The sequence below is a fragment of the Rhinatrema bivittatum genome, chromosome 2 (assembly GCF_901001135.1).
Source record: "Rhinatrema bivittatum chromosome 2, aRhiBiv1.1, whole genome shotgun sequence".
Classification (NCBI taxonomy): Eukaryota; Metazoa; Chordata; class Amphibia; order Gymnophiona; family Rhinatrematidae; genus Rhinatrema; species Rhinatrema bivittatum.
In genome coordinates this window covers 820,115,604-820,253,238 of record NC_042616.1, presented here as the reverse complement: position 1 = coordinate 820,253,238, position 137,635 = coordinate 820,115,604, and the positions used below count along the sequence as shown (strand labels likewise).

The window sequence follows — 137,635 nt, the reverse complement described above, 5'->3', positions numbered from 1 at the left end:
ATTCAGGCTGATGGACAAGATGCATTTCACTGCAGAGCACTGCATGTAAGAATCATACTGAGTACATTGTTCCCAGCCCATCCCTGCATTCAGGCTGATGGACAAGATGCACTTCACTGCAGAGCACTGCATGTAAGAATCATACTGAGTACATTGTTCCCAGCCCCTCCCTGCATTCAGGCTGATGGACAAGATGCACTTCACTGCAGAGCACTGCATGTAAGAATCATACCGAGTACATTGTCCCAGCCCCTCCCTGCATTCAGGCTGATGGACAAGATGCACTTCACTGCAGAGCACTGCATGTAAGAATCATACAGAGTACATTGTTCCCAGCCCCTCCCTGCATTCAGGCTGATGGACCAGATGCACTTCACTGCAGAGCACTGCATGTAAGAATCATACCGAGTTCATTGTTCCCAGCTCCTTCCTGCATTCAGCCTGATGGACAAGATGCACCTCACTGCAGAGCACTGCATGTAAGAATCATACCGAGTACATTGTTCCCAGCCCCTCCCTGCATTCAGGCTGATGGACAAGATGCACCTCACTGCAGAACACTGCATGTAAGAATCATACTGAGTACATTGTTCCCAGCCCCTCCCCTGCATTCAGGCTCTGGACAAGATGCACTTCACTGCAGAGCACTGCATGTAAGACTCATACTGAGTACATTGTTCCCAGCCCATCCCTGCATTCAGGCTGATGGACCAGATGCACTTCACTGCAGAGCACTGCATGTAAGAATCATACTGAGTACATTGTTCCCAGCTCCTCCCTGCATTCAGGCAGATGGACAAGATGCACCTCACTGCAGAGCACTGCATGTAAGAATCATACAGTTACATTGTTCCCAGCTCCTCCCTGCATTCAGGCTGATGGACAAGATGCATTTCACTGCAGAGCACTGCATGTAAGAATCATACTGAGTACATTGTTCCCAGCCCCTCCCTGCATTCAGGCTGATGGACAAGATGCATTTCACTGCAGAGCACTGCATGTAAGAATCATTCTGAGTACATTGTTCCCAGCCCATCCCTGCATTCAGGCTGATGGACAAGATGCACTTCACTGCAGAGCACTGCATGTAAGAATCATACTGAGTACATTGTTCACAGCCCCTCCCTGCATTCAGGCTGATGGACAAGATGCACTTCACTGCAGAGCACTGCATGAAAGAATCATACTGAGTACATTGTTCCCAGCTCCTCCCTGCATTCAGGCAGATGGACAAGATGCACCTCACTGCAGAGCACTGCATGTAAGACTCATACTGAGTACATTGTTCCCAGCTCCTCCCTGCATTCAGGCTGATGGACAAGATGCATTTCACTGCAGAGCACTGCATGTAAGTATCATACTGAGTACATTGTTCCCAGCCCCTCCCTGCATTCAGGCTGATGGACAAGATGCATTTCACTGCAGAGCACTGCATGTAAGAATCATACTGAGTACATTGTTCCCAGCCCATCCCTGCATTCAGGCTGATGGACAAGATGCACTTCGCTGCAGAGCACTGCATGTAAGAATCATACCGAGTACATTGTTCCCAGCCCCTCCCTGCATTCAGGCTGATGGACAAGATGCACTTCGCTGCAGAGCACTGCATGTAAGAATCATACCGAGTACATTGTTCCCAGCCCCTCCCTGCATTCAGGCTGATGGACCAGATGCACTTCACTGCAGAGCACTGCATGTAAGAATCATACTGAGTACATTGTTCCCAGCCCCTCCCTGCATTCAGGCTGATGGACAAGATGCACTTCACTGCAGAGCACTGCATGTAAGAATCATACTGAGTACATTGTTTCCAGCTCCTCCTTGCATTCAGGCAGATGGACAAGATGCATCTCACTGCAGAGCACTGCATGTAAGAATCATACTGAGTACATTGTTCCCAGCTCCTCCCTGCATTCAGGCTGATGGACAAGATGCACCTCACTGCAGAGCACAGCATGTAAGAGTCATACTGAGTACATTGTTCCCAGCCCCTCCCTGCATTCAGGCTGATGGACAAGATGCACCTCACTGCAGAGCACTGTATGTAAGAATCATACTGAGTACATTGTTCCCAGCTCCTCCCTGCATTCAGGCTGATGGACAAGATGCATTTCACTGCCGAGCACTGCATGTAAGAATCATACTGAGTACATTGTTCCCAGCTCCTCCCTGCATTCAGGCTGATGGACAAGATGCATTTCACTGCAGAGCACTGCATTTAAGAATCATACTGAGTACATTGTTCCCAGCCCCTCCCTGCATTCAGGCTGATGGACAAGATGCATTTCACTGCAGAGCACTGCATGTAAGAATCATACTGAGTACATTGTTCTCAGCCCATCCCTGCATTCAGGCTGATGGACAAGATGCACTTCACTGCAGAGCACTGCATGTAAGAATCATACTGAGTACATTGTTCCCAGCTCCTCCCTGCATTCAGGCTGATGGACAAGATGCACTTCACTGCAGAGCACTGCATGTAAGAGTCATACTGAGTACATTGTTCCCAGCCCCTCCCTGCATTCAGGCTGATGGACAAGATGCACCTCACTGCAGAGCACTGCATGTAAGAATCATACTGAGTACATTGTTCCCAGCTCCTCCCTGCATTCAGGCTGATGGACAAGATGCACTTCACTGCAGAGCACTGCATGTAACAATCATACCGAGTACATTGTTCTCAGCCCGTCCCTGCATTCAGGCTGATGGACAAGATGCACCTCACTGCAGAGCACTGCATGTAACAATCATACCGAGTACATTGTTCCCAGCCCCTCCCTGCATTCAGGCTGATGGACAAGATGCACTTCACTACAGAGCACTGCTTGTAACAGTCATACCAAGATCATTGTTCCCAGCCCCTCCCTGCATTCAGGCTGATGGACAAGATGCACTTCACTGCAGAGCACTGCATGTAAGAATCATACTGAGTTCATTGTTCCCAGCCCCTCCCTGCATTCAGGCTGATGGACAAGATGCATTTCACTGCAGAGCACTGCATGTAAGAATCATACTGAGTACATTGTTCCCAGCCCCTCCCTGCATTCAGGCTGATGGACAAGATGCACTTCACTGCAGAGCACTGCATGTAAGAATCATACTGAGTACATTGTTCCCAGCCCTTCCTGCATTCTGGCTGATGGACAAGATGCACCTCACTGCAGAGCACTGCATGTAAGAATCATACTGAGTACATTGTTCCCAGCCCCTCCTGCATTCAGGGCTGATGGACAAGATGTACTTTACTGCAGAGCACTGCATGTAAGAATCATACTGAGTACATTGTTTCCAGCCCCTCCCTGCATTCAGGCTGATGGACAAGATGCACTTCACTGCAGAGCACTGCATGTAAGAATCATACCGAGTACATTGTTCCCAGCCCCTCCCTGCATTCAGGCTGATGGACAAGATGCACCTCACTGCAGAGCACTGCATGTAAGAATCATACCGAGTACATTGTTCCCAGCCCCTTCCTGCATTCAGGCTGATGGACAAGATGCACTTCACTGTAGAGCACTGCATGTAAGAATCATGCCGAGTACATTGATCCCAGCCCCTCCCTGCATTCAGGCTGATGGACAAGATGCACCTCACTGCAGAGCACTGCATGTAAGAATCATACCGAGTACATTGTTCCCAGCCCCTCTCTGCATTCAGGCTGATGGACAAGATGCACCGCACTGCATGTAAGAATCATACCGAGTACATTGTTCCCAGCCCCTCCCTGCATTCAGGCTGATGGACAAGATGCACCTCACTGCAGAGCACTGCATGTAAGAAAAGTCTGGTTGCCTGCTGCCTCACAGTCAAGAGCCAAACCTGTCTAGTTCCCCTCAAGGAACCAGGTAAGTCTTTTCCAGGCTCAGCCAAGTGCTTCCCAGTGACAGTCAGTCTTCATAACCTCAAGCTTCTCTTGCAGACCAGAGGCTAAAGATAATCTACAGTAGCGGTGAGATTGAGGTTTTCATCCTAAGTCTGGTCTGGGGCAGTTAGCTAGGCTTTTTAGCAGTTTTAAATGCAAGTCCAGGCTAATGTGATATGTTATTGCTTGCTAATTTTCTAATATCTGCTAAGTTCCAATCACCCAAAAGTATATTCTGTGGTAATGTTTTAGTACAAGTCCCTTATCTGAAATTGCTGAGCTGTTATGGTAACTCCTGTTGATCTGTCTAAGGAATCCCTATAACAAATATTTCTTATCTGAGACAAACAGTGTTCTGTAAATCCCTGCACTACCCGGATTGTGCTTAAAGGTATAAGTAATACGTTTCTGTAGGCATTCTCTATTCAGGAGAGAGGGAGAGGGTATCATTACCAGCAGAAAGATTATGCTTAGTGAATCCCTACAATCCTGGTTTCTGCAGTAACCAGGAGAATTACTCTTCTAGTGAAGGGAAGTAACTCTCTTAAAGATCTTAAGGGCAGAAAGACTGAGATTCTTCTGAAGCATGTTTTCACATGCATGGCTTCAGCAGCTCCCAGAGATTGAAGAGGCTGCCTGGATCGAGTCAGGAGTTGTAGTCTTATCCCGATGCGTTGTATGATTTTCTCAGAATCTCTTCTGGTTCAGTGGAATCTTCTGTGGCAGCTAGACATCTACTATGGCTCTGACTCTGGGCAGCTTGATCCTACACCCACCTTTGAAAACTTCCCTCTAAAACAAAAATTACTGTTTGGGGAAGATCTGGAGCAACTGGTTAAGAACCTGCGGATCCCAGACTACAGAGACTTCCTAAGGATAAAGGACATTGTTTCTACAGAGCCAATAGAGCTCAAGGTCAATATCATGATTCCAGAAGATAAAGGCCAGGCAAGCAATCTTCGTCTTGAGTTTTTCGGTTGAAGGGAAGGATCCAGTCCTTTCAAGGTTCAGAAAACCAAAACCTGAATCAGCTGCTTCCTCTGGATCAATCGCTCATTCCAATGAAGGGCATCAGGTTCACTCCTTATTTATTTTATTTTATTTATTTAAGTTTTTTATATACCAACATTCAAGACGGTGGTCCCATCATGCTGGTTCACAAGAAACAGGGGTGAAATTATAATAAACTCCTTAGTGGTTCCTATGGGTGGTCGCCTTCAGCTGTTTTACCAAGAGTGGACCCATCTCACTTTGGACCAATGGGTTTTGGATGTAATTCAGCACAGTTATATTCTGGAGTTTGTGGCAGCAGTTCCCAATGCTTTTAGGGTTCTCGTGTCTCAGCCCCCAAGAAGCTTGCGGTCCATTTGACGCTTCAGAAACTCCTGTTGTTGAGGACCATGATTACGGTCATTATTCCATTTATTTCATCTTTCCAAAGAAGGATTGCTCTTTCAGTAATTCAGGAGAGAGAATATCTGTCTTCTCTGGATTTTTCAGAACTGTACTTTCACATTCCCATGAGAGAGAACCATCAGAGATTTCTTTGATTTTGCATTCTGGAGCAGCATTTTCTGTTCAGGGCTTTTACCAAAGTCAAGGTGGTTGAAGCAGCCTTTCAGAGAAAGTAAGGGATTAGACTAAATACACAGTAGAATTTTTATGGGTGTTTGGGAAGAGTATAGCGATAGGGGTATACTACCATTCACCTGGACAAAATAAGACAGACAAAATTTTAAGAGAAACAAAAGAAGGTAACCAATTTGTCAATGCAGTAATAATGGGATATTTCAATTACCCCAATATTGACTGGGTAAATGTAACATCAGGACTTGCTAGAGACATAAAGTTCCTGGATGTAATAAATGACTGCTTCATGGAGCAATTGGTTCAGGAACCAACAAGAGAGGGAGCTATTTTAGATTTAATTCTTAGTGGAACGCAGAATTTGGTGAGAGAGGTAACGGTGGTGGGCCACTTGCAACAGTGATCATAACATGATCAAATTTAAACTAATAACTGGAAGGGGGGACAATAAGTAAATCTGCAGCTCTAGCAGTAAACTTTCAAAAGGGAGGACTTTGATAAAATGAGGAAGATGGAAAAAAAAAATGAAAGATGAAGCTGCAGCAGTTAGGAGTGTACAACAGGCGTGAACATTGTTTAAAAATACCATTTTAGAAACAAAGTCCAGATGTATTCCAGGCATTAAGAAAGATGGAAGGAAAGCCAAATGCCTGCCGATTTGCTTAAAAGATGAAATGAAAGAGGCTATTTTAGCCAAAAAACTTCTTCAAAAATTGGAAGAAGGATCCATCTGAAGAAAATAGGAAAAAGCATAAATATTGGCATATTTATTTATTTATTTATTTGTAGATTTTTCTATACTGACATTCGTCGGAACAACATGCGGTTTGGTTGTTTGTAGATGACATCCATTTCTTTTTTCCGGTTTCCCCCACATTCAAATCTGCATTAGAGAAATTAGGGACCTGAATATTTAGGATTAAGGAGTGGCTGTCCTGTAACATGCTTGCCTGAATATAAGAAAACAGAAATAGTCCTGTTATCCAGGACTGAAATGGTTTCTGTTTGATGGGCATGTTATGTCCTGTTCGAGCAAAGATTCGTGACCTGGGGGTATTAATAGACTCCTTTCTTTCCATGCAATCCCATATTGACTCTTTAGTCCAATCATCTTACTACAAGCCGCGCCTCTTGCGTTCTATAAAGCCCTCCTTATCTCACTCAGATCTTCATGTTGTAAGTCAATCATTTATTCTGTCTTCACTGGACTCCTGGTTCTCCCCGATACCTATTTTCGGGTACTGCAACTTATACAGAATTCTGCAGCGCATCTCACTTCAAGCGCCAGAATGTGTGACCATATTTCTCCAACTCTAGCTAGCCTTCACTGGCTTCTGCTAGTCTGGCAAATGAAGTTTAAAGTCCTCCTTTTGATGATTAAAACTCTCCAGCTATTGTGTCTGCCCCACCCGCTGCCTCGGCTCATCATCTGCCATGCCTGGTTAGCAGCATCTCGCAAGTGGATCTTTTGTATCACAGGACCTGCACTCTGAAACAGCCTTTCTGCAGCTATTAGAGCAGAGAGTGATCTTCTCAGTTTAGGACGAACTTGGACATATCTCTTTCTCTAGTTTTCCCAGGCTAGGTATTGCTCGATCTTGTTAAGCTATGATTTCCCCCGCCCCCCCCCTCCCCCAAGAGATGTACAGCAATATTGCTTTTTAGTTGCTCTGACAGTGTTTATGCTTTGTGTTTGTGTTAAGGGTTTTGTTATGCTTTACTGTGTATATTGACTATAATCTGCTGAGACTGGTGGATCAGCAAATAGAAATTGTGGAAATAAATAAATACATACATTACATGTAAAATACTAATAAGATGCACTAAGAAAGAATTTGAAAAGAAGTTGGGTCGTAGAGGCAGAACGTATAATAAAACCTTTTTAAAATATATCCGAAGCAGGAAGCCTGAGAGGGAAGTCTGTTGGATCATTAGACGACCAAGGGAAGATAAGGCCATTGCAGAAAGACTACATTTTTAGCTTCAGTGATTACTAATGAAGATGTTGAGGATATACCTGTTCCGGAGAAGGTTTTCAAGGGTGACGATTCACATGAATTGAACCAAATCAGGGTGATCCTAGAAGATGTAGTAGGGCCAGATTGACAAACTGAAGAGTAGCAAAATTACATGGATGATTGCATGCATCCCAGGATTCTGAAAGAACTCAAAATGAAATTTCTGATCTATTACTAGTAATTTTTAACCTATCATTAAAATCATCCATTGTATCTGAAGACTGGAATGGGTACAATGTAACCCCAATATTTAAAAAGGGCTCCAGGGGTGATCCAGGAACCTATAGACCAGTGAGCCTGACTTCAGTGCCGGGAAAATAGTGGAAACTATTTTAAAGATCAAATCGTAGAGCATATAGAAAGACATGGTTTAATGGGACACAGTCATCACAGATTTACCCAAGGGAAGCCTTGCCTAACAAATCTGCTTCATTTTTTTGAAGGGGTTAATAAACATGTGGATAAAGGTGAACCGGTAGATGTAGTGTATTTGGATTTTCAGAAGGCGTTTGACAAAGTCCCCTCATGAGAGGCTTCTACGAAAACTAAAAAGTCATGGGATAGGAGGTGATGTCCTTTCGTGGATTGCAAACTGGCTAAAAGACAGGAAACAGAGAGTGGGATTAAATGGTCAATTTTCTCAGTGGAGAGAGGTAAACAGTGGAATGCCTCAGGGATCTGTACTTAGACCTGTGCTTTTTAATATATTTATAAATGATCTGGAAAGGGGAACAATAAGTGAAATGATAAAATTTTACAAATGACACAAAACATTATTCAGAGTAGTTAAATCACAGGCAATTAGTGATAAATTGCAGGAGGACCTTGTGAGACTGGAGGATTGGGCATCCAAATGAACAAGTGCAAGGTGATACATATAGGGAAAAAATAACCCTTGCTGTAGTTACATGATGCGTGGGTTCATGTTAGGAGTTACCACCCAGGAAAGAGATCTAAGCGTCATAGTGGGCAATATATTGAAATTTTCAGCTCAGTGTGCTGCTGTGGTTAAAAAAAGCAAACCTAATGTTAGGAATTATTAAGAAGGAATGGTGAATAAAACAGAGAACATCATAATGCCTCTTTATCATTCCATGGTGAGATTGCACCTCTCAAAAAAGATATTGATGCATTGGAGAAGGTACAGAGAAGAGTGACCAAAATGATTAAAAGAATGAAATGTTCCCCTATGAGGAAAAACTAAAGAGGTTAGGTCTGTTTAGCTTAGAGAAAGACAGCTGAGGGGAAATATGATGGAGGTCTTTAAAATCATGATAGGACTAGAACGGGTTCATGTAAATTTGTTGTTTACTCCTTCAGATAATACAAGGACTAGAGGGCACTCCATCAATTTAACAAGTAGCAAATTTAGAACAATTGAAGAAACTTACTTTTCACTCAAAGCATAATTAAGCTCTGGAATTCCTTGCCAGAGGATGTGGTTAAAGCAGTTAGCTTATCTGTGTTTAAAAAAAGGTTTGGACAAGCTCCTGAAGGAGAAGTCAAGTTGACTTTGTAAAGGAAAATTGGTTCTTGCCTGCTACTTTTCATTCCTGGAATACTACAGATCAGTCCAGGCACATGGATTTTGCCTCCCAGCCAGCAGATGGAGACAGAGAAAAAAGCTTTACTAACACTGCCAGTTAACCTAGTGTGCCACTTGCAGTCTCTCAGTTTGACCTTGTGAGGATAACTGAGCAAATCTTCTGGTCTGGAGCAGAAAATCACACTGACTTCAGCCATTTCTAATGCAGTTTCAAGTTTTATTATAATACACAGCACTTTAACACAATAGTAGACTTCCTTACTTCAGGACAGCTGACAAGGTACGCAACCTAGGAGTAATAGAATAGAATGCATAGCTAAACACATAGACTCCGACTCTCCAGCTCTATTGATGGAGATTTTAATCTCCATGTAGATACCATTCCGCACTCATCTAACTGTGAAGCCTTCCTCAGTTCCCTTAACTCCATGGGATTCAAACTGTTAGCTTCGTGGACCCTTGGGCCGATCGGAACCAGAAGATGGACTGCCTTAGAGAGGTTGTGATACTGGTTCCAACCGGGAGGGCGGCGAAGGCGGGGCTCGCGGACAGCTGAGAGGAAGACAACGAAGGGCCCTATGCGACAAGGGCCAGGAGAAGAGGCTGACCTGGTGGGAGAGGATCTTCGCCCTGGAAGCCGGTACTCCCCCAAGAGGAGCTCGTAAGAGTCCGGCCGCTGGGACTTAGGAGATTCACCCTGGAAGCCGGTGTCCCCCCGGGAGGAGCCCGTAGGAACCCGGCCGCTGGGACTTAGGAGATCCCTACTGACGGAGTCGTTGCTCACCAGGCCAGGGTCAGATGCCGGAGGATCGCCGTCAGCCAGTCCGAGTCCAGAGCCAGAGGATCGTCGTCAGCCAGTCCGAGTCAAGAGCCAGAGGGGTACCGTAAGCCAAACCGAGTCGAGAGCCAGAAAATCACCGAAGCCAAGCTGAAGTCAGGAACCAGGAAAAACCACAAGCCAATCCGAAGTCGAAAACCAGAAGATCAAGCGACGAGCAGGAACACAGCAACTGGGAGCAGGACGAACCTGGGAACCTCGTTGCAAGGCCCTGAGGAGAGGGACTGCACGTCACAGGATGGAGGAGGCTGGTTTCCTGCGCCTGGCCCTTTAAGACTCGGGCCGAGACGCGCGCGTGCCCCTAGGGGGCGGAGCCAGCCGCGGCAGGACGCCGGCTGCTCCGGCGGCGCGGAAGCAGCACGGGGGAAGCGGAGGCAGGCCCGGGCGCCGCGTGGGGACGTCGGGAGCGCGGCGGTACGGGCCCCCGGAGACCCGGGGAGAGCCGGGGAAGGAGCGGAACCCCCGAGTGGTGAGTGAAGCGGCCGGAGCCGACCCGGAGCCGCAACAGTACCCCCCCCCTTACGCCCCCTCCCGGGGGGTCGCTGTTTGTCCGGATGTTGGAGGTGGAACTGCCGAAGAAGGTCCTTATCCAGGACATGGGAAGAAGGCTCCCAAGAATTCTCCTCCGGACCGTATCCCTCCCAAGACAGTAGGTACTCCCAGCGGTGGCGACGGCAGCGGACATCCAAGACCTCTTTTACCGTGTAGATGACATCCGGATCCGAGGAGACATTGGAGGGTACTGGCGGAGAAGCCCGAAATCGAGAGAGCACCAGCGGTTTGAGGAGAGACACATGGAAGACATCATGGATCCTAAGCGAGGAGGGCAGCCGCAATCTATAGGACACGGCCCCTATGCGTTCGGCCACCGGAAAGGGTCCAATGTAACGAGGCGCTAGTCTCATGGAGGGAGTCCGCAATTGAATGTGCTTAGTACTTAGCCATACCCTCGTCCCGGGTAAAAATACCGGAGCGGGCCGTCGAGACCGATCTGCATACACCTTGAAGCGAGCTGCAGTGCTGCGGAGCTTCTCCTGAGTGGTAATCCAGAGGTGGTGAAGCTGGCTAGCTGTTAGCTGTGCTGCCGGAGAGGTGACGGTCACCGGTAATGGCAGTGGGGGTCTTGGGATCCTCCCATAAACTAGCTGAAGGGGGACTGTAGCGTAGCGGAGTGCTTGTGGCGATTGTAAGAAAAATTCCGCCCAGGGAAGGAGAGAGACCCAGTTGTCTTGGAGCTCACCTACAAAAGCTCGGAGAAAGGTCTTAAGAGACCGGTTGGTCCGCTCCACTTGGCCGTTACCCTGGGGATGAAATGCCGTGGTGAAATCCAACTGTATCCCGAACTTTTTACATAATGCCCTCCAGTACTTAGCCGTAAATTGGGGGCCGCGATCCGAAGCGATATGCGAGGGCAGTCCATGTAATCGGAAAATATGCTGGACAAATAGGTCAACCAGCTCAGGAGCCGTAGGTAGCTTGGGTAGAGGGATGAAATGTGCCATCTTTGAAAAGCGGTCAACCGTGACCCAGATTACAGTTTTCCCCTCAGAGGGAGGCAACTCCACCACAAAGTCGGTGGATAGATGGGACCACGGTTCTGTGGGGATAGGAAGCGACTGGAGTAGCCCCCACGGGCGTCCCGGTGGTGGTTTTTGCTGAGCGCATGTGGGACAAGACTGAACATAGTGCCGGACATCCTCTTTCACTCGTGGCCACCTATAAAACTCAGTGAGCAACTCAAGGGTTCGGGCAATCCCAGGATGGCTAGCCGTCAAGGAGTCGTGTGCCCATGACAGAAACCTTCTTCCGGGAACGGATTGGAACCACCGTCCTCCCCTCGGGTCCTAAGTCTGTGGCCGCCAGTAAGACTTTAGCTGGGTCCAATATGTACTGAGGGGTCTCTGTTGCGTCGTCAACCTCTGTGGTGCGGGAGAGAGCATCCGCCCGGACATTCTTGGCTGCGGGTCGGTAGTGAAGCGAGAAGTCAAACCGACTAAAAAAGAGGGACCAGCGGGCCTGTCGGGGATTAAGCCTCTGAGCATGAGACAAGTACTGCAGGTTCTTATGGTCGGTATATACTATGATCGGATGTGGGCACCCTCCAACCACTGCCGCCACTCCTCGACGCTAATTTTATGGCCAACAGCTCCTTGTCGCCAATCCCGTAATTCTTCTCTGCCGGTGAAAACTTGCGGGAGAAGTATGAGCAAGGCCGGGTCTTGCCGGTCGGAGAGGTTTGGAGCAGCACCGCCCCTACCGCGACATCAGAAGCATCCACCTCTACTATAAACTGACGTAGAGGGTCAGGGTGCCGGAGACAGGTATCCTGTAGGAAAGCCTCCTTGAGATCCTGGAAGGCCTGCGTAGCAGCGGGAGACCAGTTTCGTGCATCCGCGCCCTTCCGTGTGAGGGCCGTCAGGGGGGCTACCAGCTGGAGTAATGTGGGATAAATTGATAGAAGTTAGCGAATCCTAAGAACCGCTGAAGCGCTTTCACTCCCGATGGTTGCGGCCAACCCTTGATGGCGCTCACCTTGTCCGGGTCCATGCGGAAGCCTGTAGAGGAGATGATATCCTAGGAAGGGCAGCGATTCTGTTCGAACTGGCACTTTTCTAGTTTAGCGTACAGCGGTTCTCCCTCAGTTTCTGTAGAACTTGCCGCACGTGCTGTCGATGTGTCTCGAGATCCTGGGAATAAATCAAGACATCATCCAGGTATACGATGACGAAGGTGTATAGGAAGTCGCGGAGAACCTCGTTCATCAGATTCTGGAATACGCTGGGGCGTTACAGAGACCAAACGGCATGACCAGATATTCGTAATGGCCGTCCCTGGTGTTAAACGCGGTCTTCCACTCGTCCCCTGGGCGTATGCGAACAAGATTATAAGCCCCTCTGAGGTCCAATTTGGTGAACACACGAGCCCCTTGGAGGCGGTCCAGCAGTTCCGGGATCAGAGGCAAGGGGTAACGGTCCCGGCGAGTGATTTGATTCAAGCCCCGATAATCAATACAGGGGCGAGAAGAGACCCGTCTTTCTTCCCTACGAAGAAAAACCCGGCCCCGGCCGGGGATTTGGATGGTCTGATGAAACCCCGATCCAAGTTTTCCTTAATATAGGCTGACATAGCTTGGGTTTCCGGCAGAGACAGGGGTAGACCCTCCCACGGGGCGGTGTGGTTCCTGGTAGTAAATTAATTGCGCAATCAAAGGGTCGGTGCTCTGGGAGTAATTCTGCCTTTTCCTTAGAGAAGACATCCTGAAAGGCATGGTAAGGTGGAGGTACCGTTAACGGGCTGTGCAGAGTGATATGGGTTGCAGCGGACGTGCGGGAAGGCAATGACGGTGGCACGCGGAACTCCAGGAGGTAATCTGAAGGGACCTCCAATCGATCACCGGAGAGTGTTCCCTAAGCCAGGGTAGGCCCAGGATGACTGGGTGGATGGATTTTTCAAGGATAAGAAACGAGATTTCCTCCTGGTGGAGGGCTCCCACCTGAAGCTTCAGAGGATTGGTGCGAGTGGATATAATACCAGGAAGTGGGTTCCCTTGAATAGAAGAAACCCGCACAGGCGGTTCTTGCGGGCAAACCTCGAGCTGTAGCTGTTGTACAGCTCCTGGAGGACGAAATTCCCCCCGGACCCAGAGTCGAGTAAGGCTAGGGTATCAAAGCCTCCCTCCGGAAGACACAGGCGTACCGGAACGGTACATGGGGAGCTGGGTGAAATGTTGCCTAGAGTCAACTCCCCGCTGAACTCTAGGTTCGGGCGTTTCCCGGACGCTCGGTACAGCGGGCCAGAAAATGCCCCTGGCCCCCGCAGTAAAGACACAGTCCTTGGGTACGACGGCGTCTGCGTTCCTCAGAAGATAGGGGCCACGCCTAACTGCATGGGTTCCTCGGTTGATGGGAGTGGTGGCTGTGGGGTGACGCCCGGACTCGAGGCGGAGTGATCCTGCGGGTAGTTTGCCCTGAGTAGGCCGTCGCTCTCGGAACCGACGCTGGATTCGTCGGTCTATGCGCCCAGCTAGTTCAATGAGCTCTTGAAGGTCGTCGGGCAGGTCACGACCGGCGAGCTCGTCCTGAAGACGAGGAGAGATGCCTTCCATGAAGATGCCGTGCAGGCTGTCGGTCCCCCAGGCCAGCTCAGTGGCCAGGGTCTGGAACTCTGTGGCGTAGTCCTCTAGGGCCGATTGCCCTGCCGTAGCTGAAGCAGTTCGGAAGCAGCCGTGGAGGCCCGGGAAGGCTCGTCGAAGACTCTGCGGAAGGCTTTGACAAACTGAACCAGTTGTTCAGTCGGGAATCCTGACGTTCCCAGAGAGCCGAAGCCCAAGACAAAGGTCTCCCATCCAGGAGGGAGATTATAAAGGTCGTCTTGACTCGATCCGTAGGGAATTGTGCGGGGTAGTAGATCAAAACGGATGTAGCATTGATTAAGGAACCCCCGGCCTTCGGATCCCCTGAGTACCGGGATGGGGCAGGCATCTGAACGGAGCGGCGAAGTCAGGATTGGCCTGAGACGTAGACGCCCGGGAACTTGCTGCGGAGGCTCCATCAACGCGATCTGCCAGACGTTGTACTGTCGACATCAGCGTGTCGAGGCAGCTCTGTTGCTGCTGCAACTTCTGGGCTAAGCCTGGAATAGCCTTGAGGCCGGCAAGGTCCGCCGGGTCCATGGCCTTGCAATCTGTAGCTTCGTGGACCCTTGGGCCGATCGGAACCAGAAGATGGACTGCCTTAGAGAGGTTGTGATACGGTTCCAACCGGGAGGCGGCGAAGGCGGGCTCGCGGACAGCTGAGAGGAAGACACGAAGGGCCCTATGCGACCAAGGGCCAGGAGAAGAGGCTGACCTGGTGGAGAGGATCTTCGCCCTGGAAGCCGGTACTCCCCCGAGAGGAGCTCGTAAGAGTCCGGCCGCTGGGACTTAGGAGATTCACCCTGGAAGCCGGTGTCCCCCCGGGAGGAGCCCGTAGGAACCCGGCCGCTGGGACTTAGGAGATCCTACGACGGAGTCGTTGCTCACCAGGCCAGGGTCAGGTGCCGGAGGATCGCCGTCAGCCAGTCCGAGTCCAGAGCCAGAGGATCGTCAAGAGCCAGAGAGGGGTACCGTAAGCCAAACCGAGTCGAGAGCCAGAAAATCACCGAAGCCAAGCTGAAGTCAGGAACCAGGAAGAACCAAGCCAATCCGAAGTCGAAAACCAGAAGATCAAGCGACGAGCAGGAACACAGCAACTGGGAGCAGGACGAACCTGGGAACCTCGTTGCAAGGCCCTGAGGAGAGGGACTGCAGGGCTTAAGTAGCCCAAGCGCGTCTGACGTCACGGATGGAGGAGGCTGTTTCCCGCGCCTGGCCCTTTAAGACTCGGGCCGAGACGCGCGCGTGCCCCTAGGGGGCGGAGCCAGCCGCGGCAGGACGCTGGCTGCTCCGGCGGCGCGGAAGCAGCACGGGGGAAGCGGAGGCAGGCCCGGGCGCCGCGTGGGGACGTCGGGAGCGCGGTGGTAAGGGCCCCCGGAGACCCGGGGAGAGCCGGGAAGGAGCGGAACCCCCGAGTGGTGAGTGAAGCGGCCGGAGCCGACCTGGAGCCGCAACACAAACAACTCATAAACGAACCCACTCATAGAGCAGGTCATACCTTGGACCTAATTTTTATAAATCAACATTTCACCCTCAATTCCAACATTACCTGCCAGCCAATACCTTGGTCCGACCATAAGTTAATCAACTTATCTTTACAAAATGATAAGGGGAATGGAACAACTCCCCTATGAGGAAAGACTAAAGAGGTTAGGACTTTCAGCTTGGAGAAGAGACGACTGAGGGGGGATATGATAGAGGTGTTTAAAATCATGAGAGGTCTAGAACGGGTAGATGTGAATCGGTTATTTACTCTTTCGGATAGTAGAAGGACTAGGGGACACTCCATGAAGTTAGCATGGGGCACATTTAAAACTAATCGGAGAAAGTTCTTTTTTACTCAACGCACAATTAAACTCTGGAATTTGTTGCCAGAGAATGTGGTTCGTGCAGTTAGTATAGCTGTGTTTAAAAAAGGATTGGATAAGTTCTTGGAGGAGAAGTCCATTACCTGCTATTAAGTTCACTTAGAGAATAGCCACTGCCATTAGAAATGGTTACATGGAATAGACTTAGTTTTTGGGTACTTGCCAGGTTCTTATGGCCTGGATTGGCCACTGTTGGAAACAGGATGCTGGGCTGATGGACCCTTGGTCTGACCCAGTATGGCATTTTCTTATGTTCTTATGTTCTTAAATCACCTAACAATTACTACAGGCCCTCAAAATCCACGGTCCAATTCAGAAAACTCTGCAACCCAGACACCCTTATCACCCATCTAACTCAAGAACTAAACCTAATGGACCTCACGGACACCAACTCTGCTTTAGCCTCATGGTCTGAAATCACAAACAAAGTTGCAGACATCACTTGCCCGCTAATCACCAAAACTATTCAGTCCAACAAGGATACAAAAAAACCTTGGTATACTCCAAAGCTCAAATCTGTAAAGCGTGAACTTAGCATAGAGAAAAGTCTTGGCGCAAGAATCCTTCAACCTCAAACCTCATGGCCTTTAAATCCTTAATGCACCAATACAGGTTCTCCATCCTTCAGACAAAAAAGGACTTCTACTCGCAGAAAATTCACAACTTTATATTTGATCCAAAATCCCTCTTCTCTTTAGTGACTTCTCTCACCAAACAACCGGCCTTCACTTTCCCGGACGATAACGCAGCAAGTAAAGCATCTGATCTTGCCACTTATTTTAAGAATAAAATCCTAACCTCCTAAACCCTATCAAGAAAATGAAAGTCAACTCCCCACCTCATCTACTCCCCTCCCCTCCACAAATCACAGCAAGCCTTGAGATCTTTGAACCTGTCTCCACTTTGGAAATTGAAAACGTTCTAAAAAGACTTAAACCTTCATCACACCCACTAGATGCTATTCCAGCCAACCTCCTTATTTCAATTGCCAAAGACATCTCACACCCTATATCACAGATCATCAATTCCTCTTTATTACAAGGCCTCGTCCCCACTCCACTCAAACTCACCATCCTTAAACCATTACTAAAAAAAGCAAATCTTTCCCCAGACAATCCAGCCAACTTCCGCCCTATAGCCAATCTCCCAATTATCTCCAAAATCATGGAAAAAACTAGTTAACAAACAACTCGCCGAATACTTAGAAACACACAACATCCTCTCTTCTTCTCAATTTGGTTTCCGAAAATCTAGAAGCACCGAATCCCTCCTTTCATCACTTTCAGATAAAATTCTCTTGAACCTAGAATTTATTTATTTATTTATTTATTTTTAATTTTTATAGACCGAAGTTCTTGTAGGAACTACAAATCAATCCGGTTTACATACAACTTTTAAATGCCCAAAAAGAGTAGTGGGCTTTACATAGAACAGTTGAAAAATAAAAACAGGTAACAATAGAAACTACAATAAATTATGGAACAAATAGAATAGATAACCAATTAAACATAGTAATGTAGTAATAAATATTATATAGAAAAAAAAACAAAAAACAATCATCCCTCCTCATTCTACTCGACTTATCAGCAGCTTTTGACACAGTGAATCATGTTATCCTTTTAGATCGTCTAACAGAAATTGGCATAAAAAACACCGCACTTAAATGGTTCCCATCTTTCCTCCAGAATAGATTCTATAAAGTCAAGATAAACAGCAAAGTATCACCTCCTTTCAGATCCACTATGGGAGTCCCGCAAGGTTCTTCGCTATCCCCAACACTATTCAACATTTATCTTCTCCCTCTATGTCATCTCCTCTCCAAATTTAACCTTATTCACTATGTTTATGCAGATGACGTCCAAATCCTTATCCCGATTAAAGATTCATTACAAAATACCTTACAATTCTGGAATTCCTGTCTTCTATCCATCAATAACCTCCTAACAAATCTTGATTTGATTCTCAATTCCAACAAGTCAGAGTTCCTGCTCATCACCCCAAATGGTAACTACTCCGCTCCCTACTCACACAACTTATCTCCACCAGCCTTTTCCACTCAGGTCAGAAACCTTGGGGTCACCATGGATAACCAGCTGAACTACAAAAGCTTCATTAACAACACCATAAAAGATTGCTTCTTTAAACTTCAAGTATTAAAGAGGCTAAGACCACTCTTATACTTCCAAGACTTCAGATATGTATTACAAGCAATCATTTTCTCGAAGACAGACTATTGTAATTCTTTGCTGCTTGGTTTACCCGCAAACTCTCTAAAACCTCTGCAAATGTTACAAAATGCCACTGCGAGGATCCTGACTAAATCTAATAAAAGGGACCACATTACTCCCATTTTAAAGAACCTTCACTGGCTCCCTATCAAACACAGAATCCTCTATAAATCCCTATCAATAATCCACAAAGCCATCTATAACTCCGCCCCAATGGACCTCACCATCCCTTTACAGCGTCACTCCACCTCTTGTCCGACTAGACAAGCTCAGAAAGGCACGCTAAGAGCCCATCCTCTCAAGACTTCACTTAGCAAAAGAGCTATTTCCACTGCCGGTCCTAATCTCTGGAATTCACTCCCACCAGACCTTAGAATTGAACAATCGACTCCCACCTTTAAAAAAAGACTAAAGACCTGGTTGTTCAACCAAGCATTCTCTTAATTTCAATCTTAATGCCTAAGCTTTGATCTCCAGGAAGGTCCACTACTTTGTATATAATTACCCTTAAGTTGTTATTTTTATTTTTATTTTCTCCAAGTTCTATTTATCCTGTTCATTGTAAGACATTATTCTAAATACTGTCAATCTATTGTTGTAATGTAAACCGAAGTGATTAGTAACTTTGTTACCAGAACTTCGGTATATAAAACTGTTAAATAAATAAATAAATAATATCAGACACAGAACTAAACCTCAAACAGCACATAACACTAAAGGTTAAAGCAGGGGATGCTAAACTCATGATACTCAGAAAACGTTACTCTCGCTACAAAACTTTCGCACAGTGCTCCAATCACTGATATTTGCAAGCACCGATTACTGTAATGCTTTATGACTTGGTTTACCCTACACTACGATAAGACCACTGCAAATATTACAAAACTCCGCCGCTAGAATTCTGACTGGAAAAAGTAGAAAAGATCACATCACAGATACACTGGCAGAACCACATTGGCTACCCATAGAACAAAGAGTGAAGTTCAAAGCTCTCTGCACAATACATAAGCTAATCCATGACGAAAAAGCAGAATGGCTGAACACAGCACTTCGAGTACAAGTTCCACATAGAAATTTAAGATCGGCAAACAAAGCCCTATTAACCATTCCCTCTGTGAAAACAGCAAGACTAACCCAGGTTAGGGAATGTGCTCTGTCCCTGGCAGGTCCCATATTATGGAATGCGATGCCCCTTGATCTAAGACTTCGGAGAATCATAAACTTTTCAAAACACACCTCAAAACCTGGCTTTTCACACAAGCCTTCAAAAAAGAGAACGACGCAAGCAAATAAATATGGATAGCGGACTTAGAGCACCCAGCTCACAACTTCCAGATTATGCCTGGAAATTATTTTTTTCCCTCGTATAAATGTAGTCAAACCGATAGGTTGAATAGCAATAAAACTTACAAGCGCACATGGGAATGTCATCAATGAAAATTCCACGTCATAAACCATACTTTACTTAATGTTGTATTGTTACCGAAGAATAATGGCACCCGATATTTAAAGTATGATCTATATTTTCCTTGATATATGTGTCCTATTGTAAACCGTTATGATGGTAAATAACTTAATGACGGTATATAAAAACTTTTAAATAAATAAATAAAACACTGACAAACCTTCAGAGAGGGTCAGGAACTCCTTGCTCCTGGAGTCACAGGGGCTTCTTGATCACAGCTGGGCTCTGTTTCTTAACGTCCTAGCATGATCCCACCCACAGAGCTCTTCCTGCCTAGCCCATAGAGGGGTTTCCCTCTGTGGTGTAAGGGGGGTGACTTATGTAGTGCAGCAGATACTACCTTAAGCTTACTGGGCAGACTGAATGGACCGTTTGGTCCTTTTCTGCCAGTCTTCATGTATTGGACGAGCCAGTTCTATAGTGTAGCCCTCTCTTATGACTGTTAGGATCCACTGATCCATTATAAATTTGATCCACTCCTCGTAAACATAGGAACATATAGAACATAGAAATGATGGCAGAAAAGGACCAATGGTCCATCCAGTCTGCCCAGCAAGCTTCCCATGGTGGTATCTGCTGCGCCTTGCAGGCTACCCCCAGTCCTGTGCTTTTTCTTTAATGTCTGTGCATCAGTACCCTCTTGGCTCATGTTGGTTGTCTCTGAATCCAAATCCTCTTCCCTTCCACCCCTCACCCTCTTCCTTTGAAGCAGAGAGCGATGTGCAGTTGCATCAGAAGCATCCAGGATTACTGGTTAAGTGTAGTAATCCCCTGCCATCTGTTCAGGGCAGTAACTGCCGCTCTATACTGGTTACCCCCATGCCTTCTGTTCAGGGCAGTAACTGCCGCTCTATACTGGTTACCCCATGCCTTCTGTTCAGGGCAGTAACTGTTGCTCTGTACTGGTTACCCCCATGCATTCTGTAAGGGCAGTAACTGCTGCTCTGTACTGGTTACCCCCATGCATTCTGTAAGGGCAGTAACTGCTGCTCTGTACTGGTTACCCCCATGCCTTCTGTAAGGGCAGTAACTGCTGCTCTGTACTGGTTACCCCCATGCCTTCTGTAAGGGCAGTAACTGCTGCTCTGTACTGGTTACCCCCCATGCCTTCTGTAAGGGCAGTAACTGCTGCTCTGTACTGGTTACCCCCCATGCCTTCTGTAAGGGCAGTAACTGCTGCTCTGTACTGGTTACCCCCATGCCTTCTGTAAGGGCAGTAACTGCTGCTCTGTACTGGTTACCCCCATGCCTTCTGTTCAGGGCAGTAACTGCCGCTCTATACTGGTTACCCCATGCCTTCTGTTCAGGGCAGTAACTGTTGCTCTGTACTGGTTACCCCCATGCATTCTGTAAGGGCAGTAACTGCTGCTCTGTACTAGTTACCCCCATGCCTTCTGTAAGGGCAGTAACTGCTGCTCTGTACTGGTTACCCCCCATGCCTTCTGTAAGGGCAGTAACTGCTGCTCTGTACTGGTTACCCCCATGCCTTCTGTAAGGGCAGTAACTGCTGCTCTGTGCAGGTTACCCCCTGCCTTCTGTAAGGGCAGTAACTGCTGCTCTGTGCAGGTTACCCCCATGCCTTCTGTAAGGGCAGTAACTGCTGCTCTGTACTGGTTACCCCCATGCCTTCTGTAAGGGCAGTAACTGCTGCTCTGTACTGGTTACCCCCATGCCTTCTGTAAGGGCAGTAACTGCTGCTCTGTACTGGTTACCCCCATGCCTTCTGTAAGGGCAGTAACTGCTGCTCTGTGCAGGTTACCCCCCTGCCTTCTGTAAGGGCAGTAACTGCTGCTCTGTACTGGTTACCCCCATGCCTTCTGTTCAGGGCAGTAACTGCTGCTCTGTACTGGTTACCCCCATGCCTTCTGTTCAGGGCAGTAACTGCTGCTCTGTACTAGTTACCCCCCTGCCTTCTGTTCAGGGCAGTAACTGCTGCTCTGTACTGGTTACCCCCCTGCCTTCTGTAAGGGCAGTAACTGCTGCTCTGTACTAGTTACCCCCATGCCTTCTGTTCAGGGCAGTAACTGCTGCTCTGTACTGGTTACCCCCATGCCTTCTGTTCAGGGCAGTAACTGCTGCTCTGTACTGGTTACCCCACTGCCTTCTGTTCAGGGCAGTAACTGCTGCTCTGTACTGGTTACCCCCATGCTTTCTGTAAGGGCAGTAACTGCTGCTCTGTACTGGTTACCCCACTGCCTTCTGTTCAGGGCAGTAACTGCTGCTCTGTACTGGTTACCCCCATGCCTTCTGTAAGGGCAGTAACTGCTGCTCTGTACTGGTTACCCCCATGCCTTCTGTAAGGGCAGTAACTGCTGCTCTGTATTGGTTACCCCCCTGCCTTCTGTTCAGGGCAGTAACTGCTGCTCTGTACTGGTTACCCCCTGCCTTCTGTAAGGGCAGTAACTGCTGCTCTGTACTGGTACCCCCCTGCCTTCTGTAAGGGCAGTAACTGCTGCTCTGTACTGGTTACCCCCATGCTTTCTGTAAGGGCAGTAACTGCTGCTCTGTACTGGTTACCCCATGCCTTCTGTAAGGGCAGTAGTAACTGCTGCTCTGTACTGGTTACCCCCCTGCCTTCTGTTCAGGGCAGTAACTGCTGCTCTGTACTGGTTACCCCCCTGCCTTCTGTAAGGGCAGTAACTGCTGCTCTGTACTGGTTACCCCCCTTGCCTTCTGTAAGGGCAGTAACTGCTGCTCTGTACTGGTTACCCCCCTGCCTTCTGTAAGGGCAGTAACTGCTGCTCTGTACTGGTTACCCCCCTGCCTTCTGTAAGGGCAGTAACTGCTGCTCTGTACTGGTTACCCCCCTGCCTTCTGTAAGGGCAGTAACTGCTGCTCTGTACTGGTTACCCCCATGCCTTCTGTAAGGGCAGTAACTGCTGCTCTGTACTGGTTACCCCCCTGCCTTCTGTAAGGGCAGTAACTGCTGCTCTGTACTGGTTACCCCCCTGCTTTCTGTAAGGGCAGTAACTGCTGCTCTGTACTGGTTACCCCCCTGCCTTCTGTAAGGGCAGTAACTGCTGCTCTGTACTGGTTACCCCCCTGCCTTCTGTAAGGGCAGTAACTGCTGCTCTGTACTGGTTACCCCCCTGCCTTCTGTAGGGCAGTAACTGCTGCTCTGTACTGGTTACCCCCCTGCCTTCTGTAAGGGCAGTAACTGCTGCTCTGTACTGGTTACCCCACTGCCTTCTGTAAGGGCAGTAACTGCTGCTCTGTACTGGTTTACCCCCCTGCCTTCTGTAAGGGCAGTAACTGCTGCTCTGTACTGGTTACCCCACTGCCTTCTGTAAGGGCAGTAACTGCTGCTCTGTACTGGTTACCCCCTGCCTTCTGTAAGGGCAGTAACTGCTGCTCTGTACTGGTTACCCCCTGCCTTCTGTAAGGGCAGTAACTGCTGCTCTGTACTGGTTACCCCTCATGCCTTCTGTAAGGGCAGTAACTGCTGCTCTGTACTGGGTTACCCCCACTGCCTTCTGTTCAGGGCAGTAACTGCTGCTCTGTACTGGTTACCCACCCATGCCTTCTGTAAGGGCAGTAACTGCTGCTCTGTACTGGTTACCCCCATGCTTTCTGTAAGGGCAGTAACTGCTGCTCTGTACTGGTTACCCCATGCCTTCTGTAAGGGCAGTAACTGCTGCTCTGTACTGGTTACCCCCCATGCCTTCTGTAAGGGCAGTAACTGCTGCTCTGTACTGGTTACCCCCCTGCCTTCTGTAAGGGCAGTAACTGCTGCTCTGTACTGGTTACCCCACTGCCTTCTGTAAGGGCAGTAACTGCTGCTCTGTACTGGTTACCCCCCTGCCTTCTGTAAGGGCAGTAACTGCTGCTCTGTACTGGTTACCCCCCTGCCTTCTGTAAGGGCAGTAACTGCTGCTCTGTACTGGTTACCCCCCTGCCTTCTGTAAGGGCAGTAACTGCTGCTCTGTACTGGTTACCCCCCTGCCTTCTGTTCAGGGCAGTAACTGCTGCTCTGTACTGGTTACCCCCCTGCCTTCTGTAAGGGCAGTAACTGCTGCTCTGTACTGGTTACCCCCCTGCCTTCTGTAAGGGCAGTAACTGCTGCTCTGTACTGGTTACCCCCATGCTTTCTGTAAGGGCAGTAACTGCTGCTCTGTACTGGTTACCCCATGCCTTCTGTAAGGGCAGTAACTGCTGCTCTGTACTGGTTACCCCCCTGCCTTCTGTTCAGGGCAGTAACTGCTGCTCTGTACTGGTTACCCCCCTGCCTTCTGTTCGGGCAGTAACTGCTGCTCTGTACTGGTTACCCCCCTGCCTTCTGTAAGGGCAGTAACTGCTGCTCTGTACTGGTTACCCCCCTGCCTTCTGTAAGGGCAGTAACTGCTGCTCTGTACTGGTTACCCCCCTGCCTTCTGTAAGGGCAGTAACTGCTGCTCTGTACTGGTTACCCCCCTGCCTTCTGTAAGGGCAGTAACTGCTGCTCTGTACTGGTTACCCCCCTGCCTTCTGTAAGGGCAGTAACTGCTGCTCTGTACTGGTTACCCCTCATGCCTTCTGTAAGGGCAGTAACTGCTGCTCTGTACTGGTTACCCCACTGCCTTCTGTTCAGGGCAGTAACTGCTGCTCTGTACTGGTTACCCCCCTGCCTTCTGTAAGGGCAGTAACTGCTGCTCTGTACTGGTTACCCCTCATGCCTTCTGTAAGGGCAGTAACTGCTGCTCTGTACTGGTTACCCCCATGCCTTCTGTAAGGGCAGTAACTGCTGCTCTGTACTGGTTACCCCCCTGCCTTCTGTAAGGGCAGTAACTGCTGCTCTGTACTGGTTACCCCCCTGCCTTCTGTAAGGGCAGTAACTGCTGCTCTGTACTGGTTACCCCACTGCCTTCTGTAAGGGCAGTAACTGCTGCTCTGTACTGGTTACCCCCCTGCCTTCTGTAAGGGCAGTAACTGCTGCTCTGTACTGGTTACCCCACTGCCTTCTGTAAGGGCAGTAACTGCTGCTCTGTACTGGTTACCCCCCTGCCTTCTGTAAGGGCAGTAACTGCTGCTCTGTACTGGTTACCCCCCTGCCTTTTGTAAGGGCAGTAACTGCTGCTCTGTACTGGTTACCCCCATGCCTTCTGTAAGGGCAGTAACTGCTGCTCTGTACTGGTTACCCCCCTGCCTTCTGTAAGGGCAGTAACTGCTGCTCTGTACTGGTTACCCCACTGCCTTCTGTAAGGGCAGTAACTGCTGCTCTGTACTGGTTACCCCCTGCCTTCTGTAAGGGCAGTAACTGCTGCTCTGTACTGGTTACCCCCCATGCCTTCTGTAAGGGCAGTAACTGCTGCTCTGTACTGGTTACCCCACTGCCTTCTGTAAGGGCAGTAACTGCTGCTCTGTACTGGTTACCCCCCTGCCTTCTGTAAGGGCAGTAACTGCTGCTCTGTACTGGTTACCCCTCTGCCTTCTGTAAGGGCAGTAACTGCTGCTCTGTACTGGTTACCCCCCTGCCTTCTGTAAGGGCAGTAACTGCTGCTCTGTACTGGTTACCCCCATGCCTTCTGTAAGGGCAGTAACTGCTGCTCTGTACTGGTTACCCCTCATGCCTTCTGTAAGGGCAGTAACTGCTGCTCTGTACTGGTTACCCCTCATGCCTTCTGTAAGGGCAGTAACTGATGCTCTGTACTGGTTACCCCCCATGCCTTCTGTAAGGGCAGTAACTGCTTGCTCTGTACTGGTTACCCCCCTGCCTTCTGTAAGGGCAGTAACTGCTGCTCTGTACTGGTTACCCCCCTGCCTTCTGTAAGGGCAGTAACTGCTGCTCTGTACTGGTTACCCCTCATGCCTTCTGTAAGGGCAGTAACTGTTGCTCTGTACTGGTTACCCCCCTGCCTTCTGTAAGGGCAGTAACTGCTGCTCTGTACTGGTTACCCCCCTGCCTTCTGTTCAGGGCAGTAACTGCTGCTCTGTACTGGTTACCCCCCTGCCTTCTGTAAGGGCAGTAACTGCTGCTCTGTACTGGTTACCCCTCATGCCTTCTGTAAGGGCAGTAACTGCTGCTCTGTACTGGTTACCCCCCTGCCTTCTGTAAGGGCAGTAACTGCTGCTCTGTACTGGTTACCCCCCATGCCTTCTGTAAGGGCAGTAACTGCTGCTCTGTACTGGTTACCCCCCTGCCTTCTGTAAGGGCAGTAACTGCTGCTCTGTACTGGTTACCCCCCTGCCTTCTGTAAGGGCAGTAACTGCTGCTCTGTACTGGTTACCTCCCTGCCTTCTGTAAGGGCAGTAACTGCTGCTCTGTACTGGTTACCCCCCTGCCTTCTGTAAGGGCAGTAACTGCTGCTCTGTACTGGTTACCCCCCTGCCTTCTGTAAGGGCAGTAACTGCTGCTCTGTACTGGTTACCCCCCTGCCTTCTGTAAGGGCAGTAACTGCTGCTCTGTACTGGTTACCCCCACTGCCTTCTGTAAGGGCAGTAACTGCTGCTCTGTACTGGTTACCCCCATGCCTTCTGTAAGGGCAGTAACTGCTGCTCTGTACTGGTTACCCCCATGCCTTCTGTAAGGGCAGTAACTGCTGCTCTGTACTGGTTACCCCCCTGCCTTCTGTAAGGGCAGTAACTGCTGCTCTGTACTGGTTACCCCCCCTGCCTTCTGTAAGGGCAGTAACTGCTGCTCTGTACTGGTTACCCCCATGCCTTCTGTAAGGGCAGTAACTGCTGCTCTGTACTGGTTACCCCCATGCCTTCTGTAAGGGCAGTAACTGCTGCTCTGTACTGGTTACCCCCCTGCCTTCTGTAAGGGCAGTAACTGCTGCTCTGTACTGGTTACCCCCCTGCCTTCTGTAAGGGCAGTAACTGCTGCTCTGTACTGGTTACCCCCATGCCTTCTGTAAGGACAGTAACTGCTGCTCTGTACTAGTTACCCCCCTGCCTTCTGTAAGGGCAGTAACTGCTGCTCTGTACTGGTTACCCCCCTGCCTTCTGTAAGGGCAGTAACTGCTGCTCTGTACTAGTTACCCCCCTGCCTTCTGTAAGGGCAGTAACTGCTGCTCTGTACTGGTTACCCCCCTGCCTTCTGTAAGGGCAGTAACTGCTGCTCTGTACTGGTTACCCCCCTGCCTTCTGTAAGGGCAGTAACTGCTGCTCTGTACTGGTTACCCCCCTGCCTTCTGTAAGGGCAGTAACTGCTGCTCTGTACTGGTTACCCCCCTGCCTTCTGTAAGGGCAGTAACTGCTGCTCTGTACTGGTTACCCCCATGCCTTCTGTAAGGGCAGTAACTGCTGCTCTGTACTGGTTACCCCACTGCCTTCTGTAAGGGCAGTAACTGCTGCTCTGTACTGGTTACCCCCATGCCTTCTGTAAGGGCAGTAACTGCTGCTCTGTACTGGTTACCCCCATGCCCTTCTGTAAGGGCAGTAACTGCTGCTCTGTCCTGGTTACCCCCCTGCCTTCTGTAAGGGCAGTAACTGCTGCTCTGTACTGGTACCCCCCTGCCTTCTGTAAGGGCAGTAACTGCTGCTCTGTACTGGTTACCCCCCTGCCTTCTGTAAGGGCAGTAACTGCTGCTCTGTACTGGTTACCCCCCCTGCCTTCTGTAAGGGCAGTAACTGCTGCTCTGTACTGGTTACCCCCCTGCCTTCTGTAAGGGCAGTAACTGCTGCTCTGTACTAGTTACCCCCATGCCTTCTGTAAGGGCAGTAACTGCTGCTCTGTACTGGTTACCCCCCTGCCTTCTGTAAGGGCAGTAACTGCTGCTCTGTACTGGTTACCCCCCTGCCTTCTGTAAGGGCAGTAACTGCTGCTCTGTACTAGTTACCCCCATGCCTTCTGTAAGGGCAGTAACTGCTGCTCTGTACTGGTTACCCCCCATGCCTTCTGTAAGGGCAGTAAACTGCTGCTCTGTACTGGTTACCCCCCCTGCCTTCTGTAAGGGCAGTAACTGCTGCTCTGTACTGGTTACCCCCCTGCCTTCTGTAAGGGCAGTAACTGCTGCTCTGTACTGGTTACCCCCCTGCCTTCTGTAAGGGCAGTAACTGCTGCTCTGTACTGGTTACCCCCCTGCCTTCTGTAAGGGCAGTAACTGCTGCTCTGTACTGGTTACCCCTCATGCTTATCAGTTCTGCAGACCATAAAAGTCGTGGCCCTCGTTGGTCGCTGTCTAAATCCAATTCCCCATTTCCCCTGCCATTCAAGCAGAGAGCAGTGCTGGAATTGCATCAAAAGTATCAAGGCTTATTGGTTAAGACTAGTAAGTGCCTCACCAGCAAGTTACCCCCATGAACGCTTTCATTGTTGGCTTTACGACTTGGCTGTAGAAGCAGTCCTATGCTTTTTCCCCCTATGTCCACATAACAGTACCCCAGGCCCTTGGTTGTTGTCTGAATCCAATTCCTTATTCCCCTGCCAACTAGGCAAGGAGCAAAGCATATTGATTAAGGGTAGGAATCTCCATGCCTTTTGCTAAGGGTAGTAACCACCGTACCATCAAGTTACCCCCTGCACGCTTATCTCATTTCTGTCCTCTATCCTTTAGCGAGCCGCAGTGTTTATCCCATGCCCCTTTGAATTCTTTGACTGTTTCCTTCTTCTCCACCTCCTCCGGAAGGGCCTTCCAGGCCTCCACCACCCTCTCCCTGAAGAAATACTTCCTGACGTTGGTTCTGAGTCCTCCTGTGTGGAGTTTCATTTCGTGACCCCTAGTTCTAAGCACAACAATCGCCGAAAAAGCCTCCCCTGAGTCCGAGAAGAGTCCCACCATCTTTCTCCAAATCTTCTGGAGCACTGTCGAAGGACCTCCATGGCAGTGGAAACAAAGGCCCCTTCTCCGTCCTTTCCTGCACTGCGGCAGGTGGCTCTAAAATGGCTGCTGTTCCCACACTGCCAGGCAGAGCCACCTTAGCAGATACTGCCAAACGGGTGGGTTTCCTGCCCACGTCCGCCTTCCCGGTTGATTACAAGCTGCCTTCCTTTCCATGCGCACAACTCTTACACAGCCCCACCGAGTTTAAGCCGCCCTTTCGGTCTCAACAGGCTTGGCAGAATTTCCTGTGCTCAGTGGTTGCCGACATGTGTGCACTACTCAGTCTGAGAGGGATTCACCGCTGTGGAGGTAAACGCCGGTCCCGACCTGTGCACCCAAAGTGTGCGTGCTCCAGCCTGTGTGTCTAAGTCAAACATGCTACCCGGCCTTAGACCGATTCCCCGCCACCACACTAAGATAAGCACCGACCCCGACCTGTGCACCCATGCGAGCCGGGCTGAGTGGGATTCTCTCAAAGCGGTTCACAGTAATAAGAACAGGAGCCCGACCTTCCTCACAGCCCTATACATGTCCATCCTGCACGTACCAGCTACCCAGGCTGAGTGGCATTACCCCAAAATGGCTTGCAGCGGTAAGAACCAGACCCCGGCCTTCCCAGCAACTGAGGCCTCAAGCTTTTCCCTGTGGCCTTAACCGCATCGTTCTCCTCCTCAGCCGCCCTCTTTCTTTCTGTGTTTTTTTTTAAGCAAAAAGAAATCAAGTAGGAATACGTCTCTGATCCGTCATTGGCTGTTGTAGGAGAGTGTGCAGTCTGTGTGGTGAACACGAGGGAACCAGACCCTTCCACGGGCCAAGAGGAAGACAGGGTCACCAGCCTGTCTGTGTGCCCTGCTCTACCAGAGGGATGGTTCTTCACAGCCCCCGACATCCCCGGCTGCAAACGCCTCCTTTTCTTTCTTTTGTTTTGTTTTAATCTCCAGACTGCAGGTTTTGTACCTCTCCAATCTGCCAGCGACTAAGAAATACTGAGGGACTGCAGGTGGCGCACTAGGTTGAGTAGCAGTGTCAATAAAGCTTTCCTTCTCTGTCTCCATCTGCTGGCAGGGAGGCAAAACCCTGGAAAATGCCAATGCTTATTACTGGCATTTCATGGAAACCTAGAAATGACGTCAGAAAAGGTCTGCCCAGCAAGCTTCCCATGGTAGCATCTGGTTACTCCCATGCCTTCGGTTAAGGATATAGTAAGCGCTGCTCTGTGCTGGTTACCCCCATGCCTTCGGTTAAGGGTATAGAAAGCGCTGCTCTGTGCTGGTTACTCCCATGCCTTCAGTTAAGGGTATAGTAAGCGCTGCTCTGTGCTAGTTACTCCCATGCCTTCGGTTAAGGGTATAGTAAGCGCTGCTCTGTGCTGGTTACTCCCATGCCTTCGGTTAAGGGTATAGTAAGCGCTGCTCTGTGCTGGTTACTCCCCATGCCTTCGGTTAAGGGTATAGTAAGCGCTGCTCTGTGCTGGTTACTCCCATGCCTTCAGTTAAGGGTATAGTAAGCGCTGCTCTGTGCTAGTTACTCCCATGCCTTCGGTTAAGGGTATAGTAAGCGCTGCTCTGTGCTGGTTACTCCCATGCCTTCGGTTAAGGGTATAGTAAGCGCTGCTCTCTGCTGGTTACTCCCCATGCCTTCGGTTAAGGGTATAGTAAGCGCTGCTCTGTGCTGGTTACTCCCCATGCCTTCGGTTAAGGGTATAGTAAGCGCTGCTCTGTGCTGGTTACTCCCCATGCCTTCGGTTAAGGGTATAGTAAGCGCTGCTCTCTGCTGGTTACTCCCCATGCCTTCGGTTAAGGGTATAGTAAGCGCTGCTCTGTGCTGGTTACTCCCCATGCCTTCGGTTAAGGGTATAGTAAGCGCTGCTCTGTGCTGGTTACTCCCCATGCCTTCGGTTAAGGGTATAGTAAGCGCTGCTCTGTGCTGGTTACTCCCCATGCCTTCGGTTAAGGGTATAGTAAGCGCTGCTCTGTGCTGGTTACTCCCATGCTCATCAGTTCCGCAGACCATAAAAGTTGGGGCCCTCGGTGCTCGCTGACTAAATCCAATTCCCTTTTTCCTTTGCTGAAGCAAAGAGCACTGTTGGAGTTGCATCACAAGTATCAAGCCTTGTTGATTAAGGGTAGTAACCGCCACACCAGCAAGTTACTCTCATGCACGCTTTCTTCATTTCCTTTAGGACTTGACCATAGAAGCCGTCCTGAGCTTTTCCCCTTCTATCTCAGGGAGTAATGTTGCAGTTGCATTAAAAGCATCAAAGCACATTGGTTAAGGGAAGTGATCTCCATGCCTTCCTCTAAGGGTAGTATTCACTGTACCAGCAAGCTACCCCTCTAAACGCTTATCTCATTTCCATCCTCTGTCCTTTAGAGATCCCACAGTGTTTATCCCATGCCCCTTTGAATTCTTTGACTGTTTTCTTCTTCACCACTTCCTCCGGAAGGGCATTCCAGGCCTCCACCATCCTCTCCCTGAAGAAATATTTCCTGACTTTGGGTTTGAGTTCTCCCCTAGATCTAGTGTTTTCTTTCCAACTGAAAAGGTTTGAATTCCGTACCTCATTGAAAAGTTTTAGGTATCTGATGGTGTGTGTTATTTCTCCCCTGCACCTCCTCTCTTCCAGGGTGTACATATTCAAATGCTGTTGAGAGGACCTACTTATGAAGAAAAGGATACTTTGTTGAAGGCCCATAAGAGTTCTACCTGGGTGGCTTATATTTGATTTGGTGATTATTTGAGACATTCTGCAAGGAGTAGCCTGTTTCTTCATGGTGGGCTGATATTTCCAACATTTTAGCATTTAACTCAGTGGGGGCTAGATAAGGGTTTGTTTGGCTTGAGTTCTCTGAAGACCAAGGTTGCTTCCATTGCCTGTTAGAGGTAAGGTGCAAGGGGTCTCTGTAGTTGCCCTCATCTTCCCTGGGAGGTAGAGAGACTTTGGCCCCCAGTGAGACCAGTGGTCCCTCAGTAGGAACTACATTCAGTTCTCAAGGTTTTGGTTGCTTCACCGTTTAAGCCTTTGCAGCATACGTCTATAAAGGATGTGCTTTGAAAACAGTGTTTCGGGTTGTCATTTGCTCAGCTCGATGTATCTGTGAACTCTAGGACTTGTTCTGCAGCGATCCAGTCATGGTTTTCACTACAAACTCAGTTTCATTTCAGTCAGTGCTCATTTTCTTACCTAAGGAGCTTCCAGCGTTTCATCTCATTCACTCAGTCTCTTTACCCATATTTTACAGCAAGGAGTGCCAAGGTAAGAACAGGTCTTTGAGATTCTTGGAGTTTTTTATCAGGGCCTTTTGAAATTCATGGAGGTCACATTCTTTCCATTGCTCAGACAGGTTATTTGTTTTGTTCAGAGGACCTTGGAAGGGTGAAAGCTGCTTCTAAAGTGACTTAGCAAGGTGGACCAAGAAGACTGTTGCTTCTACATACTTGCTCAAGGGAAGAGTTGTTCTGGAGATTCCTTGTACTCATTCCAGTAGAGCTCAATCTTCTTCCAGGATGGAAGCAATTGCTATTTCCCCAGAGAATATCTGCAAGATGGCCACTTGGTTGTTCTCAAATCGGCCCTGACTTCCTCCCTCCCTAGTTAATTGGTCTTTGGGAGTCTGGACTGCTGTAGCAGGATGGCAAGGACTGAGAAATTGTTTGCACCTGTTAATTTCCTTTCCTTTAGTCCTGGTACAGGTAAGAAAAATGTCTCCATTATTATTATGTTTTTAGTTAGAAATGACCTCCAAGGCAGTAATTCTGGTAACAAGTGTGGCTCTGTTTCTCGATAACCTTTCTCAGTGTATTGGTGGCTTTTCCTCTGTGTTGAACCTCACAACATGATTTTTGGATGTAACTATGTCTTCTTTTCCCTTAGATTATTTCCTCTTCTGTGAGATTCTAATGCAGCGGCCAATCAGAATGGGGAGCCTTCAACTCTCCAACATCCTGACACAGGAGGAGAGAACATACATGCAAGACATGGCCAAGGACCACTTCAACCGTATCATGCAGGTTCTGAAGGCCCTGCCACGCCCCATGCTTCTTGTCTTCCGTAATATCAACACTGTACGAAGTATCAACATTGCACTTGGAGCTCCTGTGGACAGATACTTCCTCATGGCCAAAAGGTGAGCTGAGTATCTTTGGGGTGATGCAACCCCTGTAGTTGGGTGCTGGGTATTAGTGAGGAATAAGTCTGTCTATGATTAAATGCTAGCTTTTAAAGAGATAGCAAATCCTTTTTAGTTGGGTGATATTTGCCTGTAGCTTGAACATTCCCCCAGTGGTTAAATGTTGGATGCTGGTGGCATCTGCTCCTGTGATTTGGTTAATTCGGGGTTGGAGTGATTGGTCCCTTCAGCAGTTAAGTGCTGTGTATTGGTAAACTGAAAAATCCTTTTGTGATTGGGTGCTTGGGTGTTGGTGGAGTGATAAATTCCCTAGTAGCTGGGAGCTAAGTATTGATGGCGTGATATGTCCTGCTGTGATTGGGTATTAGTGGGATGATGCATTCCCCCTGCAGTATGGTGCTGAGTATTTATTTTATTTTATTTATTTGTTTATTTATTTATTTATTTAACGCTTTTCTATACCGGCATTCATGATAAAATCACATCATGCTGGTTTACAAGTAACAAGGGGAGTGATAACCTTGAACATTTAACAAGTGGAGAGAAGCAAGAAAGTTACAATAAAACAGGGGGAGCAGGAACTGGGAGAAGAAAGAAAGAAGCCGGAGTAAGAAGAGGAACAACTATTTACATAGAGCTGGAATGTATCTTGATGGTTGTTGCAGTCAGTCCGTTAGGCCCGTTGGGAGAGTCAGTGAGATTCGGGAAAGGCTTGTCTAAATAACCATGCTTAAGTCTTTTTCTAAATGTTAATAAGCATGGTTCCTATCTGAGGTCCGGGGGAATTGCGTTCCAAATAGAAGGTCCCACCGTGGAGAAGGCTCGTTCCCTGAAGGAGAGGTGGTGTGTCACTTTGGATTGGAGGACATGTAGGGATCCTCTGTAGGCTTCTCTGATGGGTCTGGATGAGGAGTGTAGTCTGAGCGGGATTTGAAGGCTAAGAGGGGCTTGGGTATGGATGATGGTAATGGACTTGTGGAAGATTCTGAAATGTATTGGTAGCCAGTGCAGATTTTTGAGAATGGGAGAGATGTGGTCTCTTCTTCTGGTGTTTGTCAGAATTCTGGCTACTGTGTTTTGGAGCATCTGAAGAGGTTTAATGGAGGAAGAAGGGGAGCCCTAGCAAGATAGAGTTGCAGTAATCTATCTTGGAAAAAATAACGGCTTGGAGAACCGTTCTGAAGTCTTGGAAGTGAAGGAGTGGTTTGATTCTTTTTAGTACCTGCAGTTTGTAGAAGCCGACCTTGGTGGTGCGGTTGATGAATGATTTTAAATTCAACCGGTTATCGATTAATACTCCTAGGTTTCTTGCTTGTGAGACAAAGATGTTAGATGGTGCACTTTGTGTGGTATTCCTCCCTTTCCCCCACCCTCTTCAACATATACCTTCTTCCACTTTGCCAGCTGCTAACCAACCTTAAACTACAACACTTCCTTTATGCCGACTATGTGCAAATACTGATCCCCATCAAAGAATCCATTACTAAAACACTCGAGCACTGGGAAATCTGCCGACGAGAGATCAACCTTCTCCTCTCTAGTTTAAACCTGATACTAAACTCAGCGAAGACTGAACTCCTCCTCATCTCCCCGAAAAACAGTAACCTTGCGGAACTCCTAGTGATGAGTCGCAGCGGAGGGATTCTTTGTTATTGATTTTGACCTTGTAACTTCTGTTACTAAGGAAAGATTTGAACCATGAAAATGCCATTTCTGTTATTCCGATGTCTGCCAGTCGGTTAAGGAGGATGGAATGGTTGACGGTGTCGAAGGGGGCAGACAGGTCGAGGAGAATTAGTATAAAGGATTGGCCTTTGTCCAGGCCCATGATGAGGTAGTCAGTCAGAGAAATGAGAAGGGTTTCGGTATTTAATGCCTTGCGGAACCCATATTGGGTGGGGTGCAGTATTTTATGATCTTCTAGGTAATTGGAAAGTTGAGATCTGACTAATTTTTTCCATTATCTTGGCCACAAAAGGAAGATTGGAAATAGGGCGGAAATTGTTGGGATCTTTTGGATCCAGATTCGGTTTCTTTAGGAGAGGTTTAAGAGATGCCAGTGTTAGAGCGTCTGGGAAGATTCCCTGAGATAAGGAACAGTTTATGATATCAGCCAAGGGTTTGGAGATGGTGTCAGGTACTAGCAGGAGCAGTTTTGTAGGGATGTGGTCGAATGGATGGGATGAGGGTTTCATTTTCTTTACTAGCAATTGGATCTCTGAAGCAGTGGTGGGTTCAAATGCTTCAAGGGAGATGTTCTTGTTAGGGAGATGGTAAGAGCTAGTAGTAGAGGAGGGGCTAGGGGGGGTAGCAGAGTTAAGAGGTTGGAGATTTTGTTTTGGAAGAACAGCGCTAGTTTGTCGGCTTTGGATTGTGCTTGGTCGTTAGGGATCATTGGGGCGATAGCTTGTATTAGATCAGCTACGTAAGAAAATAATGCTTTGGCGTCGAAGATAAGGTCGTGAATCTTGTGCGTGTAGAAATCCCTTTTTGCCCTTAGGGTGGAGTTCTTGTAGTGGTGGAGAGCGAGTTTGTATGCGGATAGTGTGCTGGAGCAAGGGGCTTTGCGCCAGTTGTTTTCTTTCCGTCTGAGGTTTTGTTTGAGTTTTTGGAGTTCGTTGGTGAACCACGGTTGTCTTTTTGGGGAGTTGGGGTTGAGTTTTTTTTGTTGCTAGAGGACATAATTTGTTTGCTACAGTCTCTGTAATGTTGCTCCAAGATAGAAGGGCTGAGTTGGGGTCTGAAAGGTCGATATGCGGAAGTTCATTAGCCAAGTGGTTGCTGAGGACTTCTGAGGAGCAGGGTCTTCTGTAAAGGAACGAAGATTGAATGGGGTGGGTGGCACGGGTTTCTGTCATAGTGAAGGTGGTGGAGATTAATGAGTGATCCGACCAAGGGACCTGAGTACATTCCTGGGGGGGGGGGGGGGGGGGGGGATGAGTGCGTAATGCCAGCGATAATGAAAATAAGGTCCAGAGTGTGGCCTGCTTTGTGGGTGGGCTTATTGATGATCTGTTTGAAGCCCATAGCTGAGAGGGTGGTGAGAATGGCCTCACAGTTGGTTGTGAGTGTAGTGCTGTCGACATGTATTTATTTATTTATTTATTTATTTTATTATTTTCTATACCGGCTTTCACGACCAGAGGTTGCATCAAGTCGGTTTACATTTAACAAGTTGTGCATTGAACATAGAACTAGAGGTATTGAACTGGTGCGGAAAATAATAGTTACAATGAACAGGGAAGTTAACAACTGGGATAGGAGGAAAAGAGAGAGGGACAGGAATATTTACATAGTAAAAATGCATTTACAGTTAATGTAGGTTAAAATCACCTAGGATCATCGCCGGAGAGTCCAGATTCATGTGTTTTGCAATAATTTCTACGATGGAGGAGGCATCAGATTCAAGAATCCCTGGCGTTGCGTAGACAAGGAGGATTTGGAGCTGGTCTGTTTTGAAAAGGCCGATTTCTAGTTTTGAGTCAGATGTTGTTGGGAGTTGGGAGAATCTCAGCTCTTTTTTGGCTGCTAGAAGAATTTCCCCACCTCTTTTCTTTTGTCGGGGAAGGGAAAAGAAGTCGTAAAGCTGCGTAGGGAGTTGATTTATTTAGGGCTATGTCTGTTGGTTTGAGCCAAGTTTCCGTTATGGCGCAAATGTCCGGTTTGGAATCTAGTAGATAGTCGTTAAGGATCAGAGATTTCTTGGTAAGAGATTGTGCATTGAATAATGTAAGTGAGAATAGAGCGAGGCCTAGTAGTTGAGTAAGAGGTGAAATCATGATTGGGATGAGGGTTTTGCTGGTGCAAAGTTGCGATTGCATTGTTTCTTTTCTTGTGGTTATGAGACTGTGGCGAAGAATAGGGATTGGGAGACCTGGAGGCATTGTGAGGGAGAGGATAGGGTTGAATGCTTGAAGAGGTTGGATGAATGCTGGAGCAAGCTGGATGAGGGCTGGAGGAGGCTGGATGAGTGCTGGAGGAGGTTGGATGAATGCTTGAAGAGGCTGAATGAATGCTGGGTGAAGCTGGACGAGTGGTAGAAGAGGCTGTGTGAATGTGAATGCTGGAGTTGGGACGATTGAAGTGGTGCTGGGAGGAGGCTGTCCGCTAAGGGCGAGGCCCTGGGTCCCACAAAGGGGCGCACTAAGGGGCAGACCCCTTAGGTCGATCTCCTTCGGACACGCGCCGCCGCCGGGAGGAGCAAAAATTTAAAGGGCTTCTAGCGGCCCTCTGATAGGCCTGGTGCTTCAGGGGGGCGCGGTTAAACTCACCGCGTGGTGTCAGAGGCTTCCCTTTCTCGCTTTTCGCCCTCTCCTCTTCCTTATTTTAGTTTTGGGTTCCCGCTTGCGCCTCCTCTGCACGGCTACCCGTTCTTGGCGAGCAGGCTCTTGCCCCGAATGGGCTGCGCCGGCCGCGTGAGCCCCAGCAGAGGAGGAGAGAGGAGCAGTTGTTGCTGGGAGCGGGAGGGCGCAAAGAGTGAGATTAGTGGGATGATGCATTTCCCCTGCAGTATGGTGCTGAGTATTAATGAGGAAGTAATCTGCCTGTGTTTGAATACTTTCTATTGGTGGCATGTGTGATAACTCAAGCATTAGCGGCTTGGAAACAACCAGAGGAAAAAGGAGGAAGACCCTGGCTATTCCTTAAGTGCAGTTTATTTACAGTGAAAAAAGCGCAGTGCAAAGCAAATCAATTTAGCAAGCTCATCTTATAATAACATAAGATAGGCCATTCTGGGTCAGATCAAGGGTCCATCAAACCCGGCATCCTATGTCCAACAGTGGCCAGTCCAAGTCACAAGTACCTGGCAAGTACCCAAACATGAAATAGATCCCAAGCTACTATTTCTTATTGATTAATAGCAATTTATGGGCTTCTCTTCTAGAAACGTATCCAAACATTTTTAAAACCAAGTTACACTAACTGATATAACCACATTCTCTGGCAGTGAATTCCAGAGCTTAACTATGCATTGAGTGAGCGAGAATTTTCTCTGAATTGTTTTAAATGATATACTTACTAACTTCATGGAGTGCCCCCTAATCCTTCTATTATCTAAGAGAGCAAATAACCGATTCACATTAACCTGTTCAAGTTCTTTCATGATTTTGTAGACCTCTATCATATCCCCCTCAGCCGTCTCTTCTCCAAGCTGAACAGCCCTAACTTCTTTAGCCTTTCCTCATAGGGGAGCTGTTCCATCCCCTTTATCATTTTGGTTGCCCTTCTCTGCACTTTCTCCAGTGCAAAAATATCTTTTTTGAGATGCTGCGATCAGAATTTCACACAGTATTCAAAGTACGATCTCACCAGTGAGCAACACAGAGCCATTATGATATCCACGGTTTTATTCTCCATTCCCTTCTTAATAATTCCCAACATTCTGTTTGCTTTTTTGATTGCCACAGCACACTGAGCCGACGATTTCAATATATTATCCATTATGACAACTGGACTTGTTTATGTAGGCCTGGCCAATAGAATTATGCCAGTATCTTTTCCCAGGTGACCCCCTAGAAGGTGGCTGTGAGCTAACTGCATGACCTTCTGACGATAGAGTTTGTGGCTGGATGAACCTGTTGAAAGCTGGTTCCAGAGACTCTTGAAATTCTGGACAGTCCCGTCTTATGATCACGAGATAGGGTAGCCAAAGGTGTACACCCACCTCACCCATATCTTGACTGGCCAGGATCTTCAGTCACACCCAGCTTCTTGAATACTGTTGATGTCCCTGTGAATGCATGCCAGAGTCACTACTTTGTTGTAGTTGATTTGGACCTACTTCACCAAGTCTCTCCATTCGAGCATTTTCACACTCCCAGAGTCCACTAATGCTTGTATTGGAATTCCTTGTAGCTCGACTAAATCACAAAAGTAAAAATTTATTTATTTATTTATTTATTTTATTTAAACATTTTTATATACCGGCATTAGTTGTGGACATCATGCTGGTTTACATCAAAACTGGTAAAGTATGGAAGTTACATTTTAACAGGGAATTAGAAACTGGGAGGAGGGTAAATAATGAAATAGGATAGACGAGAAATAACAGTAACATTAACATTAACATGGTTCCTCGGTGTGAACGAGGAGAGAGGATAACAACATATGGTTCCTCAGTATGAGGAAGATGGAACAGACGCAATGTGGTCTATTTTTTTTTTATTGGAGGAGGTGTGAGTTTTTATTCTGGGTAGGCATGCTCTGGCTGGATACGTTCATGAAGTTAAAAAAGTGTGGGGTTATAGCATTAATATCCATCGGCTCGGCTCCCCTGTGTGGACAGTCTCGGGCAAAATGGCCCCTTTCTCCACAACTGAAAGATGGTGGTCCAGCTGAGGACTGCAGGTGTGGTGAGAAGTCCAACCAAACCTGTACCACTGATGGTTAGAGGTCTCAACCATCAGTGGTACAGGTTTGGTTTGGTTTCTCCACCATCTTTCAGTTGTGGAGAAAGGGGCCATTTTGCCCGAGATGGCGGAGTCCTAAGACTCAGACTCCGCCATCCTCTATCTGAGTCAAGGGACTTTTCTCGGAATCATGGGGCCTCAGGCATAGTCTGGGTCTGATAATAGGCCTCTACTACTTCCAGGGCCTTCTCAACTATAAGGGTTTGGTGACAGCAAACCCACTGACACATTGGTGGTTCGAGGCTGTCCAGGAATTGTTTGAGCAGAACCTCCACCCTGATTTTCTCTTCCGGGTGCAGCTACTTCCAGGCGACATATTTAAGCCTGTGAATTGGTTCCTTGGGTTTTCTCCCGCCTGCAGAAGTCCCCACCGAAATCTCTGTTGGTAGGCTTCTGGGGTGAGTTCTCCTCTCTAGAACTGCGGTCTTCTCCGGGGGTCATCTTATATAGTGCCGGTGACACGGGAGGTGGACTGGTTATGGCCATTTGCACAGCTTAGGCTATCTGCGTTTGTACCATTTGCTGCTGCACCACCTGCTCTTTTAATGCCTGCTGCTGGTCAATTTGCATTTGAAGAGCATTTTGTAAATGTTACTGCCCTGTACAAGGACCTGGATCACCTGCTCCATTTTCCTGCTTAGTGAGCTTCCTCCAAAATATGTTCTTCTCTGGGAATAGGAGAATGGGGAAAAAAAACAAACAAAAAAAACCTGCTGGCCTGTCTGGCCCTTACTCACTGCTTGATCCCTGACTATAAAAGCGGGTATAGCTCCCTTGACCTGTTGTACAAATGCTAGGGGAGTGGAACTGGAAGGCTCCAGGGAAAAAAAGGGAAGAAAAAAAACCCTGCAGGTTTTTTTCTTCTTTCCTGCTGCTGCGGCTGTGGGCTATTATCTTAGGCAAGAGATCCCACTTCTCCCACCATATGTAGTAACTTGAGCAGTAGCAGCTTGTGAACAGCCAGAGGGAAAGAGGAGGCAAACTCTGGCTATCCTTAAGTGTAGTTTATTTACAGTGGAAACCAAGCGAAGTGCAAAGCAAAACAATTTAGGAAGTTCACCTTGACTTTAGGCAACGCCCGGTCTTTAAACCTAGCAGATCTTAAACTTCATGTCATTCTCAAATCTTAAATGTAGCAGGTCTTAGCATAAGTTGGGTTTCTGTCTGCGCCCCGGGGCCCGCTTAACCCTTATAGGTCCTGAGATCTTATACTCTGGTGAAGGACTCCTCCCTGACCCTTAAGGAAGACTGAGCAAGACTGCTGTGTCTGGTCCCATAAGGGAATCTGAGGGAGTTTTCTGTATCCTCCCTCACAGGATATTATTTCCTTTTATGGTTGGACGCTGGGTGCCAGTGGAGTGGTAGATTCCCCTAGTTGTTAGGTGCTGAGTGGTAAATCTTCCTGGGATTTGGTGGTGATGGAATGATGATGAATCCTTTTAGTGTTTGGGTGAGTTGGTAAATCTCGCTGTGATTGGGTGCTGAGTTTCGTAGTGACATTATAAATCATGACTGAAAAAGACCAAACTGGCCCATCCAGTCTGCCCTGCTGAGATGCACTTATGCCTTCCCATATACAACCCAACACCAAACCTTTCCTCTCCCATTTCTTTTAGCTGACTTCTCAACCTTTTCCTACCATCTCTGACCCAAGCTACAGGGATGGCCTCCACCATCTCCAGGCCATGTCATCTTCAACTTTACTTCTTACGAGAGCAATACTTAAACCAACATCCAGGCCCCCTTCTGTGTCTTACTATCACCCATGAAGGTTAGCGAGGCTGTTGTTAAACATCTTGCCTCCCCATCCTTACTAAAATGTGAATTTTTACCATGGTCCCGATGCAATCATATCACTGCTGTTTAGGGTTATAAGTGCCACTCCGTGCGGAGGCCGGATGGATTCGTTCTCTGGGGATGAGCAGCTCCATGTGTGGTGGTGTCACCTGAAGGCTTTTCTGCTCATGCACAGCTCTGTCAGTCTTTTTCTGCAGAACGAGACTGATGTGTTCCTGTATTGCTAAACATTTTTTCACTTTACTTACAAGGCTTCCTTAGTGGGTTTTCTATTACTTTTTTTTTAATTTGTTTTTTTCAGTTTTGCAAGCACTTGTACAAATAGCATAACTTAACAGAACTTTTGTATCATTAATTAACACTGACTATTAAACTTTCTTTAGGACACAGGTACAATCATTTTTTTTCAGTCAACATATTATAAACTAGATTATATCAATCATAGTGACATTAACTTGTAGCTGCCTAATGCTTTATCTTTGACTGCGAGAGGTGTGAGGTCATCTTTCGGAGAAACCTAACATCGTAACTTTTAATTTGGCTGACTCCATTTTCCCCACAATAGCTGACAAAAAAGCCATGTGTTCAAACGGTGTCCAGCAAACAGTGACTGTGAAGTAAACTTGGTCACACAGGGGAGCATATACAAGAACAACCACAAGTAAATACAATTTCATCTTCAAAAAGCGAAATTTATTTTAGATGTCAAGGCAATATTCAAAGAGATGCAGACTCTCGACACGGCCGTGTTTCGCTGTAAGGGTGGACACTCCTTGCACCTCAAATTGATATCAACATTTATATGGGAATTCACCCCTTTGGGACCCTCCTGATGCAGCCCCTACGGCAGGGGTCAGGAACCTTTTTGGCTGAGAGAGCCATAAACGCCACATATTTTAAAATGTAATTCCATGAGAGCCATACAATATGTTTAAAACTAAATACAAGTAAATGTGTGCATTTTATGTAAGATCACACTTTTAAAGTACAATAAGTCTCTGAAAATATTACACCAGGCCTTAAGACACCAATACATCTCCTATTAGGAAAACGGACCAAGTCAGGCTGCTATAGAGTCCTACACAGAAACTACACGCCAGCAGAAAACCTCACCTGAATCACGTGCTGTCCCTCACCTAACATAGAATAAAGAGACCAAAACGCATAACAAGAAGCATGCAGACAAAAACTGAATTGGAAACTGCAACAAGCCAGAGTCTCTGTATGCAGTGTAACAAAGGAAAAAAGAAACATCACACATCCTTATAAAACAAATCAAGAAATATAAAATCATCAGCAGTAAAACTGTACTAACAAAAAGAACATATTTCGAAACAGCTGATGAGTGGAATATCCAATAATTAAAAACTCATATAAAACATTTCCAGATACCAACAAAATATTTCAAAATAGCAGACACAAAGATCCAGTAATGAAAAATAATAAGGATACAAAAATTTTTTTGCTCTGCATACCTGGGAACGTTTGATATCCAGGTGTCCTGAGATTGTTCTGAATTAGCAGGAGGTGGGGTGGTTTGCTTGGAACTTTCTCCTCTCTCAGTCACATACCAGCGCTCTCTCTCACACTGGCTCTCAATGACACACCTATACACACATGCTCTCAGTCACTCACATATACAAATGTTTTTTCTCTCTCACTTATATAGGCTCTTAATTACACATTTACACACATGCTGTCTATCTTTTCACGCTTACACACACACAGGCTTTCAATCACATAAATACATGCTGTCTTTTTCTCTCACACACAGACTCTCATTCACATGCTTACAAACATGTCCTCTCTTTCTCTCATTTACACACAGGCTCTCAATCACATACTCACATGCTCCCTCACCTAAATCAGCTCTCAATCACACACAGACACACATGGTCTCTCTCTCTCTCATTTAAACACAGGCTCTCAATCACATACTCACATGCTTCCTCACCTAAATCAGCTCTCAATCACACAGACACACATGGTCTCTCTCTCTCATTTAAACACAGGCTCTCAATCACATACTCACATGTTCCATCACCTAAACCAGCTGTCAATCAGACACAGACACACATGATCTCTCTCTTACTTATACACACAGGCTCTTAATCATACATACACATGCTCTCTCTCACACACAAAGGATCTCAATCATACACACATACTCTTTCAAACAAACAGGTTTTCAATTACAAACTTACACATACAGGGTCCCAATGGTAAACTTACATTCATGCTCTCTCTCTCACAGGCAGGATCTCAATCACAGACATACTCTCTTTCACATATACAGGCTCTCAATCATTCACATACATGCAATCTCTCACTCACACACACAGGATCTCAAACACACATGCTTGCTCGCTCATTCACTCTCTCTCTCCCCCTTCCCCCCCCCCGGGAACTCGCGGCAGCAGCAGCCACCTCCCAACGCTAACCTCCTTCATTTTCAGCCCTCGCGGAGGCGAAGGCGGAGTCCCATCGGCCGCGGTTGAAGATTTTCATTTTCCTCCGAGCCGCGCTGCAGTCTTCTTCCCGCGCAGGCACCCGATGCTCTCCATTTCCTCTTCCGGGCCGCGGGAAGAAGAGAGCACCGGCGTGCTCTCTTCTTCCCGCGGCCTGGAAGAGGAAGTGGAGAGCATCGGGTGCCTGCGCGGGAAGACCCGCGCAGGCACCCGATGACTCCAGCGCTGGCACCCGGCTGACACCCGATGATTCCCGCGCAGGCACCTGGATGACTCCAGTCGGCGTGCTCTCTTCTCCTCCCCCCCGCGGCCCGGAAGAGGAAGTGGTGAGCATCGGGTGCCTGCGCCGAAGAAGAGACCACGCTAGTGTGGTCTCTTCTTCCCGCGCAGGCACCCGATGCTCTCCACTTCCTCCTCCGGGCCGCGGGGGGGGGGGGGGGGGGAGGAGAAGAGAGCACGCCGGTGCCGCTGACTCCAGCTGTCCTGCCGCGTTCCGCCCGGGCTGACAGCATTTTAAGCCCGGGCGGCGGAGGACCGGGGAGCAGCTGGGTCAGCGGGGAACCGCGAAGTATGGCGACACGTGTCTGCGAGCCAGATGCAGCCCTCAAAAGAGCCATATCTGGCTCGCGAGCCATGGGTTCCCGACCCCTGCCCTACGGTGAAACATGGCTGTGTTGGTGGTCTGCATCCTTTTGAAAATTGCCTTGACGTCTAAAATAAGTATCGCTTTTTGAAGATTAAATTGCATTGGAACATCCAATTGGAACATAATAAATTAACGTTAAATATGTCTAAAACTGAATTTCTCACACTTTCCAGTCCCCATTCTCCTGTATTGCAAAACTACCATCTGCATTAACACTTCCTCATTTTCGATTAGTAATCCGATCAAAAGTCTAGGCATTCTCCTAGATAGTACCCTATCATTTAAACCCCAGATGAAGCATGTTTTAAAACTGGGCTTTTTCAGACTTCGTCTGCTGGCTGACCTTAAAAAAAAACTCCTCTTCTGAATTTCGCACAGTATTCCAGGCTTCCATTTTTCCTGTTATTGATTATTGCAATGCCCTCTACATTGCTCTTCCTTTTTTTCCACTTTGCGACCCATCCAACTTCTCATCAACTCTGCTGCACGACTTTTGTCTGAAACAAGATGCTCAGACCATATCACACCCACTTTAATTTATTTATTTATTTAGGCATTTTATATAAAAGCCTTTAAATAAATAAATATACCGAAACATATTGTATACACTTCATGTTGGTTCACAATTCAATGGACAGACTTTAACGACATATCCTAAAACCATTCAGTAAAATAAAGTAACCCTATAAATAGTAAAAACAAATAAAATTACACTATACTCATTCTAAAAATAACAAAATACATAAAATTCTTTCAACATCAAACTAACAAAATAGGGTTAAAATATACATTCTTTAAATTAATTACACAGGGGGAGTCACTTAGAAAATCATACTGCAGTGTTAAAAGCCTGTACAAACAACCACGTTTTCAGATGTTTCTTAAAAGATTGAATATTCTCTTCTAGACGTAATTCAAGTGGGAGAGAGTTCCAGAGTTTTGGACCGGCTGTAGAGAGGGCCCTCTCTCTGACTGCATTAAGATGTGCTGACTTGGGAGATGGAACTGAAAGAAGAGCTTTACCTAAGGACCTCAAATTGCGAGAAGGTGTATGAATATGAAGAGTTGCGTTTAGCCATTCATTATTATTACCATAAATAGTTTTGTGAATAAGCATCAAACATTTATATTTAACTAGAAAGTGATTAGGAAGCCAATGCAAGTTCATTAAGACTGGAGTGATGTGATCACATTTTTTGGAATTAGTTAGTTCACTTACATTGGCTTTCCATAACTGAATGCATTAAATATAAACTTGGTATGATTATATATAACCTTGTTAACGATTATTCCTGTCCTTGGGCCTACTCGCTCCCTGGTTCATCACAGCGTTTCCTCTTGTAAGATCCCTCACCAAAAGTTGCACGCCTTTACATCACACGTGACTGTTCCTTTTCCATCGCAGGACCGGTGTTCTGGAACTCGCTCCCCCTTGAGATACGAAAATATAACTGGCAAAAATTTCAGATGTCTCTGTTATGCCTGTCAGTCGCAGACGGCTGCGACCGCGAGTACTCACAGCTTGTTCTGCTTTGCTACCCTCCCCGGGTCTCCTTGCTGCACGGGCCTCTCTGCATTGCCGCATTCCACGGGCCTTCTCGCAGAGGCATGGATGCCATTACTTCCGGCTCTGATGTCGGGTCCTCCTAGGCGCGTGCGTCACAAGTCCCGCCTTTGAAGCCTCTTCGGCGGGAACCTCGGGGGCGTCCCCTGTTGATGATGTCATTGGACTCCGGTATTTAAGCTCCTGCTTCACCCCCAGCAAGCCGACTTAGCAACAAGTTCCGTACGAGTCCTACTCCTGCCTTGTTCCTGAGACGCCGCTCCTGCTTGTATCGTGGACCCTGTCTGGCACCCACTCCTCGGGGGTCAGTGTGCGCTCTACGGGGACCTGTTCCCTGGCCTTCCCCGCTCCTTGGGTTGGCCCCACACCTCTTGGGTTCCATCTGGTTTCCTGCTCTCAGCTCTCCTTGGGAACTACTGCAGCGATTTGTGAGTTCTCAGCTGGCCTTCCCTGCTCCTCGGGGTTGCGCTGTATCCTTCAAAGACTGTTCGCGCCTTCCTGCTTCTCGGGCCGTGTTCACCTACTCCAAGACCACCCTGAGCTTCCCCGCTCCTCGGGGCTTGCTCCTTGTGATTCTACAATTGACAGCTGTCCCGCTCCATGGGTCTATTTCTCCATTACTCAGCCAGCTACCCTCTGATTTCCAGGTACCTGTCTATGTGAGCTACTGGACTTGGGCTCGGGCTCTCCGCCCCAGGGGGTTCGCCTACACTCTCCCTCTACGCCCACTGTGCTGTGGCTCTGCCCCTCGGTCTGCACCATCAGAGAATTTCCTGCTTGGCTGTTCGGGCGCCCATCATCCCGTGATCTGCCTGGCGCCCTCTCTCTTCAGTCTCTTCAAGTGCAATGTACAGACTGCTACCCTATGGGGGTCATCTCTGGGGCTCTCCCCTCGACTGTGCACAGAGCTTCCCTACACTCCAACACCTCGCCTCCTGACGGTGTGGGGAGGAGCCTGTGGGGCTCCTCCCCACAGGCTGTATCAGCTCGCACCTCGGGCCAAGGGTCCACATACCCACTAATCATAACAGTCTCCCTAAAACATTTCTGTTTAAACTTGCTTATTTTTAATCTTTTTATGTCTTGTGATATTATATCATTTTATTTTGTACCTTTTTACGTTTGCTGTTGCTGTTTTTATGCTTGTTTCATTTATTAATCGCCTAGGCCTATTTTGTGTTAGGTGATCTCTAAATGTAATAAATGTGAATGATTTACTTATGGTTACTTGGACCAGCCTTACTCTTTGGTCTTATACTTCTTGTTCCTTCAAATGGTATCCTACATGTGGCAGAAAAATGTTGATCACAGACCATCAGAAAAGTGACTTGAATCTGCCATTTGAAAGCCCAATCTTCCAGTCTCTCAAAGTCCTCTTGCAAAATCCACTTGAGATTTAACTACTCCAAATAATTTTGTGTCAATGCAAATTTGATAACCTCACTCGTCGTATTCCTTTCCAGATCATTTATAAATATAGTAAAAAGCACCAATTACTTAGAAAGTTGAAACCACTATTATAATCCCTCAGATTTCCATTTAGTCTTACAGTCTCTCATCCTGACAACACTAGACAACTGCCTTGGTCTTCCAAACTCCTGCTATTGGGCGTGGGTCCCCCTGGTTGCTGAGTAGTGGTGTATCTGCCTATGATTGGGTGCAGAGCATCGCTAGGGGTGACAGATCCTCTTTCTATTGAACGTTGGTTTCACTGGTTGCTGAGTAGTGGTGTATCTGCCTTTGATTGGGTGCTGGGCTTCTCTGGGGGTGACAGATCCTCCTGCTATTGGACGTTGGTTTCACTGGTTGATGAGTAGTGGTGTATCTGCCTATGATTGGGTGCAAAGCATCGCTAGGGGTGACAGATCCTCCTTCTATTGGACGTTGGTTTCACTGGTTGCTGAGTAGAGGTGTATCTGGCTATGATTGGGTGCAGAGCATCGCTAGGGGTGACAGATCCTCCTTCTATTGGACGTTGGATTCACTGATTGATAAATAGTGGTGTATCTACCTATGATTGGGTGCAGAGCATCGCTAGGGGTGACAGATCCTCCTTCTATTGGACGTTGGTTTCACTGGTTGCTGAGTAGAGGTGTATCTGGCTATGATTGGGTGCAGAGCATCGCTAGGAGTGACAGATCCTCCTTCTATTGGACATTGGTTTCACTGGTTGTGGAGTAGTGGTGTATCTGCCTATGATTGGGTGCTGGGCTTCTCTGGGGGTGACAGATCCTCCTGCTATTGGACGTTGGTTTCACTGGTTGATGATTAGTGGTGTATTTGCCTATGATTGGGTGCAGAGCATCACTAGGAGTGACAGATCCTCCTGCTGTTGGACGTTGGTTTCACTGGTTGCTGAGTAGTGGTGTATCTGCTTGTCAATGGGTGCTGGACTTCAGTCATAGTGACAGATCCTCCTGCTATTGTGCGTTGGTCCCCCTGGTTGCTGAGTAGTGGTGTATCTGCCTGTGATTGGATGCTGGGCTTCTCTGGGGGTGACAGATCCTCCTGCTATTGGACGTTGGTTTCACTGGTTGCTGAGTAGAGGTGTATCTGGCTATAATTGGGTGCAGAGCATCGCTAGGAGTGACAGATCCTCCTTCTATTGGACATTGGTTTCACTGGTTGCGGAGTAGTGGTGTATCTGCCTATGATTGGGTGCTGAGCTTCTCTGGGGGTGACAGATCCTCTTTCTATTGGACATTGGTTTCACTGGTTGCTGAGTAGTGGTGTATCTGCCTATGATTGGGTGCTGAGCTTCTCTGGGAGTGACAGATTCTCCTGCTATTGGACATTGGTTTCACTGGTTGATGAGGAATGGTGTATCTGCCTATGATTGGGTGCTGGGCTTCTCTGGGAGTGACAGATCCTCCTGCTATTGGACATTGGTTTCACTGATTGCTGAGTAGAGGTGTATCTGGCTATGATTGGGTGCAGAGCATCGCTAGGGGTGACAGATCCTCCTGCTATTAGACGTTGGTTTCACTGATTGCTGAGTAGAGGTGTATCTGGCTATGATTGGGTGCAGAGCATCACTAGGGGTGACAGATCCTCCTGCTATTGGAAGTTGGTTTCACTGGTTGATGAGTAGTGGTGTATCTGCCTATGATTGGGTGCTGGGCTTCTCTGGGAGTGACAGATCCTCCTGCTATTGGACGTTGGTTTCACTGGTTGTGGAGTAGTGGTGTATCTGCCTATGATTGGGTGCTGGGTTCTCTGGGAGTGACAGATCCTCCTTCTATTGGACGTTGGTTTCACTGGTTGCTGAGTAGTGGTGTATCTGCCTATGATTGGGTGCTGGGCTTCTCTGGGAGTGAGAGATCCTCCTTCTATTGGACGTTGGTTTCACTGGTTGCTGCGTAGAGGTGTATCTCCCTATGATTGGGTGCTGGGCATCATGGGGGTGAGAGATCCTCCTGCTATTGGGCATCGGTGGGGGACAGATCCCTTTGCTATTGGGTTTTGGTTGCCCTGGTTGCTCATCAGGGAATTTGCTCATCAGGGGTGAGGTATCTGCCTGTCACTGGATGCTGGGGGAGGGAGGGGGAGTGACAGATCCCCTTGCTATTGGGTGCTTTCTGAACAGTTGATTCTTATTGGCAGTGCGGTGAGAGGCTGGAGCAGGATTGTTAGTCAGAAATCGTCTGGCTTTAGCATCTTTCAGTGGCTGATGGTGTCCTGGGAGAGCTTCAAGTTTGAGATTGCATTAAGGTAAGATGGAGATGGATTTATACCATTGCTGAGTGCTTACTGGTTCCCAGCAGAAACCTGGGCTCCTTTGCCATCTGGTTATGCTTGCGTGGGTCATGATAAAGTAGCACTTCAGAGGGGAAGAGGGTCACTGAACGCCCTTCCAATGCAACTGAATGGGGGCAAAAGCGTTTGATGGGCTACAGCACTGAACCATTTCTGTCCAGAGATGGCCTTTGTTTTTGCAATGTTTGTAATATTTCACTAGACTGAGATGTAAATTGGCAGGGCTGGAAAGAGTTAGGATGTTCTAGGCCAAACATTCATTTTTATACTAGCCATCCTACCCAGCCACGATAGTTTGTATTCTCTTCAGTTTTCTAGCTTCTGTAGTGGAGAATTTTTTTAAGATTTTACCAGGGGAACTAAGGAGGGGATGAAAATTGCAAAAAGGCAGCGTCAGGGCAAGGCTGGCAGATCATCCCCAGATGCGATTTATGGCACAGGTTCTGTGTACCTGCTAGAGAGCTGCTGCAGTATCCGCAGAGCCATGCGTCCACCACCTTCCCATGATTGCTCGCAAGTCTGTCTCCTCTTGTTCTAGAGCATTCTTTCTTCAGGAAAAGGCTTGCTTCTTGTGCACTTATACCTACATTTGAATCTCTGTCATATTCCTCTGTCTCTTCTGGCCTTCATCTCATCTCATATGGCTTTTGGTTACTTTTCTCTGGACTGCTTCCAGTGTGTTTATATCCTTGTGGAGGTGCAACCTCCAAAACTGAGGTTCAAAGCTGCTTATGCCTTTCCCTGTGCATCCTGCATCCCTACTATTACTACACAGCACTCTACAAAAGCATATAAAAGAGAGCCCTTTCTCAGTAGAGCTTACATTTAATCAAGATATACAGGACAAAAGAGTCTGGGAATTTTATTTATTTAAAAAATGGTTAAAATTTATCAGCCTGTAAGGGTTAAGTTTAAAAGCAGCATCAAAAAGGTGTGTTTTAGACTAGATTTTAAATAAGGCATGAGAGGGAAGCATGACGTACCAACTCAGGAAGTCTATTCCAACCATAGGGTGCAGTCAGGAGGAAAAGCCAGAGTCAGGAATTGCAGGGAGAAAAGAATGTGGTATAGGAGCAAATTCCCTGTTGAGTGGAGTGCACAAGGAGGGTCATAGGGAGAGATAGAAGAGGTTGTGAGGAGCTACACAGTAACGGCTCTTGTAGGTGAATAAAAGTTGCTTGAACATAAGAACATGCCATACTGGGTCAGACCAAGGGTCCATCAAGCCCAGCATCCTGTTTCCAACAGTGGCCAACTTATCTGCCAGGTATACACAACACAGTAGCAGATCGACTCAGTCGTCAATTCCAACCACATGAGTGGTCCCTGGATCCCTCAGTAGCGACTCCCATATTCCGCAGTTGGGGACAACCGACGATAGACCTCTTTGCATCACATCTGAATCACAAAGTGGACAAATTCTGTTCCCTACACAAACAGAACAATCAGCCAGCCAAGGACGCCTTTGCTCGCCCTTGGAACTCAGGCCTACTATACGCGTATCCTCCGATACCGCTTATAACCAAAACTCTAGTGAAGCTACAACAGGACAAAGGGTCCATGATACTCATAGCCCCGTATTGGCCTCGACAAGTATGGTTTCCCACACTTCTAGACCTCTCGATCAGCAAGCCAATTTGCCTGGGAATAGCTCCCACTCTCATAACTCAGGATCAGGGTCGGTTGCGACATCCCAACCTTCAATCCCTTGCCCTGACAGCATGGATGTTGAAAGCTTAATTTTAAAACCACTAAACCTTTCAACAAAAGTATCTCAAGTGCTTATAGCTTCACGTAAACCTTCAACTCGGAAAAATTACTCTTCAAAATGGAAAAGGTTTACTTTGTGGTGCAGGCAAAGCAATATTGACCCCTTTTCCTGCTCCACCTCTTCTCTACTAGACTATTTATGTCACCTGTCAGACTCTGGTCTACAGACTTCATCTGTACGAGTACATTTAAGTGCAATCTCAGCTTACCATAATAAGATGGCAGATGCACCTATATCCACACAACCTCTCATCAGTAGATTTATGAGAGGTTTAACTCAACTTAAACCACCAATTCGGCCATCTGTCACAGAATGGGACCTGAATTTAGTCTTAACAAGACTCATGCGTTCTCCTTTTGAATCCATGAATTCCTGTGATGTTAAATTTCTCACATGGAAGACTATCTTCTTAATAGCCATTACATCGGCTAGAAGGGTTAGTGAGTTACAAGCACTTGTCACGTACTCACCCTATACAAAATTCCTACATGACAGAGTGGTTCTCCGTACACATACAAAATTCCTTCCCAAAGTAGTTACGGAATTCCACCTGAACCAATCCATAGTTTTACCCACATTCTTTCCAAGGCCTCATTCCCATCAAGGAGAATGAGCCTTATAGACCTTGGACTGTAAACGTGCGCTGGCATTTTACTTAAACTGCACTGCAGTCCACAGGAAATCCACTCAACTGTTTGTTTCTTATGATCCAAACAAACCGGGTAAAGCAGTGGGTAAACATACTCTAGCCAATTGGCTAGCAGATTGCACAGAGTTCTGCTATGAAAAAGCAGGCCTTCCTCTCCAAGGACGAGTAAAGGCACATTCAGTAAGAGCAATGTCAACTTCAGTAGCACACTATCGTTCAGTGCCAGTTCTTGACATATGTAAAGCAGCGACATGGAGTTCTCTTCACACTTTTGCAGCTCATTATTGTTTGGACAAACAAGGATCACAAGATTCAGCCTATGGACAATCTGTCTTAAAGAACTTGTTTCCAGTTTAATCCCAACTCCTTCTACAACCAACCTGCTGTGATCTTCGGCTGCCTCATTTTCAACAATACTTCACTGTTGCTTCACTACAAAAATGACTCAGCCTCTAGCTTGCTAATCACCCATATGTGAGGACTAGCATCCTGCTTGTCCTGGGATAAAGCAAAATTGCTTACCTTGTAATAGGTGTTATCCCAGGACAGCAGGATGTAGTCCTCACGAAACCCACCCACCTCCCCGCGGAGTTGGGTCTCATACTTTTTATTATTCTTAATTTTTGCTAAAGCTTATTGCTACATACGAGACTGAAGTGAGACCCCTGTGGCAGGGAATATCATGGCATGCTGGGCATGCTCAGTGGCCTCACAGGGCCAGTCAAAGCTTTCTAGAAACTTTGACAGAAGTTTTTCCCGCGTTAGGGCTCCGTCACTGACGTCACCCATGTGTGAGGACTATATTCTGCTGTCCTGGGATAACACCTATTACAAGGTAAGCAATTTTGCTATCCCCTTGTACAGGGCCTTGGTGAGGCCTCACCTGGAGTATTGTGTTCAGTTCTGGAGACCGTATCTCCAAAGAGACAGAGACAGGATGGAGGTGGTCCAGAGAAGGGCGACCAGAATGGTGGGGGTCTCCATCGAATGACTTATGAGGAGAGGCTGAAGGATCTGAATATGTACACCCTGGAAGAGAGGAGGAGCAGGGGTGATATGATACAGACCTTCAATACCTGAAAGGTTTTAATGATGCACTAACATCAAACCTTTTCTGTTGGAAAGAAATCAGTAGAACTAGGGGTCATGATTCAAAACTCCAGGGAGGACGACTCAGAACCAACATCAGGAAATATTTCTTCACGGAGAGGATGGTGAATGCTTGGAATGCCCTTCCAGAGGAAGTGGTGAAGACTAAAACTGTGAAATAATTCAAAGGGGCATGGGATAAACATGTGGATCTCCAAAGGACGGAATTGAAAATAGGATGCATGCTCGGCAGCAGTTACTACCCTTAACAGAAACATGGGGGTAACCTGCATGGAGAGGCAGTTACTACCCTTAACAGAAACATGGGGGTAACCTGCACGGAGCGGCAGATACTACCCTTAACAGAAACATGGGGGTAACCTGCACGGAGCAGCAGTTACTACCCTTAACAGAAACATGGGGTAACCTGCATGGAGCAGCAGTTACTAGCCTTAAGAGAAACATGGGGTAACCTGCACGGAGCGGCAGTTACTACCCTTAACAGAAACATGGGGGTAACCTGCATGGAGCAGCAGTTACTACCCTTAACAGAAACATGGGGATAACCTGCACGGAGCGGAAGTTACTACCCTTAACAGAAACATGGGGGTAACCTGCACGGAGTGGCAGATACTACCCTTAACAGAAACATGGGGATAACCTGCACGGAGCGGCAGTTACTACCCTTAACAGAAACATGGGGTAACCTGCACGGAGCAGCAGTTACTACCCTTAACAGAAACATGGGGTAACCTGCACGGAGCGGCAGATACTATCCTTAACAGAAACATGGGGGTAACCTGCATGGAGCGGCAGTTACTACCTTTAACAGAAACATGGGGTAACCTGCATGGAGCGGCAGTTACTGCCCTTAACAGAAGGCATGGGGGTAACCTGCACGGAGCGGCAGTTACTACCTTAACAGAAACATGGAGGTAACCTGCATGGAGCGGCAGTTACTACCCTTAACAGAAACATGGGGGTAACCTGCATGGAGCGGCAGTTACTACCCTTAACAGAAACATGGGGGTAACCTGCATGGAATGGCAGTTACTACCTTAACAGAAACATGGGGGTAACCTGCATGGAGCGGCAGTTACTACCCTTAACAGAAACATGGGGGTAACCTGCATGGAGTGGCAGTTACTACCCTTAACAGAAGGCATGGGGGTAACCTGCACGGAGCGGCAGTTACTACCTTAACAGAAACATGGGGGTAACCTGCACGGAGCGGCAGTTACTACCCTTAACAGAAACATGGGGGTAACCTGCATGGAGCGGCAGTTACTACCCTTAACAGAAACATGGGGGTAACCTGCATGGAATGGCAGTTACTACCCTTAACAGAAACATGGGGGTAACCCGCACAGAGCGGCAGTTACTACCCTTAACAGAAACAAGGGGGTAACCCGCACGGAGCGGCAGTTGCTACCCTTAACAGAAACATGGGGGTAACCCGCACGGAGCGGCAGTTACTATCCTTAACAGAAACATGGGGGTAACCTGCACGGAGCGGCAGTTACTGCCCTTAACAGAAACATGGGGGTAACCTGCACGGAGCGGCAGTTACTGCCCTTAACAGAAGGCATGGGGGTAACCTGCATGGAGCGACAGTTACTACCCTTAACAGAAACATGGGGGTAACCTGCACGGAGCGGCAGTTACTGCCCTTAACAGAAACATGGGGGTAACCTGCACGAAGCGGCAGTTACTGCCCTTAACAGAAACATGGGGGTAACCTGCACGGAGCAGCAGTTACTAACCTTAACAGAAACATGGGGGTAACCTGCACGGAGCGGCAGTTACTATCCTTAACAGAAGGCATGGGGGTAACCTGCATGGAGCAGCAGTTACTACCCTTAACAGAAACATGGGGGTAACCTGCACGGAGCGGCAGTTACTAACCTTAACAGAAACATGGGGGTAACCTGCACGGAGCGGCAGTTACTATCCTTAACAGAAGGCATGGGGGTAACCTGCACGGAGCGGCAGTTACTACCCTTAACAGAAACATGGGGGTAACCTGCACGGAGCAGCAGTTACTATCCTTAACAGAAACACGGGGGTAACCTGCACAGAGCGGCAGTTACTGCACTTAACAGAAACATGGGGGTAACCTGCACGGAGCGGCAGTTACTATCCTTAACAGAAGGCATGGGGGTAACCTGCACGGAGCGGCAGTTACTACCCTTAACAGAAACATGGGGGTAACCTGCACGGAACGGCAGTTAATACCCTTAACAGAAGGCATGGGGGTAACCTGCACGGAGCGGCAGTTACTGCCCTTAACAGAAACATAGGGTAACCTGCACGGAGCGGCAGTTACTGCCCTTAACAGAAATATGGAGTAACCTGCACGGAGCGGCAGTTACTGCCCTTAACAGAAACATGGGGGTAACCTGCACGGAGCGGCAGTTACTGCCCTTAACAGAAAATGGGGGTAACCTGCACGGAGCGGCAGTTACTATCCTTAACAGAAACATGGGGTAACCTGGAAGGAGCGGCAGTTACTGCCCTTAACAGAAACATGGGGGTAACCTGCATGGAGCAGCAGTTACTACCCTTAACAGAAACATGGGGGTAACCTGCACGGAGCGGCAGTTACTACCCTTAACAGAAACATGGGGATAACCTGCACGGAGCGGCAGTTACTACCCTTAACAGAAACATGGAGGTAACCTGCATGGAGCGGCAGTTACTGCCCTTAACAGAAACATGGGGGTAACCTGCACGGAGCGGCAGTTACTGCCCTTAACAGAAACATGGGGGTAACCTGCACGGTGCGGCAGATACTACCCTTAACAGAAACATGGAGGTAACCTGCATGGAGCGGCAGTTACTGCCCTTAACAGAAACATGGGGGTAACCTGCATGGAGCGGCAGTTACTGCCCTTAACAGAAACATGGGGGTAACCTGCATGGAGTGGCAGTTACTACCCTTAACAGAAGGCATGGGGGTAACCTGCACGGAGCGGCAGTTACTACCTTAACAGAAACATGGGGGTAACCTGCACGGAGCGGCAGTTACTACCCTTAACAGAAACATGGGGGTAACCTGCATGGAATGGCAGTTACTACCCTTAACAGAAACATGGGGGTAACCCGCACAGAGCGGCAGTTACTACCCTTAACAGAAACAAGGGGGTAACCCGCACGGAGCGGCAGTTGCTACCCTTAACAGAAACATGGGGGTAACCCGCACGGAGCGGCAGTTACTATCCTTAACAGAAACATGGGGGTAACCTGCACGGAGCGGCAGTTACTGCCCTTAACAGAAACATGGGGGTAACCTGCACGGAGCGGCAGTTACTGCCCTTAACAGAAGGCATGGGGGTAACCTGCACGGAGCGACAGTTACTACCCTTAACAGAAACATGGGGGTAACCTGCACGGAGCGGCAGTTACTGCCCTTAACAGAAACATGGGGGTAACCTGCACGAAGCGGCAGTTACTGCCCTTAACAGAAACATGGGGGTAACCTGCACGGAGCAGCAGTTACTAACCTTAACAGAAACATGGGGGTAACCTGCACGGAGCGGCAGTTACTATCCTTAACAGAAGGCATGGGGGTAACCTGCATGGAGCAGCAGTTACTACCCTTAACAGAAACATGGGGGTAACCTGCACGGAGCGGCAGTTACTAACCTTAACAGAAACATGGGGGTAACCTGCACGGAGCGGCAGTTACTATCCTTAACAGAAGGCATGGGGGTAACCTGCACGGAGCGGCAGTTACTACCCTTAACAGAAACATGGGGGTAACCTGCACGGAGCAGCAGTTACTATCCTTAACAGAAACACGGGGGTAACCTGCACAGAGCGGCAGTTACTGCACTTAACAGAAACATGGGGGTAACCTGCACGGAGCGGCAGTTACTATCCTTAACAGAAGGCATGGGGGTAACCTGCACGGAGCGGCAGTTACTACCCTTAACAGAAACATGGGGGTAACCTGCACGGAACGGCAGTTAATACCCTTAACAGAAGGCATGGGGGTAACCTGCACGGAGCGGCAGTTACTGCCCTTAACAGAAACATAGGGTAACCTGCACGGAGCGGCAGTTACTGCCCTTAACAGAAATATGGAGTAACCTGCACGGAGCGGCAGTTACTGCCCTTAACAGAAACATGGGGGTAACCTGCACGGAGCGGCAGTTACTGCCCTTAACAGAAAACATGGGGGTAACCTGCACGGAGCGGCAGTTACTGCCCTTAACAGAAAATGGGGGTAACCTGCACGGAGCGGCAGTTACTATCCTTAACAGAAACATGGGGTAACCTGCACGGAGCGGCAGTTACTGCCCTTAACAGAAACATGGGGGTAACCTGCACGGAGCGGCAGTTACTATCCTTAACAGAAACATGGGGTAACCTGCACGGAGCGGCAGTTACTGCCCTTAACAGAAACATGGGGGTAACCTGCATGGAGCAGCAGTTACTACCCTTAACAGAAACATGGGGGTAACCTGCACGGAGCGGCAGTTACTACCCTTAACAGAAACATGGGGATAACCTGCACGGAGCGGCAGTTACTGCCCTTAACAGAAAATGGGGGTAACCTGCACGGAGCGGCAGTTACTATCCTTAACAGAAACATGGGGTAACCTGCACGGAGCGGCAGTTACTGCCCTTAACAGAAACATGGGGGTAACCTGCACGGAGCGGCAGTTACTGCCCTTAACAGAAACATGGGGGTAACCTGCACGGAGCGGCAGTTACTACCCTTAACAGAAACATGGGGGTAACCTGCATGGAGTGGCAGTTACTACCCTTAACAGAAGGCATGGGGGTAACCTGCACGGAGCGGCAGTTACTACCTTAACAGAAACATGGGGGTAACCTGCACGGAGCGGCAGTTACTACCCTTAACAGAAACATGGGGGTAACCTGCATGGAGCGGCAGTTACTACCCTTAACAGAAACATGGGGGTAACCTGCATGGAATGGCAGTTACTACCCTTAACAGAAACATGGGGGTAACCCGCACAGAGCGGCAGTTACTACCCTTAACAGAAACAAGGGGGTAACCCGCACGGAGCGGCAGTTGCTACCCTTAACAGAAACATGGGGGTAACCCGCACGGAGCGGCAGTTACTACCCTTAACAGAAACATGGGGGTAACCTGCACGGAGCGGCAGTTACTGCCCTTAACAGAAAACATGGGGGTAACCTGCACGGAGCGGCAGTTACTGCCCTTAACAGAAGGCATGGGGGTAACCTGCATGGAGCGACAGTTACTACCCTTAACAGAAACATGGGGGTAACCTGCACGGAGCGGCAGTTACTGCCCTTAACAGAAACATGGGGGTAACCTGCACGGAGCGGCAGTTACTGCCCTTAACAGAAACATGGGGGTAACCTGCACGGAGGCAGCAGTTACTAACCTTAACAGAAACATGGGGGTAACCTGCACGGAGCGGCAGTTACTATCCTTAACAGAAGGCATGGGGGTAACCTGCATGGAGCAGCAGTTACTACCCTTAACAGAAACATGGGGGTAACCTGCACGGAGCGGCAGTTACTAACCTTAACAGAAACATGGGGGTAACCTGCACGGAGCGGCAGTTACTATCCTTAACAGAAGGCATGGGGGTAACCTGCACGGAGCGGCAGTTACTACCCTTAACAGAAACATGGGGGTAACCTGCACGGAGCAGCAGTTACTATCCTTAACAGAAACACGGGGGTAACCTGCACAGAGCGGCAGTTACTGCACTTAACAGAAACATGGGGGTAACCTGCACGGAGCGGCAGTTACTATCCTTAACAGAAGGCATGGGGGTAACCTGCACGGAGCGGCAGTTACTACCCTTAACAGAAACATGGGGGGTAACCTGCACGGAACGGCAGTTAATACCCTTAACAGAAGGCATGGGGGTAACCTGCACGGAGCGGCAGTTACTGCCCTTAACAGAAACATAGGGTAACCTGCACGGAGCGGCAGTTACTGCCCTTAACAGAAATATGGAGTAACCTGCACGGAGCGGCAGTTACTGCCCTTAACAGAAACATGGGGGTAACCTGCACGGAGCGGCAGTTACTGCCCTTAACAGAAAATGGGGGTAACCTGCACGGAGCGGCAGTTACTATCCTTAACAGAAACATGGGGTAACCTGCACGGAGCGGCAGTTACTGCCCTTAACAGAAACATGGGGGTAACCTGCATGGAGCAGCAGTTACTACCCTTAACAGAAACATGGGGGTAACCTGCACGGAGCGGCAGTTACTACCCTTAACAGAAACATGGGGATAACCTGCACGGAGCGGCAGTTACTACCCTTAACAGAAACATGGAGGTAACCTGCATGGAGCGGCAGTTACTGCCCTTAACAGAAACATGGGGGTAACCTGCACGGAGCGGCAGTTACTGCCCTTAACAGAAACATGGGGGTAACCTGCACGGTGCGGCAGATACTACCCTTAACAGAAACATGGAGGTAACCTGCATGGAGCGGCAGTTACTGCCCTTAACAGAAACATGGGGGTAACCTGCATGGAGCGGCAGTTACTGCCCTTAACAGAAACATGGGGGTAACCTGCATGGAGTGGCAGTTACTACCCTTAACAGAAGGCATGGGGGTAACCTGCACGGAGCGGCAGTTACTACCTTAACAGAAACATGGGGGTAACCTGCACGGAGCGGCAGTTACTACCCTTAACAGAAACATGGGGGTAACCTGCATGGAATGGCAGTTACTACCCTTAACAGAAACATGGGGGTAACCCGCACAGAGCGGCAGTTACTACCCTTAACAGAAACAAGGGGGTAACCCGCACGGAGCGGCAGTTACTACCCTTAACAGAAACATGGGGGTAACCCGCACGGAGCGGCAGTTACTATCCTTAACAGAAACATGGGGGTAACCTGCACGGAGCGGCAGTTACTGCCCTTAACAGAAACATGGGGGTAACCTGCACGGAGCGGCAGTTACTGCCCTTAACAGAAGGCATGGGGGTAACCTGCACGGAGCGACAGTTACTACCCTTAACAGAAACATGGGGGTAACCTGCACGGAGCGGCAGTTACTGCCCTTAACAGAAACATGGGGGTAACCTGCACGAAGCGGCAGTTACTGCCCTTAACAGAAACATGGGGGTAACCTGCACGGAGCAGCAGTTACTAACCTTAACAGAAACATGGGGGTAACCTGCACGGAGCGGCAGTTACTATCCTTAACAGAAGGCATGGGGGTAACCTGCATGGAGCAGCAGTTACTACCCTTAACAGAAACATGGGGGTAACCTGCACGGAGCGGCAGTTACTAACCTTAACAGAAACATGGGGGTAACCTGCACGGAGCGGCAGTTACTATCCTTAACAGAAGGCATGGGGGTAACCTGCATGGAGCAGCAGTTACTACCCTTAACAGAAACATGGGGGTAACCTGCACGGAGCGGCAGTTACTATCCTTAACAGAAGGCATGGGGGTAACCTGCACGGAGCGGCAGTTACTAACCTTAACAGAAACATGGGGGTAACCTGCACGGAGCGGCAGTTACTATCCTTAACAGAAGGCATGGGGGTAACCTGCACGGAGCGGCAGTTACTACCCTTAACAGAAACATGGGGGTAACCTGCACGGAACGGCAGTTAATACCCTTAACAGAAGGCATGGGGGTAACCTGCACGGAGCGGCAGTTACTGCCCTTAACAGAAACATAGGGTAACCTGCACGGAGCGGCAGTTACTGCCCTTAACAGAAATATGGAGTAACCTGCACGGAGCGGCAGTTACTGCCCTTAACAGAAACATGGGGGTAACCTGCACGGAGCGGCAGTTACTGCCCTTAACAGAAAATGGGGGTAACCTGCACGGAGCGGCAGTTACTATCCTTAACAGAAACATGGGGTAACCTGCACGGAGCGGCAGTTACTGCCCTTAACAGAAACATGGGGGTAACCTGCACGGAGCGGCAGTTACTATCCTTAACAGAAACATGGGGTAACCTGCACGGAGCGGCAGTTACTATCCTTAACAGAAACATGGGGTAACCTGCACGGAGCGGCAGTTACTGCCCTTAACAGAAACATGGGGGTAACCTGCATGGAGCAGCAGTTACTACCCTTAACAGAAACATGGGGGTAACCTGCACGGAGCGGCAGTTACTACCCTTAACAGAAACATGGGGATAACCTGCACGGAGCGGCAGTTACTGCCCTTAACAGAAAATGGGGGTAACCTGCACGGAGCGGCAGTTACTATCCTTAACAGAAACATGGGGTAACCTGCACGGAGCGGCAGTTACTGCCCTTAACAGAAACATGGGGGTAACCTGCATGGAGCAGCAGTTACTACCCTTAACAGAAACATGGGGGTAACCTGCACGGAGCGGCAGTTACTACCCTTAACAGAAACATGGGGATAACCTGCACGGAGCGGCAGTTACTACCCTTAACAGAAACATGGAGGTAACCTGCATGGAGCGGCAGTTACTGCCCTTAACAGAAACATGGGGGTAACCTGCACGGAGCGGCAGTTACTGCCCTTAACAGAAACATGGGGGTAACCTGCACGGTGCGGCAGATACTACCCTTAACAGAAACATGGAGGTAACCTGCATGGAGCGGCAGTTACTGCCCTTAACAGAAACATGGGGGTAACCTGCATGGAGCGGCAGTTACTGCCCTTAACAGAAACATGGGTGTAACCTGCATGGAGCGGCAGTTACTGCCCTTAACAGAAACATGGGTGTAACCTGCATGGAGCGGCAGTTACTGCCCTTAACAGAAACATGGGGGTAACCTGCACGGAGCGGCAGTTACTGCCCTTAACAGAAACATGGGGTAACCTGCATGGAGCGGCAGTTACTGCCCTTAACAGAAACATGGGGGTGACCTGCGTGGAGTGGCAGTTACTGCCCTTAACAGAAACATGGGGTAACCTGCACGGAGCGGCAGTTACTGCCCTTAACAGAAACATGGGGGTAACCTGCACGGAGCGGCAGTTACTGCCCTTAACAGAAACATGGGGGTAACCTGCACGGAGCGGCAGTTACTGCCCTTAAAAGAAACATGGGGGTAACCTGCACGGAGCGGCAGTTACTACCCTTAACAGAAACATGGGGATAACCTGCACGGAGCGGCAGTTACTACCCTTAACAGAAACATGGAGGTAACCTGCATGGAGCGGCAGTTACTGCCCTTAACAGAAACATGGGGGTAACCTGCACGGAGCGGCAGTTACTGCCCTTAACAGAAACATGGGGGTAACCTGCACGGAGCGGCAGTTACTGCCCTTAACAGAAACATGGGGGTAACCTGCACGGTGCGGCAGATACTACCCTTAACAGAAACATGGAGGTAACCTGCATGGAGCGGCAGTTACTGCCCTTAACAGAAACATGGGGGTAACCTGCATGGAGCGGCAGTTACTGCCCTTAACAGAAACATGGGTGTAACCTGCATGGAGCGGCAGTTACTGCCCTTAACAGAAACATGGGTGTAACCTGCATGGAGCGGCAGTTACTGCCCTTAACAGAAACATGGGGGTAACCTGCACGGAGCGGCAGTTACTGCCCTTAACAGAAACATGGGGTAACCTGCATGGAGCGGCAGTTACTGCCCTTAACAGAAACATGGGGGTGACCTGCGTGGAGTGGCAGTTACTGCCCTTAACAGAAACATGGGGTAACCTGCACGGAGCGGCAGTTACTGCCCTTAACAGAAACATGGGGGTAACCTGCACGGAGCGGCAGTTACTGCCCTTAAAAGAAACATGGGGGTAACCTGCACGGAGCGGCAGTCACTGCCCTTAACAGAAACATGGAGGTAACCTGCACAGAGGAGCAGTTACTGCCCTTAACAGAAACATGGGGGTAACCTGCACGGAGCGGCAGTTACTATCCTTAACAGAAACATGGGGTAACCTGCACGGAGCGGCAGTTACTGCCCTTAACAGAAACATGGGGTAACCTGCGTGGAGCGGCAGTTACTACCCTTAACAGAAACATGGGGGTAACCTGCACGGAGCGGCAGTTACTGCCCTTAACAGAAACATGGGGTAACCTGCGTGGAGTGGCAGTTACTGCCCTTAACAGAAACATGGGGTAACCTGCACGGAGCGGCAGTTACTGCCCTTAACAGAAACATGGGGGTAACCTGCACGGAGCAGCAGTTACTGCCCTTAACACCTGTTATGCTTCCCTAAAAACCAATGCATTTACTTGTTTCCTAAACCTCTTAATGTCTTCCTTTCTCCAGATCTCTGCCAGGAAGGCCATGTACAATGTGGGAGCTATATACGAGTAAGGAAGCCCCTAGGTCTCCACCACATGACCCTAGATCCCTGCCCTGGGGTTAACAGCAAGGAGGGAGAAACCATTTCCTACAGCACCTCCCCTCGAGGATTGCTGTGGTGGTTTGATCCCTGCCCAGAAAAGGTGTCTAGGCTGGGAGCCAGTGTGGGCTTTTGGTTTACATTTTGACGAGTGAAGAGCTGGTTTTAGTTAGGGCATTTTATGAAAGAGGAGATACCTTGAAGTGCATCCCTGCCCTTGAAGATCTTCCCCCTGCTTGGGGAAGAGACTTTTGTTAGAATTATAAGGATTTTGTTCTGGTGTTTGTGGGGTGAGACCCTGGCCCATTTTGGAGAGAGACAAGCCCTAATCCCTGGGTTAGGGGTGATTAGATCTGGGTGCTCCTCCCCGTCAGCGAAGGGGCCTGAATGACTCCTTACCTTAGAGCAGTGATGGTGAACTTCAGACCTTGAGTGCCACAAAACAGCCCAGGTTTTCAGGATATTCGCAATGAATATGCATGAGATAGATTTGCATACAATGGAGGCACTGCATGTAAATGTTTCTCATGCGTATTCGTTGTAGATATCGTGAAAACCTGTCCTGTTTGTGGCAGTCAAGGACTGGAGTTTGCCATCACCGCCTTAAAGGAAAACTTTTTGGTTGAAGTTTGAAATAGTTTCCCTTTTAATGCTAGTGAGGAGATTTTTGTACTACCCTTCCTCACATGGGATCTGGACTGTGATAGCCTGCAGCCTGTCTTCATCAGAGCTTTCCTCCCGAGAGGCCACACAAGCAGGAGTTCAGCAAAGCTTTTGATATGGTCCCGCACAGGAGACTGGTGAATAAAATGAGAAGCTTAGGAGTGAGTGCCGAGGTGGTGACCTGGATTGCAAACTGGTTGACGGACAGAAGACAATGTGTGATGGTAAATGGAACTCTCTCTGAAGAGAGAGCGGTGTTAAGCGGAGTGCTGCAAGGATCAGTGTTGGGACCGGTCCTGTTCAATATCTTTGTGAGCGACATAGCAGACGAGATAGAAGGTAAGGTTTGTCTGTTTGCAGATGATACTAAGATCTGCAACAGAGTGGACACGCCGGAAGGAGTGGAGAGAATGAGACGGGATTTAAGGAAGCTGGAAGACTGGTCGAATATATGGCAGCTGAGATTCAATGCCAAGAAGTACAGAGTCATGCATATGGGATGTGGAAATCCGAAAGAACTGTATTCAGTGGGGGATGAAGGGGGCTGGTGTGCACGGAGCAGGAGAGAGACCTTGGGGTGATAGTGTCTAACGATCTGAAGTCGGCGAAACAATGTGACAAGGCGATAGCTAAAGCCAGAAGAATGCTGGGCTGTATAGAGAGAGGAATATTGAGTAAGAAAAGGGAAGTGATTATCCCCTTGTACAGGTCCTTGGTGAGGCCTCACCTGGAGTACTGTGTTCAGTTCTGGAGACCGTATCTCCGAAGGGACAGAGACAAGATGGAGGCAGTCCAGAGAAGGGCGACCAAAAAGGTGTATGGTCTTCATAAAATGACTTATGAGAAGAGATTGAAGAACCTAAATATGTATACTCTGGAGGAGAGGAGGAGCAGGGGTGATATGATACAGACTTTCAGATACTTGAAAGGTTTTAATGATCCATGGTCAACAACAAACCTTTTCCGTTGGAAAAGGTCACGATTTGAAACTCCAGGTAGGAAGACTCAGAATCAATGTCAGGAAGTATTTCTTCACGGAGAGGGTGATGGATGCCTGGAATGCCCTTCCGGAGGAAGTGGTTAAGACTAAAACTGTGAAGGATTTCAAAGGGGCATGGGATAAACACTGTGGATCCATAAAAGCTAGAGGATGGGAATGAAGAGAAGAGCCATGGGAGTGGCTTGCTGGAATGGTGGCTACTACCTGGTGATTACTACCCTTACTCAATAAGCCTTCACATGGTTAATGCAACTCCAACATTGCTCTCTGCTTCAACGGCAAGGAGAAATGTGGAAAAGAGGATTTGCATTCAGACAACAACCAACAAGGACTGAACTTCACAATCTGGGTAAACAAATAAGCGTGGGGGTAGCTTGCTTATTGTGGTGGTTACTACCCTAAACCAATTAAGCCTGATACTTCACTTTGAATGCATATACAGCGTTGCTCTCTGCTTCAACGGCAAGGAGAAATGTGGAAAAGAGGATTTGCATTCAGACAACAACCAGCAAGGACTGAACTTCACAATCTGGGTAAACAAATAAGCGTGGGGGTAGCTTGCTTATTGTGGCGGTTACTACCCTAAACCAATTAAACCTGATACTTCACTTTGAATGCATATACAGCATTGCTCTCTGCTTCAACGGAAGGGTGAAATATGGAAAAGAGGATTTACATTCAGACAACAACCAGCAAGGCATTGATCTGTGCAGTCTGGGTAAACAAGCATCGGGGTAACTTCCATGATGCGGCAGTTACTACCCTTAACCATTAAGTCTTATGTTCACCTTTGATGCAACTCCAACATTACTCTCTGCATCAATGGCAGGGGGTGGCAGGAAATTTGAATCAAACAGTTACCAACAAGGGTCTGAACTTGGTGGTCGGTGAAACAGATAAGTGTGGGAGCTTGCTGGGCAGACTGGATGGGCCGATTGGTCTTTTTCTGCCGTCATTTCTATGTATCTATGTATCACTAAGATCTTAAATTGTATCGTGACCACTGCTATCTACACCTGAAATTAATCTTGCTGCAGCATGCTGTATTCATTGCAGGGCTCTCATCTGAGTTTTAGGCAACCCAATATACAGACTATTATAATAGTCCAACTGTCCAAACAGTATTGATTGTAAAACAGTTCTAAACCAATCCTTAGTCAGTCTCCTTTTTAATAGCCTGAGCTTATAAAAGGAACTCTTTACCATTTGCTTTATATGAGGCCTAAAAATCAACCCAGAATCCATCCCAATAGCCAGATTTATTGCCTCGGTCTTTATCTGGATTTGTGCCTGCACATAATCTATGGAGGAGAAGTCTAATGGCTTGGGCTCTATTGCCTCAGGTGCAAACTAAGACTGTGAGTCCTCTGGGGATAGGGAACTACCTCCAGTAAATAAAACTCCCTGCAGTGGACTTTTGCCATAAAAGCATTAAGTGCCAAGTCATTAGTGAATAACCAAGCATTAATTGCATACATATAATTTAAAACAAAACTGGAAAACAATTCAACTGGGTAGTGTAATAGAGGAGCTGGGCATGAGTGGGGGTCAACTGCATGGGATGTGAGCGAAAGGTTGGAGGGGAGGCTGGGATGTGAGAGAAAAGGAAGATCTGTTGGGGTTATAAAAATGGATTGGAGGTGAGAGGAGATGGGGGTGTAAGACTTGACTAGGAGGAGGGGGTGGCGGTTGTGCGAAGAGATCAGCTAGAATGCAGGGAAGGTGAAAATGGAGTGATTGTTGAGGGGAACTGCACCTCTGCTAATTTATTTTGGTGGTCCTCTAGGGTCATGTGAATTTTCAAGAGCTAAAATGGGGTCACGTTCCGAAACCCTGGTTTACTGTCATCGTCAAACTGAAAAACAATCCATGCATGATCTCACAACAATAAATCAATAACTTGTAGGTGACTAATTTTGGAAACCCATCTCCTGATAGAACACCAGATCTAACATAGTAATATGGCAGTAAAGGACCAAATGGTCTATCCAGTCTGGCCAGCAAGCATCTGATGGTAGTATCTGCTGCACCATGTAGACTACCCCCATGTTTCTCTTAACGGTAGCATATTGTGTCAGACTGAGGGTCCATCAAGCCCAGTATCCTTTTTCCAACAATGAACAATCCAGGCCACAGGTACTTGGCAGCATCCCAAGGGGTAGAGAGATTCCATGCTGCTATCACACAGTGACAAGTAATGGCTATTTCCCAAGTCTACTTGGTTATTGATAGTTTATGGACTTCTTTTCCACGATCTTGTCCAAACCATTTCTAAATCCAGTTGTGATAACTGCCTTAACCACATCCTCCGGCAATGAATTTGAGAGCTTAATTGTGCATCAACTGAAAAAGAATTTTCTCCAATTTGTTTTGAATGTGCTACTTACGAACTTCATGGAGTGCCCCCTAGTCTTTATATTTTTTTTAAAAGAGTAAATAACCAATTTACATTTACACGTTCTATTCCACTCCTGATTTTATAGAGCTCTATCATATGTCTCCTCAGTTATCTTTTCTCCAAGCTGAATAGCCCCAAACTCTTTAGCCTTTCATTGTAGGAGAGCTGTTCCATTCTCGTTTCATTTTGGTTGTCCTTCTCTGTACCTTTTCCAATATAACTCTCTTTTTTGAGATGCAGCAAGCAAAATTAAACTCAGTACTCCCAAGTGTGGCCTCACCATGGAGCGATACAAAATTATGATATGCTCCTAGGACAAGCAGGATGTTAGTCCTCACATATGGGTGACATCATCAGGATGGAGCCTAATCACGGAACACTTTTGTCAAAGTTTCTAGAACTTTGACTGGCACACTGAGCATGCCCAGCATCCAGCAGGGGTCCCCCTTCAGTCTCTTTTTTTCCACGCAGCAGTAGCCTCACGAATTTCTGGAGCTCTGTGAGCATTCCTCACAACTTTTTCCTCATGGAAACGTATTTAAAAAATCTCCACATTTTCCCCCATCCCGGGGTCCCCCATTGACCGCCGACCTCCGTTGACGCGGTAAGTTTAATTCGTCCTTTGCAGCTGGTTCCCAGTGGTGCTTTCTTCGGTGCTCGATGGCCACCGACCGTGCACCGCCTTTCTTATTAAAAAAAAAAATGGCGACCGGGTTCCGAAAGTGCCCCGAGTACCCGAGGACCATGTCCATTATGGACCCTCACGAAGTATGTGTCTTGTGCTTAAGGCCCACTCACGACGTCCAACTGTGCACTAGCTGTGCCCAGATGGCACCAAGAGGCCGCAGGGCCCGCTTGGAAAAGATGGAACACCTTTTTAAGAGAGTGTCTCAGTCTACTCCAGTCAAGGCTACACAGAGTTGAAAACTTTCCTCTTCAATGACTCAGTCGCCATCAAAGTCTCAGCGCCATCGAGACACCGGTGACCATCTTTCACCAGCCTCTTCATGTTTGAAGGCATCGACATCTTCCTCCTCGGTGACTAAGAAGGACTGGACCGAGCATTGGGAGAAACACCGCCACTGCCATCGACGTGACCCTTCTTCCGATGCTGCCACTGACAAGCCATCGACATCAGCATTGACAGAACCACCGGCCAGGAAGTCCCGGGAAGAAGAGGGGCCCCATCACCCTCTTGACCCGGGACACCGAAGCGTTCCCCACTGGCACTGGTGCTGGGAGCCAAGACTCCACTAATACATGTGGATCCCCCGGCACCTTTCGCAATAGTGGATGGAAAAACATCTAAGAATGCTCTTGGCAGCCAACATGGCAGAAATAGCAACGTTCAGGTGGAATTTCTGAGCCAGAATACTCTGGGATCCAGGACAGTGCTCTCTGTTGAAAGTGGCATTCTCCTAGATAGATTGGAGGGGAGGACCAGAGATGGGCTTGATGGCTACCAGCAGCAATACTAGATTGTTTTATCAGAAGAAAGAATGAAATCGATGCCCTGATTCAAGAATGGCCACTTCAGAGGATCCTGTATGTGCTTATTCCATGTCCCTTGTCAGGCAGCATGAAAGAAGATAGAGAGGCATTGAGGCTGAATGTTTTTAGTGGTTCCCAATGGGCCCAGACACCCTTGGCATGCAGATCTGGTAGGACTGTTGGATGGAGAGCTCTAGGTGTTACCTTAGGACAGGGGCTTGTTGTGTCAGGGCCCATAGGTACATGGTGATCCAGCTCTATTTTGTCTTGTGGTATGGCCCTTGAAAAGGCACATCTGATTAAGAAGAGTTATTCAGAGGATGTTTGAAGCCTGGTGTACAGGTCAAGAGTTCATGGTGAGGAAGGCTGCTTATGGGTAGGCTATTGGCTTCTCACCCAAATCTGTCACGTTTCCTTAAGGGTGCTAAGCATATTTGGTCTCCTAGAAGAGAGTTAGAACCTTCATGAAATCTAAATTTGATTCTAAATTCCTTAAGTGGGATGCCCTTTGAGCCATTTAGGAAAGCTTGATGTAAGAACCTTACTTTGCAGACAGTTTTTCTGGTAGCCAATAATTTGGCTAGAAGGAATTCTGAGCTACAGGCTTTATCCTGCAGAGAGCTGTTTTGAAATTCTTAATGAGGTGGTGGTGATCCATATGGTTCCTTCCTTTCTTCCCAGGGCGGTCTCGCAGTTCCACCTTAACCAGTCTGTAGTTCTTTCATGTCAGAGGGAGTCTTGTCCAGCACATTATCATCAATTGCATCGTTTGAGCATGTACAGGATTTTGCGTAGATATCTGAAGTTGACCAATGATTTTCTGATGTTGGTTTATCTTTTCGTGTTCAGCAGCTTCCATGCGAGATAAATTAAGGAGGCGATAGGTTCAGCTTGCATAGGATTTAGGGATCAATTATCCAGAGCTCAAGTTTTGTCATGGACTGAACTTCATTTCATTTCCCCAGATGAGATTTGTAGACCTGCTACATGGGCCTCCTTTCATTCCTTTACAAAGCACTATCGTCTGGATATCCAGGACCAGATGAGGTAGCGTTTGGCTCAGGTGACTTGAGGTCAGGTCTGGGAGAGTCCCACTCTATTAGGGGTTGGTTTGGATAATTTGAAATGCTCGGCTCAGTGTGCAGCAGCCAGCAAAAAGCAAACAGAATGTTAGGAATTACTAGAAAAGAAATGGACCTGGTTTGGCCACTGTTGGAAACAGGATGCTGGGCTTGATGGACCCTTGGTCTGACATTTTCCGTTTTATTAAGCATTCTCTTCCTAATAATTCCTAACATTCTGTTTGCTTTTTTGACTGCTGCACACTGAGCCAACAATTTTAAAGTATTATCCACTATGATGCCTAGATCTCTTTCCTGGGTGGTAGCTCCTAATATGGAACCTAACATTGTGTAACTACAGCAAGGGTTATTTTTCCCTATATGCATCACCTTGCACTTGCCCATATTAAATTTCATCTGCCATTTGGATGCGCAATCTTCCAGTCTTGCAAGGTCCTCCTGTAATGTATCACAGTCTGCATGTGATTTAACTACTCTGAATAATTTTGTATCATCTGCAAATTTGATAACCTCACTCGTTGTATTCCTTTCCAGATCATTTATATATATATTGAAAAGCACCGGTCCAAGTACAGATCCCTGAGGCACTCCACTGTTTACCCTTTTCCACTGAGAAAATTGACCATTTAATCCTACTCTCTGTTTCCTGTCTTTTAACCAGCTTGTAATCCACGAATGGACATCACCTCCTATCCCATGACTTTTTAGTTTTCGTAGAAGCCTCTCATGAGGGACTTTGTCAAATGCCTTCTGAAAATCCAAATACACTACTGTTTTGTCCGTCGCTGTCCAACGTCTCTGCTCTGCCCACTTTACCTCGTTGGCGACTCCCTCCGGGGTTGATGGAAGGCTAGCTGCTGTGGCGTCTCCAGGCCGACTTCCTCCGGCGCTCCCGAACTGGCTCGACGCTGCAAGCCGCCATGTTGACCAGATGCCTAAGGGCGCACGCGGCCCGACTGATGTACCGGCGTTGGCGTGAACCTCAGGGGCGACCCCCTGAGATGACGTCATCAGCTCCAGATATTTAAGGTCTCAGTTTTCACTAACAAGACGAGTTAGCAAGGGATTGGTTTACCTAGCTTCCTCCAGATCGCTGCAGATGGGATTCGCTCTCCGCAACCCTAGCTACTCTGCCTCCTCGGACTTCACTAGAGGTACCTGCTCCTCGGGGGCCTCGCTCTCTCTTTCTTTTCAGGTCGCAATCCGGAACCGGTACTCGCTCTTCGAGGGCCCACGTCCCAGACCTGCTACTGAATACCACTTCTGCTAAGAAGTCATCAATGCTTATAACATTAGTGAGTTTCCATCTATCTCTCAGAGTTTTCCCTGGAATCAGGTACTCGCTCCTCGAGGGCCTACTGCATTCCAACTCTTGGGCTGCCTCAAGAGACTATGGCGTGAGTGTTATCATCAAGGACTTGTTCCAGAACTCTACATATCCTATCTACTCACTTTCTTAGTTTCTCTACAGCTCAGCCACCTTGGGATCACTGTTCCAATACCTGAGGGACTACAGCCCAGCCGGGCGCTTCCAGCTCACTACTGTCACCTCTGGTGGTTTAATATATTGTCTAATAAAAGAACTAGTGTGTGTCTGTCTCCTATACTAAGCCTGGGCTGGCCTGGGCCTGGGCGTGGGCATGGTCACCTGCCACTGGTCCAAGGATCCACCCACAACTATTCTAAATAATAATAGATTGCTATATCCAGCTATTCCGTTAATAACAGACTGCCACTCTCGGCTTTAACAACAGAGCTCTAATAATAGATTGCTATCTCCCAGCTTTTACAACAGAACTTTAATAACAGATTGCTAACTCCAAGGATCCAACTTGTCTCCAGGGTTCCGGCTAACTTCATGGATCCAGCACAACTCAATGCTTTACAGGCTATACCGGGCCTGGCCCAGCGCATTGCGGAACAACAGGACGCCTTGGAAAAACTTACTTCAGCTTTTCATCAGCTACAAACACAGAAGGTTCAAAGCACTGCTTCTAACCATGAAGGTCAGTTACAGGAGGTAACTTTAAAGACTGCTGTACCACTGGCGGCTCCGATCTGCTTCGCCAGAGAAATACAGAAGACCCGGGGCTTTTTAAACCAGTGCTGCATGCACTTTACCTTACAACCATCTTTATTTCCTACTGCTTTCTCCAAGACTACCTACATCCTTTCCTACTTGGATGATAGGGCCTTGTCTTGAGCATCTATTTTGTGGGAACATAAGGACCCTATTTTGCAGGACATAGAAGGATTTATGGACTTATTTAAATCCGTTTTCAATAACCCTGCTCGAACTTCTGTAGCCGATTTTGATTTGGTGAAATTGAAGCAAGGCAACAAATCATTAGCTGAATTTGCCATAGAGTTTAAAACTCATGCGGCAGAACTTTGCTGGGACCCGAAATGTCTTAAGACTCTCTTTTGCAGAGGCCTGGATACCCGTTTTAAAGATGAGCTGGCTGCTCGTGAAACACCTGACTCGCTGGACGAATTAGTAGCCTTGGCCACTCAGATTGATCACTGGCTCCGGGACAAGGTGAAGGAACTCTGGCCTAAGATGTTATCTGGGTTGACTCAGGCTAGCTCTGTACCTGCACCTCGAAAGGTTCCAGTAATTTCTGCTGCTGATAAAGATGAACCGATGCAACTTGGTCATGGACATTAGACTTCTAAAGAGAGAAGATTTCGGAAGAAGCACGGCCTTTGCATGTACTGTGGTCAGCCTGCTGTACAAGAACGTTGTGGTATACCTGGAAAACATTTTAATCTTCTCCCAGGATTTGGACACCCACATTGCAGATGTCAAGCAAGTACTTCACCATCTCTATGAACATCGGCTGTACACCGAACTCGCTAAGTGTGAATTTCACAAAGGCTCAGTGCCTTTTCTAGGCTACATAGTGTCAAAGAAGGGCTTCCAAATGGACCCTCACAAACTTGAAAGTATCAAGAATTGATCCCAACCTACCAACCTGGCTTTAAGGAGATTCCTGGGGTTCACCAACAACTACCGAAGCTTCATAAAGGACTATTCTTCTTTAACTTTACCCTTGACTGCGATGACCAGCATCTCAAATTGGTCAGCAGAGGCTATTTTCCGCATTCGAGAAATTAAAGACTGCGTTCTCCATGGAACCGTGCTTACGGCATCCAGACCCCAACAAGCCCTTTATTGTAAAAGTCGATGCTTCAGATGAGGGTGTAGGGGCTGTGTTGAGCCAAACAGGAGACTCAAAAGCCTTACATCCCTGTTTGTTCTTCTCTAGAAGATTTTCTCCAGCAGAGAAAAACTACGGGATTGTCTAATAAAAGAACGTGTGTGTCTGTCTCCAAGACTAAGCCTGACCAGTGGTCCCTCTCGGGATCTCCCCCGTGGGCGTGGTCACCTGCCACTGGTCCAAGGATCCACCTACAACTATTCTAAATAATATCCAGCAACTCCGTTAATAACAGACTGCTACTCTCAACTTTAACAACAGAGCTCTAATAACAGATTGCTAACTCCCAGCTTTTACAACAGAGCTTTAATAATAACTACATCTACCGATTCACCTTTATCCATATGTTTATTAACCCCTTCAAAAAACTGAAGCAGATTTGTGAGGCAAGACTTCCCTTGGGTAAATCCATGTTGACTGTGTTCCATTAAACCATGTCTTTCTATATGCTCTACGATTTTGATCTTCAGAATAGTTTCCACTATTTTTCCCGGCACTGAAGTTAGGTCCACTGGTCTATAGTTACCCGGATCGCCCCTGGAGCCTTTTTTAAATATTGGGGTTACATTGGCCACCCTCCAGTCTTCAGGTACAATGGATGATTTTAATGATAGGTTACAAATTATAACTAATAGATCAGAAACTTCATTTTTGAGTTCCTTCAGTACCCTAGGATGCATACCATCCGGTCCAGGTGATTTGCTACTCTTTAGTTTGTCAATCTGGCCTACTACATCTTCCAGGTTCACAGTGATTTCGTTTAGTTCATCTGACTCATCACCCCTGAAAACCATCTCCGGAACTGGTATCTCCCCAACATCCTCATTAGTAAACACGGAAGCAAAGAATTCATTTAGTCTTTCTGTAATGGCCTTATCTTCCCCAAGAGCCCCTTTAACCCCTCGGTCATCTAATGGACCAACCGACTCCCTCACAGGTTTCTTGCTTTGGATATATTTTTAAAAGTGTTTATTATGAGTTTTTGCTTCTATGGCCAACTTAATTTCAAATTCTCTCTCCGCCTGTCTTATCAATGTTTTACACTTAACTTGACAATGCTTATGTTTTATCCTATTTTCTTCAGATGGATCCTTCTTCCAATTTTTGAAGAATTTTTTTTGGCTAAAATAGCTTCTTTCACCTCACCTTTTAATCATGACGGTAATCGTTTTGCCTTCCTTCCAACTTTCTTAATGTATGGAATACATATGGACTGCGCCTCTAGGATTGTATTTTTAAACAATGTCCAAGTCTGTTGAACACTTTTAACCTTTGCAGCTGCACCTTTCAGTTTTTTCTAACTATTTTCCTCATTTTATCAATAAACATACTCACTGTTAATGCAACTCCAACATTGCTGTATGCTTCAACAGCAAGAGGAAATGTGGAAAAAAAGAACATAAGAACATGCCATACTGGGTTAGACCAAGGGTCCATCAAGCCCAGCATCCTGTTTCTAACAGTGGCCAATCCAGGCCATAAGAACCTGGCAAGTACCCAAAAACTAAGTGTATTCCATGTTACCGTTGCTAGTAATAGCAGTAGCTATTTTCTAAGTCAATTTAATTAATAGCAGGTAATGGACTTCTCCTCCAAGAACTTATCCAATCCTTTTTTAAACACAGCTAAATTAACTGCACTAACCACATCCTCTGGCAACAAATTCCAGAGTTTAATTGCGCGTTGAGTAAAAAAAGAACTTTCTCCGATTAGTTTTAAATGTGCCACATGCTAACTTCATGGAGTGCCCCCTAGTCTTTCTATTATCTGAAAGAGTAAATAACCGATTCACATCTACCCGTTCTAGATCTCTCATGATTTTAAACACCTCTCTCATATCCCCCCTCAGCCATCTCTTCTCCAAGCTGAAAAGTCCTAACCTCTTTAGTCTTCCTTCATAGAGGAGCTGTTCCATTCCCCTTATCATTTTGGTAGCCCTTCTCTGTACCTTCTCCATCGCAATTATATCTTTTTTGAGATGCGGCGACCAGAATTGTACACAGTATTCAAGGTGCGGTCTCACCATGGAGCGATACAGAGGCATTATGACATTTTCCGTTTTATTCACCATTCCCTTTCTAATAATTCCCAACATTCTGTTAGCTTTTTTGACTGCCATAGCTACTGGACTGACGATTTCAATGTGTTATCCACTATGATGCCTAGGTCTCTTTCTTGGGTTGTAGCACCTAATATGGAACCTAACATTGTGTAACTATAGCAGGATTTGCATTCACAAAAAAGCGGGGAGTAGCTTGCTTGTTGCGGCAGTTACTACCCCAAACCAAATAAGTCTGATACTTCGCTTTCAATGCATATTCAGCATAGCTCTCTGCTTCAACGGCAGGGGGGAAAGAGGAAAAGAGGATTTATATTCAGGCATCAACCAACAAGGACTGAATTACATAGTCTGGGGAAACAAATAATTATGGGTGTAGCTTGCTTGTTACGGCAGTTACTACCCCTAACCAATTAAGCCTGTTACTTCACTTGGAATACATATCCAGCGCAACTCACTGCTTCAATGGGAGGGGGGAATAAAGAAAAGAGGATTTATATTCAGATAACAACCAACAAGGACTGAATGGCACAAGCTGGGTAAACAAATAAGCATGGGAGTAGCTTTCTTATTACGGCAGTTACCACTCCTAACCAATTAAGCTAGATATTTCACTTAGATACAGCTCCAGAACTGCTCTCTACATTAATGCTGGGGGTGGAAGGTAACCAGAACAAAAAAGTGATTAATAATAAGGGCCAAGAGTAACAGATAAGTATGAGAGAAAAAAAAATAAGTGTGAAAGCTTGCTGGGAAGACTGGATGGCATTTGGTCTTCTTCTGCCGTCATTTCTATGTCTCTATGTTTGTATAGGTTAGGGCTGTTCAGCCTGCAGAAGATATGATAGAGGTCTGTAAAATAATGAGAGGAATAAAATGAGCAAACGTTAGTGCAGGATGTATTTATTGTATTTATATTGGGCTGGGTATGCTATACTTAAATTATGCTTTTAGATTACTATTTAATCCACTATAAGCAGATATCTTGGATTTAATTTCTTTACATTTCACAAATTTGAACCAGTTTCTTAGGCAGAAATCTTCCTGTTTTCTACACACACACACTGCACATGAAATAAATGTCTGTCGTCTTCCCCTTGTCTTGCAGGTTAGAGCTGCTCTCCATGCGGTTCACGGTCTCGGTGCTTCGCTTCCTGGTCTACGCTGGTTTCGTGCAACAGAATGAGCAGATTGAAGAATTCCTTCAGTCCTAGTGCCAAGGCCCGGAAGGAGCGGACGGGAACGCACACAGCTGAATCATGCGAGGGAAGGGCTGACGCTGGGCCACTGCTGCCTTCATAGCTCCTCCTCTCACTTAGCCTCACAGATTACCCTAAGCTACCTCTCTAGGAAATAAAAACTTGATCTTTCTCAACAAGGCTGTGTCCTCCCTGTGTGCTCCCATCAGTCAGAGAGGCTGCTCTTACCATGGCTACTCCCGCTCACTATCTGATGATCTCTGCAGGAGCTCAGGAAAGAAGCCAGAAATGTGTTTACAATAGAAAATGGTCAACATCACCAAGGCTAAGGGCAGGGAGAGGCAGAGTTTAAGATTTAAAAGAGTTTCAATCTGAGCATAACAGCAACTGACCTGGTGCAGCAAGGGGCAAGCACAAAGGGCACAAATAAGAGAAGCTGCAGTGATGCAGAAAGAACGATTTTATTCTTATGAGGAGCTGGAGCAGATATTCCTTATACCTCTCTCTCTCCTTTGTACATGACATGAATAAAACCACTCTACTTTCATAAACCTCCAGCCAACAAACAGACAGAGCTGAATCGTGTGTATGCAGATCTATCCCACCCACTCCCCCCCAGCTAAGGATCCTCTGTGCTTATCCCAGGCTTTACCCCTCACTCCCCCCCAGCTAAGGATCCTCTGTGCTTATCCCAGGCTTTACCCTCTCACTCCCTCACAGCTAAGGATCCTCTGTGCTTATCCCAGGCTTTACCTCTCACTCCCTCACAGCTAAGGATCCTCTGTGCTTATCCCAGGCTTTACCTCCCTCCCCCCCAGCTAAGGATCCTCTGTGCTTATCCCAGGCTTTACCTCTCACTCCCTCACAGCTAAGGATCCTCTGTGCTTATCCCGGGCTTTACCTCTCACTCCCTCACAGCTAAGGATCCTCTGTGCTTATCCCAGGCTTTACCTCTCACTCCCTCACAGCTAAGGATCCTCCGTGCTTATCCCGGGCTTTACCCCTCACTCCCTCACACCTAAGGATCCTCTGTGTTTATCCCAGGATTTACCTCTCACTCCCTCACACCTAAGGATCCTCTGTGTTTATCCCAGGCTTTACCCCTCACTCCCTCACACCTAAGGATCCTCTGTGCTTATCCCAGGCTTTACCTCTCACTCCCTCACACCTAAGGATCCTCTGTGTTTATCCCAGGATTTACCCCTCACTCCCTCACAGATAAGGATCCTCTGTGCTTATCCCAGGATTTACCCCTCACTCCCTCACACCTAAGGATCCTCTGTGCTTATCCCAGGCTTTACCTCTCACTCCCTCACACCTAAGGATCCTCTGTGTTTATCCCAGGATTTACCCCTCACTCCCTCACAGATAAGGATCCTCTGTGCTTATCCCAGGATTTACCCCTCACTCCCTCACAGATAAGGATCCTCTGTGCTTATCCCTGGCTTTACCTCTCACTCCCCCACAGCTAAGGATCCTCTGTGCTTATCCCAGGCTTTACCTCTCACTCCCCCACAGCTAAGGATCCTCTGTGCTTATCCCAGGCTTTACCTCTCACTACCTCACAGCTAAGGATCCTCTGTGCTTATCCCAGGCTTTACCCCTCACTCCCCCACAGCTAAGGATCCTCTGTGCTTATCCCAGGCTTTACCCCTCACTCCCTCACAGCTAAGGATCCTCTGTGCTTATCCCAGGCTTTACCTCTCACTCCCCCCCAGCTAAGGATCCTCTGTGCTTATCCCAGGCTTTACCTCTCACTCCCCCACAGCTAAGGATCCTCTGTGCTTATCCCAGGCTTTACCTCTCACTCCCTCACAGCTAAGGATCCTCTGTGCTTATCCCAGGCTTTACCCCTCACTCCCCCACAGCTAAGGATCCTCTGTGCTTATCCCAGGATTTACCCCTCACTCCCCCACAGCTAAGGATCCTCTGTGCTTATCCCAGGCTTTACCCCTCACTCCCCCACAGCTAAGGATCCTCTGTGCTTATCCCAGGCTTTACCCCTCACTCCCCCACAGCTAAGGATCCTCTGTGCTTATCCCAGGCTTTACCTCTCACTCCCCCACAGCTAAGGATCCTCTGTGCTTATCCCAGGCTTTACCCCTCACTCCCCCACAGCTAAGGATCCTCTGTGCTTATCCCAGGATTTACCCCTCACTCCCCCACAGCTAAGGATCCTCTGTGCTTATCCCAGGCTTTACCCCTCACTCCCCCACAGCTAAGGATCCTCTGTGCTTATCCCAGGCTTTACCCCTCACTCCCTCACAGCTAAGGATCCTCTGTGCTTATCCCAGGCTTTACCTCTCACTCCCTCACAGCTAAGGATCCTCTGTGCTTATCCCAGGCTTTACCCCTCACTCCCTCACAGCTAACGATCCTCTGTGCTTATCCCAGGCTTTACCTCTCACTCCCTCACAGCTAAGGATCCTCTGTGCTTATCCCAGGCTTTACCTCTCACTCCCCCACAGCTAAGGATCCTCTGTGCTTATCCCAGGTTTTACCTCTCACTCCCCCACAGGTAAGGATCCTCTGTGCTTATCCCAGGCTTTACCCTCTCACTCCCCCACAGCTAAGGATCCTCTGTGCTTATCCCAGGCTTTACCCCTCACTCCCCCACAGCTAAGGATCCTCTGTGCTTATCCCAGGCTTTACCCCTCACTCCCTCACAGCTAAGGATCCTCTGTGCTTATCCCAGGCTTTACCCCTCACTCCCTCACAGCTAAGGATCCTCTGTGCTTATCCCAGGCTTTACCTCTCACTCCCTCACAGCTAAGGATCCTCTGTGCTTATCCCAGGCTTTACCCCTCACTCCCTCACAGCTAAGGATCCTCTGTGCTTATCCCAGGCTTTACCCCTCACGCCCCCACAGCTAAGGATCCTCTGTGCTTATCCCAGGCTTTACCCCTCACTCCCTCACAGCTAAGGATCCTCTGTGCTTATCCCAGGCTTTACCCCTCACTCCCTCACAGCTAAGGATCCTCTGTGCTTATCCCAGGCTTTACCTCTCACTCCCTCACAGCTAAGGATCCTCTGTGCTTATCCCAGGCTTTACCCCTCACTCCCTCACAGCTAAGGATCCTCTGTGCTTATCCCAGGCTTTACCCCTCACTCCCTCACAGCTAAGGATCCTCTGTGCTTATCCCAGGCTTTACCCCTCACGCCCCCACAGCTAAGGATCCTCTGTGCTTATCCCGGGCTTTACCCCTCACTCCCTCACAGCTAAGGATCCTCTGTGCTTATCCCAGGCTTTACCTCTCACTCCCTCACAGCTAAGGATCCTCTGTGCTTATCCCGGCTTTACCTCTCACTCCCTCACAGCTAAGGATCCTCTGTGCTTATCCGAGGCTTTACCTCTCAATCCCCCACAGCTAAGGATCCTCTGTGATTATCCCGGGCTTTACCTCTCACTCCCTCACAGCTAAGGATCCTCTGTGCTTATCCCAGGCTTTACCTCTCACTCCCCCACAGCTAAGGATCCTCTGTGCTTATCCCAGGCTTTACCTCTCACTCCCTCACAGCTAAGGATCCTCTGTGCTTATCCCAGGCTTTACCTCTCACTCCCCCACAGCTAAGGATCCTCTGTGCTTATCCCAGGCTTTACCTCTCACTCCCTCACAGCTAAGGATCCTCTGTGCTTATCCCAGGCTTTACCTCTCACTCCCTCACAGCTAAGGATCCTCTGTGCTTATCCCAGGCTTTACCCCTCACTCCCTCACAGCTAAGGATCCTCTGTGCTTATCCCAGGCTTTACCCCTCACTCCCCCAGGCTTTACCTCTCACTCCCCCACAGCTAAGGATCCTCTGTGCTTATCCCAGGCTTTACCTCTCACTCCCTCACAGCTAAGGATCCTCTGAGCTTATCCCAGGCTTTACCTCTCACTCCCCCACAGCTAAGGATCCTCTGTGCTTATCCCAGGCTTTACCTCTCACTCCCTCACAGCTAAGGATCCTCTGTGCTTATCCCAGGCTTTACCTCTCACTCCCTCACAGCTAAGGATCCTCTGTGCTTATCCCAGGCTTTACCTCTCACTCCCCCACAGCTAAGGATCCTCTGTGCTTATCCCAGGCTTTACCCCTCACTCCCTCACAGCTAAGGATCCTCTGTGCTTATCCCAGGCTTTACCCCTCACTCCCTCACAGCTAAGGATCCTCTGTGCTTATCCCAGGCTTTACCTCTCACAGCTAAGGATCCTCTGTGCTTATCCCCAGGCTTTACCCCTCACTCCCCCACAGCTAAGGATCCTCTGTGCTTATCCCAGGCTTTACCCCTCACTCCCCCACAGCTAAGGATCCTCTGTGCTTATCCCAGGCTTTACCTCTCACTCCCCCACAGCTAAGGATCCTCTGTGCTTATCCCAGGCTTTACCCCTCACTCCCTCACAGCTAAGGATCCTCTGTGCTTATCCCAGGCTTTACCCCTCACTCCCTCACAGCTAAGGATCCTCTGTGCTTATCCCAGGCTTTACCTCTCACAGCTAAGGATCCTCTGTGCTTATCCCAGGCTTTACCCCTCACTCCCCCACAGCTAAGGATCCTCTGTGCTTATCCCAGGCTTTACCTCTCACTCCCTCACAGCTAAGGATCCTCTGTGCTTATCCCAGGCTTTACCTCTCACTCCCCCACAGCTAAGGATCCTCTGTGCTTATCCCAGGCTTTACCCCTCACTCCCTCACAGCTAAGGATCCTCTGTGCTTATCCCAGGCTTTACCCCTCACTCCCTCACAGCTAAGGATCCTCTGTGCTTATCCCAGGCTTTACCCCTCACAGCTAAGGATCCTCTGTGCTTATCCCAGGCTTTACCCCTCACTCCCCCACAGCTAAGGATCCTCTGTGCTTATCCCAGGCTTTACCCCTCACTCCCCCACAGCTAAGGATCCTCTGTGCTTATCCCAGGCTTTACCCCTCACTCCCTCACAGATAAGGATCCTCTGTGCTTATCCCAGGCTTTACCCCTCACTCCCCCACAGCTAAGGATCCTCTGTGCTTATCCCAGGCTTTACCCCTCACTCCCTCACAGCTAAGGATCCTCTGTGCTTATCCCAGGCTTTACCTCTCACTCCCTCACAGCTAAGGATCCTCTGTGCTTATCCCAGGCTTTACCCCTCACTCCCCCACAGCTAAGAATCATCTGTGCTTATCCCAGGCTTTACCCCTCACTCCCCCACAGCTAAGAATCCTCTGTGCTTATCCCAGGCTTTACCCCTCACAGCTAAGGATTCTCTGTGCTTATCCCAGGCTTTACCCCTCACAGCTAAGGATCCTCTGTGCTTATCCCAGGCTTTACCCCTCACTCCCCCACAGCTAAGAATCCTCTGTGCTTATCCCAGGCTTTACCCCTCACTCCCCCACAGCTAAGAATCCTCTGTGCTTATCCCAGGCTTTACCCCTCACTCCCTCACAGCTAAGGATCCTCTGTGCTTATCCCAGGCTTTACCCCTCACTCCCCCACAGCTAAGAATCCTCTGTGCTTATCCCAGGCTTTACCTCTCACTACCTCACAGCTAAGGATCCTCTGTGCTTATCCCAGGCTTTACCCCTCACTACCTCACAGCTAAGGATCCTCTGTGCTTATCCCAGGCTTTACCCCTCACTACCTCACAGCTAAGGATCCTCTGTGCTTATCCCAGGCTTTACCCCTCACTACCTCACAGCTAAGGATCCTCTGTGCTTATCCCAGGCTTTACCCCTCACTCCCTCACAGCTAAGAATCCTCTGTGCTTATCCCAGGCTTTACCCCTCACTACCTCACAGCTAAGGATCCTCTGTGCTTATCCCAGGCTTACCCCTCACTCCCTCACAGCTAAGGATCCTCTGTGCTTATCCCAGGCTTTACCCCTCACTCCCCCACAGCTAAGGATCCTCTGTGCTTATCCCAGGCTTTACCCCTCACTCCCTCACAGATAAGGATCCTCTGTGCTTATCCCAGGCTTTACCCCTCACTCCCCCACAGCTAAGGATCCTCTGTACTTATCCCAGGCTTTACCCCTCACTCCCCCACAGCTAAGGATCCTCTGTGCTTATCCCAGGCTTTACCCCTCACAGCTAAGGATCCTCTGTGCTTATCCCAGGCTTTACCTCTCACTCCCCCACAGCTAAGGATCCTCTGTGCTTATCCCAGGCTTTACCCCTCACTCCCCCACAGCTAAGGATCCTCTGTGCTTATCCCAGGCTTTTCCCCTCACGCCCCTCACAGCTAAGGATCCTCTGTGCTTATCCCAGGCTTTACCCCTCACTCCCTCACAGCTAAGGATCCTCTGTGCTTATCCCAGGCTTTACCCCTCATTCCCCTCACAGCTAAGGATCCTCTGTGCTTATCCCAGGCTTTACCCCTCACTCCCTCACAGCTAAGGATCCTCTGTGCTTATCCCAGGCTTTACCCCTCACTCCCCCACAGCTAAGGATCCTCTGTGCTTATCCCAGGCTTTACCTCTCACTCCCCCACAGCTAAGGATCCTCTGTGCTTATCCCAGGCTTTACCTCTCACTCCCTCACAGCTAAGGATCCTCTGTGCTTATCCCAGGCTTTACCCCTCACTCCCTCACAGCTAAGGATCCTCTGTGCTTATCCCAGGCTTTACCTCTCACTCCCTCACAGCTAAGGATCCTCTGTGCTTATCCCAGGCTTTACCCCTCACTCCCTCACAGCTAAGGATCCTCTGTGCTTATCCCAGGCTTTACCTCTCACTCCCTCACAGCTAAGGATCCTCTGTGCTTATCCCAGGCTTTACCCCTCACTCCCTCACAGCTAAGGAGCCTCTGTGCTTATCCCAGGCTTTACCCCTCACAGCTAAGGATCCTCTGTGCTTATCCCAGGCTTTACCCCTCACTCCCTCACAGCTAAGGATCCTCTGTGCTTATCCCAGGCTTTACCCCTCACTCCCTCACAGCTAAGGATCCTCTGTGCTTATCCCAGGCTTTACCCCTCACTCCCTCACAGCTAAGGAGCCTCTGTGCTTATCCCAGGCTTTACCCCTCACAGCTAAGGATCCTCTGTGCTTATCCCAGGCTTTACCCCTCACTCCCTCACAGCTAAGGATCCTCTGTGCTTATCCCAGGCTTTACCCCTCACTCCCTCACAGCTAAGGATCCTCTGTGCTTATCCCAGGCTTTACCCCTCACTCCCTCACAGCTAAGGAGCCTCTGTGCTTATCCCAGGCTTTACCCCTCACTCAGTCACAGCTAAGGAGCCTCTGTGCTTATCCCGGGCTTTACCCCTCACTCCCTCACAGCTAAGGAGCCTCTGTGCTTATCCCGGGCTTTACCCCTCACTCCCTCACAGCTAAGGATCCTCTGTGCTTATCCCGGGCTTTACCCCTCACTCAGTCACAGCTAAGGAGCCTCTGTGCTTATCCCGGGCTTTACCCCTCACTCCCTCACAGCTAAGGAGCCTCTGTGCTTATCCCGGGCTTTACCCCTCACTCAGTCACAGCTAAGGAGCCTCTGTGCTTATCCCGGGCTTTACCCCTCACTCCCTCACAGCTAAGGAGCCTCTGTGCTTATCCCGGGCTTTACCCCTCACTCAGTCACAGCTAAGGAGCCTCTGTGCTTATCCCGGGCTTTACCCCTCACTCCCTCACAGCTAAGGAGCCTCTGTGCTTATCCCGGGCTTTACCTCTCACTCCCCCACAGCTATGGATCCTCTGTGCTTATCCCGGGCTTTACCCCTCACTCCCCCACAGCTAAGGATCCTCTGTGCTTATCCCGGGCTTTACCCCTCACTCCCCCACAGCTAAGGATCCTTTGTGCTTATCCCGGGCTTTACCCCTCACTCCCCCACAGCTAAGGATCCTCTGTGCTTATCCCGGGCTTTACCCCTCACTCCCCCACAGCTAAGGATCCTCTGTGCTTATCCCGGGCTTTACCCCTCACTCCCCCACAGCTAAGGATCCTCTGTGCTTATCCCGGGCTTTACCCCTCACTCCCTCACAGCTAAGGATCCTCTGTGCTTATCCCGGGCTTTACCCCTCACTCCCTCACAGCTAAGGATCCTCTGTGCTTATCCCAGGCTTTACCCCTCACTGCCCTCACAGCTAAGGATCCTCTGTGCTTATCCCAGGCTTTACCTCTCACTCCCTCACAGCTAAGGATCCTCTGTGCTTATCCCAGGCTTTACCTCTCACTCCCCCACAGCTAAGGATCCTCTGTGCTTATCCCAGGCTTTACAACTCACTCCCTCACAGCTAAGGATCCTCTGTGCTTATCCCAGGCTTTACCCCTCACTCCCTCACAGCTAAGGATCCTCTGTGCTTATCCCAGGCTTTACCCCTCACTCCCTCACAGCTAAGGATCCTCTGTGCTTATCCCAGGCTTTACCCCTCACTCCCCCACAGCTAAGGATCCTCTGTGCTTATCCCAGGCTTTACCCCTCACTCCCTCACAGCTAAGGATCCTCTGTGCTTATCCCAGGCTTTACCCCTCACTCCCTCACAGCTAAGGATCCTCTGTGCTTATCCCAGGCTTTACCCCTCACTCCCTCACAGCTAAGGATCCTCTGTGCTTATCCCGGGCTTTACCTCTCACTCCCTCACAGCTAAGGATCCTCTGTGCTTATCCCAGGCTTTACCCCTCACAGCTAAGGATCCTCTGTGCTTATCCCAGGCTTTACCCCTCACTCCCTCACAGCTAAGGATCCTCTGTGCTTATCCCAGGCTTTACCCCTCACAGCTAAGGATCCTCTGTGCTTATCCCAGGCTTTACCCCTCACTCCCTCACAGCTAAGGATCCTCTGTGCTTATCCCAGGCTTTACCCCTCACTCCCTCACAGCTAAGGATCCTCTGTGCTTATCCCAGGCTTTACCCCTCACAGCTAAGGATCCTCTGTGCTTATCCCAGGCTTTACCCCTCACTCCCTCACTGCTAAGGATCCTCTGTGCTTATCCCAGGCTTTACCCCTCCCTCCCTCACAGCTAAGGATCCTCTGTGCTTATCCCAGGCTTTACCCCTCACAGCTAAGGATCCTCTGTGCTTATCCCAGGCTTTACCCCTCACTCCCTCACAGCTAAGGATCCTCTGTGCTTATCCCAGGCTTTACCCCTCACTCCCTCACAGCTAAGGATCCTCTGTGCTTATCCCAGGCTTTACCCCTCACTCCCTCACAGCTAAGGATCCTCTGTGCTTATCCCAGGCTTTACCTCTCACTCCCTCACAGCTAAGGATCCTCTGTGCTTATCCCAGGCTTTACCCCTCACTCCCTCACAGCTAAGGATCCTCTGTGCTTATCCCAGGCTTTACCTCTCACTCCCCCACAGCTAAGGATCCTCTGTGCTTATCCCAGGCTTTACCTCTCACTCCCCCACAGCTAAGGATCCTCTGTGCTTATCCCAGGCTTTACCCCTCACTCCCTCACAGCTAAGGATCCTCTGTGCTTATCCCAGGCTTTACCCCTCACTCCCTCACAGCTAAGGATCCTCTGTGCTTATCCCAGGCTTTACCCCTCACTCCCTCACAGCTAAGGATCCTCTGTGCTTATCCCAGGCTTTACCTCTCACTCCCCCACAGCTAAGGATCCTCTGTGCTTATCCCAGGCTTTACCCCTCACTCCCCCACAGCTAAGGATCCTCTGTGCTTATCCCAGGCTTTACCCCTCACTCCCTCACAGCTAAGGATCCTCTGTGCTTATCCCAGGCTTTACCCCTCACTACCTCACAGCTAAGGATCCTCTGTGCTTATCCCAGGCTTTACCCCTCACTACCTCACAGCTAAGGATCCTCTGTGCTTATCCCAGGCTTTACCCCTCACTACCTCACAGCTAAGGATCCTCTGTGCTTATCCCAGGCTTTACCCCTCACTACCTCACAGCTAAGGATCCTCTGTGCTTATCCCAGGCTTTACCCCTCACTCCCTCACAGCTAAGAATCCTCTGTGCTTATCCCAGGCTTTACCCCTCACTACCTCACAGCTAAGGATCCTCTGTGCTTATCCCAGGCTTTACCCCTCACTCCCTCACAGCTAAGGATCCTCTGTGCTTATCCCAGGCTTTACCCCTCACTCCCCCACAGCTAAGGATCCTCTGTGCTTATCCCAGGCTTTACCCCTCACTCCCTCACAGCTAAGGATCCTCTGTGCTTATCCCAGGCTTTACCCCTCACTCCCCCACAGCTAAGGATCCTCTGTGCTTATCCCAGGCTTTACCCCTCACTCCCTCACAGCTAAGGATCCTCTGTGCTTATCCCAGGCTTTACCCCTCACTCCCCCACAGCTAAGGATCCTCTGTGCTTATCCCAGGCTTTACCCCTCACTCCCTCACAGATAAGGATCCTCTGTGCTTATCCCAGGCTTTACCCCCACTCCCCCACAGCTAAGGATCCTCTGTGCTTATCCCAGGCTTTACCCCTCACTCCCCCACAGCTAAGGATCCTCTGTACTTATCCCAGGCTTTACCCCTCACTCCCCCACAGCTAAGGATCCTCTGTGCTTATCCCAGGCTTTACCCCTCACAGCTAAGGATCCTCTGTGCTTATCCCAGGCTTTACCTCTCACTCCCCCACAGCTAAGGATCCTCTGTGCTTATCCCAGGCTTTACCCCTCACTCCCCCACAGCTAAGGATCCTCTGTGCTTATCCCAGGCTTTTCCCCTCACTCCCTCACAGCTAAGGATCCTCTGTGCTTATCCCAGGCTTTACCCCTCACTCCCTCACAGCTAAGGATCCTCTGTGCTTATCCCAGGCTTTACCCCTCATTCCCCTCACAGCTAAGGATCCTCTGTGCTTATCCCAGGCTTTACCCCTCACTCCCCCACAGCTAAGGATCCTCTGTGCTTATCCCAGGCTTTACCTCTCACTCCCTCACAGCTAAGGATCCTCTGTGCTTATCCCAGGCTTTACCTCTCACTCCCTCACAGCTAAGGATCCTCTGTGCTTATCCCAGGCTTTACCCCTCACTCCCTCACAGCTAAGGATCCTCTGTGCTTATCCCAGGCTTTACCCCTCACTCCCTCACAGCTAAGGATCCTCTGTGCTTATCCCAGGCTTTACCCCTCATTCCCCTCACAGCTAAGGATCCTCTGTGCTTATCCCAGGCTTTACCCCTCACTCCCTCACAGCTAAGGATCCTCTGTGCTTATCCCAGGCTTTACCTCTCACTCCCTCACAGCTAAGGATCCTCTGTGCTTATCCCAGGCTTTTCCCCTCACTCCCTCACAGCTAAGGATCCTCTGTGCTTATCCCAGGCTTTACCCCTCACTCCCTCACAGCTAAGGATCCTCTGTGCTTATCCCAGGCTTTACCCCTCATTCCCCTCACAGCTAAGGATCCTCTGTGCTTATCCCAGGCTTTACCCCTCACTCCCTCACAGCTAAGGATCCTCTGTGCTTATCCCAGGCTTTACCCCTCACTCCCCACAGCTAAGGATCCTCTGTGCTTATCCCAGGCTTTACCTCTCACTCCCCAACAGCTAAGGATCCTCTGTGCTTATCCCAGGCTTTACCTCTCACTCCCCCACAGCTAAGGATCCTCTGTGCTTATCCCAGGCTTTACCCCTCACTCCCTCACAGCTAAGGATCCTCTGTGCTTATCCCAGGCTTTACCTCTCACTCCCTCACAGCTAAGGATCCTCTGTGCTTATCCCAGGCTTTACCCCTCACTCCCTCACAGCTAAGGATCCTCTGTGCTTATCCCAGGCTTTACCTCTCACTCCCTCACAGCTAAGGATCCTCTGTGCTTATCCCAGGCTTTACCCTCACTCCCTCACAGCTAAGGAGCCTCTGTGCTTATCCCAGGCTTTACCCCTCACAGCTAAGGATCCTCTGTGCTTATCCCAGGCTTTACCCCTCACTCCCTCACAGCTAAGGATCCTCTGTGCTTATCCCAGGCTTTACCCCTCACTCCCTCACAGCTAAGGATCCTCTGTGCTTATCCCAGGCTTTACCCCTCACTCCCTCACAGCTAAGGAGCCTCTGTGCTTATCCCAGGCTTTACCCCTCACAGCTAAGGATCCTCTGTGCTTATCCCAGGCTTTACCCCTCACTCCCTCACAGCTAAGGATCCTCTGTGCTTATCCCAGGCTTTACCCCTCACTCCCTCACAGCTAAGGATCCTCTGTGCTTATCCCAGGCTTTACCCCTCACTCCCTCACAGCTAAGGAGCCTCTGTGCTTATCCCAGGCTTTACCTCTCACTCAGTCACAGCTAAGGAGCCTCTGTGCTTATCCCGGGCTTTACCCCTCACTCCCTCACAGCTAAGGAGCCTCTGTGCTTATCCCGGGCTTTACCCCTCACTCCCTCACAGCTAAGGATCCTCTGTGCTTATCCCGGGCTTTACCCCTCACTCAGTCACAGCTAAGGAGCCTCTGTGCTTATCCCGGGCTTTACCCCTCACTCCCTCACAGCTAAGGAGCCTCTGTGCTTATCCCGGGCTTTACCCCTCACTCCGTCACAGCTAAGGAGCCTCTGTGCTTATCCCGGCTTTACCCCTCACTCCCTCACAGCTAAGGAGCCTCTGTGCTTATCCCGGCTTTACCCCTTCACTCAGTCACAGCTAAGGAGCCTCTGTGCTTATCCCGGGCTTTACCCCTCACTCCCTCACAGCTAAGGAGCCTCTGTGCTTATCCCGGGCTTTACCCCTCACTCCCTCACAGCTAAGGATCCTCTGTGCTTATCCCGGGCTTTACCTCTCACTCCCCCACAGCTATGGATCCTCTGTGCTTATCCCGGGCTTTACCCCTCACTCCCTCACAGCTAAGGATCCTCTGTGCTTATCCCAGGGCTTTACCCCTCACTCCCCCACAGCTAAGGATCCTCTGTGCTTATCCCGGCTTTACCCCTCACTCCCCCACAGCTAAGGATCCTCTGTGCTTATCCCGGGCTTTACCCCTCACTCCCCCACAGCTAAGGATCCTCTGTGCTTATCCCGGGCTTTACCCCTCACTCCCCCACAGCTAAGGATCCTCTGTGCTTATCCCGGGCTTTACCCCTCACTCCCTCACAGCTAAGGATCCTCTGTGCTTATCCCGGGCTTTACCCCTCACTCCCTCACAGCTAAGGATCCTCTGTGCTTATCCCAGGCTTTACCCCTCACTGCCTCACAGCTAAGGATCCTCTGTGCTTATCCCAGGCTTTACCTCTCACTCCCTCACAGCTAAGGATCCTCTGTGCTTATCCCAGGCTTTACCTCTCACTCCCCCACAGCTAAGGATCCTCTGTGCTTATTCCAGGCTTTACAACTCACTCCCTCACAGCTAAGGATCCTCTGTGCTTATCCCAGGCTTTACCCCTCACTCCCTCACAGCTAAGGATCCTCTGTGCTTATCCCAGGCTTTACCCCTCACTCCCTCACAGCTAAGGATCCTCTGTGCTTATCCCGGGCTTTACCTCTCACTCCCTCACAGCTAAGGATCCTCTGTGCTTATCCCAGGCTTTACCCCTCACAGCTAAGGATCCTCTGTGCTTATCCCAGGCTTTACCCCTCACTCCCTCACAGCTAAGGATCCTCTGTGCTTATCCCAGGCTTTACCCCTCACAGCTAAGGATCCTCTGTGCTTATCCCAGGCTTTACCCCTCACTCCCTCACAGCTAAGGATCCTCTGTGCTTATCCCAGGCTTTACCCCTCACTCCCTCACAGCTAAGGATCCTCTGTGCTTATCCCAGGCTTTACCCCTCACAGCTAAGGATCCTCTGTGCTTATCCCAGGCTTTACCCCTCACTCCCTCACTGCTAAGGATCCTCTGTGCTTATCCCAGGCTTTACCCCTCCCTCCCTCACAGCTAAGGATCCTCTGTGCTTATCCCAGGCTTTACCCCTCACAGCTAAGGATCCTCTGTGCTTATCCCAGGCTTTACCCCTCACTCCCTCACAGCTAAGGATCCTCTGTGCTTATCCCAGGCTTTACCCCTCACTCCCTCACAGCTAAGGATCCTCTGTGCTTATCCCAGGCTTTACCCCTCACTCCCTCACAGCTAAGGATCCTCTGTGCTTATCCCAGGCTTTACCTCTCACTCCCTCACAGCTAAGGATCCTCTGTGCTTATCCCAGGCTTTACCCCTCACTCCCTCACAGCTAAGGATCCTCTGTGCTTATCCCAGGCTTTACCTCTCACTCCCCCACAGCTAAGGATCCTCTGTGCTTATCCCAGGCTTTACCTCTCACTCCCCCACAGCTAAGGATCCTCTGTGCTTATCCCAGGCTTTACCCCTCACTCCCTCACAGCTAAGGATCCTCTGTGCTTATCCCAGGCTTTACCCCTCACTCCCTCACAGCTAAGGATCCTCTGTGCTTATCCCAGGCTTTACCCCTCACTCCCTCACAGCTAAGGATCCTCTGTGCTTATCCCAGGCTTTACCTCTCACTCCCCCACAGCTAAGGATCCTCTGTGCTTATCCCAGGCTTTACCCCTCACTCCCTCACAGCTAAGGATCCTCTGTGCTTATCCCAGTATTACTGGATTTCTGTTACTGTTTTGCTTTGCAGCATTCCATGCATCCACCACTCTTTCTGTTATAATCTACAGCAGTTTTGGGCAATTTTTGTTCTACACAGAGCTACGTTATTGAGTTGTGCATGTAGTAGGGGCAGGTTATCTTCCCTCCCTTCAGTGCTTCAGCTGATTAGCATATGGGCGTTTCCTCAGAGTTCAGGTCTGGGGAAGGGGCTGTTTAATAATAAATAAGGGTCACATATCTCAGTGGGGGAGGGGATTATATTAAATGCCCGTCATCATCCTATTGTGCACATTCGCACGTCAGGCCCTGTCCTGGGGACGCGTGCGCCGGCAGCGCAGCCTCTCCATTGAAGTTACTTCTGCTCTGAAGAGCAAGTACATTTTTTAACAGAAAAGAGGGTAGATAAGTAGGGTTTAGGGACCGGGGAGGAGGGGTGAAAGGGTAGGGGGGTTAGGGTAAGTTCCCTCCCACTCCGCTCCTTTATTGCGTTGCCCTGCACTTTTTAAGGTAATTCCTCCTTACGCGCCACCCGCGAGCGCTGATATAAAACCGGCTGCACATGTGCACACAGGTATCAGATTTTATAACATGCGTGTGTCGGCGCGCGCATGAAATAAAATTTGCGTGTCCGTGTGCGCGTGATGGGAACCGCGCTTCTTTTAATATTTACCTGTTCGTTTTTTAAGCGCACAGACGTGGAATCCATACGTTTTGTGTTCTTAAGTTTTGTGCCCCTAAAAGTTTTCAGCAGGAACTCTGCTGGACCTACATTTTCAGTTGCCTCTTTAGCATACTGATGGCCTAATGGCATCAGTGGCTAAGAAACCTAAGTGCCTTTCCCTCTGCTTTTTATATTTGGGCATCTCAGGCTGGCGTTCCCTCTAACTTGTGCCAGTGCTGCTGAGAAGCTCAGGGAGAACCATCTTCAGATGATGATACTAAGCCTGGTTCTCCCAGCCTGATGAGGGCCTGGTTAAGGACGCGTCAGGAGGGACGCCTGACCTTGGAACTCCCTTGACCGGTTCCTCAGCAGGGGATGGTGGTTCAGTGGGCGCCACACAAGAGCCTCCTGGGTTTGGCACGGATCCTTTTGCCTTTCCTTGGGTAGAATATTTTCACGGATGGCACGGCCCTCAACCCCATCCAATTTGCTCAGGTCATATCCTCAGGCAGTGGCCTCTCCATCCTCTGTCTCTTCGATGAAGCTGCAAAGTACACCTGAAGTGCCAGGTGTTCCCGCTAGGAATCCGGAGGGCACTGATGATGAGGCAAATCCTGACTCCTTGGAGAATGGGGAAATCCCGCCAGCCCTGGAACCGCATAGGACTAGGTTGTAGTTTTTTCATAGAGATGACCTTCCGGCCCTGATTTCCCAGATATTGAAGATGCTGGGAGTCCCTACGGCAGCTTCCATGTCTGAGCCAAAGAAAAATCCCATTTTGGTCTCTGCGTAAAGGGGAGCCATTCACGAATTGATTGAGCTTGAGTAGGACACCCTGGAGACATTTTAAAGGGGGTACCCCTTGGATCCAGTGGTGAGAGAGCGTCTGCCTTTTACGACTGGATGCGCTTGTCTGTGCCATCTCTAAACGGATGACTAACCCCATGGAGGGATGAGCAGCCTTGAAAAATGTGCAAGATAGAAGGATTGAGGCCATTCTTAAGCAAGCATTTGAAGCTGTGATAATGACATTGTGGATAGCTTCCTGTTGTTCCCTGGTAGCTCACACTTGTTTGCTTCTCTCTCAGGAGGTTGATGACTCAGGGGTGAATTCCAGGGCACTTATGGAACCTGCCATTGCCTTTTTAGTGGATGCATGCACTTTGGCCAGAGTAATAACGGCCAGGCATCAGTTACGGCTGAGAAATTGGTCAGCAGATGCAACCTCCAAAGCTAATCTTACAAATTTGTTTTTTAAATGCTCGCTCTTGTTTGGGAGCAAGTAGGAGAAGCTAGCTAGTAAGTGGAGTGAATCTCCGGTTCCTTGGTTGCTAGAATTTAAGAAGCAGTTACTGTGCCCCTTTGGTATGAGGGATCATCTCAGAGGTTCCAAGTGGTTTCACCCTTACAGAGGGGAGAACTTTCAGAGGACTCAGCCTTTTGGCAGGTCTCAGTCCTTTCATCCCAGACAGCCCAAGCGAGGTGCAGGCTCAGGAAGTAGATCCTCCTGAGTATCCCAATGAAGGTTTGCCGACCCACTCCCGAGAACAGCAGATAGGGGGATGCCTCTATTTCTTTTATCAGAGGTTGGTCAAGATCACATCAGATCATTGGATCCTGGAGGTGATAAGAGAAGGATATGCGCTGTAGGTTTGCAGTGTTCCTTGGGACAGGTTCATGGTGTCTTCCTGCCACTCCCTGCAGAAGAAGCAGGCAAGAAATTGTACATCATCAGTCTAAGGGCTGTGGTGCCAGTAACCACATCTCAAGATATTCCATTTATTTCATTGTGCCCAAGAAGGGCTTCTTTCTTCTCATTCTGGATCTCAAAGGGGTCAACCATCATTTGCGGGTGACTCATTTCTGCATGAAAACTTTGCACTCGGTGATAAGGCCGTGAAGTCAGGGGAATTTCTGACCTCCTTGGATCTGTCTGAGGCAATCTTCTTATTCCCATCTGAGTGGAATACCAGCTTTTTCTGCATTTCACAGTGTTGGGTTGCCATTATCAGTTTTGTGTGCTGCCTTTTGCTCTGGCCACCGCTCCCAGGACCTTTTCCAAGGTTGTGGTGGCAGAAGCATTGAGGAAGGATGGGAATCCTAGTACACCCATATTTGGATGACTGGTTGATTCAGGCCAAGTCTATGGAAGAGAGTCAACTGGTGACCTGCAAGGTGATTTCCTTATTGTAGGAGCTTGGTTGGGTGGTGAACCTGTCCAAGAGCAATCTTCAGCCATCTCAGTTGGAGTATCTGGGTGTTCGGTTCAACATGAAGCAGAGCAAAGTTTTCCTGCTGGAAGCCTGTATTCAGAAGTAAGTGTCATAGTTGCGTCTCTTGGTGAACACTATACGCCCGACAATGTAGTCCTATCTACACTTACTCAGCTTGATGGCACGACCCCGAATATGGTTCCATTGGCAAGAGCATATATGCGTCCTCTTCAGCGCTCCTTGCTGTCTCATTGGAACCCAGTGTCTCAGGAATATTTGTTTCTGCTCCACCTGTCGATGGAAGTCTGCTCTCATCTCCAGTGGTAGTTGCAAGTGGATCATCTAAGAAAGAGAGTTTCCCTGACTTCACCGAACTGGATGGTATTCACGACAGATGCGAGTCTCCAGGGTTGGGAAGCCCACTGTCAAGTACTAACTGCGCAAGGGCACTGGAACATGGAAGAGTCTCTCTGGAACATCAAGTGGAGCCTTGCCTGTTAACTTTTAGAAAAAGACTTAAAACCTGGCTCTTTCACCAAGCCTTCACCGACCCACCAGACAATCACTAGTTGTCCTTCACGCTTACCCGTTATGATGATTATACTCACGAATGGACTCTGACTCTCCCAGGTTAAAGCACCATTAAGCTTTAACCCGTACGCCCTATGGCATCACTTCATATTTATTTCCTGCCTTATCTTCTTTCCAGCTTGTTGCAAGCTTCCAAGTTCTCTTCCCTGTTGATTGTAACTTTGACTCATTCCTACTTACTGTTTATCTTTCGTTTACTTGAATAGTTACCCCAGTTTTTTATTCTTGTTAATTGTAAACCGATCCGATATGGTTATTTACTATGAAGGTTGGTATATAAAACTGTTAAATAAATAAATAAATAAATAAGTGGTTGGAAGCCTGAGCTGTCTGGCTGGCGTGCTTATAGTTCAGCAGCAGGTTGTGGAGGCTTGCAGTCTGGGTAATGTCGAACAATGCAACGATGGTGGCTTATATCAATTGGCAGGGAGGAACCAAGAGCCAGCAAATGTCGCAGGAGATAAGACAAACCTATGGTATAGGCAGAAGTGCATCTTCAGATTATCTCAGCCTCGCGCATAGCATGAAAAGACAATGTGAAAGACTTTCTCAGCAGGGAAAGTCTGGACCCAGGAGAATGGACATTGTCAAATGAGGGGTTTCAGCTGATAATAGATCCCTGGGACCTTCCATTTCAAGACTTGCTGGTGACTTCTCTCAATGCGAAGGTTCCTCAATTCTTCAGTCGCAGGAGAGATCTGAAGTCATTGGACATCGATGCTTTTGTGCAGGCATGGCTGGAAGCAAGTTGATGTATGCCTTTCCTCCATGGCCCATGATGGGCAGATTGATTCGTAGGGTTGAACATCACCAAGGTCTAGTAATGCTGGTGGCTCCAGATTGGCCCAGAAGACCATAGTACACAGATCTGTGAAGACACCTGGTAGACTTACCCCTCCATTTTCCAGTGTGCAGGAATCTGACCTGTTGCAGCAGGGACCTGTCCTTGCAGAGCATCCAACTTGGTTTTGTCTTATGATATCTCCCTTGAGAGGGCTCAGTTGTTGAAGCACGGATAGTCTACTGCAGTGATTGCCACTTTGCTACAAGCACAAAAGTTCTCCATTATCTTAGCCTATGTGCAGGTTTGGCGTGCATTTGAGGCTTGGTGTGAAGATTGAGGAGTGCTTCCCCATTCAGTTAAGGTCCCACTCATTTTGGAATTTTTGCAAGGTGGATTGAATAAAGTGTTGGCCCTTAATTTATTGAAGGTAAAGGTAGTGGCTCTTGCTTGTTTCAGGGATGGTGAATGGTGAATCCTTATCAGCTCATCCAGATGTGGCCCATTTCTTCAGAGGAGTGAAATAAATTCATTCTCCCTTGCGGTTACCAGTTCCTTTGTGGAGTCTTAATTTAGTGTTGTATTTCTTGGAGGGACCTACGTTTCGACTGTTGCGTAGTATTTCCTTACAGTTACTGACCTTGAAAATGGTGTTTCTGGTGATTACTCCTGAGTCTACCCCCTTCCACCCTCTCTCTCTCCACCCTCTCTTTAAAGAAATATTTCCTAAGATTACTCCTGAGTCTCCCCCCTTCCACACTCTCCCTCCTACCAATCCTCACTCTCTCTCTCCACCACCCTCTCTGTAAAGAAATATTTCCTAAGATTACTCCTGAGTCTCCCCCTTCCACCCTCTCCCTCCTACTAATCCTCCCTCTCTCTCTCCCCACCACCACCCTCTCTGTAAAGAAATATTTCCTAAGATTACTCCTGAGTCTCCCTCCTTCCACCCTCTCCCTCCTATTAATCCTCCCTCTCTCCACCACCCTCTCCATAAAGAAATATTTCCTAAGATTACTCCTGAGTCTACCCCCTTCCACCATCTCCCTCCTACTAATCCTCACGCTCTCTCTCTCCACCACCTTCTCTGTAAAAAATATTCCCTAAGATTATTCCTGAGTTCTCCCCTTCCACCCTCTCCCTCCTACTAATCCTCACGCTCTCTCTCTCCACCACCTTCTCTGTAAAAAATATTCCCTAAGATTATTCCTGAGTTCTCCCCTTCCACCATCTCCCTCCTACTAATCCTCACTCTCTCTCTCTCCACCACCCTCTCTGTAAAGAAATATTTCCTAAGATTACTCCTGAGTCTCCCCCTTCCACCCTCTCCCTCCTACTAATCCTCACTCTCTCTCTCCACCCTCTCTGTAAAGAAATATTTCCTATGATTACTCCTGAGTCTGCCCCCTTCCACCCTCTCCCTCCTACTAATCCTCACTCTCTCTTGCTACCCCCCCCCCCCCTAAAGATGTATTTCCTAAGTATTCTGCTGAGTCTACTTTTCAGCTTCATCTCTTGGTCCCTCATTGTAAAGCATCTTTTTCTGCTGAAATAGAAACGTCAGTGTGGGGTCTACGAGCCCCTGTGGCACCTTGCCAGCTCAGTATCAAAGGCCATGCAAGGGAGGCAGGGTGCGGCAATGTTACAGAGGAAGGAAGCAGCTCATTTTAACGTTGCGTCATCATTTTCCTGTTGGTTTTAATAAAAGGATGGATAATAAAATTCTGCGCTGCCATACTAGGGCGTCATATTCACTTCCTTGGTCCAGGGACAAGCAGGCTGGGACAGAAAGGATATTTTATATTTGGGATGGGGTAGATTTTGTTAAGGTTGTGCAGTTATTGTGTAGTTGGTCTGCTTTTCTTGACCACTAAGCCTGTGTAGTATCTTATTTTCATAAATGGTTGTCAAATGTTTTTGTCTTTTTACTTTATTTGTATTGTATCAAACTTTTAGTTTGTGACTCGCTTCAAGCATTTGCTGTTTTCGAAGAACTGAGACGTAAAGCTCAATCAAGAAAAGAACTGAAGCAGCATAGCCACGGACCAAGTCACGCAAAAGCTGAGGGCTGCCTGGAACTGATCCTCCCTACGACCCGGCTGCATCTTGGATCAAGGCTGAGTTTAGGAACATTCATCAATGTCATCCGTGGCTTCAAAGAGTCCATGCAAGGAAGAAAAAATGTGTGACCTTGTTTTAAATTGCCCTGCGCCTGCTGATTATTCCTGGGCCAGCACAACAACAGTTCAAGGAGATTTATTCTATTTTAGTTTGCCTACAGAAGTCAGAGAGGGAGGGGGAATTTGGCTCTGTTGGACAGGAAGAACCTGAACAAAAGTGTTATAAAAAAAAAGTATTATTTTTATTACACGACGGCCTCATTAGCAGTGATCTTAGAAGCAGTGGCATCAAGGCTGTGTGTGTGTTATCTGCATTTACAAGATGCTTATCTGGGCATTTTGATTACATTTTATGATTCACATTTAGCCTGGCTGAATTCCAAGGGATTTTTACAGAAGGTCGGGTTTCCATTTCTGCATCTCTTATAACAATTGTGTGCAGATGTTTAGGCACCTCTGGTCAGAAGCTGACACAAAGTTAAACGCAACATCTTTCGGTAATTTTTAATGCAAAATTACTATTTTCTGATTTTAACAGATTTAAAATACTAAAATGGTGGCTATGGCTTGTGCAAAACTTTGTGCACATTCCAGATGATTCATTACTACTTTGTACTCTTGAGATCAGTTCTCCCTGAGATGTGCAAAAGCCTGTTGTAGCTTTACAAAAATAGTGTATAACCATTTAAAGTAGCAACAATTAAGATGGTAGCAATAAACAATTCATTTCAGCAATAAAAATGTGATCAACAAGTGAAGACAATTCCACATTTAAATAAATACTGTGAACCTCCCAGTCTCTCAGGTTGTGATTGTTGCTCTGTCTACTTTCAACAACCATAGTGTCGTACAGGACCGCATTTAAGATAATGGCACGCATAGGCAGAGGACTTGGGTAAGGGGTTTCCGCTCTCTCCTACCCCTGTAAATCTGAGAACAGCATGGGGAGTCCCAGTTTTTGGGCACCTTCAGAATGTCCCTATGGTGCCTGTTCCTAAATCCAGCCCTGTGTCAGTATTGCACAGCAATATTCAGCAAAGCTCTTGGGCAATATCGTTATACCTAACTAGGTCTGAACTAGTGCTCCTGGAAACATTACTCAAGAGAGATGCCCTCAGGCTCCTGTCTTATTAGAGGGAGGTAACCGCTTGCTTGATAAAACACTGAGAAATTTCTAAGGGAATCCCTATATCAGGGGTGGTCAACCTTTATCTTGCAAACTGCATGCAACTCAGCAGAATGCAAAGCGTGGCTTGCAAGTGATGTCCTCCACTTTACCACAGGCCATGCTGCGATCCTCTCTCTTCTTAGCAATCAACTCATGAGTGGAAGTTTTAAGTTTACAACTTCTGCCAGTGATCTGGCTACTGAGAAGGGGGAGAATTGTAACACACAAAAACTGTTCACCTCTCCTTCCCAAACAGTCCTTGAAGCCTGCCAGGCTGCCATGAACCCAATTCAGTTCAGTGGCTGAAGAGAAGGCCCAGAAGGGAGATCCTGAGAGAGCTTGTGTTTGTGTGAGAGAGAGAAAGAGAGAGTGTATATGTGTGAGAGCATGTGTGTGTGTGTAAGAGTAAGGGAGTGTGTGTGAGAGCCAGTGTAAATGTGTGTGTATATGAGTGAGGAAATTTGTGTGGCAGCCTGTGTATATGTGTAAGAGAGAGGAATGTGTGAGAGCCTGTGTTCATGTTTGACAGATAAAGAAAGGGAGTATGTGAGAGAGGGGGGTGTGTGTGAAAGAATGAGGGAGTGTCTGTGATAGCCTGTGTATGTGTGTGTTTGATAGAGGATGTGTGTGTTTGTAAAGATAGGGAGTTTGAGAGCCAGCATGTATGTGAGAGAGCCAGAAAGAGGGACTGTGTGTGAGAGAGTGTGTGTTTGTGAGAGACAGAAAAGGGGGGTGTGTGAGACCATGTGCATGTCTGTGTGTATGAGAAAGTTTGTGTGAGAGCCTTTCTAGGTATGTATGTGTATGACAGAGAAGGAGTGTGTGTGAGGGGAGAGAGAAAGATGGAGTAAGTTCAACAGCGTGTGTGTGTGTGTGAGAGAGGGAGAGATAAAATGTGGATGGCCCCCCACCTCCCCCAATCCATAACTGTCTCAGGGTAGCTGGAAATCAAATGATGCCAAGGATGGGGAGTGGGAGATTTTTTAAAATCCTTATTACTTTTCATTTTTGGATGTTATTTGATGTGTCTGCTTTTTAAAAATATTTTATTGGGGTTCAGGAAATGTTAAGAAAAGTATGTGAATTTTTAATTCTTGAATGTTATTCTATTCGTCAGCTGTTTTGAAAGCTTGGGGATACCCTGCATGGAGCAGCAATTGCTACTATCCTAAAAAAAACTTGCTGGGCACACTAGATGAACCATTTTTATATCTTTGTGTTTGAGTGTGTGTGTTTATATGTATCTTTGTGTCAGAGAGTGAGCATGTGTGGGTATGTGTGTATATTTTTGTCTGAAAGTGTGTATGACTGTGTCTAGGAGTGAGTGTGTTTGTAGGTTGTGTGTTTTTGTGTGCATGTCTTTGTGTAACAAAGGTAGAAACTATCATCACTAAACAAGAAGGAAGATACTAACTTGATTTGCATGCTTTGGCTTATATTAAGAAAATGTAAATTATAAAAAAAAAACCCAAATGGAAGTTACAGTGTCTTGTTTGGCTGTGGTCAAATAGTTCAATTTTTATTTCATCAGTTCAAAGCACTTTGTTCTAAAAATGTTTAGGCATATTGCGGTTTTCTTTATTATATTTTAGATGATGAGGTCATTGAAAAGAGTTTCTTCTGATTACTCTCAGTTGCAGATCATGGTGTAAACAACACTTTTCTGTGGAACTGTGGTCAGATATTCCAGTGTCAGCTAAATTTTTCAGCAAGTCTTTTGCCATGATTACTGGGTTCTGTATTGCAAATCTGACCAGATTTTGGGCAATTGTATCAGAGATTTTTCTTGGTCTTCAGAGTTTTCCTTGACTTCAACAGTTCCATGTACTTCCATTTCTTAACAATGTTTCTGACAGTTGAAACTGCAAGATGGAAGCATAGATATTTTTATAGCCTTCTCCTGCTTGTAAGACTAAATTATTTTCATTTTCAAATCTGAGTGTTGTTGAAAATAGACAGAACAATCACAAAATGAGAAAAAGTCATGGGATAGGAGGCGATGTCCTTTCGTGGATTACAAACTGGTTAAAAGACAGGAAACAGAGAGTAGGATTAAATGGACAATTTTCTCAGTGGAAAAGGGTAAACAGTGGAGTGCCTCAGGGATCTGTACTTGGACCGGTGCTTTTCAATACATTTATAAATGATCTGGAAAGGAATATGATGAGTGAGGTTATCAAAATTGCGGATGATACAAAATTATTCAGAGTAGTTAACTCACAAGCAGACTGTGATACATTGCAGGAGGACCTTGCAAGACTTGAAGATTGTGCATCCAAATGGCAGATTAAATTTAATGTGGACAAGTGCAAGATGTTGCATATAGGGAAAAACCCATGCCCTGGTATAGAAAATTGGTAAATAAAATAACATTTATAACTGTACTTGAATTGATTCAAGGCTTGTTGCATTATTTCTGTATCTGAAGCACAAGCAAGCTCATGTCTATGAAATTCGAATTTTTCTCATGTTTTTTTTTCACCCTCTTTAGGTAACCAGCTTTGTCAGATTTATAATTCTATAGGGCTTTAGCTGCCATCACATGCCTCTTTTTTGGAAACAGTGGTGGCTGGGAAGCTGGTTTCATTTGCATTTTCAATATTCACAATCCTTGAAAAAAACAGCTTCTGCTATTGACACAATAGTAAATACTGACAGGATCAGATGACAGCTCACAGAATCGGCACTGCTCTTCAAGGCTCACTGGCATAATTACTGTCCGGAAGGAGGACTGAGATGCACAGTGAAAATGGTTAAGAGATATGCAAACAGTAAATCTAGTCTGTGATTGAAATGACACAGCAAAATCTTCTAAATTTACTCTGATAACAAGCCCAAGAGCTATACCTTAGGTAACTCTCTTTTAGTTTCCAAACGCCTTTTCCAGTATACTGTTTTCAGTGCATGTTGTGTACCTTGAACATATAGGCAGTGAGCTACGTCTTTTTCCCAGCTTGGATTCTAGAGGATTCAGTTCTTGAATACCAACAATATTTATTAGAATGAAGAAATAGTTCAACTCACTGTGAACTGAAGGGAGCAAGAATAGCTGTATAGACAGTAGTGCCTGGTTCAGCTGGTCCAGTCAAAAGATGAATTGTAGCTGTAGTTGAAGCTGTAGACATTGTACTAGTATATGGTGGTGAATAGGAAGTAGGCAATAGCAGTAGGAACATAGGTGAAAAAGGTGGTGCTCTTGGCGATTGAGAGGGATTAGGAAGAGCTGTCAGCCTGTCAAGGGTCCTTTGCAACTGAAAACTCTACAGCTCTGGTCAACAGCGTCCATTCCCCCGGGTCCAGGCTCTCTCTGCTGAGAAAATCTGCTGAGACATTGTCTTTTCCTGCGATGTGGGAGGCCGAGATTCCTTGTAGGTTTATCTCCGCCATGCCATGAGAGAATCTATCTCCAGGGACACCTGCTGGCTCCTGATTCCTCTCTGGCGGTTGATGTAGGCCACCATTGTGGCGTTGTCCAACATTACTCGAATCGCTTTGTCTTGGAGTCTGTGGCTGAATCGCAGGTAAGCTAGTTTTATTGCTCGAGCTTCCAGGTGGTTTATGTTCCATCTCGCCTCTTCCTCGCTCCATTGTACCTGGGCCGTCAGTTCCTGACAGTGGGCTCCCCACCCTCGCAGGATTGCATCCGTGGTGAGCAAGATCCAGGTCGATGGGGATAGGTTTCGTCCTCTGCTTAGGTGGTCTTCCTGTAGCCACCACTGAAGCTGAGAACGTACCTCTGCTGGAAGTTGGAGGCGAATTGAGTAGTCCTGGGACAGTGGGTTCCACCGTAAGAGCAAGGATCGCTGGAGTGGTCACATGTGGGGCCTTGCCCATGGAACGACTTCCAGGGTTGATGCCATGAGGCCTAGGACTTGAAAATAATCCCAAACTCTGGGGCGTGCATTGGTCATCAATCGTCGTAACTGTTCCATCAGCTTCCTTCTCCTTGGAGGAGGATGAAAGACTTTGTTCTGTTTGGTGTCAGAACGGGCCCCCAGGTACTCTAGAGACTGGGAGGGCTGCAGACTGCTGTTGCCTGTGTTCACGACCCAACCGAGCTCCTGCAGTAGGTTCTTGACTTTGCTGGTCACCTGCTGGCTCTCTTCCGAAGACTTTGCCCTAATCAGCCAGTCGTCCAGGTAAGGGTGAACCAAGATCCCTTCCTTCCTTAGTGTTGCCTCCAAAGAAGCCAAAAATTCTCCCTTGTGGACGGCCGCAAAACAGACCGTAGCGTCTCCATACGAAAACGAGGAACGCGTAACGCTTTGTTCACGTGTTTCAGATCCAAGATTGGCCTGAACGCGCCCTCCTTCTTTGGAACCATGAAATATATGGAATACCGACCAGTCCTGTGCTCGGCCAGCGGAACCGGCAATACCGCCCCCAGTGCCCGCAAGCGGTCCAAGGTTTGAGCGATAACCTGCTGCTTTTCCGGAGGACCGCATGGCGATATCATAAAAAGATCCCGGAGGGAACGAGCAAAATCCAACTCATAACTGCGCCGAACCATGTCCAGAACCCATTGATCCGTAGTTATCTTGACCCATTCCTCCCAAAACCGGGACAAATGACCCCCGAACGGAACGGAGGAATGGGCCTGCACGCCTTCATTGAGCAGCCTTGTTGGGGGCGAAACTTTGCGGGGATCCCACACGCTGAGGCTGCCTGCCACGAAAGGAAGGAGACCATGACTGGGACCTTGTCACCTGTTGTTTTTGGGAAAAGGAACCACCCCTGACCTACGGAACCGCCGCTGACCCCGAAAACAAGCCCTGGCATTCCCGAAGGATCTAGATGGACGGGGCTTATCCTCCGGCAACTTATAAACCTTATTTTCTCCCAGGTCCTTAATGAGCTGATCCAGCTCATCTCCAAACAATAACTTACCCTTAAAGGGAAAAGAACCTAGCCGTGCCTTAGAAGAGGCGTCCGCCGACCAACAACGAAGCCAAAGCAACTGTCTGGCTGAAACCGCAGAAGACATAATGCGAGCCGAGGTCTGCAACAAATCATATAAGGCATCCGCAGTATAGGCGACCGCAGCCTCCACGCAGTTGGCCTGCTCCGCCTCGCCCGGTAGAAGCTCCTGTGTAGTAAACAGCTGTTGGACCCAGCGTAGGTTGGCCCTCTGCACGAGACTGCTACAAGCCGCCGCCCGGACACCTAAGGCCGCCACGTCGAAAATGCGCTTCAATAAGATCTCCAACTTTCGATCCTGGAGATCTTTCAACGCTATCCCCCCCATGACAGGGATAGTAGTGTGCTTAACCACGGCCGTAACCGCCGCATCCACCGAGGGGGTCTTGAGAAGATCCAAGGATTCCGCCGGTAGGGGATACAGCTTGTCCATAGCCCTGCTCACCCGCAGCGAAGCTTCTGGAAGCTCCCATTCCTTAGACACAATCTGCCAAACCTTGGAATGGAAGGGGAAAGTTTGAGGGGGGCCCGTAGGCCCGCCATAGCCACATCCCCTGTGGACGTGTCCGCTTCCTGTTGTGGAGCCTTAAGTTCTAACTCCTTCAAAATATGTAGAATTAAGAAGCTTAACTCGTCCTTACCGAATAATCGGAGTACCTGGGGGTCATCACCTTCCACAGGTCCCTGCTCGTCCGCAACTAGCCCATCGGGCGCAACCGGAGAGTCCGGAGCGAGATCCGGCACCACCGGACCTCCAGCTCCCCCCTGCGGACGAGGGCAACAAGCCCCAGCGTTCCCCAGATCCAACACTGTTTTGGGGATCTTCGGAGGAGAGGGACCTTCTGCCTCCCAACCCGCTTCTGCCTCTAGAAACGCTTTGTGCATTAGTAGCAAAAACCTAAGAGGAAAATGGGACTGATCGCTTTAAATTTTCCCCCACGGGACTGGAGGGGGGGGGGGGGGGGCTCGACGAGGCTCCAAATCGGGCAGACTCCGCTGGCTTAGATTAGGTGGAGAAAGAGGAGGGGAGACTTCCTCCTCTGATGCTGAACACTCTGCCTGCCGCGTGTCCAAGATGGCCGCCGCCCTCCTCTCCAAGGGAGGCGGGGCTGAAGATCGGGTGCCCGGTATCCTTCGCTGCCGTGCTGAAGAGGGGAGAGAGGACCCGCTGCGGGCAGCGCTCGGCCCCCGAGAGGGTCCCTCGCCCACGGGAAGACATCGGGAGCAGAGACCCTCTCGGGAGAGTCGCGCCCCCGCCCCCCCGCAGGCCATGCAGGCCGAAGATCATGGCATCCCAAGGCCGGGCTGAAGAGGAGCAGTCAAAAGCACGCCAAAACGCTAACAGGCAAGCTACACTCGCAAACACACGCTGGGTGAACCAGCCACCCCCTCCGGAGTCCTCACAGGCACAGCAGGCCGGGGCTGTAACAGAGAGCTCACTGCCTGTCCCCAATAGGGCTTAAGTGGATCTGCAGGATTAAATTTAAACTTTTTTTTTTTTTTTTTTTTTACCGAGCCCCCTTTAGGGAATTAAACCCTGGAATAGTGCGGGGAGGGTGACCGGCCCACCGGTAAACTCTCCCCCAGCCTACGGGACACACTAGTCCGGGAAATCAAAAAGGGCAATGCCCTCTATATGCCTGCCCAGCCATTATCCTCCACGCTGCGCTAAGAAGCAATCAATCAAACATACAACTTATCCCCAACTGTTTTCTTTCTCTTCTTTTTTTTTTTTTTTACATAAAGAATCCCCGGGAGGGAAGAAACCAGTTGATCTAGTCAGGGACGTAAATAAGTAAATTCCCAGACAAACAAACCGAACCAGGACAGGACGGCAGGTTATGCCTCTCAATCTGCTGGAGTAAGAGGAAATACTGAGGGCTGGCAGGTGGCAGACCAGTATATCTAGGGGGTGCTTTCAGTTTTCTCTCTGACTCCATCTGCTGGAGGGGAGGCATAACCCAGCAGTCTGGACTGATCCTGGTACGGACAGGGAAATAAGTATTTTTATATTTTTGGATATATTTATGTGGTTACTGTTTTTGATAAATTTATGCATGAGTGTTCTTTACATGTTGGTTGGATATATGTATGTATATGTATATATAATATATGTGTGTGTATACATATATAATAAAACAAGCCGTTAAGCCCGTTAAAACGGGCTACATCCCTCTGTCTCTCACCTCCCCCTCATTCTCTCTCCCCTCCACCCCCTACCTCCCTCCCTCTCAACCAATTCCTCCCACTCAGTCCCTCACTCCCACTCAGTCTCACTCCCTCTCCCTCCCCCCCCTCTCTCCATCCCTCTCACTCTCCCTCAGTACCACTCCCTCCATCCCTCCCGAGTCCCACTCCTTCCGTCACACACTCCCTCCCTCCCCACTCACCTCTCTCCCCTCTCACTCAGTCCCCACTCCCTCTCTATCTCCCTCCCCCCATCACTCAGTCCCCCCCCTCTCCCTCGTCCCACTCACGCCCTTCCCACTCACTCAGTCCACACTCCCTCTCTCCCTCTCACTCCGTCCCACTCCCTCTCTCTCCTCCCCTCTCACTCAGTCCCTCCCTCTCTGTCAGTCCCTCCTTCTCTCTCTCCTCCCTCGCTGCCGCCGCCGCTGCCACCGGACGCCACCGCCACCCAACGCCGTCGCCGCTGGACGCCGCCACCCGCCGCTACCACCCAACGCCGCCGCCGCTGGACGCCGCCGCCGCTACCACCGGACGCCGCCACCACCCCACGCCGCCGCCGCTGGATGCCGCCATGCCGCTGCCACCCGCCGCCGCTACCACCGGACGCCGCCACCCAACGCCGCCGCCGCTGCCACTGGACGCCGCCACCCAACGCCGCCGCCGCTACCACCGGACGCCGCACCCAACGCCGCCGCCGCTGCCACTGGACGCCGCCACCCCAACGCCGCCGCCGCTACCACCGGACGCCGCCACCCAACGCCGCTGCCGCTGCCACTGGACGCCGCCATTGTTTTTTCTTTTTTTCTGACGCTGGCTCAGAGCGACGTGCTCGCCCGCACATGCGCGGTAGAGCTGGTCTCTACTGCGCATTTGCGGGCCGTCGGTCACAGGCCATTTATAAGGTATATAATAGGAACATAAGAAAATGCCATACTGGGTCAGACCAAGGGTCCATCAAGCCCAGCATCCTGTTTCCAACAGTGGCCAATCCAGGCAATAAGAACCTGGCAAGTACCCCAAAAACTAAGTCTATTCCATGTAACCATTGCTAATGGCAGTGGCTATTCTCTAAATGAACTTAATAGCAGGTAATGGACTTCTCCTCCAAGAACTTATCCAATCCTTTTTTAAACACAGCTACACTAACCACATCCTCTGGCAACAAATTCCAGAGTTTAATTGTGCGTTGAGTGAAAAAGAACTTTCTCCGATAAGTTTTAAATGTGCCCCATGCTAACTTCATGGAGTGCCCCCTAGTCTTTCTACTATCCGAAAGAATAAATAACCGATTCACATCTACTCGTTCTAGACCTCTCATGATTTTAAACACCTCTATCATATCCCCCCTCAGCCGTCTCTTCTCCAAGCTGAAAAGTCCTAACCTCTTTAGTCTTTCCTCATAGGGGAGCTGTTCCATTCCCCTTATCATTTTGGTCACCATTCTCTGTACCTTCTCCATTGCAATTATATCTTTTTTGAGATGCGGCGACCTGAATTGTACACAGTATTCAAGGTGCGGTCTCACCATGGAGCGATTCAGAGGCATTATGACATTTTCCGTTCTATTAACCATTCCCTTCCTAATAATTCCCAACATTCTGTTTGCTTTTTTGACTGCCGCAGCACACTGAGCCGACGATTTCATTGTGTTATCCACTATGACACCTAGATCTCTTTCTTGGGTTGTAGCACCTAATATGGAACCCAACATTGTGTAATTATAGCATGGGTTATTTTTCCCTATATGCATCACCTTGCACTTGTCCACATTAAATTTCATCTGCCATTTGGATGCCCAATTTTCCAGTCTCACAAGGTCTTCCTGCAATTTATCACAATCTGCTTGTGATTTAACTACTCTGAACAATTTTGTGTCATCTGCAAATTTGATTATCTCACTCGTTGTATTTCTTTCCAGATCATTTATAAATATATTGAACAGTAAGGGTCCCAATACAGATCCCTGAGGCACTCCACTGTCCACTCCCTTCCACTGAGAAAATTGCCCATTTAATCCTACTCTCTGTTTCCTGTCTTTTAGCCAGTTTGCAATCCACGAAAGGACATCGCCACCTATCCCATGACTTTTTACTTTTCCTAGAAGCCTCTCATGAGGAACTTTGTCAAACGCCTTCTGAAAATCCAAGTATACTATATCTACCGGTTCACCTTTATCCACATGTTTATTAACTCCTTCAAAAAAGTGAAGCAGATTTGTGAGGCAAGACTTGCCCTGGGTAAAGCCATGCTGACTTTGTTCCATTAAACCATGTCTTTCTATATGTTCTGTGATTTTGATGTTTAGAACAATTTCCACTATTTTTCCTGGCACTGAAGTCAGGCTAACCGGTCTGTAGTTTCCCGGATCGCCCCTGGAGCCCTTTTTAAATATTGGGGTTACATTTGCTATCCTCCAGTCTTCAGGTACAATGGATGATTTTAATGATAAGTTACAAATTTTTACTAATAGGTCTGAAATGTCATTTTTTAGTTCCTTCAGAACTCTGGGGTGTATACCATCCGGTCCAGGTGATTTACTACTCTTCAGGATAAAGGGCATCACTGCATTAATAACAAAAACTCCACATAAAGCACTAATGCCAATACTAAAATATTATTACAAAATTTAAATTTTTTTAAAATTCAGTGACATGACAATGTTGTAATTGGGGGAAACAGAAGTTGAGTGATGTAATTGAAGGAAAAACGACTTTACCAGTGGTTAACCAGCTGTGTAATTTTGACACTTGGAAGAGAATGACAAGCATTGATCCCACCATGGACTTTTTGTAGCTCCTTGTGATCTTTATTGAACAACAAGTGTTTATATGTGCATAATTTGTTTATAATCTCTGTAACATTGTCATTTCACTACCAGGTACACCAGAGATTAAGCTAATGGCTGAAGGGCGTGTGTGCAGCAGAAGGAGAGAGGCAAAATCGGTTTCTACCAAGGGACACTAGAGATTAAGCTAATGGCTGAAGGGCGTGTGTGTGCAGCAGAAGGAGAGAGGCAAAATCGGTTTCTACCAAGGGACACCAGAGATTAAGCTAATGGCTGAAGGGCGAGTGTGCAGCAGAAGGAGAGAGGCAAAATCGGTTTCTACCAAGGGACACCAGAGATTAAGCTAATGGCTGAAGGGCGTGTGTGTGCAGCAGAAGGAGAGAGGCAAAATCGGTTTCTACCAAGGGACACCAGAGATTAAGCTTATGGCTGAAGGGGCGAGTGTGCAGCAGAAGGAGAGAGGCAAATCGGTTTCTACCAAGGGGACACCAGAGATTAAGCTAATGGCTGAAGGGCGTGTGTGCAGCAGAAGGAGAGAGGCAAAATCGGTTTCTACCAAGGGACACCAGAGATTAAGCTAATGGCTGAAGGGCGAGTGTGCAGCAGAAGGAGAGAGGCAAAATCGGTTTCTACCAAGGGACACCAGAGATTAAGCTAATGGCTGAAGGGCGTGTGTGCAGCAGAAGGAGAGAGGCAAAATCGGTTTCTACCAAGGGACACCAGAGATTAAGCTAATGGCTGAAGGGCGAGTGTGCAGCAGAAGGAGAAAGGCAAAATCGGTTTCTACCAAGGGACACCAGAGATTAAGGTAATGGCTGAAGGGCGAGTGTGTGCAGCAGAAGGAGAGAGGCAAAATCGGTTTCTACCAAGGGACACCAGAGATTAAGCTAATGGCTGAAGGGCGAGTGTGCAGCAGAAGGAGAAAGGCAAAATCGGTTTCTACCAAGGGACACCAGAGATTAAGCTAATGGCTGAAGGGCGTGTGTGCAGCAGAAGGAGAGAGGCAAAATCGGTTTCTACCAAGGGACACCAGAGATTAAGCTAATGGCTGAAGGGCGTGTGTGTGCAGCAGAAGGAGAGAGGCAAAATCGGTTTCTACCAAGGGACACCAGAGATTAAGGTAATGGCTGAAGGGCGAGTGTGCAGCAGAAGGAGAGAGGCAAAATCGGTTTCTACCAAGGGACACCAGAGATTAAGCTAATGGCTGAAGGGCGAGTGTGCAGCAGAAGGAGAGAGACAAAATCGGTTTCTACCAAGGGACACGAGTTGGTGAAGGAAAGGGCACTTGGGGAGTCTGCTGATAGTACGGTTCTGTTTCTACATTTATAGGAAAAAGTCATAAGAGTTTGCTTAGTAACCAGTGGGAATCTAAAGTTCGCACTGTATAATATGGGACAATGTGCTTGCTGCCAAGAACCTTTGTAATGCTAGGATCTTTGAAGATATTGGTAGAATACAAACTAGGAGTGCATTAAAACTGTTGCAATGTAAACGTGTGGGGAATTATGCCAGTAACAGCATGCCGGTGTCTGTTTATAATATATTACAATCTATGTCATTCTGTATTAATCTATATTTCCCTTTGCTAGTGGGGGTGGGGAAGGCACTTTGCTGCTGCTGCTATTGAGCTTCCATTCTTGATTATGCAGGGCTGAATCTCCTCATCCAGGGCCACTGCAGAGCACTTCCTCTGGATCTCAGCTCACATGGATGAGGTCCGGCCGCTGGGTGTCGCTGCACGGCAGTCCTGGCCCAGATCCAGTCTCTTATTCTCCAGTTACTGCTGCAAAACCATGAGGACTTCGCCTCCCCCTGCCCAAACAATTCTCAGACCTGCTGCTCTTTTCTTACTTTTCTTTTCTTTATTTATTTACAAATAATTTTTTCTTCATACAAAACATATCACAAATGTTAAGGGCACAGAGAAGAAATCTCATGGAGAAAACATGAGGAGCTGCGTCTTGTGAGGCCGCCAGTCCTGAAGCAGCAGGGGGGTGAGAAAGTCTTCCTCATCTTCAGCAGCAGCCGTCAGAAATGGGCAGTGACCCGATCAATTTCTAACAAGTCATCCAAGATCTAGAGGGAAGAGAAAGAAGTCACAAACATGCAGAAGGGAAATTACACGGATAGAGCGCGGCCTGCACAGCTGGGTCACCTCATCCCTGCAGCCACAAACCTACACCTGCACCATCCAAGGCCTTCCTAAGAGCAGAGCAGCTCAGCGAGTTAGAAAGCTGTGTGATCACCTCATACTGCTAACCTTAATGCACCCCTTCCCCCATGTCCCACTCACCCAGGGGTATCTCCCCCCTCCCCATGCACACCTCACTCCCTCTGCTGACTATGAAGAACATAAGAACATAAGAAAATGCCAAACTGGGTCAGACCAAGGGTCCTTCAAGCCCAGCATCCTGTCACCAACAGTGGCCAATCCAGGCCATAAGAACCTGGCAAGTACCCAAAAACTAAGTCTATTCCATGTAACCATTGCTAATGGCAGTGGCTATTCTCTAAGTGAACTTAATAGCAGGTAATGGACTTCTCCTCCAAGAACTTATCCAATCCTTTTTTAAACCCAGCTACACTAACTGCACTAACCACATCCTCTGGCAACAAATTCCAGAGTTTAATTGTGCGTTGAGTGAAAAAGAACTTTCTCCGATTAGTTTTAAATGTGCCCCATGCTAACTTCATGGAGTGCCCCCTAGTCTTTCTACTATCCGAAAGAGTAAAACCGATTCACATCTACCCGTTCTAGACCTCTCATATGGGTAACACCACAGGATGGAGCCCAATCACGGAAAACTTCTGTCAAAGTTTCCAAAACTTTGGCCCCTACTGGGCATGCCCAGCATGGCACTAACCCTGCAGCCAGCAGGGTTCCCTCTTCAGTCTTATTTGAAAGCTACAGACAGTGCCGAAAAATAAAATAATAAAACGTTACGAACCCAACACCGCGGGGTGGCGGGTAGGTTTCGTGAGGACTAACATCCTGCTGTCCTGTGAGAACACCTGTTACAGGTAAGCAACATTTGCTTTCTCACAGGACAAGCAGAATGGTAGTCCTCATATATGGGTGAGTACCGAACTGAGGATGTCCGAACATGCAGCAAATGTACCCAACGGCGTGCAACAGGCACAACAACTGGGGTGGAATTTGGTAGAGGGCTTCCTGAACCCTAACGGGCAGGCGGAAGGGTGTGGGTACGTCAAATTGTGAAGAGGTTACAAGGACAGATTGGCCGAAGATGGAATCTTGTCTTCTGGCTTTGTCCAAGCAATAGTGGGCTGTAAAGATATGGAGAGAACTCCAGGTGGCAGCCCTACAAATGTCAGGAAGCGGCACCGATCGTAGGTGTGCTACTGAAGTCGCCATGGCCCTCACAGAGTGTGCTTTAACACGGTCTTGGAAAGGAATGCCAGCTTGCTGATAGCAAAAGGATATGCAGTCCACCAGCCAGGAGGAGAGAGTCTGCTTATCCACAGGCTTCCCCAACTTGTTAGGGTGGAAAGAGACGAACAATTGAGTGCTCTCCCTGTGGGCAGTTGTACGGTCTAGGTAGAATGCTAGAGCCTGTTTACAGTCAAGGGTATGCAGAGCCTGTTCCCCTGGGTTGGTACTGGGCCTGGGAAAAAAGGTAGGTAGTATGATGGATTGATTGAGATGAAAATCCGAAACTACATTCGGTAAGAATTTAGGGTGAGTGCGGAGAACCGCCCGGTCCTGCAGGAGTTTAGTATAAGGCGGATAGGTAAGTAGGGCCTGTAACTCACTAACTCTGTGAGCCGAAGTGATTGCCAAAAGGAAAATCACTTTCCATGTGAGATATCGAAGTTCACAAGAGTGAAGAGGCTTGAATGGTGGTTTCATGAGCTGACCCAGAACTAGATTAAGGTCCCAAGAAGGGGCAGGAGGATGTAGTGGAGGCTTGATGTTGAGCAAGCCCTTCAAAAAACGTGATAGAAGGAGTTGTACTGATATAGGAAGAAAGTTATTTTAGGTCCCAAGAAGGGGCAGGAGGATGTAGTGGAGGCTTGATGTTGAGCAAGCCCTTCAAAAAACGTGATAGAAGGAGTTGTACTGATATAGGAAGAAAGTTATTTTTTACTCAACACACAATTAAACTCTGGAATTTGTTGCCAGAGGATGTGGTTAGTGCAGTTAGTATAGCTGTGTTTAAAAAAGGTTTGGATAAGTTCTTGGAGGAGAAGTCCATTACCTGCTATTAAGTTCACTTAGAGAATAGCCACTGCCATTAGCAATGGTTACATGGAATAGACTTAGTGTTTGGGTACTTGCCAGGTTCTTATGGCCTGGATTGGCCACTGTTGGAAACAGGATGCTGGGCTTGATGGACCCTTGGTCTGACCCAGTATGGCATGTTCTTATGTTCTTATAGGGACATCCCCGACCCCTTTATGGAAGGCGGCTACCGCACTGACATGCATTTTGATGGACCTGACTCTGATAGATGGCAGAGATAGTCCAGAAACTTCGGGACTGGACAGGAAAAGGGGTTAAGGGACTAAGAAGAGCACCATGACGTGAACCTTTTCCATTTGTAAGAGTAAGATTTTCTCGTGGAAGGCTTCCGTGAAGCAATCAAGACACGGGAAACTGGTTCAGAAAGGTTAAGTGGCTGAAGGATTAACCTTTCAACATCCATGCCGTCAGAGACAAGGCTTGAAGATTGGGATGGCGGAGGCACCCATCATTTTGAGTGATCAGAAGCGGGTCCTTTCCCAAGGGAATGTGCCTGCGGATGGAGAGATCCTGAAATATTGAAAACCACACTTGGCGTGGCCAGTGAGGTGCTATCAGGATCATGGTTCCCTTATCCTGATGTAACTTCATGAGAGTCTTCGAGAGAAGAGGAAGTGGAGGGAATGCATAGAGCACCCCCTCTATGTCCCTTCAGTAAATAGACTAGCAAAGCCATAACAAGAAGGAAAAACTGAGGGATCAAGTAAAACTCAGCATAAAAACTAGAACCTTAAACTGTAATCGTAAATGGAAAACTGTTGTCCAACGGCAACTTGCCAACAGAACTGTATGAAACAGCTCCACAGAAAGAAGGAAGGGCTCTACCCAAGAGGGTCAAAGAAATAAGAGCAATCGAGCAGTAGATCCCCTGTCAAAACCCCACCAGTCTGAGGGAGGGCGTCTGGACTGATCCATGGTACTACAGGAATGAAAATTAGCAGGTAAGGAATAATTTTCTTTTCCCTATACGTACCAGTACCAGTCCAGATGGTGGGATGTACCAAAGCTTCCCTGAGGGTGGGCCATAGATAGCCCTGTTCGAATGACCCTGTTGCCAAATGATCCAGAAGTCAATGACCGAACATCCAGACGATAGTGGCGAGGAAACGTATGCAGTGACTTCCAGGTGGCCGCCCTGCATACTGCCCGAACCTCCAGCAGAGGTTGTTTCCCCGCTCCAATGTAAGCTGACGTAATGGCCTCCTTCAGCCAGCAGGCGATCGTCGTCTTAGAGGCCAGGTATCCCTTCTTAGGCCCGGACCAGAGGACGAAAAGGTGATCCGAGAGCCGAAAATAGTTGGTCACTTCCAAATAACGCATCAGGCAGCGCTTAACATCGAGTTTGCATAGGTCTCGAGAGTCAACTGATGAGAAAGAAGGCAGTTCCACCGTCTGATTCAGGTGAAAAGTAGAAACCACCTTGGGTAGAAATGAGGGCACTGTGCGCAAGGTAACCCCCAAGTCGGTAAAACGAAAACACGGTTCCCTGCAGGATAACGCCTGAAGTTCAGAGTCCCGGCAGGCCGAACAAATGGCCACCAGAAAAACCGACTTGAGAGTGATGTCCTTGAGAGTAGCGGTCCGTAAAGGTTCGAAAGGGGCTCCCCCGAGGATCCGGAGCACTAGGTTAAGGCTCCAAAAGGGACAAGGAGCTTCGAGTGGCGGCTTCAAATGCTTTACTCCCTTAAGAAACGAACAACATCTGGATGAGAATAAAGTGGAATCTCTGTCCCTCGGTGAAGCAAAGCTCCTAAGTCCGCAACCTGCACTCGAAGAGAGTTATAGGCTAACCCCTTCGCCAAGCCTGCCTGTAGAAACGAGAGAATCTATGTCATCGAGGTGTATTCCGGTTGTGTAGCGTGCGCCATGCACCAGGATTCGAAAACCTTCCACACTCGGACGTAGGCGACGGAGGTGGACATCTTCCGTGCTCGAAGGAGAGTCGAAATCACTGCCTCCAGATAACCACGGCGTCTCAATTTGCGCCTCTCAAAAGCCAAGCCACAAGACAGAAGCGAGCTGCCTCGTTGAAAAATATTGGGCCTTGGTGAAGAAGTTGTGGAAGATGACCGAGACGCAGATTCCCATCCACCGCCAGTTGAATAGGTCTGCAAATCATGGGCGGCGAGGCCACTCCGGAGCCACCAGAATCACTGTGCCTTGGTGGTTCTCAATTCTTCTTAATACCCTGCCCACTAGAGGCCAGGGAAGAAAAACAGAGGAGGAGATGACGGGGCCACAGCAGTACCAGAGCATCAACGCTCTCCGCTCCGTGTTCTCTTCTGCGACTGAAGAAGCGAGGGGCCTTCGTGTTGCAGGCTGTCGCCATGAGGTCTACATGAGGAGTCCCCCAACGGTGGACGATCAGGTGCATCGTCTCCTCAGAGAGTTCCCACTCTCCGGAGTCGAGATGTTGACGGCTGAGGAAATCCGCTTGTATGTTGTCCACCCCGATGATGTGAGGCCGCCAATCGGATCAAATATAGTTCCGCACATGACATGAGTTTGTCCGTTTCCAGTGAGACGTGTCTCACTGGAAACAGTTTAAACTCACGTATATAAACTCACTGGTTTATATACGTCACCATGGTTGCGTTGTCCGAGAGTATCCTGACCGCTCGATGGCGAACGAGGGGCAGGAACTCTTTCAGGGCTAGGCATACCACTCTGGTTTCCAAGCGGTTGATGGGCCACCGCACCTGGACTTTCGTCCACTGCCCCTGCAGAAACCTCATCTGGCAGACCGCTCCCCAACCCGAGAGGCTGGCGTCTGTCGTAACAACTATCCAATTCAGAGTCTCCAAGGATATCCCCTGAGCCAAGTTCTGTGGGTCTAACCACCAGTCGAGATTGTCTTCGGCTACCTGTGGGAGAAACGCCTGAAAGTCTCGTGACACCGGTTTCCAGCGAGAAAGCAAGGCTCTCTGTAGCGGACGTAGATGCGCGAAAGCCCAGGGTACCAGATCTATAGTTGAGGCCATGGACCCCAGTACTTGAAGATAATCCCACGCTGTGGGCGGAGAGAGAGCAGAGAAGTGCTGTATTTGATCCCGCAACTTCTGTGCCCGCTCCGGCCGTAGGAAAACCTTGCCCACCGCCATGTTGAATCTTGCGCCCAGGAAGTCCAACGACTGCGACGGGGTGAGGCTGCTTTTGGCGAAGTTGATGATCCACCTGACCACTCGATAACCCTGGCTCAAGGATTTCGCTCGAATGAGCCAGTTGTCCAGGTAAGGGTGAACCAAGATACCCTCCCGACGGAGAGCGGCCACTACCACCACCATGACCTTGGTGAAAACTCGTGGGGCTGTCCCCAGACCAAAGGGAAGTGCTTGGAACTGAAAATGTTGGCCTAAAACCTTGAACCGGAGAAAACGTTGGTGCGCCTTGAGGATTGGAATGTAGAGGTATGCCTCTGTGAGGTCCAAGGAGGCCAGGAACTCCCTGCGGTGTACTGCCGCTATTACCGAGCGTAATGTCTCCATCCGGAAATGTGGTCCCCTGAGAGATTTGTTTACCAACTTGAGATCCAGTATTGGGCAGAAAGTGCCCTCCTTTTTGGGCACAACAAAGTAGATGGAATAGTGACCCCAGCCCACCTCTGGGGAAGGCACCGGGGTAATTGCCCCCAGTGCGAGGAGCCAGTCCAACATCTGGTGAACTGCTAGCTGCTTCTGAAGTGACCCACAGGGGGAGAAGAGAAACCTGTGTCTGGGGGGGCCATACAAAATCCAATGCGTAACCTTGCTTTAGAATATCTAGGACCCACTGATCCGAAGTGATCTGGACCCACTCCTCGTAGAAGAGAGAAATCCGGCCCCCTACTCTGGATCGTCGCATGGGTCAGCCTGGCATCAATGAGGGAGCTTGGCGGGCGCGCCATGAGACAGTCCGTCCTTGCCGGGTCTGCGCCCTCGAAAGGGCCAGTTCCAAGAATGTGAGCGGGAAGATGGAGTCCGGGGAGTCTGTTGTCTTGTGGGGTTGATTGCGGAAACGATTTCTAGATGACCCGAATGAACTCGTGGACTGCATTTTTGTGAACAGCATTTTCTCCAAGGGACTTGATGATCTGATCCAGATTTTTACCGAAGAGAAACTTGCCCTTAAACTGGAGTGATCCCAGTTGAGTCTTGGAGGAGGAATTCACCGACCAGTTCCAGAGCCAAAGAAGACGATGAGCCGAGACCGCCGCCACCATCGACCTGGCGAGGACCCGGAGCAGATCATACAAGGCCTTTTTGAAATTCGCTGTGAATTCAGGGGAAACAGAGAGAGCCCTGGACATGCCCCCCCAGAGTGACGTAGGCGCGCCCCAGTGCTAAGACAGCGACACCTCCAGAGAAAGAAACATCGGGGCAGGCTCTGCTGCCCATCTTCCACCAACCGCTACCGACGCCGGTGTGAAGAAACAGCTTCTGCAGAAATAAAGGCAAGTTCCTTTTTGAAATTCGCTGTGAATTCAGGGGAAACAGAGAGAGCCCTGGACACGCCCCCCTAGAGTGACGTAGGCGCGCCCCAGCGCTAAGACAGCGACACCTCCAGGCATCGTGCGCCAAAGGGGCTATCCCCTTTGTGCACCCCTTCGTGCAATCCCAAGTGCCGGCAATATATAATCTCCAAATACACCCTGAACATAAAGAAAAAATGGCAATCCATCAACCTTCATCAGAATGCAAAAACAACAGTAACAGAACAAACTCCAATAACAACTGGAAAGTAAAAGGTATGAAATCTAAAACAAATCTCAAATATCAACACACAACAATTAATCACAACACCACTCTATTCTGTAACTATCTAACACTCTCCTTCCTACTCTTTAATGCTCAATCAATAATCAAAAAAATTCCTATCATCAATGACCTTCTCCAAGATGAAAAACCAGACTTTATAGCTATCACAGAAACTTGGGCAAAAAACACTGACACTCTAATAATCAACCAAATCAACAACTCTTCTTATAGAACTTTTTCTTTACCCATACCAAAAAAGAAAGGAGGAGGCTTAATGCTCATCTCCCAAAAAAATCTACAACTGAAACCAATTCCAACAAGCAATTGCTCTCCACTAGAAATTGCATTATTTGATTCTCCACACTTACAAATTTGCCTATTATACTGCCCCCTCAACACTCTCGAAAAAAACTGCTCACCACTTATTAACTTTTTTCTGACCAAACTATCTATTACCAAACCTATAATTATTCTAGGTGATTTCAACCTACATATGGACTCTACCCCCCTATCACCTGCATCCTCATCAATCATTGATGCACTATCATCTCTATGTCTCAATCAAATTATCACTGGCCCTACACACAAGGCAGGTCACACACTAGACCTAATCTTCATCAATACCAAGTTCTGGTCGAATCACCAAATGACGATTTCTAAAATTCCATGGTCAGACCATTCTATCATCCACACAAATCTATTCTCTTATCATAAACACTCAACAAAAAAAAACACCACCAAAACCTTCTCCTATCGTCTACCTTTCTGCATGGAAACCCTTCAAACAAATTTGCAAACTGAAATAACAAATATTGATCTATCAAACAGAAAATGCAACATCTTCTTGGTTCAACATCATGAAAACTATAGCAGACAAGATAAATCCCATAATAACAAAAACAATAAAAGAAACAAAAAATCAAAATCCCTGGTACAACAAAAACATCAGAGCAGCAAAATGGAAACTCAGAAAAATAGAGAGATCCTGGAGAAAAAAACAAAACTACACTTCTATATGCATACAAATCACACAACTTGCCAAATATAAAAAACTCATCTATAAAACATCCAAAAAAATCTCCAAATACCAACAAAGCCTAAGATGCTCTTCAATATAGTAAAAACCCTTACAAAAAACTCTCAAGATGATCAATCACTATCATCACCAAAGATCAGCAGTGATGACTTCACCAACTTCTTTAATGAAAAAAATCAAATTACTCATAAATAACAACCTAAAAAATGCCTCTCAAGACCAGAAACTACTGAACATTCAAACAAAAACCTGGTCCAACTTTGAAACAGCATCTTCCTTAGAAACCCAAATGATCATCCAAAAAATGAATCAATCCCTTGTCTCTATTAACCGGTATGCCAAAGGAGGGGGGGGGGGGGGGGGGGGGGCGTCTGAAGTACGGAATGCTTTAAATCCGAAGTTCAATATGTGTGTGGGGCTTACAATTTCTTAGTTGAGTAATTGCAATTTAGATAGGTGATGTTCAAGTGTTCTAATACCTGGAAGCACATACTGTTGTTGACTGTTACATTGTGTCTCGGATTTTATGGATGCTGTACTATGATATGATTGAAATCTCAATAAAATATCAATTACAAAAAAAAAATGAACCCAGCCAAACACACTATTGATGCTATTCCCATTACAGCAATAAAAAATCTCGATCCATCAATCACCAAAACAATAACAAAAATTGTAAACCTTTCCCTCACTGAAGGAAACTATCCGGAAGGCCTAAAATCGGCCATCAAACCCATTCTAAAAAAGAATAATCTAGATCCAGAAAATCTACTGAACTACAGACCCATATCAAACCTCCCATTCTTTGCAAAAATCATTGAGAAAATCGTCCATACTCGACTCACCGATCACCTTGATGAAAGTAACATCCTCTTTCCTTCTCAATTTGGCTTTAGAAAACAACTTAACACAGAATCCTTACTACTTGCCATGCATGACTTCGTACGCAAAGGTTTTGAAAAAGGCCAAAGTTACCTTCTAATCCTCCTTGACTTATCAGCAGCATTTGATACTGTAAACCACTCTATATTGATTAATCGTCTTTCTGAAATTGGTGCTAACAAAACCACTCTTCAATGATTTTCCTCCTATCTGTCACAAAGATCCTACCAAATACTACTTAATGATTCCCTATCAAAGAAAATCAACTTAGACACCGGAGTTCCCCAAAGATCTGCCCTTTCAGCGACACTCTTTAACATTTATCTTCTCCCACTATGCCACTTCTTTACAAATCTGAATCTAACCCATTTCATCTATGCTGATGATATTCAAATCTTAATTCCAATAAAAAAATCAATTGAAGAAACATATAAATTAACTGCCTATTACCTAAACAGCATCAAGGAATTACTAAACATAAAATTCATCCTCAACTTTGACAAAACTGAATTAATAGTACTTGACAGAAAGAACAACTCTCTGCATACACCAACTCTAAATCTCATAAACCAAAATTCAAGCTCATCTCCAACCAACCATGCCCGCAACCCTGGAGTAATAATCGACAAAGAACTTACATTTAAAAACCATATATCAACAAAAATTAAAGACGGTTATCATAAACTACTTACACTCCGTCATCTAAAACCGTTTCTCTCAAATAATGACTTCAGATCACTCTTGCAATCATTAATATTCTCCAATATAGACTGCTGCAACTCTCTACTCCTCAACTTACCTCTAAACACCATTCAACCTCTCCAAATCCTGCAGAATGCAGCTGCAAGAATCCTTTCAGGTGCCAAAAAGTATGACCACATCACCCCAACCCTCATATCACTTCATTGGCTGCCAATAAAATACAGGATTGAATATAAAGTTCTTTCCATCTACATAAAATTATATATGAAAAACAGAAAAATTGGCTAAGCCCCTACATTCAACTCCATACCCCAAGTAGAAACCTGAGGTCAGCAAATAAAGGACTCCTAAAAACACCACCAACGCACTCAAATCAACTCACCTCTACTCAAAATAGAGCGATATCCCTTGGAAGCCCAAAACTTTGGAACTCCCTCCCAACTAAACTCAGAATTCAAGAATACCTAAAAACATCCAAAAAAGAATTAAAAACTTGGTTGTTCAACAAAGCATATCAAACTACCCAAAGAATCAACTAATCATCACTGCCCTCCATTACAACCTCATGATTAAATGAATATGAGCACAACTATGCTTTTCTAAAATAAGAATGAACTCGTTTTGATCTTAAGCATGAATTTGTTTACTACTAAGCCTAATAACATGTTATGTTTTTACACCCCTTGTTAACCTCTTTATCCCTTATTTTGTAAACCGTGATGATGGCGTTATTTTGACATTTCCGAATGACGGTATATAAAACTCGCTAAATAAAATAAAATAAAATAAATAAATAAATACAAGGCGTCCGCCCCGTAGGCAATCACGGCCTCCAACCTATCTGCCTGGCTCATCTCATCTGGAGGCAGGTCCTGTGAAGTGAGAAGCTGTTGCACCCAGCAGAGACCAGCTCTTTGTGCCAGCGCCGACACCTCGAAGACTTTCTTGAGGTACACTTCTAGTTTCCAGACCTGAAGGTCCCTCAACGCTGTGCCCCCCGTAACTGGGATGGTGGTGCGTTTGGTGACCGCCAAAACTGCTGAATCGACTGTCGGGACCTTGAGGAGCTCGAGGAAATCCTCAGGTAGCGGATATAGCTTCTCCATGACCCTGCTAACCTTGTGTGTAGCCTCGGGTGCATCCCATTCCCTAGAGACCAACTTGCAGGAACGTAGGATGGGTAGGAAAAGCCCTCACCGGTGGCCTGAGCCCCACCAACACGGGGTCCCCCTTCTTTGCCATGGGCTCGGGCCCTGGAGGATCAGGAGGGGCATCGATGTCCAGCTCCTGCAGGATATATGGGATCAAGTCATCCAAGCTCGTCCTTTTGGAAAATGCGGAGGACCCGGGGGTTGCCCCTTCCATCTGGGCCACCAGCAAGGGGTCATCCCTGGCCGGAACCGCGTCAGGATTTCCCCCCTTGCGGAAGGGGGTAGCTTCTGGATGAACCCGGGGTGTCCGGAGATGGTCCCGTCACCCCCCCTCTCTGAGGACCTAATTCCTGGGGTAGAACCCCCCCAGGGAGTGGGTCTGTGCGTACCAGCTTGGGGGGGGCGGGTCCGGTGAGAAGATCCAGGGGCTGTGACATCCGGGCCAAAAATGCATTATGCATCAGAACGATGAATTCCGGTGAGAAGGCTGGAGGGCCCGTGGGAGGTCTAGGCAAGGACTCCCCCGACTGGGGCAATGTGTCCGAAGGCTGCACGGGGTCCAAAACTGGTGGCAGAACCGAAAACGAGGGCTCCGCGTCCTCCTCAGAGGCGCCAGAGTCAGTCGGGTCCTGCCGCAAAATGGCCGCCGTTCCCGTGCTCTGTGGGAACGGGGCCGGACGCTGTCCCCCGCTGTGGTCTGGAGATCGCTCTCCTGGGCCATCCCCCTGCCGTGAGCTGCCCTCCCCACTGGGGAGGCAGCCGGAGCAAAGTCCCTCCTTGAAAGCTGACCCCCGAGACGTCCACATGTGGTGCATGCCGAGGCTCGCGGGGGGGGGGGGGGGGAGGGAGGGAATGCGGGAACTTGTAGACTGGTGGTGCCGCGAGTGCCTATGATCCGGTCCGGCTAACCCCCCCACCGACCACAAATGCCGACCGGGGAATGGGACCTCTCGGCTGGTGGCGGCCCCGGGGAATGTGAAGTTGCGGGGCCGCAGGTCGGGAAGCATCCAAAGGGGGGGGGGGGGGGAGATTGGAGCCTCCAACGTGCACCTTAGCGGTGCAGCGCTATTCCCCTGAAGAAGGATCAAAGACAAGCAAAAAACAACAAGCACTTACCCCAGCAACTTAACCAAAGGAGATAAGAAGAAGAAAGACAAGCCAGGAAGAGAAAGAGAGGAAGAGCAGGCCTGTCCGCAAGTGCTACTAAGAGAGCCAGGTAACCGTGACTCTCCCTAAGAGAAACCTGTCCCGTTTCTTTTTTTTCCAATAAGCAACTTGATCCCTCACAAGTAAAGTGAACAAAGGCAAAAGTAAAAGAGGAATTACTACGCTAAGCCAATGCACTGGGGAGTCGATGATCCCCTGCTCAACATCTGCTGGAGTCAGAAAGATACTGAAGGGACATAGAGGGGGTGCAGGCTTATGTGGCACCTCCCTCGGAACTTTGATCTGACTCCATCTGCTGGACGGGGGACATAACCCACCGTCTGGACTGATCCTGGTACCTACAGGGAACACATTTAAAACTAATCGGAGAAAGTTCTTTTTCACTCAACGCACAATTAAACTCTGGAATTTGTTGCCAGAGGATGTGGTCAGTGCAGTTAGTGTAGCTGGGTTTAAAAAAGGATTGGATAAGTTCTTGGAGGAGAAGTCCATTACCTGCTATTAAGTTCACTTAGAGAATAGCCACTGCCATTAGCAATGGTTACATGGAATAGACTTAGTGTTTGGGTAATTGCCAGGTTCTTATGGCCTGGATTGGCCACTGTTGGAAACAGGATGCTGGGCTTGATGGACCCTTGGTCTGACCCAGCATGGCAGTTTCTTATGTTCTTATGCTTTTCTGGCTCTGCTGCTGGTGTCTCACGCTTTGGCAACCTTGAGGTCATTAGATATGACCACTTTGAGGTCTGGCTTCTGTTTAATGGCTGTTCACACCTGACACTGTCCCCTGGGATTCCTCTATTAATCTCTGGATTTCTACACTGATCTCCATGATCCCATCTCTCTATGAATAATTTCATCCAGCCCAGAGGTGCTTGCATTTTTCATAAGCCTACTGGCTGAGATCAGCTATCAGGGACTGCTGGAGCCAGTTCAATTATGAACTTATACCATCTCCAGTAAAAGCAAGATTTACAAGTGCAGACAAACAGTTCAGCAAACCAGGTCTGACTAATATTGTGCCGATGCCCCTAATTCTCTGAGACCACCTCTCATTGCCATCCAACCCACAGGGTCTTTCAGCAAAGCCCCTCACTACCATCCACCCTGCAGGAACCCCCAGTACCTCCTCCTCACTATCACCCATCCTGCTCCTCACTACCGCCCACCCCACAGGAACCTCCAGCCCCGTCCCTCACTCCTCAGGATCCTCCAGCACAGACCCTCACTCCACAGGATCCTCCACCACCGTCCCTCACCGTCGCCCTCCCCACAGGTTCTTCTATAATGGAATCACAAGTTTCTGAATTTATAGATATTGAAGTGTGTGTTCCTATTGCAAAACAATAGCTGGGACTCTCCTGAGTGCCGGGGGGTAGATTTACTGAAGTGCTGTCACTCACTATGTCCTGGGTGGTGCCGATCTTCTTGGCCAGCTCGGTGCGCTCCATGGTGCTAAGGTACAAGAAGCGGTTAAGGAGTTCCCCATCCAGGATATTGCGCACAGCGTTCTGCAGGATCCGCCGGTCCATGTGTAGCATTCTGGGAAGGGACACAGCAACATCAGAGCCATTCCTGGAGTCTGCAAGCAGTCAGACAGCTTTACCAGGAATGCATCCTGCTGCAAGTCAAGCAGCCTCTCTGTCATTAACTCTGTCCTCAGGGCTGAAAGTGGCATGGCATATCAGAGCAGGGGGCAATAAGCAGGGGTATTTATGACGTTATCCGAGGGTCACATATCATACAGGGAAAGGAAGCTGCAAGCAGGGGATCTGGGGACTGAGGGAGCAGTTACCTGAAAGCCTTGGGGTTTAGGCCGGCGTGGTGAGATAACATCGTGGTGAGAGCGTTCTGTAACATCAGCAAGCGGCGATACGTCTTCTCTTGCATGGGTAACAGAAGCCCCACCCCTCCATCCAGAGTAGCTGCAAAGAGAACACAGTCACGAAGACTGGAACCCAAAACCAAGTCCACAATGTACTGTGAAGCCTCCTCCCCCCACGACTACAAATACACATAGCAGACAGCCCCTGCTCCGTAGAGCTGACAATCTATTTAAGACAGACAAGCACTTACGGAGTTTCATTTGTTATGGAAAATAGTGGCTTTTTACAGTGAATTTGAATAAGGCCAGAGAGGGAGCATGACACACAAAAGAAAATTATTCCTCACCTGCTAATTTTCGTTCCTGTAGTACTACGGATCAGTCCAGACAGTGGGTTATGTCCTCCCTTCCAGCAGATGGAGTCAGAGCAAAAACTGTAAGGACAGTCCCTAATAGGTTGGAGCCCCCTCTGTGTCCCTTCAGTATAAAGAATATCAGTGCCAGAAAGCCCATGGTATGGATCAACTGGAAAACCGTAAACACAACCGTAAATATGTAACGCTTGGAACTTGGAAAAAGAACTGACATACAGACTCACGGAGAAGAACTGGAGCTGGGCTCAATCCAGGAAAGAAAAGGGAGGGCGTCTGGACTGATCCATGGTACTACAGGAACGAAAATTAGCAGGTAAGGAATAATTTTCTTTTCCCTGAATGTACCCGGATCAGTCCAGACAGTGGGATGTACCGAAGCTTCCCTATGTAGGGCGGGCCCTGGATAGCCCAGCACGAAGAACTTGCGCACCAAAAGAGCCAAACTGCGAAGAGGGAACATGTAGGCGATAGTGACGCGCAAAAGTGTGCAATGATTTCCAGGTAGCTGCTCTACAGATTTCATGAGCAGAAACTGAGTGGCTCTCTGCCCAGGAGGTAGCTTGGGAGCGAAGAGAATGAGCCTTAATGCCTGCCGGAGGCGTACGCCCAGCACCTACGTAGGCGGAAGAAATTGCATCTTTTAACCAACATGCAATGGTTGTCTTGGAAGCCTTGCATCCCTTCTTGGGTCCGCTCCATAGGACAAAGAGATGGTCCGTGAGGCGAAAAGGGTTAGTCACTTCCAAATAGCGCTTGAGGACCCTTTTCATGTCAAGTCGCTTGAGCTCTCGAGGACTATCAGCCGGGAAGGATGGGAGCTCTACCGACTGATTCAGATGAAAAGCTGAAACCATCTTGGGTAAGAAAGCTGGTACTGTGCGTAAGGAAACCCCGGAATCCGTAAAACGGAGGGAAGGTTCCCGGCACGACAATGCTTGTAATTCCGAGATCCGGAGAGCTGAACAAATGGCCACGAGGAATACAGTCTTGAGATTGAGATCCTTAAGGGTGGCGCTGGGGAGAGGTTCAAACGGTGGGCTACCAAGAATCTGGAGGACCAAATTGAGATTCCAGGACGGACATGAAGAGTGGAGCGGAGGCCGGACATATTTCAGCCCTTGCAAAAACCGGATAATGTCAGGGTGTGAAGAGAGACAAAGTCCATGAGAATGAGACACAAGGGCCCCGAGGGCTGCCACCTGGACTTTTAAGGAGTTGCAGGCCAGCCCCTTCTCCAAACCTTGCTGCAGGAAGGAAAGGATGTTGGAGATGGAAGCATGGCATGGAGAAACCTGCAGGGTGACACACCACGTTTCAAACACTTTCCATACACGAACATAAGCAATGGACATAGATGGTTTCCGAGCCTGAAGTAGGGTGGAAATAAATTTGTCTTGGTATCCCCGTCATCTCAACCGGCGGCGTTCAAAAGCCAAGCTGCAAGACAAAAGCGATCTACCCGGCCGAAAAATACTGGGCCTTGATGGAGGAGGTTCGTAAGATGTCCCAGCCGTAGGGGGCCATCCACTGCCAAGTTGATCAGATCCGCGAACCACAGCCTTCGAGCCCATTCTGGAGCTACCAGGATTACTGGACCCTGATGAAGTTCTATCCTCCGGAGGACCTTCCCCACCAGAGGCCACGATGGGAACACGTAGAGCAGGAGATCCCGTGGCCATGGAAGGACCAGGGCATCTACACCCTCTGCGCCGTGCTCTCTCCTGTGACTGAAGAAGCGCGCGGCCTTTGCATTCCGTTGCGTGGCAATCAGATCTAGGTGAGGGGTCCCCCATCTTTGCACCAGGAGCTGCATTGCTTCTTCGGAGAGTTCCCACTCTCCCGGATCTAAGCGCTGGCGACTTAAGAAGTCTGCTTGAACATTGTCTACCCCTGAGATGTGGGAGGCCGCCAGGCGGGAGAGATGGGACTCTGCCCATACCATTAAATTGTCGGTCTCTTGGGAGACGTGCAGGCTTCTTGTGCCGCCCTGGTGGTTGATGTAGGCCACTGTCGTCGCGTTGTCTGAGAGAATTCGCACCGCACGCCCTTGTAGTAAGGGAAGGAAATGTTTGAGTGCCAGACGGACCGCCCTGGTCTCCGGACGATTGATAGACCATGTTGCCTGAATGGGTGACCATTGCTCCTGCATTGACTGGGACCCGCATACTGCTCCCCAACCGGAGAGGCTGGCGTCCATGGTTACAATCATCCACTGAGGGATTGCCAGGTCCACTCCTTGCAATAGGTGATCCAGGCTAAGCCACCAGAGCAGGCTGTGTCTGGTCGAATCCGCAAGTAGAAGAGGAGCATGAAACTCCTGAGACACAGGTTTCCAGCGAGAGAGTAACGCCTGCTGTAGCAGATGCATGTGGGCAAAAGCCCACGGCACTAAGTCTATAGTTGACGCCATGGAGCCCAGCAGTTGGAGATAGTCCCAGGCTGTGTGTGGAGAGAGATCCCTGAAGCATTGCAGTTGAGAAATGAGGGAGTCCACTCGATCCTGATCGAGGAAGACTTTCCCCTGTCTGGTGTTGAAGTGAGCACCTAGGAAATCTATTGATTGTGAAGGGGTGAGATGACTCTTGGCGAGGTTGACGACCCAGCCTAGAGAGCGTAGGAGATACAGCACCCTCTTGATGGCTTGATGGCACAAACTCCGAGACTTTGCCCAGATGAGCCAGTCGTCCAGGTAAGGGTAACTAGGATTCCCTCCTTTCAGAGAGCCACAGCTACCACCACCATCACTTTGATGAACGTCCGTGGCGCCGTCGCTAGTCCGAACGGCAGGGCCTGGAATTGGAAATGCGGTCCCAGAATCTTGAAGCGAAGGAAGCGCTGATGTGACTGGAGAATAGGAATATGCAGGTAAGCTTCCCTCAAGTCTAGGGAAGTTAGAAACTCTCCTTTGTGGACCGCCGCGATCACGGACCATAAGCTTTCCATCCGAAAGTGTGGAATCTTGAGGGACCTGTTGACCATTTTGAGGTCGAGGATAGGACGGAAGTCTCATTCTTTCTTTGGAACCACGAAGTAGATGGAATAGTGGCCTGACCCTTGTTCCAGCAAGGGTACCGGGATGATGTCCCCCAAGTCCAGGGGTTGAACCAGCGTGCGCCTCACTGTATCTTGCTTTTTCACTGGACCACAGGGGGAGAAGATGAATCGGTCTCTTAGTCGCTGAGCAAATTCTAACGCGTAGCCATGTTTTAAGATATCCAGGACCTACTGGTCTGAGGTAATTTTGACCTACTCCTCGTAGAAAAGGGACAGCCGTCCACCTATCCTGGGGGTTGAAGAGTGGGTCAGCAAGATTTCATTGTGTGGACTTGGTAGCCCCTTGGGAGGGGCTGTCCCTGGACTGTCTGCGGCCACGAAAGGAATGAGACCAGGACTGTAATCGGGATGAGGCAGTTCTCTGCGGAGCTGGTCTGGACTGACGAAAATGACACTGACCCCTGAAGCGGTAACGCGTGGAGCTGAAAGGCCTGGCACTCCGAGGCCGGTCTTCGGATAACTTATGCACTTTATTCTCCCCAAGGGACTGGATGAGTTGTTCCAGCTCGTCCCCAAAAAGCAATTTTCCTTTAAAAGGCAAAGTGCCTAATCTAGCTTTGGAGGAAGAATCCGCTGACCAATTGCAGAGCCAAAGCAGGCGTCGAGCGGAGACGGCGGAGGCCATGGTTCTGAGATGATCATAGAGAGCATCCGCCCCATATGCCATTGCCGCCTCCAGGCGGTCCCGCTTGTCTTACTTCTTCAAGGGGAAGCTCTTGAGCAACAAGTAATTGTTGCATCCAACGAAGCCCTGCTCGTTGCATGAGAGAGCTGCAGACTGCCACACGGACCCCCAGAGCCGAAACTTCGAAGATTCTCTTCAAATACACCTCGAGCTTGTGATCTTGGGTGTATCTGCTGGAGTCAGAGAAAATGCTGAAGGGACACAGAGGGCGCTCCAACCTATTAGGGGCCGCCCTTATCATTTTTTCCTCTGACTCCATCTGCTGGAAGGGGGACCAACCCACTGTCTGGACTGATCTGGGTACATACATCGAAGTCTATTTCAAGCATACAATGTGGCATGGTGGAAAGCAGAGAGTCAGGACTTGAGCGTGGAGGAGATGGGCACAAGTAAAGGAAAATTAGGGCTTACCTCCGATAATTTTCGTTCCTGTAGTACCAAGGATCAGTCCAGACTCCTGGGTTGTGCCTCCGCACCAGCAGATGGAGACAGAGCCAAACTTGTCAGGCTCCCCCTATATATACCAGGGTGCCACCCACAGCCTGTCAGTATAACGCAATGTCAAAGCAGAACTCTGACAACTAAATACTAACTAAAAACCCCCGGCCTAGGAACCGGAGGAACTCCGGGCCCACAGTCCCCAACACGAGACTGGCCCCGGAAAGAGAAAATAGCATAACAGAACCAAACAGAGCGGACTCTCCGAAACAGAGAAAAAAACACAGAGGGCGGGACTCTGGACTGATCCTTGGTACTACAGGAACGAAAATTATCGGAGGTAAGCCCTAATTTTCCTTTCCCTGTACGTACCGGATCAGTCCAGACTCCTGGGATGTACCAGAGCTGAGATTACTCGGGATGGGATCCGGAGAGGCCTGCTCTTCAACCACCTGCTCCGAAGTTGCCATCCCTTGCACCCCGAACATCCAAAAGATAATGCCGCGCCAAAGCATATCAGGAATCTAAGAAACAGCCCTGATTCCCTGTGTAGAGAGACACCTACACTATCCCAGGAATCCGCTTGGGACCTTGTCGAACGGCCCTTGGGCCCTCGCGGAAACAAAGCACCGCAAAAGGAAATGTGCGGACCCTAAAATGTCCTTGACCCAGCAAGCCACGGTAGCCGTGGAGGCCCTATTACTCCACCTTTGGCCCTGAGAAACCATAAAGGAGGAGAGTCGAAATTTGATATCATTTGACACCCCCAACTACCGCCGGAAATCCGCACACGTCCACCGTCCTCAGATCGCTTGCCAATGGGTCCGACCCCCGGAGATCCTGAAGGAAGGAAGGTCCACATCCCGGTGCAAGGAGAATACCACCTGTGGGAGAAATAAGGGAACCATGCGGAGCGTCCCCCCACAGCGCCTCCCCGGCTTCCAGCATTCGCAAGAAGTTACCCTGACACTCCTCTGGCAGACGCAACCGTCACCTAGAACACTGTCTTCAACTTAAGGCCCTTAAGAATGGCCTGGTTGAAATAGTGCGAAGGGAGGAGCACATAGGGCTTCGAGGACCACACTCCAATACCAGGAAGGAAACTGAACCTTCAAGGTGTCCGCAACTGATCCGTCCCTTCGGGACCCGGGTTCAATCCGGACGTGCCGCTAAAAAACCTTCTTCAATAAAACTCTCGAACACGACCGAGAAACGCTACCTGACCCCTTAGGTAACCACAGGACAGCCACAGGATAGACCGAGAGCCAAACCATCCTGTAGAAGTGAAATAGCTGAAAACGGAAGCCCGAGTAACGGGGATTGACTGTTCAACGTACCATGAATCAAAGATACGGCAAACTCACACCACCGCTAAGCAAGCGGACGTCTTCCGTGATCTCAGCAAGGCGACACCATCGCGTCAAGTAGCCTTTGCCCCTTAGACGACGCCTTTCGAAAACCATGCCGCCCGCCAAAGCGATCTACCTGATTGAAAACACATAGGACCCTGGTGGAGGAGATCCGGAAGACACGGCAACCACCCCGGTCCCTCCACCGTCAGGTCGAGGAAATAGGCAACCAGGGCCTTCATGGCCATCCTGGAGCCATCCTAACAGCCTTGGATGGATGGGTCTTCATGCGCCGATGGATCCCGCTGATCAGAGGCCAAGGAGAGAGACGTCCTCGTGGACCACGGCAACGTCAGGACATCTGCTCCTCCTGCCCCCGTTTCTCTCCGGCGGTCCAAGAACCAGGGAGCCTTGGTCTTCTGGAGCGTCACCCTCAGGCCCCTAGCTGGCGTGTCCCATCCGACGCAGATGAGATGGGAGGCCCTGCTGTCAGATCTCATTCTCCTAGGCCGACATACTGGCGTCTCAAATCCGCATGAACGTCATCGACCCTTGTTATGCGAGATGCCGTTATGCTTAGCAGGTGACGCTCCATGCACTGCTGCAGGCTACTAGCCTCGAGGACCACCACCTGACTTCTGGGCAACTCGTGCCTAAAGCTGTAGGTCACCATTGTCGTGTTGTCTGAGAGGACCCAGACCGACTCTCCTGGGATCATAGGTCGGCCGATGTGACTCGGACGTGGGCCAACGGTCCTGAACCGACCTCTAACCCCAGAGCAACGGGACTCGGAACCGTGGCGATCCCCGTCCCTTCTGGGTTCTTCAATGGTGACGGGAGAAGACTGCACCGACACTGGGCCCCATCAGAGAGCAAAGCGGATTGTAATGGATCAAGAGTGGCCCCGCTCCGATGAAAGGAATACTGTTCCCTGGGTAGTATAGAGCCATGCTCTTAGAAAAACTCCCGGGATTGAGAGGAAACGAGAGGCCACCGCATTCGCTAGTGATGGCGACCCAGCCAAGGTGCTCCGACTGCGGCCGAAGAGCCAACCGGCCAGGCACAAGGGTAACAGTAGTCCTACCCCTGCGGCTTTGCCACTATGACCACCAAGCCTTTGGTAATGGTCCGCCCGGCTGGACAACTGCACACCTGTCCTCCCCGACCGATCACCAAAGATGTTTCTGGAGCTCCGCCCTGAGCCCGCTAAGAGAAGCCTCCGAGATTCCGCCCGGCCATATTGACGCAATGGCGGGCCGTGGCGCCCCCATACGAAGAATGGGATACGCCGCCATCTGTTGACCCACCTGCGATCTGGTATGGGCCAGAAGGTTCCTTCCTTTTATGCTGGACCGCTTGGTGCTTGTCCACGTCCCTGCACAGTGTTTGACTACCGGCAGCACTCCTCGAACTGAAGTGATCGTGGCCCATTCCTCGTAGAAGAGAGCTACAGTGCCCCCTTAACGCGGTCGGCAAAAAAAACGCCTGTCCCGAAAAACCGGGAGTCTCCCGAACAAAGGGAAGATGGAGGGAAAGGAGCTCCTGAGCGCGAGCCCACCGGTCTCCCCTGAAAAAGAGAGCTGGATGGGAAGAATGACCTGAGGCATGACTATCTTCCATAGGAGCTCCACCACATTCTCCAAAGGAGCTCAACCATCCAACTCCTTCCCGAACCGCAGCATCCTCTTGAAGGACTCTGGCATGGACTCGGACGCACCATCCGCCGACCAGACCTGCCACCACAGCAGCTGGCTCGTAGAGCACGTAGCAGTCACGGAGCGTGCCGAGCCCCGCAGACGAATCCACACTGCAGACCACTATCGGCTCTCTATGTCCGGCCTGGCAAGCCTCCTCTTCCAACTGGGTCTCATTGGCCAGAAGTCATGGGGCCTAGCCTAGCCCGACTGTGTGAAATTACTGCCAATTGCCGTCCAGACCCCTAGGGTCGAGATCTCAGGGATCTTCTTCAATTTGGATCTCCGACTTTTGACCGCTGAAACGTCTGCGTCCACCTTGGGAGCTCGCAGGATTTCCATGACGACCTCCAGATCCATGGGAGCGAGCCTATGGTATGAGGGTCCCAGATCGTCCCTATAGAAGAGAGGGAGGACCCCGGGATCTTCGCTCTCCGGAAACCGGCCCCGCTTCTTAGACCCTGGCGGCGTGGCTCCGTCTACCACTACCCCCCTCGGGGGTGGGGACAGGCTCTCCAATCCTCCTGAACCGAAGCGTCCTCTGAAGAAGCCGAGGCGTCACGTGGCCTGCTTTGCCCACAAACATCCCGCAGTGGCCCCCAGGACTCTCCTGCTGTACGCCTGCGAGACCTACGGCCCCCACCAGCCCTACGCAGTATGGGCAAAATAAAGTGGGAGGTATCCGACTTTGGTAGTCTCCCCAAGGATTGAGCCGGATACCTTCTGCATGCAAGGCTGCAGCCCTAGCACTGAGCCACCGGGCTGCTCCTTGTGGATTCTGAGTTGCCCCTTGCTCCCTCCCCTGAAGAGGCCGTGGCCCCGTCTCGTGCGCTAGGAAGAGAGAGAGAGAGAGCCAGGTAACCAGGGCCACCGGCTAAGATGGCGACCTTTGCTGCATCAGCCTGCAGCCATTTCGGCAACGCCGCGGGCGGGGCCCCCATGCGACTGGTATCCCGATCGGTCCTACTGAGCACCCGTTCTCGCGTCCCCCGAAGTCCCTGCCTCGCCGGGGATGTAGGCTGGACCCAGCTCAACTCCTGAGACCCACGTGCGCGCCAACCCCCAGGCTGACTAGGCCGCACCACGAGGCAGGCCGGGTCGGTCCGCGCCGCCCAGCAACCAAAAACTCACCCCTGTGAGCCACGCGCATGCCGACCCACAGGCCGCCCAGGCCGCGTTGGGCCGAGCCGCGCAGCGACCAAAAAACTCACCCCTGTGAGCCGCGCGCGCCGACCCGCAGGCTGCACCACGAGGCAGACCGGGTCGGTCCGCCTGTGAGCCGCGCGCGCCGACCCGCAGGCCGCACCACGAGGCAGACCGGGTCGGTCCGCCTGTGAGCCGCGCGCGCCGACCCGCAGGCCGCACCACGAGGCAGACCGGGTCGGTCCGCCTGTGAGCCGCGCGCGCCGACCCGCAGGCCGCACCACGAGGCAGGCCGGGTCGATCCGCGCCGCCGAGCACCCAAAAATTCACCCCTGTGAGCCACGCGCGCCGACCCGCAGGCCGCCCAGGCCGCACCACGATGCCGGTCGGGTCGGTCCGCGCCACCCCGGCCGCACCGCGAGGCTGGCCGGGTCGGTCCGCGCCACCCAGGCCGCACCGCGTGGCAGGCCGGGTCGGTCCGCGCCACCCAGGCCGCACCGCGAGGCAGGCCGGGTCGGTCCGCGCCGCCCAGCGACCAAAAACTCACCCCTGTGAGCCGCGCGCCAACCCGCAGGCCGCAGCACGAGGCAGTCCAAGTCGATCCGCGCCGCCGAGAGAACACGAACTCTCCCCCGAGAGCAGCATGCGCGCCGACCCGCAGGCCGTCCCGGCCGCACCACGCGGCAGGCCGGGTCGGTCCGCGCCCCCGAGAAATGAAGAAATTTTTTTTTTTTTTTTTAATCCACTGCCCGGGAAATGTGACGATCAGGGAGGAAGGAGCCGAAAGAAATAAAACCGCGCCGCCGAGCCGTCGCCGCGAGAAACTTACCTCATTTTTTTTTTTTTTTTTTTTTAAACGACGCTGTCCCTCGGCGGGTGCTGAAGTGGCCTGGGTGAGGTGAGTGAGCCGGGCTCCCCGGTATCACCTCGGCTGGGCCGGTTCTCACCTGCAGGGTCCTCGACCCTTGGCCACAGCAGCCTACTACCAGGGGGGGATGGCCCCCTCGGGACCTAGCAACCCCCCGGGGAGGCTCAGGCCCGGTCCTCTGGAGAACCTGCAAGGAAACAACAAATATCTCCCTTTTTTTTTTTTTTTTTTAACTTTACTGCAAGGAAAGGTAATAAACGAAAACTAGAACTAGAACTAGCCCTCTTACACCTATCCACTAACACCTAAATGAATCAGGCAAGACTGTGGGTAGGCATCTGACCATCTGCTGGAGACAGAGTTATACTGGCAGGCTGTGGGTGGCACCCTGGTATATATAGGGGGAGCCTGACAAGTTTGGCTCTGTCTCCATCTGCTGGTGCGGAGGCACAACCCAGGAGTCTGGACTGATCCGGTACGTACAGGGAACAGTGACTTGCCTGATGAACAAAGTTAATGAGGAAGCGTAGTCAGGAGGAGAGAGATGGATCACTGGGAGACCTGTGAGGAGCAGGATGTAATAGTGTAAGCGGGAGGAGATGAGAGAGAGGAAAGGGTTCTAGTATGGGTGCAGTGATATTGGGGAAAGATAAGTCACGCAGCTGAATTTAGGACAGATTGCAGGGAGAGAGATGGATCACTGGGAGACCTGTGAGGAGCAGGATGTAATAGTGTAAGCGGGAGGAGATGAGAGAGAGGAAAGGGTTCTAGTATGGGTGCAGTGATATTGGGGAAAGATAAGTCACGCAGCTGAATTTAGGACAGATTGCAGGGAGAGAGGGAGAGAGGGAGCTATTTTAGATTTAATTCTTAGTGGAACACAGGATTTGGTGAGAGAGGTAACGGTGGTGGGGCCACTTGGCAACAGTGATCATAACATGATCAAATTTAAACTAATAACTGGTAGGGGGACAATAAGTAAATCTGCAGCTCTAACACTAAACTTTCAAAAGGGAAACTTTGATAAAATGAGGAAAATAGTCAGAAAAAAACTGAAAGGTGCAGCTGCAAAGGTTAAAAGTGTTCAACAGGCTTGGACATTGTTTAAAAATACAATCCTAGAGGCGCAGTCCATATGTATTCCACGCATTAAGAAAGGAGGAAGGAAGGCAAAACGATTACCGTCATGGTTAAAAGGTGAGGTGAAAGAGGCTATTTTAGCCAAAAAATCATCCTTCAAAAATTGGAAGAAAGATCCATCTGAAGAAAATAGGATAAAACATAAGCATTGTCAAGTTAAGTGTAAAACATTGATAAAACAAGCGAAGAGAGAATTTGAAATGAAGTTGGCCATAGAGGCAAAAACTCATAATAAAAACTTTTTTAAATATATCCAAAGCAAGAAACCTGTGAGGGAGTCGGTTGGACCATTAGATGACCGAGGGGTTAAAGGGGCTCTTAGGGAAGATAAGGCCATTGCAGAAAGACTAAATGAATTCTTTGCTTCCGTGTTTACTAATGAGGATGTTGGGGAGATACCAGTTCCGGAGTTGGTTTTCAGGGGTGAGGAGTCAGACGAACTGAACGAAATCACTGTCAACCTGGAAGATGTAGTAGGCCAGATTGACAAACTAAAGAGTAGCAAGTCACCTGGACTGGATGGTATGCATCCTAGGGTACTGAAGGAACTAAAAAATGAAATTTCTGACCTATTAGTTAAAATTTGTAACCTATCATTAAAATCATCCATTGTACCTGAAGACTGGAGGGTGGCCAATGTAACCCCAATATTTAAAAAAGGCTCCAGGGGTGATCCGGGTAACTATAGACCAATGAGCCTGACTTCAGTGCCAGGAAAAATAGTGGAAACTATCCTCAAGATCAAAATCGTAGAGCATATAGAAAGACATGATTTAATGGGACACAGTCAACATGGATTTACCCAAGGGAAGTCTTGCCTAACAAATCTGCTTCATTTTTTTGAAGGGGTTAATAAACATGTGGATAAAGGTGAACCGGTAGATGTAGTGTATTTGGATTTTCAGAAGGCGTTTGACAAAGTCCCTCATGAGAGGCTTCTACGAAAACTAAAAAGTCATGGGATAGGAGGCGATGTCCTTTCGTGGATTACAAACTGGTTAAAAGACAGGAAACAGAGAGTAGGACTAAATGGTCAATTTTCTCAGTGGAAAAGGGTAAACAGTGGAGTGCCTCAGGGATCTGTACTTGGACCGGTGCTTTTCAATATATATATCAATGATCTGGAAAGGAATACGATGAGTGATGTTATCAAATTTGCAGATGATACAAAATTATTCAGAGTAGTTAAATCACAAGCAGACTGTGATACATTACAGGAGGACCTTGCAAGACTGGAAGATTGGGCATCCAAATGGCAGATGAAATTTAATGTGGACAAGTGCAAGGTGTTGCATATAGGGAAAAATAACCCTAGCTGTAGTTACACGATGTTAGGTTCCATATTAGGAGCTACCACCCAAGAAAGAGATCTAGGCGTCATAGTAGATAATACATTGAAATCGTCAGCTCAGTGTGCTGCAGCAGTCAAAAAGCAAATAGAATGTTAAGAATTATTAGGAAGGGAATGGTTAATAAAACGGAAAATGTCATAATGCCTCTGTATCGCTCCATGGTGAGACCACACCTTGAATACTGTGTACAATTCTGGTCGCCGTATCTCAAAAAAGATATAGTTGCAATGGAGAAGGTACAGAGAAGGGCAACCAAAATGATAAAGGGGATGGAACAGCTCCCCTATGAGGAAAGGCTGAAGAGGTTAGGGCTGTTCAGCTTGGAGAAGAGACGGCTGAGGGGGGATATCATAGAGGTCTTTAAGATCATGAGAGGTCTTGAACGAGTAGATGTGACTCGGTTATTTACACTTTCGAATAATAGAAGGACTAGGGGGCATTCCATGAAGTTAGCAAGTAGCACATTTAAGACTAATCGGAGAAAATTCTTTTTCACTCAACGCACAATAAATCTCTGGAATTTGTTGCCAGAGGATGTGGTTAGTGCAGTTAGTGTAGCTGGGTTCAAAAAAGGTTTGGATAAGTTCTTGGAAGAGAAGTCCATTAACTGCTATTAATCAAGTTTACTTAGGGAATAGTCACTGCTATTAATTGCATCAGTAGCATGGGATCTTCTAGGTGTTTGGGTAATTGCCAGGTTCTTGTGGCCTGGTTTGGCCTCTGTTGGAAACAGGATGCTGGGCTTGATGGACCCTTGGTCTGACCCAGCATGGCAATTTCTTATGTTCTTATGTTCTTATGAGAGATGGATCACTGGGAGACCTGTGAGGAGCAGGATGTAATAGTGTAAGAGGAGGCGATGAGAGAGTGGAAAGGGTTCTGGTATGGGTGCAGTGACTTTGGTGAAAGATAAGTCATGCAGCTGAATTTAGGACAGATTGCAGGGAGAGAGATGGATCACTGGGAGACCTGTGAGGAGCAGGATGTAATAGTGTAAGCAGGAGGAGATGAGAGAGAGGAAAGGGTTCTGGTATGGGTGCAGTGACTTTGGTGAAAGATAAGTCATGCAGCTGAATTTAGGACAGATTGCAGGGAGAGAGATGGATCACTGGGAGACCTGTGAGGAGCAGGATGTAATAGTGTAAGAGGAGGAGATGAGAGAGAGGAAAGGGTTCTGGTATGGGTGCAGTGACTTTGGTGAAAGATAAGTCGTGCAGCTGAATTTAGGACAGATTGCAGGGAGAGAGATGGATCACTGGGAGACCTGTGAGGAGCAGGATGTAATAGTGTAAGAGGAGGCGATGAGAGAGTGGAAAGGGTTCTGGTATGGGTGCAGTGACTTTGGTGAAAGATAAGTCATGCAGCTGAATTTAGGACAGATTGCAGGGAGAGAGATGGATCACTGGGAGACCTGTGAGGAGCAGGATGTAATAGTGTAAGCAGGAGGAGATGAGGGAGAGGAAAGGGTTCTGGTATGGGTGCAGTGACTTTGGTGAAAGATAAGTCATGCAGCTGAATTTAGGACAGATTGTAGGGAGAGAGATGGATCACTGGGAGACCTGTGAGGAGCAGGATGTAATAGTGTAAGAGGAGGAGATGAGAGAGAGGAAAGGGTTCTGGTATGGGTGCAGTGACTTTGGTGAAAGATAAGTCATGCAGCTGAATTTAGGACAGATTGCAGGGAGAGAGATGGATCACTGGGAGACCTGTGAGGAGCAGGATGTAATAGTGTAAGCAGGAGGAGATGAGAGAGAGGAAAGGGTTCTGGTATGGGTGCAGTGACTTTGGTGAAAGATAAGTCATGCAGCTGAATTTAGGACAGATTGCAGGGAGAGAGATGGATCACTGGGAGACCTGTGAGGAGCAGGATGTAATAGTGTAAGCAGGAGGAGATGAGAGAGAGGAAAGGGTTCTGGTATGGGTGCAGTGACTTTGGTGAAAGATAAGTCATGCAGCTGAATTTAGGACAGATTGCAGGGAGAGAGATGGATCACTGGGAGACCTGTGAGGAGCAGGATGTAACAG

The 137,635-nt window shown here is 48.7% G+C and overlaps 2 protein-coding genes across 3 annotated transcripts; one reads left to right on the top strand and one right to left on the bottom strand.

Annotated features, from left to right (window-relative positions):
- The first annotated feature begins 32,164 nt into the window (after nt 1-32,164).
- Nucleotides 32,165-76,595, top strand: LOC115086302 (uncharacterized aarF domain-containing protein kinase 5-like). Its single transcript, XM_029592736.1, has 3 exons — nt 32,165-32,412; nt 48,904-49,011; nt 75,864-76,595. The coding sequence occupies exons 1-3, from the start codon at nt 32,186-32,188 to the stop codon at nt 75,967-75,969; spliced, it is 441 nt and encodes a 146-aa protein (XP_029448596.1). The 5' UTR covers nt 32,165-32,185; the 3' UTR covers nt 75,970-76,595.
- A 32,998-nt stretch (nt 76,596-109,593) lies between these two features.
- Nucleotides 109,594-126,148, bottom strand: LOC115085835 (cleavage and polyadenylation specificity factor subunit 1-like). Of its 2 annotated transcripts, none has more exons than XR_003854970.1 (3): nt 123,484-126,148; nt 123,092-123,230; nt 109,594-109,829 (listed from the first exon to the last, which is right to left on the bottom strand). XR_003854970.1 is itself a non-coding variant. In XM_029592312.1 (3 exons), the coding sequence occupies exons 1-3, from the start codon at nt 123,576-123,578 to the stop codon at nt 109,782-109,784; spliced, it is 282 nt and encodes a 93-aa protein (XP_029448172.1). In that variant the 5' UTR covers nt 123,579-123,633; the 3' UTR covers nt 109,594-109,781. The 2 variants fall into 2 exon arrangements, 1 of the variants encoding a protein (XP_029448172.1); XM_029592312.1 differs by having other exon boundaries at nt 123,484-123,633.
- Between the last annotated feature and the right edge of the window lie 11,487 nt (nt 126,149-137,635).

Bases quoted from the DNA above. Each gene is read 5' to 3' on its own strand.
- LOC115086302 (XM_029592736.1), top strand. From the start codon at position 32,186: ATGCAGCGGCCAATCAGAATGGGGAGCCTTCAACTCTCCAACATCCTG. The intron at 32,413-48,903 runs GTGAGCTGAGTA...TCTTATTGGCAG, and splicing joins TACTTCCTCATGGCCAAAAG to TGCGGTGAGAGGCTGGAGCA. The intron at 49,012-75,863 runs GTAAGATGGAGA...CTTGTCTTGCAG, and splicing joins AAGTTTGAGATTGCATTAAG to GTTAGAGCTGCTCTCCATGC.
- LOC115085835 (XM_029592312.1), bottom strand. From the start codon at position 123,578: ATGCAAGAGAAGACGTATCGCCGCTTGCTGATGTTACAGAACGCTCTC. The intron at 123,231-123,483 runs GTAACTGCTCCC...GTCCCTTCCCAG, and splicing joins CTAAACCCCAAGGCTTTCAG to AATGCTACACATGGACCGGC. The intron at 109,830-123,091 runs GTGAGTGACAGC...TCTTCCCTCTAG, and splicing joins TCGGCACCACCCAGGACATA to ATCTTGGATGACTTGTTAGA.